General features: G+C 53.7%; 3 protein-coding genes across 4 annotated transcripts; 1 reads left to right on the forward strand and 2 right to left on the reverse strand.

Annotated features, from left to right (window-relative positions):
• Window positions 1-9,919: 9,919 nt before the first annotated feature.
• GBA2 (glucosylceramidase beta 2) lies at window positions 9,920-74,544 on the reverse strand. The gene is given in 18 exon segments (XM_048834688.2): window positions 9,920-11,357; window positions 11,441-11,632; window positions 20,889-21,004; window positions 21,229-21,371; window positions 23,419-23,525; window positions 23,665-23,816; window positions 25,358-25,465; window positions 26,782-26,886; window positions 27,275-27,353; window positions 27,356-27,476; window positions 28,372-28,497; window positions 29,633-29,786; window positions 47,442-47,544; window positions 48,225-48,464; window positions 55,000-55,218; window positions 56,817-56,932; window positions 58,199-58,290; window positions 74,332-74,544. Coding segments are annotated over 18 exon segments (2,586 nt in total). The 5' UTR covers window positions 74,508-74,544; the 3' UTR covers window positions 9,920-11,120.
• Window positions 74,545-75,683: 1,139 nt separating this feature from the next.
• Window positions 75,684-96,106, forward strand: RGP1 (RGP1 partner of RAB6A GEF complex). 2 transcript variants are annotated; one of them, XM_048834693.2, is made up of 9 exons: window positions 75,684-75,829; window positions 76,777-76,915; window positions 90,622-90,758; window positions 91,208-91,291; window positions 92,253-92,402; window positions 92,490-92,636; window positions 93,104-93,231; window positions 93,531-93,708; window positions 94,765-96,106. In XM_048834693.2, exons 2-9 carry the CDS (start codon window positions 76,800-76,802, stop codon window positions 94,986-94,988), a joined length of 1,164 nt encoding a protein of 387 aa, XP_048690650.1. In that variant the 5' UTR covers window positions 75,684-75,829; window positions 76,777-76,799; the 3' UTR covers window positions 94,989-96,106. The 2 variants fall into 2 exon arrangements, with proteins under 2 accessions (XP_048690650.1, XP_074984401.1); XM_075128300.1 differs by lacking the exon at window positions 75,684-75,829 and adding an exon at window positions 75,948-75,968.
• A 1,611-nt stretch (window positions 96,107-97,717) lies between these two features.
• Window positions 97,718-100,107, reverse strand: MSMP (microseminoprotein, prostate associated). Its single transcript, XM_048834720.2, has 3 exons — window positions 99,996-100,107; window positions 98,731-98,839; window positions 97,718-98,045 (listed from the first exon to the last, which is right to left on the reverse strand). Exons 1-3 carry the CDS (start codon window positions 100,105-100,107, stop codon window positions 97,856-97,858), a joined length of 411 nt encoding a protein of 136 aa, XP_048690677.1. The 3' UTR covers window positions 97,718-97,855.
• Between the last annotated feature and the right edge of the window lie 40,985 nt (window positions 100,108-141,092).

The raw sequence follows: 141,092 nt of genomic DNA on the forward strand, positions 1-141,092 counted from the left end.
AATGTGAAGGCCTTGGTGCACCGTTTTGGTGGTGGGAAAAATCCATCATCAGATGTTTGAAGGCAGGAAATTCAGATCAACAGCACAGGCCTTATCATTAGATAAATAACCTCCGGCAGTCCTGAGGGCCCTGGAGTACTCGCTGGAACATTGCCGAACACTGCGTGCAGGAGGGAGTTTGCAGGCTGTGTTAATATTCAGTTTATTGCCTCATTTTGGTGTTTGCATTTGATTTAAAAGAAGTGGCCCCTTTAAGAACAGGGTGGGAGCTCACGTCAGAGGAGGAGCAGAGAAAAGCATTTGGGTTCCCAGCTGGCAAGTACTGCCTCAGTTACGGGTAGCGCTCAGCTCTTGTGTAACCTGGGGATTTTGAAATCTGTTGTTCCAGCCCCAGGCCAGGCCCTTTGGATACTGAATTTACCAGAACCAGCTGCACTGGGGAAAGGCCCCATTGGAGGGAACCGATGTCCTTTCCAGCCAGTGCGGCAAACAGTTCGGTACCATGTGCTGTGGGTGACCCAGCGGCCAGAGACCAGGGAACTCGAGGAGTGAACTCTCCTCCACAGGAGTCTGGGCAGCTTCATCTGGCAGGATTTTCCCATCCTTTCATTGCCTGCCTGGCAGTGCCACCGAGGGCAGCCCTGCTTTGCATGGCATTGGGCAGAGGGGTCTGGGCTGGAGGTAGCTGGCTCTGGCGAGCCCTCGTTAACAGAGAGAGGAGTCCCCCTTCCTCCAGTGGCAAATGGTGGATGGCCCTTCTCTGTGGCCGGTGGGATTTCAGACCCTGGCGTCTCTGCCCTGTGGCCTGTAGCATTGCCCCTCCCTAGTCAAGCCAGCAGCTGTCCCCTGGGGCAGGCGAGCCAGCGCGGACGCCCCGCCTGGGACACGGTTAAATTCCTGCGCGGGGAGCGACACTCTACTCGCCCATCACTATGGAGCATCCCTAGTGAGATGTGGGGGGACATTCAGCTCTGCCCCCAGGCGGCCTCTGAAATCTCCTAGGGCTGGAAACCCCATTGTCCCAGGACAGGAGCGCTTGTCCCCCTCAAGGAACCAGGGAACGAGACTGGACAGGTGCTAGAGAGCACCTGTCACCACCTCCCAGGTGTCCCTGTCACGGACTTCAGCCCCATCATGTCCTGGGAGGGGGAGCCCAGACTACGGGCGCCCGGGGGCCACAGACCCGGCAGGAGGACGAGGTGTCTCTCGCTAGGAGCCGTCTGGCTGTGCCCATGGCTGTCAGTGAGGCCAAGGCCACCGTGCTGCGGCGAAGGGAGCGGGGCTGCTTCTCCAGGAAAAACGCCACAGGAACCGAGTCAAGTGACACCAAACCTTCGCCCCCTTGGCCCTGCAGTGGAAAGGGTGTTTCTTAGGCCCCTCCAGCTGCAGGCAGAGAGAGACGGGCGCTGTCCAGACCCCCTCCCAGGTTGGACCCATTGGGCTGGGCTGTTACTGCTCAGGGCACGTGGGTCCTGGTTCCCTGCACAGATCGCCCCTGCCCGCCCGAACATTTCATCTTCCTGCACTGCCAGCCACACAGGACTCAAGTCAGCCCTGGGTTTGATTAATGGCTAGTCCCAGCCCTCCCAATTAGTGCCCCGAAGCCAGTCCTAGGGCGGGACAAGCTCCCCCTGGCAGGCCCTGAGAGGCAGCGTGGACAGATCGCTCCTTTCCAGCCGCCTTTGCCAACACTCCAGCCACCTTTCCGCATTCCCGACTGTCATCAGGGTATCGGGGGGGGGAGGGGGGGGGACGGACCCGTGGTGGTGGCAAGAGCCCAAAGCAAAGAGCTCTTCCCCCCACCAGCGCTTCTTCCATTGTCGCTGCGGAGGGGCAATCACAAAATGGGGAAGAGATGGCCAGCCCTCTGTGGAGAAAGAGGTGGTTAGGGACTATTTAGAAAAGCTGGACGTGCACAAGTCCATGGGGCCGGATGAGTTGCATCCGAGAGTGCTGAAGGAATTGGCGGCTGTGATTGCAGAGCCATTGGCCATTATCTTTGAAAACTCGTGGCGAACGGGGGAAGTCCCGGATGACTGGAAAAAGGCTAATGTAGTGCCAATCTTTAAAAAAGGGAAGAAGGAGGATCCAGGGAACTACAGGCCAGTCAGCCTCACCTCAGTCCCTGGAAAAATCATGGAGCAGGTCCTCAAAGAATCAATCCTGAAGCACTTGCATGAGAGGAAAGTGATCAGGAACAGCCAGCATGGATTCACCAAGGGAAGGTCATGCCTGACTAATCTAATTGCCTTTTATGATGAGATTACTGGTTCTGTGGATGAAGGGAAAGCAGTGGATGTATTGTTTCTTGACTTTAGCAAAGCTTTTGACACGGTCTCCCACAGTATTCTTGTCAGCAAGTTAAGGAAGTATGGGCTGGATGAATGCACTATAAGGTGGGTAGAAAGCTGGCTAGATTGTCGGGCTCAACGGGTAGTGATCAATGGCTCCATGTCTAGTTGGCAGCCAGTATCAAGTGGAGTGCCCCAAGGGTCGGTCCTGGGGCCGGTTTTGTTCTATATCTTCATAAATGATCTGGAGGATGGTGTGGATTGCACTCTCAGCAAATTTGCGGATGATACTAAACTGGGAGGAGTGGTAGATACGCTGGAGGGGAGGGATAGGATACAGAAGGACCTAGACAAATTGGAGGATTGGGCCAAAAGAAATCTGATGAGGTTCAATAAGGATAAGTGCAGGGTCCTGCACTTAGGACGGAAGAACCCAATGCACAGCTACAGACTAGGGGCCGAATGGCTAGGCAGCAGTTCTGCGGAAAAGGACCTAGGGGTGACAGTGGATGAGAAGCTGGATATGAGTCAGCAGTGTGCCCTTGTTGCCAAGAAGGCCAATGGCATTTTGGGATGTATAAGTAGGGGCATAGCGAGCAGATCGAGGGACGTGATCGTTCCCCTTTATTCGACATTGGTGAGGCCTCATCTGGAGTACTGTGTCCAGTTTTGGGCCCCACACTACAAGAAGGATGTGGATAAATTGGAGAGAGTCCAGCGAAGGGCAACAAAAATGATTAGGGGTCTGGAACACATGACTTATGAGGAGAGGCTGAGGGAGCTGGGATTGTTTAGCCTGCAGAAGAGAAGAATGAGGGGGGATTTGATAGCTGCTTTCAACTACCTGAAAGGGGGTTCCAAAGAGGATGGCTCTAGACTGTTCTCAATGGTAGCAGATGACAGAACGAGGAGTAATGGTCTCAAGTTGCAGTGGGGGAGGTTTAGATTGGATATTAGGAAAAACTTTTTCACTCGGAGGGTGGTGAAACATGGGAATGCGTTACCTAGGGAGGTGGTAGAATCTCCTTCCTTAGAGGTTTTTAAGGTCAGGCTTGACAAAGCCCTGGCCGGGATGATTTAACTGGGAATTGGTCCTGCTTCAAGCAGGGGGTTGGACTAGATGACCTTCTGGGGTCCCTTCCAACCCTGATATTCTATGATTCTATGATTCTAAGTGCCAGGAGGAGGTGATCCCAGTCAGCAGGGATGTGACGTGTCCCGTGGAGTAACAGCTGGCTGCAGAACTGGCCCCCAGGGTCACTCCAACAGCCAGGCGCGGAGCTGGAGGGGCGCTGGGCTCAGCACTGCCCGCCTCCTATTTAACGCCATCCTGCTCGGGATGAAGTTCAAACCCGGGGCGCTCTGCGAGATCAGCTCAGACCATGCCGTGGTGGCCAGGGCCGTGGTACACTCCGCACGCACGGTCAGGCCCCTTCAGTACTCAGCTACCAGCTCTCGCTTCAGGGTTGCGAAGGGGCCGTGCCTAGCGCGTGGCCCTAAGGGTTCTAGCCTCTGGAGCAGCCAGAGCAGAGTGACCAGGGCGGGTCGGGCTGGGAGAACCAGCGCCAGAGACCCTCAGGGCACGTTCACACTCTGAGGACAATAGTGATGTAGCCACAGCGCCCTGTCGTGTAGACACAGCCTGCGCCCTAGGAGGGGGGGTTTCTGCTCGACAGGGCCGAGGCTGACGGAAGCCCCCGTCTGTCGCCCTGGCTGCCTCTGCACCGGGGTGAGGTCGGCATAGCTCCAGCACTTAGTGATGTGGATCCTTCACACCCCTGCGCTGCAGCCCAGGCCTGAGACCCAGCAGCGGCCCTGGGCTGGCTGGGAGGACGTGGGCTGACTCGAGCTTTGGTCCAGTAGCTGAAGAAGAAAGTCCGTCTACCTGAGCTCATCTGAAGCATAAGATTAGATGAGACTAAATCTGCATGTTGGCTTGTTTTAAACTCCCTTTTTCGGTAGCGTTTTGTTCCAATGACTCAATGAACACACTGGTCGCAGCTTCCTGAAGGGAAGAAACGCAGGCCCTGAAGCCCAGTCAGACCAAGAGCAGGGTGCCCAGGCCCTGGACTAGCAGTGGGAGAATCGTGCAAGCCCGCCCGGATTGCCAACCTCGAGAGATCAAAAACCATGAGTCAGAGTCCGAAAAATCACAAGATTGGCCCCAACATCCTGAGATCTTAAAAAAGACAAAAGCAAAAACCAGTCATGTTTTTTCAGTCTGTCTACTGACTTTTGAACTCCCTCCACCCCTCTGCCAACCTGCGCAGGAGAATTTCAGGTTGAAAAGTCAACCTTTAATTCACACAAACATGGCTGCCTTGCACGGGCTGCTCAGACGAAGAGGCGGGCACTGCCCCCCCCCCCCCTCCTGCAACAGGGGAATTGCCCCCCGGGCCCTGCTGCTGTCTCTGAGTTTCACCCCCCCACGCTCCTCACCCGTACGGGGGCTGGAGAATAAACAAGGAACAGCCCAGTAACACAAAACACCCCCCATGGAGCCAGGTTTCCCGTTACTTGTCAATATCTGTGGGAGCTGCAAAGATCGCGGCCACGTGACCAGCCACCTTGCTAAATGCTGGAAATCTCTCTCCCGGGCAGGGCTCTCTGTAGCTCGGTGCAGTGATTATATTTATAGCCCTACAGAGTATTGTAAGTAATCAATGCTCTGCCCCTGAAAGCCTTTCAAAAACAGTCTGAATCACTCAACGTCCTTCACATAACTACGCTCACCTACAGAAATACAGAAATTATCCAATCGTTACAAGACGCTGGGCTTTTTAAAAGAAAGCATTAATTGTCCAAACAGCTAAAACGATTTATTTCTTTTGATTCTCCCCACCGCGCTGCTCAGAGCCCCAGGGCAGAGGGAGGCAGGGGAGCGGGGCTGGAGACAAGCTGCTGCCGTACCCAGGGCAGTGGTGCAGCAGCAGGTGGGGAATTTCTGCTGCTGGGTGCAGGCCCCCAGACTCAGCAGCAGCTTTTTCCCAGCTCCTTCCTGCTCTGCTTCCCGCTGCCACAAGAGCCTCCTCGCGGCTGCTGTTGGGATGGGGCCAGTCCACCCGTGCAGGCCAGGCTCCGTGGCAGGCAGGGCTGTGTCCACAGGCCCAGCCCTGAAAACCGTTCTTGTCTCATTGCAACAGCTCTCCCGCCGGGCGCCGGGCGACTCTCTCCTGAACTCACTGCTGCGCCCGCAAGACGGGTCAGGGAAGAGGCTCTTGGCGAGCGCGGCATGGGAGCAGAGCCGCAGCTAGCCCTGGGAGTGCGACGGGGGCTAAACCGGGAGGGGCAGGATGTGTTGGGGGGTCAGGCTGAGGGCACATCCCAGCTTCACTCGCTGGGAGGCCTTGCACGGCCTGTACTCGTCACGCTGCATTTGAGGGGCTGGTGCACAGGCGGATGACGAGGTGAATCCTCCTGCTGGCTGCAGCGGACAGCAGGCCCAGGCCGGGATGCCATGCTGAGACCAATGCATATTCCCCATGTTTCCAGGGTGAGGTGTGACCTGACTGCTCAGGCTCCCGCCGGACTTTCACGGGGTCCAATGGCACTGCTCAGGGGACACGAGTCTTGGCTCGAGGCTCTTGCAGGACTTTGCTGATGCTCGCACCGAAGGGGGTCTCTGTGTCTGTGCATCAGGCTAATTAACCTCACGGGAGAGTCCGGATTGGAGCAGGGTGGATGAACCCTGGGAGGAGAACGTCCTGGACGCCCTCAGACGGCTACCGTTAATCATAGTCATATTCCAGTAGAGTCCAAGGCCCCTGTATTTCAGCCTCACACTAGATTGTAGACTATCAGGGTGGGAAGGGACCTCAGGAGGTCATCTAGTCCAAACCCCTGCTCAAAGCAGGACCAATCCCCAACTAAATCGTCCCAGCCAGGGCTTTGTCAAGCCGGGCCTTAAAAACCTCTAAGGATGGAGATTCCACCACCTCCCTAGGTAATACATTCCAGTGCTTCACCACCCTCCTAGTGAAAAAGTTTTTCCTAATATACAACCTAGACCTCCCCCACTGCAACTTGAGACCATTACTCCTTGTCCTGTCCTCTTCTACCACTGAGAATTGTCTAGAACCATCTTCTCTGGAACCACCTCTCAGGTAGTTGAAAGCAGCTATCAAATTCCCCCTCATTCTTCTCTTCTGCAGACTAAACAATCCCAGTTCCCTCAGCCTCTCCTCATAAGTCATGTGTTCCAGTCCCCTAATCATTTTTGTTGCCTGCCGCTGGACGTTTTCCAATTTTTCCACATCTTTCTTGTAGTGTGGGGCCCAAAACTGGACACAGTACTCCAGATGAGGTCTCACCAATGTCGAATAGAGGGGAACAATCACGTCCCTCGATCTGCTGGCAATGCCCCTACTTATTCATCCCAAAATGCCGTTAGCCTTCTTGGCAACAAGGGCACACTGTTGACTCATATCCAGCTTCTTGTCCACTGTCACCCCTAGGTCCTTTTCTGCAGAACTGCTGCCGAGCCATTCGGTCCCTAGTCTGTAGCTGTGCATGGGATTCTTCCATCCTAAGTGCAGGACTCTGCACTTGTCCTTGTTGAACCTCATCAGATTTCTTTTGGCCCAATCCGCTAATTTGTCTAGGTCCCTCTGTATCCTATCCCTCCCCTCCAGCGTATCTACCTCTCCTCCCAGTTTAGTGTCATCTGCAAACTTGCTGAGGGTGCAATCCACACCATCCTCCAGATCATTAATGAAGATATTGAACAAAACCAGCCCCAGGAGTGACCCTTGGGGCACTTCGCTTGATACTGGCTGCCAACTAGACATGCAGCCATTGATCACTACCTACAAGGCAGATGACAAGGCTGGATCACAAGGCTGAACGACAGGCCGTGCTCCAGCAGCTCCCCGCACGGCCAGATATTCAAACTCACGTCAGGACTGGGGGCTCCATTCGGAGCCCGAGGATGAGGAGCCTTTTGTGTTCCAGCTACTTAGAGCAAGAGCTCGTTTTCTCACAATTGGGACTTGATAACATGGCGACTTAGGAGTGGAAATACCAGGGTGCCCAGATGCCATGGTGAGGGATGCTGCATAAACCTACCTAGGGCTAGCTGCCAGCTCACGCCAAGGCCCTTAGGCTCTCAGATGAACACTGACTGATACCCAGCTGGAAACCAGTCTGGCTCACCTGTGTGTTCGTGTTGTTAAAACAGATGTGAAGTTGATAAGAATATTTAGTGCTTAGACTTGATGAAATGCTTGTGGGATACTGCACGTAGTAATCTCACAGACAACGTCCGTACCCCATGTTATACTGAGGGTTTGCCTGTAAAGCTCTGTAACTGTGTGACTCATCCAACAGGAAAGAAGCATTAATTAGTGTAAAGTGCTGGCTTCCTACAGTGGTAGCTCTGCCCACCAAGAAGGCCCATTGAAACCAATGAGCCACTGTGAAACATCCAAGAACTAAGACTTTGCTAATTGCTCCCCCACTCCCACGAAGAGGAGACGTGCAGGTGGACTCATCCCACCAGCCTGAACTCTGGGGATAATCCCTGACGAGAAGCAATTGTGTCTTTGATGGTGTTTGGACTCTGGGGGGCCAGGATCACCAAGCATAAGCAAAAGATCCCCAGTGCTTGGCCTGGGCTAGCCCCACAGGACACAGAGCTTGCTCATTACAGCAGCTTCTTTCATCTTTTGGAACCTAGAGATTGTAACTCGTGTGTCTTTGTTAACCTGATTTAACCTTGCAAATAACTCTATTTCTCTTTCTTAGTTACTAGCTCTTTAGTTCATTTAGTATAGGGCTGGCTACAAGCGCCTTTGGAGTAAGATCTAGGATGCAATTGACCTGGGGTGCCTGGTCCTTTGAGATTGGGAGTAACCTGAATATTGTTGAGTTTTGGCATAAGGGACCATCTATCACAAAGGCAGGCTCTCCTGGGTGGCAAGGCAGACCCGAGTGCTGCAGAGGGCTGTCTGTGACTCCATGCTTAGGCTGACGTAGTGCCTGAGGAGTTCACACTTGCTACTTGGTTGGTGAAGTCTATAGAAGTCACAGCCAGTTTAGGGTTTGTGCCGGTTTCTTCAGTCTGCCCTGTGGTTGGTACCCACACTCTGAGCCACTGCAGCTCCCCAGGCTGGGACAGCTCCTGTCTGGTGCCACACTAGACCCGGAGCAGCTGGTTTTCTGAAGGAGCTAACGAGCTCAGGGAAGAGAGCGCCCACTGTCAGCAAGGCCGCCGGGCACTAAGGGCAGGAGGGAGGAGCACGGAGTAGGGAAGAGACCAGCCAGTCAGGCTGTTGTGAAGGCCAAGACTATAACAGGGTTCAAAAAAGAACGAGTTAGATTCTATGGAGGACAGGCCCATCAATGGCTGTTCGCCAGGGTGGGCAGGGACGGTGTTGCTGGGAACGGGCGACAGGGGCTGGGTGATTCCCTGTTCTGTGCATTCCCTCTGGGGCACCTGGCACTGGCCGCTGTCGGGAGACAGGAGACTGGGCTCGATGCACCTTGGGTCTGACCCGGTGTGGCAGCGTTTATGTTCTTATAAAAATCCAGGCTCCCATGTGCCATCGAAAACCAGCTCCCTGGAACAAACTCATCTACCCTCCTGCCCCCAAACGTGTAAGTGACGAGTTCATAGATTCACAGACTCTAAGGCCGCAAGGGACCCCTGTGATCCAGTCTGTCCCCCTGCACAGCGCACACAACTGCCCTGAATTAACTCCCGCCTGAGCCAGCGCTGAGCTTCCAGACACACATCTCAGCTGACAGAGAACCCCCCGCATCCCTTGGCAACCGGTTCCAGGGCCAGCCACCCTCCTGGTGAACATTCAGGCCTTGTCGCCAGTCTGAATTGGTCCGGCTGCAACTTCCAGCCGCGGGACGTCGTGAGCCCCGTCGAGGTGCCGAGTAGGAAGCTGCCGCACCTGGCCCAGCAGCCCGAGCACGGAGCCTGTGGTACTGGTGCCGCGTGCCGGCAGCACCCAGGGACTTTGGGGGTCTGTGGGTGCTCAGCCCCCTTGGCAGCCAGCTGTGAGCGTACGAGGCGCACGTGCAAACCCAGCAGGGGAAGGTGGGACAATCCCAGCGTGAGAGGGGCTGGGGCACTAGCCTGGGACAGAGCTTTGCATCAGCCTGCGGCTGCAGGGCACTGAAGGCTGGGGAGCACACGCCAAGCTGGTTTCCCCAGGGCAACTCCAGGGCTGTGGCTGGGATGTAATACAGCCGAGTACTCGGCCGGCACAGGCCTCTCCAGCTGGGTGCTCACAGCGGGGGGACGCCCGCTGCCAAGGAGCTCACCCTAGATCCCATGCCGATTCCCTGGCAGCGCTGATACCCGCAGACTGCTTCAGCTCAGGCCCACGCCCCGTGCGCTGGCTGGGGCAGCCTGCAGGGCAGGGCGGGGAACGTCTCCAGGTGGAGACTGGGAGGTCGTGGCCGTTTGAGCCACGCTGGGTGTTGCGGTGATAGACACAGACAGACTCAGCAGTCGACGCAAGACAGGAACGACTGGCTCCCAGGCCGCAGACAGGCCTGGAGGCCACTGCAGCTGCTGGCCAGAGGAGCGGGAAGAGTTTCTGGGAGCACGGGTGGAATGCAGCAGCCCTGCAGGAGCCAGGGTCACTGGGCTACAGCCGCAGGCAGAGGGACAGGCCCACAGGCAGATGATATTTTATTATGATGATTTTAAATTAAAATTATTCAGCATTTAAAAACAGCTCCCTTGAGCCCCATGGTCCAGTGCCAGCTGTGATGGTGTGCAGTGGCCATGCAGGGGTGGGGGTGCTGCAGTGCCAGGGACAGACACCGCCCGTCCAAGAAGAGTTCATTTGGGATGAGGATTGTCGGAGGCCAGGCAGAGGTCCCCAGGCCTGGGGTGGATCATGCTGGGGAACTGCTCTTGCCACGGGTTGCCAATGGCCCCTGCCTGGACTAGGCACCCTGAAGGGACCCAGCCCAGCTGGGCAGCCCCTCGGGCCAGGGAAGGGCAATGGTGCCCTCCCTCACAGCAGTGCCCACGTCTTCAACTCTCCCTGCGCCTCTCCCATGGGTCGTGCTGCTGAAAGGGGGGGAGCTGGGGGGGGCCAGGGGGAGCATAACTGCTGCCAAGCTTCCCAGGGGCTTCTCCCTGCAGCGAGGGCTCAGCAGGTACCAGGCCCTCGCCCACGGATGGTCTGTGCCCTGCAGTGGATGCTGCTCTGCCACGCCCCACACGCAGGTGCAGCGATTACAGATGGCGACAAAATGCACTGTGTAAGGTGACAGCTGAGCCAGCAAGGGCAGGTGAAATCTGCACCCCAGCAGCCGGGGCACACGCCCGCCCCGACAGTGCCAGCCAAGTGCCGGCAGGGTGCGCACCACGCCCACGTGCTCCTCCCTCCACGCCCTCTGCCAGGCGGTTCCGGGTGGGGCCGCAGGCAGGACAGGCACTGAGGGAGGCAGTGAGACCTGCCGGCCATAGGGATTCCCCACCTCCCGAGGGGACTTGCCCTGTGCATGGCAGAGCCCCGGAGCCACGCGGGAGAGGAAGGATCCTGGGCACTGCCCCCCCCGGACGCTCCTTCCTCCTCATTCTCTCGGGGCTGCTCTCCCCACTCAGGCATCTGGGCCCGGGGAACTGTCTCTCTTGTGGCTAGGAGGGCCCTGGGGACGAGGGACACAGCTAGGGCATGAAGCATGGGGCCCTGCTGCTCTGAGGGGGCAGGGGCACGTCTGTGTGCACTGGGGAGAGAGACAGGCTAGGGAAAGAGGAGGGAAGATACAGCAATTAAAATCACGTTTTAAAAAGGGGCAAGCGGCCTCCACACAGTCCCTGGCCTGCAGAGGGGCCCAGCACATGCTCCCCGGTTCCTTCCCTCACGGCTGGGGGGAGGTCTCCGGCACTGGGTGCAGCTCCGTGGGGGCAGGCGCCTGGCGGGCTCTGCTCTCCAGGGCCAGCTGCATGCTCCAGATGCTGAGGGGGCGCATGTAGGCCAGAGAGCGGAAGAGCTTCCTTTGGCAATAGGCCTCCGGCGTCTGGAAGGCCATGCCCAGCCGCTCCCACACGGTCCGGTAGCAGCCCTCCGCTGTGTGGAAGCCCTCCTGCACCAGGCCCTGCAGCAGAGGGAGGAGAGAGTCAGGCCCAGAGTCACCTGGCACCGGCTGCTCGTGCCAAGGGGCGCCGTGCACACACCCACCTCCTGGATCATGGTGGCTGCCAGAGCGTACACAACCCCAACCCAGGCCTCGCTGGACTGCAGGCTGGATGTGTCCAGGCTCCCATCGGGCCTCATGCCGTTCACGGCGCCCATCGTCCCATTGGCAAAGCTCATGACGTTCAGCTCAAAGATGGTCTTCAGCGCGCTGACAATATGGCTCCTGGGGAACACCTGCGGAGAGAGACGCCATCAGGCCTCTCGGCCACACAGGGCCGCACCCTGAACCCAGGGCCCGGCCTGCACCGCCCCAGGGGCTGGGCCTCGGAGACAGCATAGGCAGATAGGGCCAGTACCTCATCTGCCTTCTGTACAGCACAGGCCATGGACGAGCACCCAGATGCCCGGGGCTGAGCCCTGTGGAGAGGCGGCAGGCTGGACGTGACGACAGCGAGGTGGCGAGCCACCACGGCCCCTGCAGGTCTGCCCCAATGGCTCGCCAACGTTCCCGAGCCAGCGGCAAACAGGGGAGCGAGGTGGCCGGCCCCACGTCTGCCTGCCTCTGGGTGCCCTAGCCTGAGGGGTCAGGTTCCCATTCTCCAGCTGGCTGAACTGGAGGGGCGAGACTCAACCCCTGACCGGCAGCCTTACCCACTCAGCCACCCCCTCCTTAATCCTCAAACTCTCTGGCTTCTTGTCCTGCCTGTCCCTCCTGGATTACAGAGCCCAGCAGTCCCCGGGATCGTGCCCCAGGCTGACCTTGTGCACCATGGCAAGTCACCGCTCCATTTTCTCTTTGGTAAACTGACCAGACAGCGCACGTTCAGTCTCTCACCCTCACACCCCCTGCCCTCACACCATCGGGGTGGCTTTTCCCCCACCCTCTCCAGTTGTTCAAGGCCTTTTTAAAACGAGTGCCTGCGGCTCCCAGTCTCGGCTGCACCAGTGCTGCGCGCAGGGGTAAAAGCAGCTCCCTGCTCCTGCCCGTGGCTGCCCCGTGAACACATCACAGGAGCCTTGTGTGCCATAGCAGGGCACGCGCAGCTCAGCGCGTCCTAGGACTGGCAGGGACCTCGGGGAGTCTCCAGTCCAGGCCCCTGCACTCATGGCAGGACTAAGTATTATCTAGACCAGGGGTCTCCAACCTTTTCACGCCCAAGGTCACTTTCTGAATTTAAGTGCAACCCAGGATTTCCCCTTCCCCGAGCCCGCCCCTTCCCCGAAGCCTCCCCTCCTTCCCCCCCCCCATTGCTCGCTCTCCCCCACCCCACTTTCACTGGGCTGGGGCAGAGTGTTGGAGTGCAGGAGGGGATACAGGGTGCTGGCTCTGGCAGGGGAGTCAGGGGTGGGGCTTAGGGTGAAGGAGGGGGTTTGGGGTTCAGGCTCTGGGAGGGGAGTCAGGGCTGGGGAACAGTGTTGGGGTGCAGGAGGCAGTAGGCTTGGGGTGCAGGAGAGGGTTTGGGGTGCTGGCTCTGGGGAGGGTCAGGGATGGAGCTTGGGGTGCAGGAGGAGGTTCGGGGTACTAGCTCCGGAAGGGGGCTCAGGGCTGGGGGTTGGAATGTGGCCTCCCGCCGGGCAGCACTTACTTCCGGTGGCTCCCGGTCGGCAGCATAGCGTGGCTGCTGCTAGGGCCAGCTCCCTGCCTACCCCAGCCCCACACCACTCCCAGAAGGGGCCAATGCAGCCCTGCGGGGGGCGGGCAGCATGTGGCTTCGCACGCGGCCCCTCTCTGCAAGCAAAGCCCCCGCAGCTCCCATTGGCCGCAGCTCCCCATTCCCGGCCAACGGGAGCTGCAGGAGCAGTGCACGGAGGGAGACCCCTGCCGTCCCGCCCTGCCCTGGGGCCGCGCTGGCCACTTCTGGGAGTGGTGTGGGGCTGGGGCAGGCAGGGAGCCGGTCTCAGCAGCAACCCCGCTGGGCCGCCGAAGATCGCGATCGACTGGGAGATCCTCGAGGATCGACCGGTTGGTGACCACTGATCTAGACCATCCCTGACAGGTGTTTGTCTAAACTGCTCTTCGAAATCTCCGACGATGGAGATCCCACCACCTCCCTGGGCAATTTATTCCAGTGCTGAACCACCCTGACAGTGAGGCAGTTTTTCCTAAAGTCCAACCTAAACCGCCCTTGCTGCAATTTAAGCCCATTGCTTCTTGTCCTGTCCTCAGAGGTTAAGGAGAACAATTTCTCTCCCTTCTCCTTATAACAGCCTTTTATGTGCTTGAAAACTGTTATCATGTCCCCTCTCAGTCTTCTCTTCTCCAAACTAAACAAACCCAAGTTTTTCAATCTTCCCTCATGGGTCATGTTTTCTACACATTTAATCATTTCTGTTGCTCTTCTCTGGATTCTCTCCAATTTGTCCACATCTTTCCTGAAATGTGGCGCCCAGAACTGGACACAAGACTCCAGTTGAGACCTAATCAGCACAGAGTAAAGCAGAAGAATAACTTCTCATGTCTTGCTTACAACACTCCTGCTAAGACGTCCCAGAATGAGGTTTGCTTTTCTTGCAACAGTGTTACACTGTTGACTCATATTTAGCTTGTGATCCACTATGACCTCCAGATCCCTTTCCTCAGTACTCCTTCCTAGGCAGTCATTTCCCATTGTGTGTGTGTGCAACTGAGTGTTCCTTTCTCAATGGAGTACTTTGCATTTGTCCTTATTGAATTTCATCCTATTTACTTCAGACCGATTCTCCAGTTTGTCCAGATCATTTTGAATTTTAATCCTATCCTCCAAAGCACTTGCAACCCCTCCCACCTGGGTATCATCTGCAGACTTTATAAGTGTACTCTTTATGCCATTATCTAAATCACCGATGACGATATTGAACAGAACTGGACCCAGAACTGATCCCTGCGGGACCCCATTCCTTATGTGCTTCCAGCATGACTGTGAATCACTGGTAACTACTTTCTCGGAATGGTTTTCCAACCAATTTTGCACCCACCTTATAGCAGCTCCATCTAGGTTGCATTTCCTTAGTTTGTTTATGAGAAGGTCATGCGAGACAGTATCAAAAGCTTTAGTAAAGTCAAGATATACCACGTCTACCCGCTTCCCACATCCACAAGGCTTGTTACCCTGTCAAAGAAAGCTCTCAGGTTGGTTTGACACGATTTGTTCTTGAGAAATTCATGCTGTTACTTATCACCTTATTATCTTTTAGATGTTTGCGAATTGATTGCTTAATTATTTGCTCCATTATCTTTCTGGGTATAGAAGTTAAGCTGATTGGTCTGTAATTCCCTGGATTGTCCTTATTTCTCTTTTTAGAGGTGGGCACTATATTTGCCCTTTACCAGTCTTCTGGGATCTCTACCGTCTTCCATGACTTCTCAAAGATAATCGCTAATGGCTCAGATATCTCCTCAGTCAGTTCCTTGAGTATTTTAGGATGCATTTCATCAGGCCCTGGTGACTTGAAGACAGAAGAACATAAGAACGGCCGTACTGGGTCAGACCAAAGATCCATCCAGCCCAGTATCCTGTCTACCGACCGTGGCCAATTCCAGGTGCCCCAGAGGGAGTGAACCAGCAGATCGAGGAATGTGATCGTTCCCCTCTATTCGATATTGGTGAGGCCTCATCTGGAGTACTGTGTCCAGTTTTGGCCCCCACACGACAAGAAAGATGTGGAAAAATTGGAAAGCATCCAGCGGAGGGCAACAAAAATGATTAGGGGGCTGGGGCACATGACTTATGAGGAGAGGCTGAGGGAACTGGGATTGTTTAGTCTGCGGAAGAGAAGAATGAGGGGGGATTTGATAGCTGCTTTCAACTACCTGAAAGGGGGTTCCAAAGAGGATGGATCTAGACTGTTCTCAGTGGTGGCAGATGACAGAACAAGGCGTAATGGTCTCAAGTTGCAGTGGGGGAGGTTTAGGTTGGATATTAGGAAAAACGTTTTCACTAGGAGGGTGGTCAAGCACTGGAATGCGTTACCTAGGGAGGTGGTCGAATCTCCTTCCTTAAAAAGAAAAGGAGGACTTGTGGCACCTTAGAGACTAACCAATTTATTTGAGCATAAGCTTTCGTGAGCTACAGCTCACTTCATCGGATGCTGTATTTTCCACTTTATGCATCCGATGAAGTGAGCTGTAGCTCACGAAGGCTCATGCTCAAATAAATTGGTTAGTCTCTAAGGTGCCACAAGTACTCCTTTTCTTTTTGCGAATACAGACTAACACGGCTGCTACTCTGAAACCTCTCCTTCCTTAGAGGTTTTTAAGGCCTGGCTTCACAAAGACTTGACTGGGATGATTTAGTTGGGGATTGGTCCTGATTTGAGCAGGAGGTTGGACTAGATGACCTCCTGAGGTCCCTTCCAACCCTGACATTCTATGATTCTATAGAAAGGGTTGGAATAAACAGTCAATTTTCAGAATGCAGAGAGGCAAATAGCGGTGTCTCCCAGAGGTCTGTTCTGGGATCAGTCCTATTCAACATATTCATAAAGGATCTAGAAAAAGGGGTAAACAGTGAGGTGGCAAAATTTTCAGATGATACAAAACTACTCAAGATAGTTAAGTCCCAGTGTGATGAAGTGGGACTGTTCTTAATGTTTTCTCTGAATATTGTGGGGGAGCCTCAGTTTCCCCTAGGCAGTTCTTAAGTATCTAGGTGGTGGGATAAGGGTGTTTGATCATTGCAGAGCCCTGGAGGGCAGGTGTGTGCAGGGGCCTGGACACAGAGAATGGCTGACACCCTGTTTCCTGGCAGCTGATGGCCTGGCCCTTCCCCCCTGCAAGGTGAGAGCTAAAGGGTTGGAGAACAAAGGAATCAGGTGACCTCCTGGCCCGGGAAAGGGACAAAGCCCAGAGGAGGAGGAGCTGGAGGGAGTTTCAGTTTGGGGGCTGGCTGGGACATGGAGTGAAGGGCAGATGGGGTTGTCTGGCTCACTGCCCCCCAAAATGGACTCGGCTGAGGGGTCCTGTTCTGGGTACCTACAAGCTCTGTTTTAGACCATGTTCCTGTCATCTAATAAACCTTCTGTTTTACTGGCTGGCTGAGAGTCCCGTCTGACTGCGGAGTTGGGGGGCAGGACCCTCTGGCTTCCCCAGGAGCCCCGCCTGAGCGGACTCGCTGTGGGAAGTGCACGGAGGGACAGAGGATGCTGAATGCTCCAAGGTCAGACCCAGGAAGGTGGAAGCTGTGTGAGCTGTGTGTCCTACAGACAGGCTGCTCACAGAAAGGAGACTTCCCCAGAGTCCTGCCTGGCTTCGTGGGGAGCAGTTCCAGAGCATCGCCCGGGGACCCCGTGACACCCAGGCAGACTGCGAAGAGCTACAAAAGGATCTCTCAAAACTGGGTGACTGGGCAACAAAATGGCAGATGAAATTCAATGTTGATAAATGCAAAGTAATGCATATTCATAATCAAAACATAATCCCAACTATACATACAAAATGATGTGGTCTAAATTAGCTGTTACCACTCAAGAAAGATCTTGGAGTCATTGTGGATAGTTCTCTGCAAACATCCACTCAGTGTGCAGCGGCCATCAAAACAGCGAACAGGATGTTAGGAATCATTAAAAAGGGGATGGAGAATAAGACGGAGAATATCTTATTGCCCTTATGTAAATCCATGGTACATCCACATCTTGAATACTGCATACAGATGTGGTGTGGTCTCATCTCAAAAAAGATATACTGGCATTAGAAAAGGTTCAGAGAAGGGCATCAAAAATGATGAGGGGTTTGGAACGGGTCCTATATGAGGAGAGATTAAAGAGGCTAGGACTTTTCAGCTTGGAAAAGAGGAGACTAAGGGGGGATAGGAAAGAGGTCTATAAAATCATGAGTGGTGTGGAGAAAGTGAATTAGGAAAAGTTATTTACTTGTTCCCATAATATAAGAACTAGGGGCCACCAAATGAAATTAATGGGCAGCAGGTTTAAAACAAGTAAAAGGAAGTTCTTCTTCACTCAGCGCACAGTCAACCTGTGGAACGCCTTGCCTGACGAGGCTGTGAAGGCTAGGACTATAAAAGGGTTTAAAAGAGAACTGGATAAATTCATGGAGGTTAAGTCCATTAATGACAGGTTTCAGAGTAGCAGCCGTGTTAGTCTGTATCTGCAAAAAGAACAGAAGTAGATGTGGAACCTTAGAGACTAACAAATTTATTAGAGCATAAGCTTTCGTGGGCTACAGCCCACTTCATTGGATGCATAGAATGGAACATATAGTAAGAAGAGATATATACATACAGAGAACGAGGAAGTTGCCATACAAACCGTAAGAGGCTAATTAGTTAAGATGAGTTTTATCAGTAGGAGAAAAAAAACCTTTGTCGTGATAATCAAGATGGCCCATTTAGACAGTGGACAAGAAGGTGTGAGGATACTTAACTTTAGGGAAATAGATTCAATATGTGTAATGACCCAGCCACTCCCAGTCTCTGTTCAAACCCAGGTTCATGGTATCTAGTTTGCATATTAATTCAAGCTCAGCAGTTTCTCCTTGGAGTCTGTTTTTGAAGCTTTTCTGTTGCAAAATTGCTACCCTTAAGTCTTTTACTGAGGGGCCAGACAGGTTGAAGTGTTCTCCTACCGTTTTTTGAATGTTCTGATTCCTGAAGTCAGATTTGTATCCATTTATTTGTTTGAGACTGTCCGGTTTGGCCAATGTACATGGCAGAGGGGCATTGCTGGCACAGGATGGCATAGATCACATTGGTAGATGTGCAGGTGAACAAGCCCCTGATGGCGTGGCTGTTGTGAATAGGTCCTATGATGGTGTCACTTGAATAAATATGTGGACAGAATTGGCATCATGCTTTGTTGCAAGGATAGGTTCCTGGGTTAGTGTTTTTGTTGTGTGGTGTGTGATTTTCAGAGTACAGCCGTGTTAGTCTGTATCCACAAAAAGAACAGGAGTACTGAAGCAAATACTCTCGAGCAACCACACACTACAGGATGGCAGGAGAGAGACCACAGAATCATAGAATATCGGGGTTGGAAGGGACCTCAGGAGGTCATCTAGTCCAACACCATACTCAAAGCAGGACCAATACCCAACTAAATCATCCCAGCCAGGACTTGGTCAAGCCTGACCGTAAAAACTTCTAAGGAAGGAGATTCCACCACCTCCCTAGGTAACGCATTCTAGTGCTTCACCACCCTCCTAGTGAAAATTTTTTTCCTAATATCCAACCTAGACCTCCCCCCACTGCAACTTGAGACCATTACTCCTCATTCTGTCATCTGCCACCACAGAGAACAGTCTAGATCCATTCTCTTTGAAACCCCCTTTCAGGGAGTTGAAAGCAGCTATCAAATCCCCCCTCATTCTTCTCTTCTGCAGGCTAAACAATCCCAGCTCCCTCAGCCTCTCCTCATAAGTCATGTGTTCCAGACCCCTAATCATTTTTGTTGCCCTCCGCTGGACTCTCTCCAATTTTTCCACATCCTTCTTGTAGTGTGGGGCCTAAAACTGGACACAGTACTCCAGATGAGGCCTCACCCGTGTTGAATAGAGGGGAACGATCACGTCCCTCGATCTGCTGGTTCGCTCCCTATGGGGCACCTGGCATTGGCCACTGTTGGTAGACAGGATACTGGGCTGCATGGACCTTTGGTCTGACCCAGTACGGCTGTTCTTATGTTCTTCTGTCTTCAAGTCACCAGGGCCTGATGAAATGCATCCTAGAATACTCAAGGAACTGACTGAGGAGATATCTGAGCCATTAGCGATTATCTTTGAGAAGTCATGGAAGACGGGAGAGATCCCAGAAGACTGGAAAAGGGCAATATAGTGCCCATCTCTAAAAAGGGAAATAAGGACAACCCAGGGAATTACAGACCAATCAGCTTAACTTCTATACCCAAAAAGATAATGGAGCAAATAATTAAGCAATCAATTCGCAAACATCTAAAAGATAATAAGGTGATAAGTAACAGTCAGCATGAATTTCTCAAGAACAAATCGTGTCAAACCAACCCGAGAGCTTTCTTTGACAGGGTAACAAGCCTTGTGGATGTGGGGAAGTGGTAGACGTGGTATATCTTGACTTTACTAAAGCTTTTGATACTGTCTCGCATGACCTTCTCATAAACAAACTAAGGAAATGCAACCTAGATGGAGCTGCTATAAGGTGGGTGCAAAATTGGTTGGAAAACCATTCCGAGAAAGTAGTTACCAGTGATTCACAGTCATGCTGGAAGCACATAAGGAATGGGGTCCCGCAGGGATCAGTTCTGGGTCCAGTTCTGTTCAATATCGTCATCAGTGATTTAGATAATGGCATAAAGAGTACACTTATAAAGTCTGCAGACGATACCCAGCTGGGAGGGGTTGCAAGTGCTTTGGAGGATAGGATTAAAATTCAAAATGATCTGGACAAACTGGAGAAACGGTCTGAAGTAAATAGGATGAAATTCAATAAGGACAAATGCAAAGTACTCCATTGAGAAAGGAACACTCAGTTGCACACACACACAATGGGAAATGACTGCCTAGGAAGGAGTACTGAGGAAAGGGATCTGGAGGTCATAGTGGATCACAAGCTAAATATGAGTCAACAGTGTAACACTGTTGCAAGAAAAGCAAACCTCATTCTGGGACGTCTTAGCAGGAGTGTTGTAAGCAAGACACGAGAAGTTATTCTTCTGCTTTACTCTGTGCTGATTAGGTCTCAACTGGAGTCTTATGTCCAGTTCTGGGCGCCACATTTCAGGAAAGATGTGGACAAATTGGAGAGAATCCAGAGAAGAGCAACAAAAATGATTAAATGTGTAGAAAACATGACCCATGAGGGAAGATTGAAAAACTTGGGTTTGTTTAGTCTGGAGAAGAGAAGACTGAGAGGGGACATGATAACAGTTTTCAAGCACATAAAAGGCTGTTACAAGGAGAAGGGAGAGAAATTGTTCTTCTTAACCTCTGAGGACAGGACAAGAAGCAATGGGGTTAAATTGCAGCAAGGGCGGTTTAGGTTGGACATTAGGAAAAATTTTCCAACTGTCAGGGTGGTTCAGCACTGGAATAAATTGCCCAGGGAGGTGGTGGAATCTCCATCACTGGAGATTTTTAAGAGCAGGCTGGACAAACACCGGTCAGGGATGGTCTAGACAATACTTAGTCCTGCCATGAGTGCAGGGGACTGGACTAGAGATCTCTCAAAGTCCCTATGGTTCTATGACTCCTTGATTTGGCTTCAGGGCCTCAGGGCTTTGCACTTGTTGCTTGGCTGGTGAAATCTAAGGACAGTGCTCACAGCCAGTCTGAGGTTTTATGCCCTATTTCTGGCACTCTACCCTGAGTAAGGTGCCCACGCTCCTAAGTCCCCCAGAGAGTATGATAGTTTGACTTTGCATTTGTCCCATTGTGTTTGAATGGGCCCAGCTTCCCACACCATCCAGATTGCTCTGTATGGCTGCCATGTCCCCATCAATTGTCACTCCCCTAATCCTTGTGCCATCTGTAGATTTGCCTTCTCAACCTACCACCCCCCACCCTGGGTGGCGACAAACCTTCTCTCACCTGGAACTCGCCGTGGTCCAGGCCGCTGGCCCGGAGGAACCACTGCCCGGCACACTGGTCGGACATGACGGTGCTGGAGAAGGGGCCCCCGCTGCTGTCGTAATTGTAGTATTTCCCTGCAGTGGGGACGAGAGAGTCAGCTAGACAGTCACACCCCCGCCCCTGACACCGGCAGCTCCTCCTCTCACACTGCACGGCGCCCCACAGGGCAGGAGTCACTCGCTGCCCGAGGCAGACACTCAGTGTCCTGGAGCAGGAGCCCGCACCCCGGGCTGAGGGTGGGTCAGCGCAGCACCCCTCGTGGGGACAGCCGGAGCCCAGGCAGCCTGCCCATACGCACCATTCCACAGCAGCCGCTCAAACGCCTCTGTGCCCTTCCTTCGGATGGCGCTGTATTTCTGTAGGACCTCGTCGTCACCCACAATCCCAGCCACCTTGCACATCACACAGACGGCTGCCAGCCACAGGCTGCCGCAGTACGCGCTGCAAAGCAAAGGAGACGGGTTTGGGCACGAGCCGCTGCCGCCATATCCGCCACGTCGGCCTCACAGCCCTGGCGCTACCATGACGGGCACATTCCAGGGCCCTAGACAGAGACGGGGGCTGCACTTCCCATCCACCCTGCCGTCCCCGAGCCTCACAGCCCTTCCCCCACCCCTACCTGGGGGGGCGGTGCAGCCCCGAGAGTGCAGCCCCCTGACCTGTCCTTTCAGCCCCATGGGAGCTGGACCAGCAGCAGCCCCGTGCTGCCAGGCACAGAGACCCCAGCAGGCACCCCCGCCACACCCCCGGAAACACCGGGGCTCGCGCTCCGCACTGAGCACCGCACCAGGCAGGTAGCCGGCTAACCCTGGTCACCCAGTGAGCAAAGGCGGGAGGCGGGTGGGGACACAAGCCAGGGCTGCCTCAGCTGGCAAAGCAGGGCTCTGGAGCGGCCACCGACCAGCGACACCCCCAGCCGGCACGGCCAGAAGAGAGACTCGCAGAGAGGCCGGGCTGTCAGCAGAGGGGCAGGGTTGCTGCACTCGCTGTCTTCCAGCCACCAGCCAGCTCTTGCTGGCCGTATTTTCACGTTGTGAAGAGTCAGCAGCAGCCACTCGGCACAAACGCCCCGGGCCCCGATCGGCTGCTCTGGGCAGTACCGGCAATGACTCCCCGGCGCTGAGTGACACCACGTGCCCTGGGGTAGGCACCTGCCCGGGCACACCCAGGCTGTCCTGGGCCGTGGTTCGGGCAAAGTGCTGCCCTCGGGGCCCCGGGGAGCCCGGCACGGCGGGTGCAGACGGAGCCAGCCCCGAAGGGAGCCACTCGCCCTGGTGCAGCTCTCCAGGAGCCGTCACGTGCTCCAACAGGGCTGAAAACGCCGGGTGACCCCAGCCCAGCCCCGCGCTGCATCAGGACACAGCAGCCACCAACTCCCCGGCCCTGCCCCTGCCCCCTCGCCTCCGCCACTCTCCCACTCCTGGCCCCGAGCCGCCCCCCGCCCCTTCGCCTCCGCCACTCTCCCACTCCTGGCCCCGAGCCGCCCCCCGCCCCTGCCCCCTCGCCTCCGCCACTCTCCCACTCCTGGCCCCGAGCCGCCCCCCGCCCCTGCCCCCTCGCCTCCGCCACTCTCCCACTCCTGGCCCCGAGCCGCCCCCCGCCCCTGCCCCCTCGCCTCCGCCACTCTCCCACTCCTGGCCTCTAGCTGCCCCCTGCCCCCGCCCTGCCCCTGCCCCCTCGCCTCCACCACTCTCCCACTCCTGGCCCCGAGCCGCCCCCCGCCCCTGCCCCCTCGCCTCCGCCACTCTCCCACTCCTGGCCCCGAGCCGCTCCCCACCTCCGCCACTCTCCCACTCCTGGCCTCTAGCTGCCCCCTTCCCCCGCCCTGCCCCTGCCCCCTCGCCTCTGCCACTCTCCCACTCCTGGCCTCTAGCCGCCCCCCTGCCCCCGCCCTGCCCCTGCCCCCTCGCCTCCGCCACTCTCCCACTCCTGGCCCCGAGCCGCCCCCCGCCCCTGCCCCCTCGCCTCCGCCACTCTCCCACTCCTGGCCCCGAGCCGCCCCCCGCCCCTGCCCCCTCGCCTCCGCCACTCTCCCACTCCTGGCCTCTAGCCGCCGCCCTGCCCCCGCCCTGCCCCTGCCCCCTCGCCTCCGCCACTCTCCCACTCCTGGCCCCGAGCCGCCCCCCGCCCCTGCCCCCTCGCCTCCGCCACTCTCCCACTCCTGGCCCCGAGCCGCCCCCCGCCCCTGCCCCCTCGCCTCCGCCACTCTCCCACTCCTGGCCTCTAGCTGCCCCCTGCCCCCGCCCTGCCCCTGCCCCCTCGCCTCTGCCACTCTCCCACTCCTGGCCCCGAGCCGCCCCCCGCCCCTGCCCCCTCGCCTCTGCCACTCTCCCACTCCTGGCCCCGAGCTGCCCCCCGCCCCTGCCCCCTCGCCTCTGCCACTCTCCCACTCCTGGCCCCGAGCTGCCCCCCGCCCCTGCCCCCTCGCCTCTGCCACTCTCCCACTCCTGGCCCCAAGCCGCCGCCCCCTCCCCCCCCGCCCCCTCACCTGGCCCCAGTTGCCACCCAGGCGTCATAGGTCTGGTCAGCAAAGCCCGAGTTTTCTATCAGCCCGTCGTCGTCCGTGTCGAATTTCAGCTCCGCGTCCATCACAGCCTGTGGGAGAGAGACCGAGACCGTGGCCCCACTGCCCGCAGGACACAGCCCTGTGCTGGGCGCTGCTCCCCTCTCCCCAGCCGCAGGGCGCCGCGCTCTCCCCCCACGCCGCAGCCCCAGCGGGAGGCTCTGGCTGTACCTGGCAGACGGGCCACATGTCCCGCAGGTAGACAGCGTCCCCGGTCAGGGAGAAGTCGCGGTAGACCTGCAGCACGAACTTCAGGTTGAGGTCCTTCCAGCCGGCCGTGTCGTGGATCAGGTAGGCGTTGACCCGCTGCCACGGCTCGTCCTCTGAGCAGGGAGAGAGCAGCTCTCAGCAGCCCTGCCCAGGGGGGCAGCCCTGCCCAGGGGGGCAGCCCCGCCGCCCCCCCCGTAACGGCACGGCGCCCCCCCCACGCCCGCAGTGAGCCCGCCTGTAACGGCACGGCGCCCCCCCCACGCCCGCAGTGACCCCGCCTGCAACGGCACGGTGCCCCCCACGCCCGCAGTGACCCCGCCTGTAATGGCACGGCGCCCCCCCCCACGCCCGCAGCGAGCCCGCCTGTAACGGCACGGCGCCCCCCCCACGCCCGCAGCGAGCCCGCCTGTAACGGCACGGCGCCCCCCCCCCACGCCCGCAGCGAGCCCGCCTGTAACGGCACGGCGCCCCCCCCCACGCCCGCAGCGAGCCCGCCTGTAACGGCACGGCGCCCCCCCCCCACGCCCGCAGCGAGCCCGCCTGTAACGGCACGGCGCCCCCCCCACGCCCGCAGCGAGCCCGCCTGTAACGGCACGGCGCCCCCCCCCCACGCCCGCAGCGAGCCCGCCTGTAACGGCACGGCGCCCCCCCCCACGCCCGCAGCGACCCCGCCTGTAACGGCACGGCGCCCCCCCCACGCCCGCAGCGACCCCGCCTGTAACGGCACGGCGCCCCCCCCACGCCCGCAGCGACCCCTCCTGTAACGGCACGGCGCCCCCCCCCACGCCCGCAGCGACCCCGCCTGTAACGGCACGGCGCCCCCCACGCCCGCAGCGAGCCCGCCTGTAACGGCACGGCGCCCCCCACGCCCGCAGTGACCCTGCCTGTAACGGCACGGCGCCCCCCACGCCCGCAGCGACCCCGCCTGTAACGGCACGGCGCCCCCCCCACGCCCGCAGCGACCCCTCCTGTAACGGCACGGCGCCCCCCACGCCCGCAGTGACCCTGCCTGTAACGGCACGGCGCCCCCCACGCCCGCAGCGAGCCCGCCTGTAACGGCACGGCGCCCCCCACGCCCGCAGTGACCCTGCCTGTAATGGCACGGCGCCCCCCACGCCCGCAGCGAGCCCGCCTGTAACGGCACGGCGCCCCCCCCACGCCCGCAGTGAGCCCGCCTGTAACGGCACGGCGCCCCCCCCACGCCCGCAGTGACCCCTCCTGTAACGGCACGGCGCCCCCCCCACGCCCGCAGTGACCCCTCCTGTAACGGCACGGCGCCCCCCACGCCCGCAGTGACCCCTCCTGTAACAGCACGGCGCCCCTTCCCTGCCACCAGTGAGCCCGCCTGGGAATGGTGTCCCCATCTCTGTAACTGCACTACACACCCACCTCCACAGCATTTCCCCACAACCTAGCGGCAATGGGGGGCCGCTCCTGGTGGTGGCCTCCCTGCCCCACTCCCTCCCGCCCCTCCTCCCTCCGGGCACACCAAGGGACAGTTTGTCTGCATCTGAGGACACGTTCCCAATGGGGCTGTGCCCGGCTAGGGAGCTGGATGAATTCAGTGTGTGGGGCGTTTATAACTGAGCTGGAGAATGGGCTGCCTGGCACAGCCCACCCCTGGCCCCAGCCACATGCCAGGGCAAGACCTTACCAGGCTCCCCGATGTCGTGGGGCACCACGTTCCTCAGCTTCACCTGGGCCGTCTGCCCGTTCATCAGGTACAGCCTGGGCTGCATGTCCTCGTTCAGCACAGCGGCAGCTGGGGGACACAGACCCTCAGTGAGCTGGCAGGCCCCAGCCATGCCAAGGTCTCCCCGGCCCGTGGGGTGAGCACCCGTTACCCCTGCAGAGACCGCTCGCCCTGGTGCCAGGTGTGGGGTGCTTGTGCCTGGAAAATCACCCGGCTGTTCCCAGTTTCGGGTCAGAATGGGTGACGGCCCCCGGCCTTGGCAGGAGCAGTGAGCTCAGACGGCTGCTGCTGAGGGCCCCGGGGCCACACTTGATCCCTGCCCTGCTCGGGTGCAGCAAAGAGGCGGAAACCACCCCCAGTGCCCAGATGGGATTCCAGATGGCTCTCTCCCTGCCTTGGGGGGGGCAGGGTGTGTGCCAGTTTGCTGGTGCCCTGGGCCAGATGGGGGGTGGGGCAGGGGGCTGGTGCACCCACTGAGGGGCTGGGGTGGGGGGCTATTGAGCCCAGCTCTCGCCCCAGCCTATCAAGGGGCCTGGGTGTGGCGAGGAGCCAGGATAGGGATCGGTGAGCCCAAACAAGGGGCCCGGGCGGGGCAGTGGGCTTAGCCAGGGGCCCAGGAACTGTGACGAAGCGGGACTGTTCTTAATGTTTCTTCTGAATACTGTAGGGGTGTCTCAGTTTCCCCTATGCATTTCTTAAGTCTCTAGGTGGTGGGATAAGGGGGTGTAATTGTTGCAGAGCAAAGGGCCAGGTGTATATAAATGGCCGACACTCTGTCTCCTGGCAACTGATGGCCTGGGCCCTTCCCCCCTGCAAGGTGAGAGCTAAAGGGTTGGAGAACAAAGGAATCCCGTGCCCTCCTGACCTGGGAAAGGGACAAAGCCCAGAGGAGGAGGGGCTGGGGGGAGTTTCAGTTTGGGGCTGGCTGAGGACGTGGAGTGAAGGGCAGACGTGGTTGTCTGGCTCACTGCCCCCCAAAATGGACCCGGCTGAGGGGTCCTGTTCTCTGCACCTACAAGCTCTGTTTTAGACCATGTTCCTGTAGTCTAGTAAACCTTCTGTGTTACTGGCTGGCTGAGAGTCCCGTCTGACTGCAGAGTTGGGAGGCAGGATCCTCTGGCTTCCCCAGGACCTCGCCTGGGCGGACTCGCTGCGGGAGGGAAGCGCACGGAGGGGCAGAGGAGGCTGAATGCTCCGAGGTCAGACCCAGGAAGGTGGAAGCTGTGTGAAATGTGTGTCCTGCAGACAGGCTGCTCACAGAGAGGAGACTTCCCCAGAGTCCTGCCTGGCTTCCTGGGGAGCAGTTCCAGAGCACTTGGCTGGGGCCCTATGAACCCACCGAGGGGTCCGGGCTTGGCAGGGGGCTGGGCCCGCTGGGTGCTCACCTATGTCGTACTGCAGGCTGATCTCCAGCTTGGGCCACAGCATGGCAAGGGCGAAGGAGGCGTAGAAGTGAACGTCGTAGGTGTTGTACATCCGGTACTCCTGGCCTGGAAGCCCAGCACAGACAGTGAGGGGGGCAGATCCTGCCGGGGGGCCGCAGGGGCACCAGAGGTCCCCACCCCTCCACACAACACGGGGAGCGGGGGAGGAGGGGGATGGGCCCTGTCCCCAGCACTGGAGCCGGGAGGAGCCCTGTGCCCAGCAGGGAATTTGCCCTTCCTGGGGGCTGTTAGCGGCGAGGCGTCGCCCATGCCCTGGGCGAGGGGGCAGAGCCCCCGATGGACTCAATGGGAGGGGCAGGCTGCTCCCTCCCCCCGTCCTGAGGGAAGTGGGTCAGCGAGGCCGCCCCAGAGGGTGACATGCCCCTTGCCCTGGGCTCAGTCGGGTGGGGGTGAGTGGGACCCTCGCCCTGCGGCTCTCAGCCCTGCACTTTACCTTCCAAGTAAGCAAACCTTCCGTACTCCCGCAGGACAGGGAAGAGCTGGGAGAGCCCGGCCCCCGCGGGGCCCTGCACGCCGCGGGGCCCTGCACGTCCTCCGCGCAGGCCTCCGGGGGCAGCTCCAGCCACAGAGTCCCGCCGTCCGCCAGGAAGTAGAGCTCGTTGAAGAGAGCTGACTTGTACCAGGGGGGCAGGTGGCTGTGGGCAAGAGGGCCAGATGGGAGAGCGAATACGTCGCCTCTGTGGATCCCGCTTCACGGAGCCACAGCCTGGCCTCATGGGCCAGGAGCCCTATAACCCACCCCACCTTCCTCAGACCCCGGGAAGGTCCCCCCACCTGCCCTCCTCGGGACACAGAGCTGGGGGGGCAGTGTGCTCAGACACACCTGCCCGCCCCCTGCTGGGGAGGGGGCAGAAGGCCGAGGGGGACGCAGGCTCCAGCCCACCCCAGCAGCTGCCCTGAGGGGACTACTCACAGCTGAGGAGCGACCGGCCTCTCAGGCCGGGTGGGAGCTCCGGCTCCTGGGTCCTTCCCGGTGCTCAGCGCCGGCATAGGCTGGCTCAGCCAGCAACAGCAAGCTCCTTGGGCCCGCATGTGCGCAGCTTCCCCTTTCCCCCGGAGAGCCAGGGGAGCAAGGCGTGAAGGAGACACCCTGCATGGAGCTCTGCACCACGGCTCTGGGATAAGGGACCCGGCGAGGAGAGGACCGGCCCCGGGGCCCAGCACCTGCCCTCACATGGGCACGGGGCTCACCCACCAGGTGGCAGGCTCTGACAGGAGACCCCCAGAGGCCCCCCTGCATGGGGGAGCACACAGCAAGACACCCGCCCCCATGTACACGCAGGAGCGACACGCTCGCCCTCGCATGCTTCAGGAGCCGGGTGCAGCAGGACCAGCCACCTGGGGGGATGCAGTGAGTCTCCAACGAGCCACTCTGCGGCTGGCAGGAGGCCAAACCTGCCCCAAACCAACTCTGCAGACCCCGGTGACAGCAGCAGCTTGTCAATTCTGCCCAACCCTTTGTCTGTGGCCTGGCCAGGGGGCTCCCCCCACTGGAGATGGCCCCAGCTACCAGCCAGGCAACCTCTCTACCTGCTCTCCAAGATGGGCCTCTGCCAGCTCTCGATCTTCTCCTCCCACTGCTCACAGTGCGTGAGCGCGTAGTGGGAGAGGGCAGGGCACGCGTCCCCTGCGCTGCCGAAATAGCGCGTGTACCGCCTGCGGGGAGAGACGTTACTGGGTGCAGGTCTGCAGGAGGCAGCCAGGTGCCGCCTGTCCCCCGCAGGGCAGGGACACCCGCCCCGGCCAGCACAGCGCTTCAGGCCAGGAACCGACAGGGCCTGTTCTCAGCACAGCCCTGGCACTGCAGGGAGGGGCAGGGGCCTTGCCGGTGCTCTCCCTTACACCCTCCCTCAGGGTGCCACGTGTGCCGGCAGTGCCGTACAGAAACGTGAATGGCTCTAGAACCTGCAGAACGGGAAATCAACAACATCAGGAACCTGCAACTCCCCGGCTGGGCGCAGGCTGTCACCCTGACACACTGCCGCTGACCCAGACACAGCCATCCCCACCTGCCGCTTCCCGGCAGGACTCCCAGCTCTCCCTGAGCACTGGGCGCGGGTGGGAAGGGAGCAGCGGCTGCAGCTGGCTTCGCCTAGGGGGGCTAGGACGAGGTCTCCCAAGGCTGGGGCACCCAGACAGGCAGTGCGCCATTCCAAGCAGCCAGGAAGCCAGGAGGGACCCGTGTCACCATCCAGTCTGAGCTCCTGCAGCACACCGGCTGCAGACCCCATCCAGCAGCCCTTGCACCAGGCCCAGTGCTGGGCTGAGCCAGAGCAGGGCCCAACCTTGATATAAAGACTCCGAGCAATGGAGAATCCCCTTCTCTTGGCCCAGCCCAAACAGGGTCTGACCGAGTCTCAGCGGTTAAACAATGGGCAATGCAGGCAAAGGTGCCCTGAGAGACCCCCTGAGCCTGCTGGGCAGACTCTGCCCAAGGCACGTGCACCACTCAGGAGTCTGCCCTGGCTGGGGCGGCCCATGCAGACCCCATGCCCCAGCAGGCACGGCTGCTCCGTGATGGGACCAGCTGGGGCTAGGTAAGCCTTGTCCCTGGGGCCCAGGACCAGGCTGGGGTGCAGGAAAGTGGGATGGGCAGGGCATGTGCTGCGGGGATAAGGGGGAAGCTGGACAGCATCCCAGGGGCACGGTGACCATGCAAGATGCACGCACTGGAGCTGGTGACGGGTCCACATTGCGTGGCGGCGGGAGAAGGCTGGGCACACAGCCCACACAGCTCCGTCTGGTGGGTGGCAGCTGTGCCTGGAAGCACACAGGGAATCTGGCCACCTACCTGAGATGCAGCTTCTCCTTTGAGCCAAAGTGAATGCACGGCATGTCCCAGGCCAGGGCCACCTCCAGCGTCCTGTGCCCCCGGGCCGGCACTGTGCAGCTGGCGCAAACAGCTGCTGCAGTCACCTCCCCCTTTTCCGTGAGGCTGCCCTTACCTGTTGGGTAGGAAAAGCAGACGGTGAGAACGCTGGGACTCTCACCCCCCCAAAGAGCGTCCCAGAATCTGCCGCCAGCCCCACATTGTCCTGCAGGCTCAGGCAAGGAGCAAGGCTGGTCTAGACTCAACACTTAGCCCCTCTGATAAATTGGGCAAAAGCACAAAGTGCAGAGAAACAATTTCTAAACACTTTCACTGATTGCTTCTTGGAATAGAAAGTTCTAGTACCTACAAAGAAAGGCGAACCAGAGGTGACCCTGGCAATTACAGGCCGGTAAGCCTAACCTCAGCGCCAGGCAAACTAGTTGAAACTATAGTAAAAAAACTGAATCATCAGACACACAGATGAACATGATTTGTTGGGGAAGAGTCAACACAGCTTTTGAAAAAGGAATTCATGCCTCACCAATCTATTACTAGTCTCTGAGGGTGTCAACAAGCATGTGGACAAGGAGGATCCAGGGGATATAGTCTACTTGGACTTTCAGAAAGCCTTTTACAAGGTCCCTCACCAAAGGGTCTTAAGCAAAGGAAGCTGTCATGGGATAAGAGGGAAGGTGCTCTCATGGATTGGTAACTGGTTAAAAGATAGGAAACAAAGGGCAGGTATAAATGGTCAGTTTTCAGAATGGAGAGAGGTAAATAGTGGTGTCCCTCAGGGGTATGTATTGGGACCAGGCCTATTCAACATACTCATAAATGATCTGGAAAAAGGGGTAAACAGTGAGGTGGCAAAATTTGCAGATGATACAAAATTGCTCAAAATAGTTAAGTCCCAGGCAGACTGCGAAGAGCTACAAAAGGATCTCTTAAAACTGGGTGACTGGGCAACAAAATGGCAGATGAAATTTAATGTTGATAAATGCAAAGTAATGCACATTGGAAAACATAATCCCAACTCTACATATAAAATGATGGGGTCTAAATTAGCTGTTACCATTCAAGAAAGATCTTGGAGTCATTGTGGATAGTTCTCTGAAAACATCCACTCAATGTGCAGTGGCAGTTGAAAAAGCTAACCGAATACTGGGAATCATTAGGGGAAAAAAAGGAGAGAAAATATCATATTGCCTATATATAAATCAGTGGCACACCCACACCTTGAAACCTGCGTGCAGTTCTGGTCGCCCCATCTCAGAAAAGATCTATTGGAATTGAAAAAGGTTCAGAAAAGGGCAACAAAAATGATGAGGGGTGGGGAACAGCTGCTGTATGAGGAGAGATTAATAAGACTGGGACTGTTCACCTTGGAAAAGAGACGACTAAGGGGGGATATGCTAGAGGTCTATAAAATCATGACTGGTGTGGAGAAAGTGAACAGGGAACTGTTATATAACAGGGTAAACAACATAAGAACCAGGGATCACCCAATGAAATGAACAGGCAGCAGGTTTAAAACAAACAGAAGGAAGTATTTCTTCCCACAATGTACAATCTCCTTTGCCAGAGGATGTTGTGAAGGCCAAGACTATAACAGGGTTCAAAAAAGAACTAGATAAGTTCATGGAGGATAGGTCCATCATGGCTATGAGCCAGGATGGGCAGGGATGGTGTCCCTAGCCTGTGTTTGCCAGACGCTGGGAATGGGCGACAGGGGATGGGTCACTTGGTGATTCCCTGTTCTGTTCGCTCCCTCTGGGGCACCTGGTACTGGCCACTGTCGGTAGACAGGAGACTGGGCTAGATGGACCTTTGGTCTGACCCTTTATGGACGTTCTTATGTTATGTTCTTTGTACCAGCCACTGTTGGCAGACCGGATACGAGGCTAGATGGATCACTGGTCTGACCCAGTGTGGCCATCTTACGCCATTCTTGACTTTGTCTTAAGTAGCACACAGGAGCCAATTCAAGAAGTGAGAGGAGCTGAGCCACTAAGCAACAGTGACCACAATCTAATTAGGCTCGGTGTGCTGGGGAGAGGGAAGCACCACAGTGACAGTCACACAGCGTTAGCGAAATGCTCCTTTCTAGAAGGGCCCTACCATTAAAAGCAGAGGAAGTACAGTACTTGTGACACCTTAGAGACAAACAAATTTATCTGGGCATAAGCTTTCGTGGACTAAAACCCACCTCATCAGATGCATGGAGCGGAAAATACAGTAGGAAGATATATATATATATATACACACAGACACACACACACACACACACACAACATGAAAAGATGGGGGTTGCCTTACCAACTCTAAGGAGACAAATCAATTAAAGTGAGCTATTATCAGCAGGAGGAAAAATCACTTTTATAGTGGTAATCAGGATGGCCCATTTCATACAGTTGACAAGAAGATGAGAGTAACAGTAGGGGGGGAAATAGTTTTTAGTTTGTGTAATGACCCATTCACTCATAGAATCATAGAATATCAGGGTTGGAAGGGACCTCAGGAGGTCATCTAGTCCAACCCCCTGCTCAAAGCAGGACCAACCCCAACTAAATCATCCCAGCCAGGGCTTTGTCAAGCCTGACCTTAAAAATATCTAAGGAAGGAAATTCCACCATCTCCCTAGGTAACGCATTCCAGTGCTTCACCACCCTCCTAGTGAAAAAGTTTTTCCTAATATCCAATATCCTAGATATCCTAATATCCTAGATATCCAATATCTAAACCTCCCCCACTGCAACTTGAGACCATTACTCCTTGTTCTGTCATCTGCCACCACTGAGAACAGCCTAGAGCCATCCTCTTTGGAACCCCCTTTCAGGTAGTTGAAAGCAGCTATCAAATCCCCCCTCATTCTTCCCTTCTGCAGACTAAACAATCCCAGTTCCCTCAGTCTCTCCTCATAAGTCATGTGTTCCAGTCCCCTAATCATTTTTGTTGCCCTCTGCTGGATGCTTTCCAATTTTTCCACATCCTACTTGTAGTGTGGGGCCCAAAACTGGACACAGTACTCCAGATGAGGCCTCACCAATGTCGAATAGAGGGGAACGATCACGTCCCTCAATCTCCTGGCAATGCCCCTACTTATACATCCCAAAATGCCATTGGCCTTCTTGGCAACAAGGGCACACTATTGACTCCTATCCAGCTTCTCGTCCACTTAACCCCTAGGTCCTTTTCTGCCAAACTGCTGCCGAGCCATTTGGTCCCTAGTCTGTAGCAGTGCATTGGATTCTTCCATCCTAAGTGCAGGACTCTGCACTTGCCCTTGTTGAACCTCATCAGATTTCTTTTGGCCCAATCCTCTAATTTGTCTAGGGCCCTCTGTATCCTATCCCTACCCTCCAGCGTATCTACCTCTCCTCCCAGTTTAGTGTCATCTGCAAACTTGCTGAGGGTGCAATCCACGCCATCCTCCATATCATTTATGAAAGGTTTCAGAGTAGCAGCCGTGTTAGTCTGTATTCGCAAAAAGAAAAGGAGTACTTGTGGCACCTTAGAGACTAACCAATTTATTTGAGCATGAGCTTTCGTGAGCTACAGCTCACTTCATCAGATGCATACCGTGGAAACTGCAGCAGACTTTATATACACACAGAGATCATAAAACAATACCTCCTCCCACCCCACTGTCCTGCTGGTAATAGCTTATCATTTATGAAGATATTGAACAAAACCAGCCCCAGCACCGACCCTTGGGGCACTCCACTTGATACCGGCTGCCAACTAGACATGGAGCCATTGATCACTACCCGTCGACCCCGACAATCTAGCCAACTTTCTATCCACCTTATAGTTCATTCATCCAGCCCATACTTCTTTAACTTGCTGGCAAGAATACTGTGGGAGACCGTGTTAAAAGCTTTGCTAAAGTCAAGGAACAACACGTCCACTGCTTTCCCCTCATCCACAGAGCCAGTTATCTCGTCATAGAAGGCAATTAGATTAGTCAGGCATGACTTGCCCTTGGTGAATCCATGCTGACTGTTCCTGATCACTTTCCTCTCCTCTAAGTACTTCAGAATTGATTCTTTGAGGACCTGCTCCATGATTTTTCCAGGGACTGAGGTGAGGCTGACTTGCCTGTAGTTCCCAGGATCCTCCTTCTTCCCTTTTTTAAAGATGGGCACTACATTAGCCTTTTTCCAGTCGTCCGGGACTTCCCCCGATCGCCATGAGTTTTCAAAGATAATGGCCAATGGCTCTGTAATCACATCCGCCAACTCCTTTAGCACTCTCGGATGCAGTGCATCCGGCCCCATGGACTTGTGCTCGTCCAGCTTTTCTAAATAGTCCCGAACCACTTCTTTCTCCACAGAGGGCTGGTCACCTCCTCCCCATGCTGTGCTGCCCAGTGCAGTAGTCTGGGAGCTGACCTTGTTCGTGAAGACACAGGCAAAAAAAGCATTGAGTACATTCGCTTTTTCCACATCCTCTGTCACTAGGTTGCCTCCCTCATTCAGTAAGGGGCCCACACTTTCCTTGACTTTCTTCTTGTTGCTAACATACCTGAAGAAACCCTTCTTGTTACTCTTAACATCTCTTGCTAGCTGCAACTCCAGGTGTGATTTGGCCTTCCTGATTTCACTCCTGCATGCCCGAGCAATATTTTTATACTCATCCCTGGTCATTTGTCCAATCTTCCACTTCTTGTAAGCTTCTTTTTTGTGTTCAAGATCAGCAAGGATTTCACTGTTAAGCCAAGCTGGTCGCCTGCCATATTTACTATTCTTTCTACACATCGGGATGATTTGCCCCTGTAACCTCAGTAAGGATTCTTTAAAATACAGCCAGCTCTCCTGGACTCCTTTCCCCCTCATGTTATTCTCCTAGGGGATCCTGCCCATCAGTTCCCTGAGGGAGTCAAAGTCTGCTTTTCTGAAGTCCAGGGTCCAGGGTATTCTGCTGCTCTCCTTTCTTCCCTGTGTCAGGATCCTGAACTCGACCATCTCATGGTCACTGCCTCCCAGGTTCCCATCCACTTTTGCTTCCCCTAATTCTTCCTGGTTTGTGAGCAGCAGGTCAAGAAGAGCTCTGCCCCTAGTTGGTTCCTCCAGCACTTGCCACCAGGAAATTGTCCCCTTCACTTTCCAAAAACCTCCTGGATTGTCTGTGCACCGCTGTATTGCTCTCCCAGCAGATATCAGGGTGATTGAAGTTGCCATGAGAACCCGGGTGTGCGATCTAGTAGCTTCTGCGAGTTGCTGGAAGAAAGCCTCGTCCACCTCATCCCCCTGGTCCGGTGGTCTATAGCAGACTCCCACCACGACATCACCCGTGTTACTCACACTTCTAAACTTAATCCAGAGACTCTCAGGTTTTTCCATAGGTTCATACCAGAGCTCTGAGCAGTCATACTGCTCCATTACATACAGTGCAACTCCCCCACCTTTTCTGCTCTGCCTGTCCTTCCTGAACAACTTATATCCATCCATGACAGTACTCCAGTCATGGGAGTTAACCCACCAAGTCTCTGTTATTCCAATCACATCCTAATTCCTTGACTGTGCCAGGACTTCCAGTTCTCCCTGCTTGTTTCCCAGGCTTTTTGCATTTGTGTATAGGCACTTGAGATAACTCGCTGATCATCCCTCTTTCTCAGTATGAGGCAGGAGCCCTCCCCTCTCGCGCACTCCTGATCGTGCTTCCTCCCGGTATCCCACTTCCCCACTTACCTCAGGGCTTTGGTCTCCTTCCCCCGGTGAACGTAGTTTAAAGCCCTCCTCACTAGGTTAGCCAGCCTGCTTGCGAAGATGCTCTTCCCTCTCTTCGTCTTTATTCAGGCCTAATTTGATGGTGCCCAGTTTGAAAATTAATTCCAGTTCTGCAGTTTCTCATTGGAGTCTGTTTTTGAAGTTTTTTGGTTGAAGAATTGCAATTTTTAGGTCTGCAATTGAGTGTCCAGGGAGGTTGAAGTGTTCCCCAACTGGTTTTTGAATGTTATAATTCTTAACGTCTGATTTGTGTCTATTTAGTCTTTTGCATGGAGACTGTACGGTTTGGCCAATGTACATGGCAGAGGGGCATTGCTGGCACATGATGGCATATATCACATTGGCAGATGTGCAGGTGAACGAGCCTCTGATAGTGTGGCCGATGTGATTAGGTCCTATGATGATGTCCCTTGAATAGATATGTGGACAGAGTTGGCAACGGGCTTTGTTGCAAGGATAGGTTCCTGGGTTAGTGGTTCTGTTGTATGGTGTGTGGTTGCTGGTGAGTATTTGCTTCAGGTTGGGGGGCTGTCTGTAAGCAAGGACTGGCCTGTCTCCCAAGGTCTGTGAGAGTGATGGGTCATCCTTCAGGATAGGTTGCTGATCCTTAACGATGCACTGGAGAGGTTTTAGTTGGGGGCTGAAGGTGATGGCTAGTGGCTTTCTGTTATTTTCTTTGTTGGGCCTGTCCTGTAGTAGGTGACTTCTGGGTACTCTTCTGGCTCTGTCCATTTGTTTCTTCACTTCGGCAGGTGGGTATTGTAGTTGATAGAGATCCTGCAGGTGTTTGTCTCTGTCTGAGGGATTGGAGCAAATGTGGTTGTATCTTAGAGCTTGGCTGTAGACAATGGATCATGTGATGTGGTCTGGACAGAAGCTGGAGGCATGTAGATAAGTATGGCTGTCAGTAGGTTTCCGGTATAGGGTGGTGTTTATGTGACCATCGCTTATTAGCACTGTAGTGTCCAGGAAGTGGATCTCTTGTGTGGACTGGTCCAGGCTGAGGTTGATGGTGGGATGGAAATTGTTGAAATCCTGGTGCAATTCCTCAAGGGCTTCTTTTCCGTGGGTCCAGATGATGAAGATGTCATCAATATAGCGCAAGTAGAGTAGGGGTGTTAGGGGACGAGAGCTGAGGAAGCGTTGTTCTAAGTCAGCCATAAAAATGTTGGCATACTGTGGGGCCATGCGGGTACCCATAGCAGTGCCGCTGACTTGAAGATATAAATCATCCCCAAATGTGAAATAGTAGCTTTCATCTATCTATATATCTTCCTACTGTATTTTCCACTTCATTCATCTGATGAAGTGGGTTTTAGCCCACGAAAGCTTATGCCCAAATAAATTTGTTAATCTCTAAGGTTCCGCAAGCACTCCTCGTTCTTTATTCTTATCATAGTCTCACGGGAGGAGTCCCTGAGGAGAGAAAGGTGGGGAGGGATGATGCTGGATAGAGGGAGGGCTCTGAATTGAATAGTAAAACCTTTTTCTGTAATTTCTAAAGCCCACTATTGTCCGACCCATGCATGGAGGACGTGAGAAAGCTCACATTCAAAAAGGGGAAGTACAGTTGTATCATTGACTGGTTGGCAGATCTCAATCATCACTTCTCAGATTTCTTAGAGAAGAGGAAATTGCAGAATGACTCGATGCCATGAATAGTTTAAAGACTTTCTCTGTTGCTGCTGAGAAGTTGTAGGGTTTGTTGTTGTTGGTATCCTTGTCATCTTTGGGTGTAGTAAGACAACAAAGATAAAGGGGGTAAAACTGTTTGTGATGTATCTAAAAGTTGGTTCCTGAAAGACTAAAACAGACCTAATGATTTTGCTGTTGATCTTGTTGTCACGGAGTCCCTGGGCGATGCTCTGGAACTGCTCCCCATGAAGCCAGTCAGGACTCTGGGGCAGTCGCCTTTCTGGGAGCAGCCTGTCTGCAGGACACACAGCTCACACAGCTTCCACCTTCCTGGGTCTGACCTCGGAGCATTCAGCATCCTCTGCCCCTCCGTGCGCTTCCCCCCAGCGAGTCCGCTCAGGCGGGGCTCCTGGGGAAGCCAGAGGGTCCTGCACCCCAACTTCGCAGTCAGACGTGACTCTCAGCCAGCCAGTAAAACAGAAGGTTTATTAGACGACAGGAACATGGTCTAAAACAGAGCTTGCAGGTGCAGAGAACGGGACCCCTCAGCTGGGTCCATTTTGGGGGGGCAGTGAGCCAGACAACCACGTCTGCACTTCACTCCATGTCCCAGCCAGCCCCAAACTGAAAACCCCCTCCAGCCCCTCCTCCTCTGGGCTTTGTTCCTTTCCCGGGCCAGGTGGTCACCTGATTCCTTTGTTCTCCAACCCTTTAGCTCTCACCTTGCAGGGGGGGAAGGGCCCAGGCCATTAGTTGCCAGGAAACAGGGTGTCGGCCATTCTCTGTGTCCAGACCCCTGCACACACCTGCCCTCTAGGGCTCTGCAATGATCATACACCCTTACCCCACCCCCTAGATACTTAAGAACTGCCTAGGGGAAACTGAGGCACCCCCACACTATTCAGAGGAAACATTAAGAACAGTCCCACTTCGTCACACTTGTATCCTTTATCTTTCCTAAAACGTCATTAGTTTTGTCACTAAAAAGTCCATCTCCTTCACCTGGGGGATTTTCTATCTTAGGTATTGTCTCTGTCTGCGAAGAGCAACTGAAGATGCAACTGATCTTGCCACTGAATCACAAACATCGAGTGACGCTCTTAGCCCATGCTCTGCTACACGCTGCCCTCCTGTACTAACACATTCACCTGTCTCTGTCAATCCTCCGGCAAAGACCTGGCCAAGACTTTTTCCCCCAAAAAGGAAATGGTAACGAGACACGACTGCTTGGTAGTTTGCCAGTTTCATACGAAGTGAGGCTGAATAACTTCCTTCCTAACGCATCCATTCTTCTACCATCCTCGTCAGAAGTCACCGAGTGCGAAGGGCTCTCTCTTGTTCTGCATGTTGCTGCTGCCATTACTATCCTGCTCACTAGGGTGAGCAGGAACTCCTTACAAACCCTCACAGGGAAACCAACATCATTGACCAGCTTTCTTTGCGAGTGACTGACATGAGGCTGGGTCAGTCCACACAGCATTTGCTGGTTGCCACTAACCATCCAGAATAGAAAGACTTTTACCATTGAACTTGAACTTAGACTGATGGGACGCTTCGCCGAGAGAAACAGAGGGAAGCTGTAAGTCCGCACTATTCGATCTACAAGGGCTTGAAATTGCAATGGCTCTTCAGACGGAGGAGCAGCTGCAGTGTAGATGTACACAGTGCCAAAGGGAGCGTGAAGCATAGACATACCCCATTTGATGGATCTAACTATTGGTTCCTGAAAGACTAAAACAGACCTAATGATTCAATATCTTCATTAATGATCTGGAGGATGGCGTGGATTGCATCCTCAGCAAGTTTGCAGATGACACTAAACTGGGAGGAGAGGTAGACACACTGGAGGGTAGGGACAGGATACAGAGGGACCTAGACAAATTAGAGGATTGGGCCAAAAGAAATCTGATGAGGTTCAACAAGGACAAGTGCAGAGTCCTGCACTTAGGACGGAAGAATTCCATGCACCGCTACAGGCTGGGGACCGAATGGCTCGGCAGCAGTTCTGCAGAAAAGGACCTAGGGGTTACGGTGGACAAGAAGCTGGATAGGAGTCAACAGTGTGCCCTTGTTGCCAAGAAGGCTAACAGTATATTCGGCTGTATTAGTAGGAGCATTGCCAGCAGATCGAGGGATGTGATCATTCCCCTCTATTCAGCATTGGTGAGGCCACACCTGGAGTATTGCGTCCAGTTTTGGACATTCCCCCCACCCACACGAAGGATGCGGAAAAATTGGAAAGAGTCCAGCGGAGGGCAGCAAAAATGATTAGGGGACTGGAGCACATGACTTATGAGGAGAGGCTGAGGGAACTGGGATTGTTTAGTCTGTGGAAGAGAAGAATGAGGGGGCATTTGATAGCCGCTTTCAACTACCCGAAGTGGGGTGCCAAAGAGGATGGCTCTAGACTGTTCTCAGTGGTAGCTGATGACAGAACAAGGAGTAATGGTCTCAAGTTGCCTTGGGGGAGGTTTAGGTTGGACATTAGGAAAAACTATTTCACTAGGAGGGTGGTGAAACACTGGAAGGCGTTACCTAGGGAGGTGGTGGAATCTCCTTCCTTAGAGGTTTTTAAGGTCAGGCTGACAAAGCCCTGGCTGGGATGATTTAGTTGGGGATTGGTCCTGCTTTGAGCAGGGGGTTGGACTAGATGACCTCCTGAGGTCTCTTCCAACCCTGATATTCTGAGTCTATATGTGAACAGTGTCCCTTGTTCTGCTGCAAGCCCTAAATAATATGAAATGCTTATCTACAATCAAAACCACATGAAGGACTGTAGCAAAGAGCCGTGGCCGCCCCCTGATATTGACAGTGAGGGACAGCCAGGCACGCCTACACAGACATGTAGATTTGGAAGATAAGGGACTTTGTTGGTTTTCATTGTAAATAATTGTGGCACTCTAGAAGAAATAGGAATTGTACGACAAAGACGAAGGAATATTGAAGATAAAATTGGGGAATAACTTTGAAAGGACATTCTAATTAACAATGTGGGCTAATATGGAAATACAGTCCTTGAACTGAACCTAACATACAAAGCCTTGATAAGAAAAGCACTGAAGAAATGTGTTATACACCTGTGCCATCTACTGGATACCCATGGAAGCTGCAGAGCAACAGCTGAAATCAGTTGGCAAGTGCCCAGGAGAAATGAGAAGGTGCCCCTCTAACAAACCCTGGAATCAGGGTATATAAAACTGAGGTCACCATGTGGGACCCCCAGAGCTCAGAGAACCTGGAGACAGCCTCTCCCCTCATCCAGGGTCACAGGATCAAGAGGTGAATGAACCTGCAAAGCAGCTGCAAAATGGACTCTCAGATCAACCATGAGGAGAGGTTCCAGGGTTAATGGTGTGACATTCTATACCCCAACTGTTTATCTTTACCAGTGAGTTTGCCTGAGGTGTCTGGTGAACCTGCTCGGGTTGGCAAAGGCCGGTGTATGTCCACTTTCCATTGATGACGTGGTGAACCAATTAATAAACGTGCACAGCTCGTCTTGAGCAGTGCAAGACGGTTTATTCCTGGGGTACAGTGCTGGGAGCTGGGGGGATTTGGCTGGTGCCTCCCTGTGTGATTCGCGAGTGGCTCTGGGAGCCTTCATGCGATCTCGCTGGGCGTGGGGCTCCACATGTGGTTGTGCTGAGTGATCACAGCGCCGGGAGGGGGTGCTGCTGGTCACTAGCAAGGCATTGTGAGAGACAGCCCAGGCTGGAGAGAGTTCAGGGGGAACAGGGGTCCCACGGTCCCAGGCTGCAACCCAGGGATCCTGTCACAAATGGGAGAAGAAGGGGTCAGATTTCATTCCAAAGCTTGTATTTCCCGTGCTGTTCTTTAACATCAATGGCTGTGGGTTCTCTTGGTGAGTCTATGCTCTGTAGTGAGACCTCACATCACTGTAGTTTAGATGTCACCTAATGCTGAGGGATGCCCTCCTGTGCAAGTCCAAGCAAACTGAGTTCTGAACTATAGCTTTAAGCAATTGCTTGATACTGTAAACTGGTCCCATCGGGAGCAATTCATTCCAACAGCAGAGGCCACACGCTTAGAAGTGTCTTAATCACAACGGCATCCTTACTCCTTGGACTAACACCGGAAGGGGATAGATGAATTCGGTGCCAAAAGCCCGATGATGGATGATCACTAGTAAATGTCCAAGCCATCTCGGTGACTTGCTTTGTTCTTTGATGTAGCTACTGAGCTCAGCCCTTGTCTGTGACAGTTGCTTGCAAGACAGGATTGGTGCATTCACAGAGCCAGAAGTGTTCACCAGATCTCTAGTCTGACTTCCAACATGTCCCAGGCCACTGACCCCACCCAGCACCGCACACTAAACCCAACAACGGAAAGGAGACCAAAGTCTTGCAGCCCTCAGGAGACCGGGCTGTGACATGCCATGAGCAGAGGCCAGGAGGCGCCGAGAGGAACCATGCCTGAGGCCCCCACGAGACAGGGAACTGACGAAGTGAGATACTCCCAGATGATCCTGGCAAGTGACTTGCACCCACACACTGCAAAGGAAATAGAAACCCCCCACGGTCCCTGTGGTGACCAGCTAGACCATGAGCATGTGAGCAAGAACCAGCCAGCCAAGCCCCTGAGAGAGAGCGAGCGCTTGGTGCAAGCTCAGAGCCCTGGCCTACCCACCTAGTGTCCCATCTCCAGCCGTGACCATCCCTGATGCTTCAGAGGAAGGAGGGGGAAAATGCACAAAACCAAAAAAAAATCCACCTAAGTACATGGGGTGGGGAATTCCTTCCTGACCCCTGCAGGTGACATACAGAAGCTCTATGTGACATTACTGACATGAACTGTGACCATATTGATCATTGTTGCAACCAAGGTCCTATAGTTGCACCAAACCTTGTATGAAGGAGGTCATGTGAGGTGTCTGTGACAAGGTTATGATCTGCGGGTTATGATTATGCTATCTGGATGCATGTATCATTTTTGTATTTAAAGTTATGAGTGTTGGCTCTAGACCTGTTTCCAATGTTGGCTCCTGGGGTAACGCCCATGAAGTAATCAGCCAGATCTGCCATGTAAGATATCTGCAAAAATGTTATAATTTGCTAGATGTGATAATCTTGTTTGTATCACCTTTGTGTTATGAGTTATAGATATGTATGTATGTCTGTATTTCAAACTTGTGCTATGCTTCTGGGTGACACCCCCAGACAGTCTGGTGTCAGCACCGCCTAGCCTGCTTGGTGGCCCATTAAGGACCATCAGCTATACAAGTGACCCACTGAGAGAAGGCAGACACGCCTTGTGACTCAGCAAGATATGCAGGGGCCTGCCTATGGTGAGGACTCTAAGGGCTTAGCTACACTTGCAAGTTAGAGCGCATTAAATCAGCCCCGGGCGCCCTAACTCCTGAGGTGTCCACACTGACAAGGCACTTAGAGCGCCTGGACTTGGCAGCTGGAGCGCTCCTGGTAATTCACCTCCACGAGAAGCATAAAGCTTGCTGCGCCCCGGCTGAAACGCCCAGGTGTCAGTGTGGACGATGTGTTGCATCATTACTGCGCTGTGACTGGCCTCCGGAAACGTCCCATAATCCCCTGAAGTCAAGTGGGGACTCTGGTCATTGTTTTGAACTCGGCTGCAGGCATGTGGATATCCCTTTTCAAAGCTCCGTTTCTGACAGCCGGCTGCTTATCTGCTCCGGGACACAAAGCAAACCATTACTGTGGAATGCTGCTGCCGCCAAGACGGGTGGGTGGGTGGGTGTGTAGGGGTCTGATGCTCTCTGGACTTACAAGAAGCATGCTGACACACTCTGCCCCCCAAAGCACAGTCTCTCCCCCCACATACACACTCCATGTCACACTCCACCCCCCCCACTTGAAAAGCACACTGCAGCCACTTGCATGCTGGGATAGCTACCACAATGCACTGCTCTCTGCGGCATTGCAAGAGCTGCTAACGTTACCATGCCAGCGCGCTTGCAGCTGACAGTGTAAACACACGGCAGCGCTGTGACGGTGCACTCCAGCTGATGTTATGAAAATATGCTAATGAGTGTGAATATGATGTAACTGGAATATGTTTCTTGCAAAAGGTCTCTTGTAAGGTATCACTACAAAGCTTCTAATCTATTGATTGTGGTCATCCTAGTTGAATGTATGTATCGTTCTTGTGTCTGATACTAGAAATATGAAATATAACTCTGAGGGCCTAGTTGTGCAAAGAGTGGGCCATTCATGGTGGCTTGGAATCTCGATGGCTCCCATCAACCAGGACAATTGACTGTGGATGGCTCTGTTTGCAGGCAGGCCTTCCTGTGAAGAATGGAGGCTTGGGGTCTCACAGGACATGTGACCATGTCACCAGGTACTGGAATCCATCTTAAATCTGGGGCTTTTCCATTTAGAAAGGGGGGGGAACCCAAAGAGACAAAAGATTCCCACCTTGTGCCAAAGAGAACAAAGGGGGCTGTAGTTATGAGAAATCCCCTAGCTACCACCTGAGCTGGAACAAGGACTGTACCGGGGGAAAGGATTGGGACCAGACTAGCAAGGCGTCCAGTCTGTGAAAAAAGCCTACGGAAACATCTCTGAGGGTGAGATTTACCTGTATTCTGTTTTCTTACTGTATCAGGCTTAGACTTGCGTGTTTTATTTTATTTTGCTTCGTAATTCACTTTGTTCTGTCTGTTATCACTTGGAACCACTTAAATCCTACTTTTTATATTTAATAAAATCACGTTTTGCTTATTAATTAACCCAGAGTAAGTATTAATACCTGGGGGGGCAAACAGCTGCGCATACCTCTCTATCAGTGTTATAGAGGGCGAACAATTTATGAGTTTACCCTGTATACGCCTTATACAGGGTAAAAATGGATTTATTTGGGGTTTGGATCCCATTGGGAACTGGGACACTTCTTAAGCTGTTTTCAGTTAAGCCTGCAGCTTTTGGGGGACGTGGTTCAGACCTGAGTCTGTGTTTGTAGCAGGCTGACGTGTCTGGCTCAAACCAGGCAAGGGTTCCGGAGTCCCAAGCTGGCAGGGAAAACGGGCTCAGAGGTAGTCCCAGCACATCAGGTGGCAGTCCCCAAGGGGGTTTCTTTGACCCAACCCGTCACAAGCGCTTTCCCTGCTGCTGTCTCCGAGGGCTGGTTTAACTCCCGGCGCTCTACATCTGGAAGTGTAGCCACACCCTTAGGCTTCCAAGCCATGAGCTGGGCAGCTTGTGTTTGGAACAAAGGAAGCACAGGCCGCATAAAAGACTATAAAAGGCAGCTGCATCTTCTTCATTTGGTCTTCAATCCTACTTGTGATGTCTGGAGGAACCTTGCTACACACTGAAGCTCTGAATGACCCATCCAAGCTGGGATGTTTGTAGTCCAGAGACTTGACTGGTTTAAATCAGCAGAAATCCCATCGAGCCTGAAACAAGCCTGAACTAAGAACTTTGCAATTTTTGTATTTATTTGATTCCATTTAATCAATTCTAGCTCTCATCTATATTTCTTTCCTTTTATGAATAAACCTTTAGATTTTAGATTCTAAAGGATTGGCAACAGAGTGATTTGTGGGTAAGATCTGATTTGTATATTGACTTGGGTCTGGGGCTTGGTCCTTTGGGATCGAGGGAACCTTTTTTCTTTTACTGGGGTATTGGTTTTCATAACCATTCATCCCCATAAGGAGCGGGGCTGGTGGTGATACTGGGAAACTGGAGTGTCTGAGGAAATTGCTTGTATGACTTCTGGTTAGCCAGTGGGGTGAGACCGAAGTTCTCTCTGTTTGGCTGGTTTGATGCCTTAGTAGTAAAGGACCCCCAGCCTTGGGCTGTGACTGCCCGGCTCTGAGCAATTTGTCCTGAATTGATACTCTCAGAAGTGTCACGCCAAAGACCACTTTGTTACACCCTGAAGCATGAACTTTAGAGACATAAAACATAAATCGGAAAGGACTCCCAGGGCTGTCAAACTCTGCCCTGTTATCCCAATACTTTACCTCATTTTTCAGTTAAGATAATAAGGAACATGGGCATGATGGCTGATGGAAAGGAGTGTACAGAAATAGAAATTACCACATCTGAACTGGAAGAAAAAATCAAAGAACATAATGTGCTGTAATCAGGGGGGCCAGATAATTTTCATCCCAGAATACTGAAAGAGGTGGCTTATGAGGGTGCTTATTCAGTAGCAAGGATTTTTAATAAATCTGTCTATTTGGCATTAGCACTTTATGCCTGGGGAATAGCTAACACTGTACCTATAATTAAAAAAGAGGAAAAAAGTGATCTGGGCAATTGTAGAGGTCTGACCTCAGCACTATGCAACACTTTGGAACAACTTGTGAAAGAAAGAATAATTATATTAAATTCCTGGCGGTAAACAGAAAAGGGGATGTTGTGCAACATGGGTTACCAAAGGTAGATCATGCCAGATTAACCTGATTTCCTTCTTTGATGAAATTCAGTGTATCTGTAAACGTTGGTTGCGTCTTCCCTTGACTGGTGAACTCTTGATCACATACTGATGTGATTCTGGGTGAACTGTTGATTGGTTGAGAATAACCAAGTGTCCTGATTTAACACTTCAGAGGGGTAGCCGTGTTAGTCTGGATCTGTAAAAGCGGCAAAGAGTCCTGTGGCACCTTATAGACTAACAGACGTATTGGAGCATGAGCTTTCATGGGTGAATACCACTTTGTCGGATGCATGGAGTGGAAATTTCCAGAGGCAGGTATAAATATGCAAGCAAGAATCAGGCTAGGGATAAGGAGGTTAGTTCAATCAGGGAGGATGAGGCCCTCTTCTAGCAGTTGAGGTGTGAACACCGAGGGAGGAGAAACTGCTTTTGTCGTTGGCGAGCCAGTCACCGTCTGGGTTTAATCCTGAGCCGATGGGGTCAAATTTGCAAATGAACTGAAGCTCAGCAGTTTCTCTTTGAAGTCTGGTCCTGAAGTTTTTTGCTGCAGGATGGCTGCCTTTACATCTGCTATTGTGCGTCCAGGGAGACTGAAGTGTTCTCCTACAGGTTTTTGTATATTGCCATTCCTAATATCTGATTTGTGTCCATTTATCCTTTTACGTAGGGACTGTCCAGTTTGGCCAATGTACACAGCAGAGGGGCATTGCTGGCACATGATGGCATAGATTACATTGGAGGATGTGCAGGTGAATGAACCGGTGATGGTGTGGCTGATCTGTGGACAGTCCCTACGTAAAAGGATAAATGGACACAAATCAGACATTAGGAATGGCAAGATTCAAAAACCTGTAGGAGAACACTTCAGCCTCACTGGACGCACAATAGCAGATGTAAAGGTCGCCATCCTGCAGCAAAAAAACATCAGGACCAGACTGCAATGGGAAACTGCTGAGCTTCAGTGCATTTGCAAATTTGACCCCATCAGCTCAGGAGTAAACCCAGACGGTGACCGGCTCGCCAACGACAAAAGCAGTTTCTCTTCCCCCAGTGTTCACACCTCAACTGGTAGAAGAGGGCCTCATCCTCCCTGATTGCACTAACCTCGTTATCCCTAGCCTGATTCTTACTTGCATATTTATACCTGCCTCTGGAAATCTCCACTCCATGCATCCGACAAAGTGGGTATTCGCCCACGAAAGCTCATGCTCCAATATGTCTGTTAGTCTATAAGGTGCCACAGGACTCTCTGCTGCTTTTACTGATTTAACACTATTCATGCTAAAAGTTGACCTGAAAAGAGCCTAGCACTAAATTAGTAAACTAGCGCTCCCTGGACTCAATTCAAAGGGATTAGCCTATTAGATTCTATTTGAAGATTGGCTGGAACACTTAAGACAATTGGCAAATCTAGTTTATTTGATGTCACCTTTAAAATCTGACCCGCATCTCAACAAATTCATAAAATTGACCCTTTCATGTTTACAGTGATTTAAACAGCTAGCAAGGAGGTGCCTTCAGAGGCACAAGGAACCAGCTGGAGAATATTCTAATGCCTTTTTGGAATGTCTGCTCCCCGTATCTCAGAACACAAGAACAAGAGGACAGTCAATGAACTTCAAAGTCGGAAAATTCACATCCAATTAAAGGAAATGCATGTCCACACAGTGCACAATTAACCTGTGGAACTCACTACCACAGGAAGTTGCTGAGGCCAAGAACTTAGCAGGAGACAAAGAGAGAAGATGGACATTTCTAGGGCTGACAAGACTACCCAGCGCGATCATAGCAGGGATATTAAACCTCCGGCTTCAGGGTTTAAACCACTCTCTCACTATCAGAGAGCAGGATGAGCTCTTTGTAGGAGGCCGATTATCCCACAGCAGCTACTGTGGGTCTCCCACCTTCCTCTGAAGCAGGGACAGTACTGAACTAGGTGGGCCTTGGGTCAGACCCAGTCTGGCAGCTCCCTGCCTCGCTGGCGGCAGAGCTGTGCACCCCTCTGCTCAGAGAGTTACCTGGCCCGTGCATCACCTCACCTGCCGGAGAGCCCAGCCTGCCGTCCTGAAGGAGGTCTTGCCACACCGCCTGCCCTGTGCCAGCAGGGTTGAACGCTGTGAAGTGGGTCACTCTTGTGCCAGCCTAGCGGAGGAAGAGAAGGACGCGCTAAGTCTGGGGGAGCCGTTCATTTCTAGCAGCACGGCTAACACGGCTGGCTGACCGCGCCCAGGCCCCTGGCAGTGTTCAGGACTGGATCTCAGGGAGAGTCACTCCTTTTCTGGTAAGCCACTGGCCCCAACTCTGTACCCCCATCAATCCCAGCTCCCCCCGCACCCCAGGGACCTGGAAGTCCAGGTCTTACCCATCCCCCAGCCTACAGAGGGGATGACAGGGAGTAAGAGCCCTTCAGAGCCTACGACCCACTTTCCTGCCCTCCCTGGAACTGGGGCCAGCACTAGGGCCCTGAGCCCAGGGCCTCCCAATGGCCACAGCCCCCTTCTCCCCCCGGTGCAAACACACCCCATCCATGCCTCACTGGCTCCCCCGTGGCTGCAGAGCAGAGTTCAGTGCCCAGCTCCGAAGCTCCAGGGCTGAAGCCTGCAGCAGCTGCCCCTCCCCCATGCCCACAGACACCGCTGTAGCTGGAGAGCCCGGTGCTGGGAGCCCTGCCCCTGGGATCAGGCAGGGACAGACTGAGGGGCACAAGAACCTCCCCAGAACCCAAATCCTGCAGGCGCTGAGCCTCTGCCACCAGGGACAGATGCGGGTGCCCCCCACCCCCAGCACTGAGACACAGCAGCCTGCCCAGCCTGCCCCTCTACCTGCTCCCTGGCGGAGATGGCGAGGGTGTAGGGGTTCACGGGGCTGCAGTGATGCAGCAGGACTCCTGAGACCCGTGCGTCGTCCTTCTCCAGGCTGAAGGGCTCGTTCCAGTGGCCCCCTCTCTTGTCCTCCTTGGTGCCCATGCCATTCTGCAGGGTCAGCATGATGGAGACGTCCACGGCCTCATCGCTGCTGTTCTCCAGCTCCCAGACGAACACTCCCACGGGCAGGCTGGTGTCCTGGGGAAACAGGCGCCAGGCGCATGCAGCTCGGAGCCTGCCAGGCAAACGGCCCGGAGCATCCCCCCGCACCACAAGGAGCTGGCTGGGCCGGGGCGCTGCAGGGGCACTCCTGCTCTGGGGAGCAACGGGGCCGCTGCAGCAAGGCCTGGGGACTCCTTTGCTATAGCGAGCGGCGGAGGGCTCAGGCCAAGGCTGAGGGCCCAGAGCACAGGGCACCAGTGCCGGAGGACAGCTCTGCACCAAGCTGCACCAGGGAGGCATGCCCACAGTGCTGGAAACGAAGGGGTAAAGGCCCTCAGCCTTGGCCTGAGCCCTTCTTCACGGCCGAGGATGTGAGAGAGATTCCCAAACCTGAACCATACTTTTTGGGTGACAGATCTGAGGAACCGTCCCAGATGGAGGTATCATTAGAGGTGGTTTCGGAACAAATTGATAAATTAAACAGCAATAAGTCACCAGACCAGATGGTATCACCCAAGAGTTCTGAAGGAACTCAGATGTGAAATTGTAGAACTACTAACTGTAGTCTCAAAAAGAAAAGGAGTACTTGTGGCACCTTAGAGACTAACAAATTTATTTGAACATAAGCTTTTGTGAGCTACAGCTCACTTCATCGGATGCAACTGTAGTCTGTAACCTATCATTTAATTCAGCTTCTGGACCAAATGACTGGAAGATATGGTATATCTCAGGTATGTTGGCAACAAGAAGAAAGCCAAGGAAAGTGTGGGCCCCTTACTGAATGAGGGAGGCAACATAGTGACAGAGGATGTGGAAAAAGCTAATGTACTCAATGCTTTTTTTGCCTCTGTCTTCACTAACAAGGTCAGCTCCCAGACTGCTGAGCTGGGCATCACAAAATGGGGAAGAGATGGCCAGCCCTCTGTGGAGATAGAGGTGGTTAGGGACTATTTAGAAAAGCTGGATGTGCACAAGTCCATGGGGCCGGACGAGTTGCATCCGAGAGTGCTGAAGGAATTGGCGGCTGTGATTGCAGAGCCATTGGCCATTATCTTTGAAAACTCGTGGCGAACCGGGGAAGTCCCGGATGACTGGAAAAAGGCTAATGTAGTGCCAATCTTTAAAAAAGGGAAGAAGGAGGATCCTGGGAACTACAGGCCAGTCAGCCTCACCTCAGTCCCTGGAAAAATCATGGAGCAGGTCCTCAAAGAATCAATCCTGAAGCACTTGCATGAGAGGAAGGTGATCAGGAACAGCCAGCATGGATTCACCAAGGGAAGGTCATGCCTGACTAATCTAATTGCCTTTTATGATGAGATTACTGGTTCTGTGGATGAAGGGAAAGCAGTGGATGTATTGTTTCTTGACTTTAGCAAAGCTTTTGACACGGTCTCCCACAGTATTCTTGTCAGCAAGTTAAGGAAGTATGGGCTGGATGAATGCACTACAAGGTGGGTAGAAAGCTGGCTAGATTGTCGGGCTCAATGGGTAGTTATCAATGGCTCCATGTCTAGTTGGCAGCCGGTGTCAAGTAGAGTGCCCCAAGGGTCGGTCCTGGGGCCGATTTTGTTCAATATCTTCATAAATGATCTGGAGGATGGTGTGGATTGCACTCTCAGCAAATTTGCGGATGATACTAAACTGGGAGGAGTGGTAGATACGCTGGAGGGGAGGGATAGGATACAGAAGGACCTAGACAAATTGGAGGATTGGGCCAAAAGAAATCTGATGAGGTTCAATAAGGATAAGTGCAGGGTCCTGCACTTAGGCTGGAAGAACCCAATGCACCGCTACAGACTAGGGACCGAATGGCTAGGCAGCAGTTCTGCGGAAAAGGACCTAGGGGTGACAGTGGACGAGAAGCTGGATATGAGTCAGCAGTGTGCCCTTGTTGCCAAGAAGGCCAATGGCATTTTGGGATGTATAAGTAGGGGCATAGCGAGCAGATCGAGGGACGTGATCGTCCCCCTCTATTCGACATTGGTGAGGCCTCATCTGGAGTACTGTGTCCAGTTTTGGGCCCCACACTACAAGAAGGATGTGGATAAATTGGAGAGAGTCCAGCGAAGGGCAACAAAAATGATTAGGGGTCTAGAACACATGACTTATGAGGAGAGGCTGAGGGAGCTGGGATTGTTTAGCCTGCAGAAGAGAAGAATGAGGGGGGATTTGATAGCTGCTTTCAACTCCCTGAAAGGGGGTTCCAAAGAGGATGGCTCTAGACTGTTCTCAATGGTAGCAGATGACAGAACGAGGAGTAATGGTCTCAAGTTGCAGTGGGGGAGGTTTAGATTGGATATTAGGAAAAACTTTTTCACTAAGAGGGTGGTGAAACACTGGAATGCGTTACCTAGGGAGGTGGTAGAATGTCCTTCCTTAGAGGTTTTTAAGGTCAGGCTTGACAAAGCCCTGGCTGGGATGATTTAACTGGGAATTGGTCCTGCTTTGAGCAGGGGGTTGGACTAGATGACCTTCAGGGGTCCCTTCCAACCCTGATATTCTATGATTCTAAGATAGCTAATGTGATGCCAATTTTTAAAAAGGGCTCCAGAGGTGATCCCGGCAATTACAGACCTGTAAGCCTGGCTTCAGTACTGGGAAAATTGGTTGAAACTATAATAAAGAACGATTTCAGAGTAACAGCCGTGTTAGTCTGTATTCGCAAACAGAAAAGGAGGACTTGTGGCACCTTAGAGACTAACCAATTTATATGAGCATAAGCTTTCGTGAGCTTCATTCATCCGATGAAGTGAGCTGTAGCTCACGAAAGCTTATGCTCATATAAATTGGTTAGTCTCTAAGGTGCCACAAGTCCTCCTTTTCTTTTTATAATAAAGAACAATACTGTCAGACATATAGATGAACATAATTTGTTGAGGAAGAGTCAACATGGTTTTAGTAAAGGGAAATCATGCCTCATCAATCTACTAGAATTCTTTAAGGGGGTCAACAAGCATGTGGACAAGGGGGAGCCAGTGGATAAAGTGTACTTCCATTTTCAGAAAGCCTTTGACAAGGTCCCTCACCAAAGGCTCTTATGCAAAGGAAGCTGCCATGAGATAAGAGGGATGGTCCTCTCATGGATTGGTAACTGGTTAAAAGATAGGAAACAAAGGGGAGGAAAAAATGGTCAGTTTTCAGAATGGAGAGAGGTAAATAGTGGTGTCCTCAAGGGGTCTGTTCTGGGCCCAGTCCTATTCAACATATTCATAAATGATCTGGAAAAAGGGGTAAACAGTGAGATGGCAAAATTTGCAGATGATACAAAACTACTAAAGATAGTTAAGACCCAGGCAGACTGCAAAGAGCTACAAAAGGATCTCTTAAAACTGGGTGACTGGGCAAGAAAATGGCAGATGAAATTCAATGTTGATAAATACAAAGTAATGCACACTGGAAAACATCATCCCAACTATACATATAAAATGACGGGGTCTAAATTAGCTGTTACCACTCAAGAAAGATCTTGGAGTCATTGTGGATACTTCTCTGAAAACATCCACTCAATGTGCAGGGGCAGTCAAAACAGTGAACAGAATGCTGGGAATAATTAAGAAAGGGATAGACAATAAGACAGAAAATATCATGTTGCCTATATATAAATCCATGGCACACCCACATCTTGAACACTTCGTGCAGTTCTGGTCGCCCCATCTCAAAAATATATATATTGGATTGGAAAAGTTTCAGAAAAGGGCAACAAAAATGATTGGGGTATGGAATGGCTTCCATATGAGGAGAGATTAATAAGACTGGGACTTTTCAGCTTGGAAAAGGGGAGAGATGATTGAGGTCTATAAAATCATGACTGGTGTAGAGAAAGTAGATAAGGAAGTGCTGCTTATTCCTTCTCATAACACAAGAACTATGGGCCACGAAATGAAATTAATAGGCAGCGGGTTGAAAACAAACAAAAGGAAGTATTTTTTCACACAGTGCACAGTCAACCTGTGTAACTCCTTGCCAGAGGATGTTTTGAAGGCCAAGATTATAACAGGGTTCAAAAAAGAACTAGGTAAATGCATGGACGATAGGTCCATCAATGGCTATTAGCCAGGATGGGCAGGGATGGTGTCCCTAGCCTCTGTTTGCCAGAGGCTGGGAATGAGCAACGGGGATGGATCACTTGATGATTCCCTGTTCCGTGCATTCCCTCTGAAGCACCTGGCATTGGCCGCTGTCGGAAGACAGGATACTGGGCTCGATGCACCTTTGATCTGACCCAGTGGGGCCATTCTTATGCTCTCCGGGGCAACCTCACGCCCAGGCACGGGGCTGACCCGAGGCTCGGACAGCGAGAACAGGCCGGGAGCTAGGCAGCACTCAGCTGGATTACACACAGGGCTGCACCGCTGGCTACCTGCACTTGTCGGGGAATTGGGGGATCACGCGCCTTCTGTGGCAGCTTCCCCGGCCTGGGGAGCAGCTGGACCTGAGTGATTCCAGCTAATCAACAGCATCGCTGCCGAAGTCTCCCGTGGCGAGGGTGAGCCGGGCTGGGGCCCAGCTTATAGACTGGCCATGGGGAGGGGAGGGCAGCGAGAAGCTGTTGGGAGCATCCCCTGGGGCAGGACAGCCAAACACTCCCATGGGCTCCAACAACAGTGGCTCCATGCCCCCTCTGCGGGGTCAGCGCCAGAGACTGCCCTGGAGCCCCCAGGACCTCTGTGCTCTGGACACAGGCAGCTGGGCAGCGAGGCTAGGGGGCCGTATGTAGGTCTGGGACAGGCACCAGGAACAGGTAAGAAAGGGGGAGCTCAAAGGGGCAGAAACTGCAAAAAGGGGGCAGGCGGGTGAGAACTGCCGGTGAGAAAACCTTGGGGTGCAAGACTTCACAGGGGCCCTGCCCTGACACACCCCAGACTGCCTCTGGTGGGAGGGCAGCATTTGATAGAAATGAGGAAGGAAGAAAGCCCTGCAGCCCTCCCCTCTAGCCTGTCCGCATTGCTGCCTGGCTGGGGAAGCCCCAGAACTAACCGGCTCTGGCAGGTCACCAGCCAACCAACCAGCTGAACTGCTGACTCCCCTTCTCGCTCGTCCGGCTAGGCAGACCCAATTCCCGGGGGCAGGGCTGAGCCCTTCCCCACAAGTCTGTAGCACCCATGGCCTCGTGGTGCTGCTGAACGACACGTAGGCGCATAGAGGCTGCTGGACTGGGCCCGGCTCATCTACTCCAGTGTTCTGGACCCAGCAGCAGATGGTCTGTGTAACGCGGCACCCCGGGTGGGCACAGGAGTCGCTGCAGCCTGAGCTAGGAGACCCAGTTCCATCAGCCACAGGCTGCTGCAGACTCAGCCCTCCATCCGGTGCAGCATCACGCCGCGGCAGGCCGTGATAATCTGCCTGGAGGAAGCCTCCCCCTGGAGACTGGGCTAAATCCTGGAGCAGGGGCATTTACAGCATTTAATTTTGTAACACTGGACATTCTTGTTACCGATATGAGCGTCCAATCCCTGTTGAGCTCTTGGCCCCAGCACCATCCAGTGGCAGTGCATTCCACAGGATAATTCTACAACATGTGGGAAAGCATTTCCTTTTATCCATTGTGAATGTGTCCTTGTTCCTATGCTATGAGACAGGGAGAGCAGATGTTTCTGCTACACCTTCCCCTCCCTGTCATTCTTCTGTGATTTTATCGCATCCACCCTGATTCAGCTACACTCAAAGGCAACGGCCTCAGCCTTACAGTCTCTCTTTGCTGGAGACCATTCTTTGTTCTCGCTGCCCATCTCTCACCCTCCCCCAATTCTGTTTATAAAGTAACGACTGCCCCTGCACACAGCCGGGTACCTGCGGCAGGGCAGACCAGCCCACTGCCCCCGCCGGCTTTGGGAGGACACAGCCCAGCCGGCCGGAGACTGTCAGTGCAGCTTTCCCTTGGCGGGTTTCCAGCTGCCACCTCTCACCCAGAGTCCTCAGGAACTTCCCAGCCCTCTCTGCCTTATCCTCTATCTGGGCCAAAGACCAAGCAGGCTTTTATCTGCCTCTTTGTGGCCCTACTGCCAGGCCCCAGGGGCGAGGTGAGGCAATGGAGTGATAAGCAAAGGCAGATAAGGAAAAACCTGCTGGTGACAGAATGAGAGGGATCTGGGCCGGGGCAGGATGGAGGCCTCTCCCACGCCATCCCCCAGGCGCCCAGGCCTGGTGCCCAGGCCGTGACTGAGACCATCGCCCAGGCGCCCAGGCCTGGTGCCCAGGCCGTGACTGAGACCATCGCCCAGGCGCCCAGGCCGTGACTGAGACCATCGCCCAGGCGCCCAGGCCGTGACTGAGACCATCGCCCAGGCGCCCAGGCCGTGACTGAGACCATCCCCCAGGCGCCCAGGCCGTGACTGAGACCATCCCCCAGGCGCCCAGGCCGTGACTGAGACCATCCCCCAGGCGCCCAGGCCTACTGCTTTATCTGCCAGCCAGGAACTCCAGGCTCCATTCCCAACCCCTCATGTCGCTCTGCGCTGATCCCTCCAGTGGAGGCCAGGGAGAAGCAGACCCCCTGTGAGGAGGACAGTGACTACGAGGGGTTAGACCCCGACGGAGGCAGGGATGAAGGCTGGAGAAGGGGGAGCCTCACCTGGTAGTCGTTTGGGATGATGGGGCTGATCTGCCGGCAGGTGAGCACCACGTCCTGCCCAGGAAGCTGGTAGACGGTCCAGGCCCGAGGGTACAGGGCGTGGTAGAAGGCGTAGTGGCCGCAGTAGCCCCAGTTCCAGCCCTGCAGCACGCTGGGTCTCTCCACAGACAGGACCTGCTGGTAAACGGTCTGTCCCTTCCGGCGCAAGCAGATGGTGAACTGGGAGAGGAGAGCACAGAGTACTGAGATGGGAAGGCTGGGCAGCCCCCCGGAGCTGGGCACGCTTCAACTCCGGCAGCAGAACCCTCCCCAGCACTGGCTGCCCAGGGCAGCTCAAAGAGCTGGATCGGACCTATAGGCCCTAAATGGCCCGCGTCCTGCCCACCCCACAGACCGTGCATCTCCCTTTGCAGCCACTCACCAGCCCTGGGCTGGCTCGGAGGGGTGGGTGGTCGGGCATTCCCAGCCAGGGTGCTGGGCTTTGGACTCACTTCAAGTGCAGCAGTGACTGTTGTCATCCGCCGGGCAGAGGGGACGGGAACGCAGGCCCCGAGGGCGCTCACAGGGAGGCTGCCCAAGAGATCTGGGCAGGGAACAGCCAACTCGGCCCCGGGGGGACCCTGCGCCGGAGGGGGCAAAGTCACACGGCAGGTGGCAGAGGAGCCACCAGAACCGCGAGGGAGGAGCTCACCGACAACGGAAGCGCTGGGAACCTGCCTCCAGCCGCTACATGGCTGCTCAGCCTGCTGGGGCTTGGGCTGCACGGAGTGCAAATCAGCTCAACCAGCTCTGCAGACAGCCTCCCGCCTGGCCGGCTCCGGCACGGCTGTGTCCTGCCGGCACCAGGGGGCGTGGAGCTGCTGCAGCCGCCCTCACTCCCTCGAGCCCGCTGCTGTGCAGGTGCGGCTCTGAAACCGTGGTCCTGGGCCAGGGTCAGCACCACAGGCCGTGCGCCGCGTCTCGCTGCGGGTTTTATAGGATGCGTCAGCTCTGCTGCAAAGCCGGAACACTGGGCTCCTGACGAGGCGTGCGCCCCAAAGAGCCCTTGGCCCCTTTCCCCGGGCATCGGGGCCTTCACCCCAGCATCTCGGCTCAGCCCCAACTCGCCGAGCCCACCCTGCCTGTCCAGCCAACCCTGCAGTCCCAGGGGCCAGGGCAGAGGCTCCCGGGCCAGACCCAGATCCTGCTGTGACTGCCCTGCCAGCCCATGGGGTCAGATTAGGGCAGGAGGGAAAGGAACTGGCAGTACCAGGTGCGGCTGCAGCACGTCCCCCAGGGCTCCATCCTGGGCAGGCACCATGCTCACTAGCCCTAAAGCCCTCGTGCAGTCTGGGCCGCTCAGGACCCCAGACGGCTCAGGCTGGGCCTGTGGCTCCCAGCCCCTCCCATTGCTGTGCTGATCTGTCACTCGCTCACTGCTCATGTCACCCTGACAGAATAATTGGCAAAGGCGGTCCCTGAGCGGCCGTGCGAGGAGCTAACGACCTGGGGCTGGGCAGCAGTGACCCTGCCGGCACGGCTGCTGGGAGCTGCTCCATGGCCCACGCTGCCAGAACCACGAGTTTCTCTTGGCCACCTCCTCCTCTACCCCATTGCACAGCGCTGTCTAGCAGCTGCCACGTTCCACCCGAGAGGTGGCTGCATGGCAGTGGGGAGTGGGGTGGAGCCATGCCCATACCGTACCCTGGGCGCAGAGGGGGATCGGGGCCTTCAGGCTGCACCGCCTAGCGTGGATAACGTGCCCAGCCCGCGGAGGAAAGGGCATGCCAGGGGACCAGGCGGCAGGACCCCACAGCCTGCAATGCAAACACACCCACCTGGTCAGCTACGACTGTCTTGTAGTGGTACACGCCGGGATTCAACTGCCATCGACAGAACTCTCCCCTCCAGCCTCGTGTGATGGTACCTCCCCCAAACCCACCCAGCGGGCACCCTGTGGGAGAGACCAAGCAGCAGATTCACTCCTCCCTGCAGGAACCTGGCATGAGAGAGGGGCTAGCGGGACATGGGGAACTTGCACTGAGCAGGGGAGGCGGAGCTCCACTCAGTCCAGTACAGCCCAGCACCCGCCCGCCCGCCCCCTGGGGACCTCCCGCAGCACCCACCTGCCCCACAGCACCCGCCCCCTGGAGTTACCCCCGCAGCACCTGCCCCCTGGGGGAACCACCACAGCACCCACCTGCCCCACAGCACCTGCCCCGAGGGTACCTCCCGCAGCACCCACCTGCCCCACAGCACCCGCCCCCTGGAGTTACCCCCGCAGCACCTGCCCCCTGGGGGAACCACCACAGCATCCACCTGCCCCACAGCACCCGCCCCCTGGGGGAACCACCACAGCACCCACCTGCCCCACAGCACCCGCCCACCGGTGAACCCCCGCAGCACCTGCCCCCTGGAGTTACCCCCGCAGCACCTGCCCCCTGGGGGAACCACCACAGCACCCACCTGCCCCACAGCACCCGCCCACCAGTGAACCCCCGCAGCACCTGCCCCCTGGGGGAACCACCACAGCACCTGCCCCCTGGGGGAACCACCACAGCACCCACCTGCCCCACAGTACCCGCCCCCTGGGGAAACCAACACAGCACCCAACCACCCCACAGCACCTGTCCCGAGGGTACCTCCCACTGCATCCACCTGCCCCACAGCACCCGCCCCCTGGAGTTACCCCCGCAGCACCTGCCCCAGCACCCACCCCCCAGGGTACCTCTTGCAGCAGCCACTGCCTGCCCCGCAACACCTGCCCCCTCTGGTAACCCTCACAACACCCACCCGCCCCACAGCACCTGCCCCCTGGGGTAATCCCCGCAGCACCGCCCCAGCACCCACCCCAGTACTCCCAGCACCCACCCCTGGGGATAACCCCTGCAGCACCTGCCCCCTCTGGTAACCCCCGCATCACCACCTATACTCAGGGTTACCCACAGAACTCACCTGCCCCGCCGTGCGCCCCCCCACACCCGGGGTAGCCCCACAGCAGCTCCAGCTGGCGGCCGCCTTGGGGTGTCTCCTGCTCTGCCCGCACCAGCATCCTCCCATCCACAACTGCCTGCCCTAAGCCCTCAGCCCTGGGGTAACCATAGCATCTTCCCACCTGCCCCCCCAAACCTTGGGCTCAGGGAGACTCCATCCAGCTTCGGTGCCCCAGAGTGACCCTGCTCCCCCCCACGGCCCCCTCCAGGGCGGGCTGGCAGCTCACCGTAGATCTGGCGCAGGGGGAGCGGGTTGAACAGGTCGATGACGGGACACTTCTTCTCCACGTGTGTCTTCCTGTACCACCACCGCAAATACCTGCCGAGGGGAAGGGAGACCTGAGGAGGGCCACAGTGGGTCATGGCCCCAGCCTGCCCAAGGAGAAGGGAACGCAAGTGGCCCTGGGCAAACTCGCCCGTGCCCACCTGGGGAACGAGTCGGCTGGGGTCCCAAGAGGCCTGACCGTCAGCCGACGGCAGGACAGCACGTGGCAGAAACGCGCCGTCTGAGCGAGTGAGACACACCCCACACCCCAGGGCAGGGCAGAGCACCATCCTCCTACCGTCCCCCACAAGACCAGAGCCGAGCCTGGAGCGCGGGGAAGGAGGCAAAGAAATGCAGGGCGGGCGACAGAGCGGGAGGCCCTTGGCGTTGTGGGGCGAGCGCCGAGCCCCGGAGAGATCCAGAGCCCGCAGGAGGGACGAGGAGTCGCCACCCGAGAACACACAGAAGAAGCGACCAGGGCGCAAGGAGACCCGTGAGGGGCCCAGGGGCCAAGGGAGGATGCAGGAAGCAGCCGACAGGTCAAGAGAACGATGGAGCCTCGGGATGTTTCCAGCCTGGGCCGACTGACCAGCGCCTGGCGCCTTCATTGTCGTTGCCTCAGCGATTCTAAAGCCAGAAGGGACGACTGTGATTGTCCAGTCTGACCCCCGGCACGGCGCGGGCCCTCGGACCGGCCCGGCCCGGCCCGACCCCCGGCACGGCGCGGACCCTCGGACTGGCCCGGCCCGGCCCCCCGCACGGCGCGGGCCAGAGAACTTCCCCATAATAATTCCTAGAACAGATCTGTTAGAAAAACATCCCAACTTGATTTAAAAGTTGTCAGTGATGGACACTCCACAACCACACTTGGTAAGCTGTTCCAATGATTAATTACCCTCACTGTCAAAAAGGTACACCTTATTTCCTATCTGAAGTTGTCTAGCTTCAGCTTTCAGCCACTGGATCATGTTGTATCTGTCCCTGCTAGATAGATGAGCACTCCGTTATCAATATTTGTTCCCCACACATGCAGTGTAGTTTTCTCTCTCACCAACAGAAGTTGGTCCAATAAAATATATTGCCTCCCCCACTTTGTCTTTCTGTTCCCCATCTAGGTACATACAGACTGGAATCATGTCACCCTTAACCTTCTCTTTGTTAAGCTAGATATATTGAGCTCTTTGAGTCTCTCACTACAAGGCAGGGTTTCTAATTCTCTAATTATTCTCGTGGCTCTTCTCTGAACCTTCTGCAATTTCTCAACATCCTTTTTGAACTGTGGGCACCAGAGCTGGACACAGGAGTCTGCCGGTGGCTGCACCAGTGCCATATTTAGCATAGAATCATAGAACTGGAAGGGACCTCGAGAGGTCTCTAGTCCAGTCCCCTGCACTCACGGCAGGACTAAGTATTATCCAGACCATCCCTGACAGGTGTGTGTCCAACCTTCTCTTAAAAATCCCCAATGATGGAGATTCCACCACCTCCCTGGGCAATTTGTTCCAGTGCTTAACCACCCTGACAGTGAGGAAGTTTTTCTTAATGTCCAACCTAAACTGCCCTTGCTGCAATTTAAGCCCATTGCTTCTTGTCTTATCCTCAGAGGTTAAGAAGAACAATTTCTCTCCCTTCTCCTTGTAACAGCCTTTTATGTGCTTGAAAACTGTTATCATGTCCCCTCTCAGTCTTCTCTTCTCCAGACTAAACAAACCCAAGTTTTTCAATCTTCCCTTATAGGTCATGTTTTCTAGACCTTTAATCATTTTTGTTGCTCTTCTCTGGACTTTCTCCAATTTGTCCACATCTTTCCTGAAATGTGGTGCCCAGAACTGGACACAAGACTCCAGTTGAGGCCTAATCAGCCTGGAGTAGAGTGGAAGAATTACTTCTCGTGTCTTGCTCACAACACTCCTGCTAATACAGCCCAGAATGAGGTTTGCTTTTTTTGCAAAAGTGTTCCACTGTTGACTCATATTTAGCTTGTGATCCACTATGACTCCCAGATCCCTTTCCGCAATACTCCTTCCTAGGCAGTCATTTCCCATTTTGTGTGTGTGCAACTGATTGTTCCTTCCTAAGTGGTGTACTTTGCATTTGCCCTTATTGAATTTCATCCTATTTACTGCAGACCATTTCTCCAGTTTGTCCAGATCATTTTGAATTTTAATTCTATCCTCCAAAGCACTTACAACCCCTCCCAGCTGGGTATCGTCTGCAGACTTTATAAGTGTACTCTTTATGCCATTATCTAAAGCACTGATGATGATATTGAACAGAACCGGACCCAGAAATGATCCCTGTGGAACCTTTCAGCATGACTGTGAACCACTGGTAACTACTTTCTGGGAATGGTTTTCCAACCAGTTTTGCACCCACCTTACAGTAGCTCCATCTAGGCTGCATTTCCCTAGTTTGTTTATGAGAAGGTCATGCGAGACAGTATCAAAAGCTTTACGAAAGATATACCACGTCTACTGCTTCCCCCCATCCACAAGACTTGTTACCCTGTCAAAGAAAGCTCTCAGGTTGGTTTGACAGGCATGATAAGACCCAACAGCATACTTGGCATTGTACATCCAGATCATTACTGGCCCCTGTCCAGGGAGCTGGCAGACCAGTGCTGAGCCAGACACTGCAGATCTGGCACAGACTGCTGGCACTGGGCTTGCTACGTACACACATGCTGATGTGAACCTTGCCCTCCTGTCCCCCCCATGCCCTTCGGTTACCATCTTCACCAATGGTGTTTTGTCTAGAGGGAGAGTCCACTGGGGCAGACCCTAGTGTAAGCACAGTTCATAGAATATACAGAAGATTAGGGTTGGAAGAGACCTCAGGAGGTCATCTAGTCCAACCCCCTGCTCAAAGCAGGACCAACCCCAACTAAATCATCCCAGCCAGGGCTTTGTCCAGCCTGACCTTAAAAACCTCTAAGGAAGAAGATCCACCACCTCCCTAGGTAACGCATTCCAGTGCTTCACCACCCTCCTAGTGAAATAGTGTTTCCTAATATCCAATCTAGACCTCCCGCACTGCAACTTGAGACCATTATTCCTTGTTCTGTCATCTGCCACCACTGAAAACAGCCGAGCTCCATCCTCTTTGGAACCCCCCTTCAGGTAGTTGAAGGCTGCTCTCAAATCCTCCCTCACTCTTCTCTTCTGCAGACTAAACAATCCCAGTTCCCTCAGCCTCTCCTCATAACTCATGTGCCCCAGCCCCCTGATCATTTTCGTTGCCCTCAGCTGGAATCCCTCCAATTTGTCCACATCCCTTCTGCAGTGGGGTGCCCAAAACTAGATGCAATACTCCAGGTGTGGCCTCACCAATCCCGAATAGAGGGGAATAATCACTTCCCTCGATCTGCTGGCAATGCCCCTACTAATGCAGCCCAATATGCCGTTGGCCTTCTTGGCAACAAGGGCACACTGCTGACTTATATGCAGCTTCTCGTCCACTGTAATCCCCAGGTACTTTTCTGCAGAACTGCCGCTTAGCCATTCGGTCCTTAGTCTGTAGCGGTGCATGGGATTCTTCCGCCCTAAGTGCAGGACTCTGCACTTGTCCTTGATGAACCTCATCAGATTTCTTTTGGCCTAATCCTCCAAATTTGTCTAGGGCCTTCTGTATCCTATCCCTACCCTCCAGCATATCTACCTCTCCCCCAGTTTAGTGTCAACTGCAAACTTGCTGAGCGTGCAATCCATCCCATCATCCAGATCATTAATAAAGATGTTGAACAAAACCGGCCCCAGGACAGACCCTTGGGGCACTTTGCTTGATACCAGCTGCCAACTAGACCTTGAGCCGTTGATCACTCCCCGTTGAGCCCGACAATCTAGCCAGCTTTCTGTCCACCTTATAGTCCATTCATCCAATCCATACTTTTTTAACTTGCTGGCAAGAATACTGTGGGAGGCCGTATCAAAAGCTTTGCTAAAGTCAAGATATGTCACGTCCACCGCTTTCCCCATATCCACAGAGCTGGTTATCTCGTCATACAAGGCTATCAGGTTGGTCAGGATGACCATTGCAGCATGGTTTGAACAGATGCAGCCCATCCCAGTTTCAAATCCTACCTCATGGGACTTGTAAAGTGTCCTTTAGGTGCTACATAACTAAAGCAAACGTGGCTCTGTACAGCAGGGGGCTGTGCCAACCCTAACCTCTCCCTACCCGAAGGCTCTTCAGCGTACAGGCAGATGTGAACACAACAAGTCCAAGATGGAGCACAGCCAGAGCGGGGCCTGGCCACGACAAGTGGAATGCTCCAGGGAATGGCACGTGACAGCATTTTCTATCTGAGACTGAACCAAAATGCTGTTTAAAAGGAGTTACTGAAAATACAAGCCCGGTTTCCCTAAAGGCAGATGATGAGCCGGCTTCAGGTTGACCCCTCCGGCCTGGGAAGGGTGGCTGATAGACCAGAACAAGCCTGGGCAGGCCTCCTGGTGGGGGTGGGAAATAGTAATTTAGCGTGAGACACCAGATTCTGGGTGCGTGCGGAGAGAGGCTGAATCCTGGGTATGCTCGCTCCAGCATGCCGCTTACATTTCAAGAGGGGCTGCAGGAAACGCAAAGCAGCAAATACAATATAGACTGAACCCGGAACACATGCCGTGGCCATCAGTGGTAGGGACACAGACATTCGCCTCCTGCTCAGAGGGCACCCCGTGCAGATGGCCCTCTATAGGCTGTATGGCATGACTTGAACAAGATTGTACATGGCCACAGAGTCACCTGCCCTGACTTCAGAGAGACACTGGTCCTGGGTCTGTAACACACGGCAACCGCCCACAAGGCTCCAGGGCACTGGCCTTGGAAGCAGGGTAGGGGGATGCAGAACTGACCTTAAGGGCTTTCCCTGGGGGGTAGCACTTTCTGAGCACTGGACAGATATTAAGAAATGAACCCTCCCCATCCCGGAGACAGGCCAGGGCATCTTTCCATTGGTTGAACAGGTCTAGACATGACAGAAAGGGGAGGGGTCTTATGCAAGGTCACACAGCGCACAGCGTCAGAGCCAGGATTGGCCCTCAGCCCCCTGGCTCTGAGCACTGGGCTCGCACCTGCTTTGCACACTCAGACACCACAGTGGTGAGCATGGTTACAGCCTCGACAGAACAGAACAGGGGATCTCAGCCCGGCAAACGGGTACAAGGCAGCCACAGGACTCAGAAACACCTTCACTGGAGCAGACAAAAGGTCCCCTAGCTCAGCAGCCTGCCCCCAGGAGAGGCCAGGAGGGACCATTGTGATTATCCAGTCTGACCCCCTGCACAGCACAGGACCTAGGACCAGCCTGACCCCCTGCACAGCACGGGCCGTAGTGATGTCTGACCACCTGCACAGCACGGGACAGAGAACTGCCCCAAAATAATTCCTAGAGCACATCTGTTAGAAAAACATCCCATCTGGATTTAACAATTGTCAGTGATGGAGAATCCATCGCAGCTCTTGGTAAACTGTTCCAACAGTTACTTCCCCTCACTGTTAAAAATGTGTCTTATTTCCAGTCTGAATTTCCTGCCCTGGATCATGCTCTACCTCTATCTGCTAGATTGATGAGCTCTCTATTATCAATATTTGTTCCCCACGAGGTACTTATTGACTGGAATCAAGTCACCCCTTAACCTTCTCTCTGTTAAGCTAAACAGGTTGAGCTCCTGGAGTCCATCACTATAAGGCAGGTTTTCTCATCCGTTACTCATTCTCATGACTCTTTTCTGAACCTCTCCAATTTATCAACATCCTTCTTGAATGATGGACACCAGAGCTGGACATGGTATTCCAGCAGTGGTCTCACCAGTGCTGTACACAGAGGTAAAATCACCTCCCTGCTCCTACTGACTACCTCCCATTTATGCATCCAAGGATAGCATTAGCCTCTTGGCCACAGTGTCTTCCTGGAAACTCAAGTTCAGATGATTATTCTACACAACCCCCAAATCTCTAACATTTTATCACCACTGAAAAGCAGGGTGGATTTGATTTAAATCAAAGTTATTTAAATCATTATTTAAATCACTAGTCAGGAAGACTCGATTTAATCATGGATTTCTACATGAAAGTGCATTCTTGTTGGTTGTTATAACCTGAATACACGTTCCTCACCGCTCAGCAAGAGAGAGACGTAGGCTTCAGTTTTAGAAGGTACACACTATACATTTTTAAAGTGATTTATTCTGAAAACTTTTCAGATTAGTTTTACAGCTATATCAGAAAATGAATGATTGTTTGGTTATTTCATTTACCAAAGGTAACTGAAGCAGATATTTATGAAGTCATTGGGAGGTGAACTATCTCCAATTCAACAGGTTAATCATTAATATTTGGAGATTTTCTTGCCATGCTGTATTAGGAGGAGATCACCACCAGACAGACATTTAAATTGTTGTAATTAACTAAAACAACAACGTGATGTATTCTGGATTATTTTTCTTCAACAACAAACATATAGTATTTTAACAAAACAAGCATATGAATTTTTTAATTTAGTTAAACATTCAAGTTTTTTAAAATCAGGTTTGTTTTTGTTAAAATTGTTTTTAACTTAAATAGTTAAATGAAATATTTTTTTAAAAAAGCAAAAATCAATTGACTATGTCAGCCAGGTCAACATGAGAAACTTAAAATATTGGTTTCTGCAGTCGTCTTCACCTTCATTTTCCTGTTTGTTCATAATCTGGAAAAGAAAAACAAGCTTTTCTGCTTCTTCAGGTCCCAAACGATTTCTCAATTTGGAATGGTTTCAGAGTAACAGCCGCGTTAGTCTGTATTTGCAAAAAGAAAAGGAGGACTTGTGGCACCTTAGAGACTAACCCATTTATTTGAGCATAAGCTTTCGTGAGCTACAGCTCACTTCATCGGATGCCATCCGATGAAGTGAGCTGTAGCTCACGAAAGCTTATGCTCAAATAAATGGGTTAGTCTCTAAGGTGCCACAAGTACTCCTTTTCAATTTGGAATGAATTAGTCCAAAGGAAGAAAATATTCTTTCTACACTGGAAGAAGCAGCTACTGCTGTTAAAAGTGAGATTATCACTTCAACAGTCTCTGAATCCAAGTGCTTAAGTGACTTCCACCAGTTCACTGCTGTGACATTCTTTAAAACATCATCATCAAACATCTATTTCTTGAATGGTTCACCCTGAGTTCTGAAGTTTATTATAGTTGGCATGATGGAGGGCTGATTGCTGGATGTCCATGTCCTAACCAACTCCTCTTCTTCAGCAGTTAAACTTTGACCCAGGCACTGAGTATTGAGAATATTTGCAAGAAAATGAGCTGGAGATAGTGCTTGTCCCATTCGTTTTTTTAATGCTGGTAATTTAACTCTGTCATTGCAGATTTCTCTTTTGAAGATCTTACTCGGTTCCTTCCAAATTTCAACAGCGTCAGCAATAAAACAGCCATTTCCCTGCGTTTTGTGCAAGGCTACAGAAACAGGCTTCAGGGTGCTCAGCACGTGTTCAACGTTTCTCTGAAGCCCAATATTGAGAACTTTGGCTGTGACAGGGCCATCTATTTTTTCACGATTTTGTTCACAAACTGTCATCCGATTAGGCCAGTTCTTGATACAGTGCTCAGAACAGTCCACTGCCGAGTTCCATCGCACGTCTTGTGGGAGCGTTAGCTTGGTTCCTCCCACTTTTTTCAGAGCAGCATCTGCAAAGTGATTGTTATGGGATTATTTTGCAATTTCAACAACATCAGCCTTTATTTCTGGAGCACTGAAGTCTTTGGCTAGGAGGTGCGTCAAACGAGCACTGCAACCGTATGTTATTAGCTTGGGACGCTCTTCACTCTCTTCTAAATAATTTCTTCTCATCTTGGATACATTTGCAGCATTGTCTGTGATCAAGCTGTGTACTAGACATCTGAATTTTTTTCACAGTTTGTTATAGCTTTTACTGCTACTTCTTGTAAGTATTCTGCTGTGTGTGTATTTCCTGACGTATCAATTGTTTCTGTAAGGAAGACATTCCCTTCTTCTGTGGTCACACAAGCACATACAACAGGATCGTTGTGGACATTGCTCCACCCATCAAGACTCAGGTTAACAATTTTACCCTCTAGACGTTTTGCACACTGCTCAATTTCTCTTCCATACACTTTATCCAGCAATTTGCCTGCGACATCTGCTCTGTTGGGTGGATTGTATCCTGGTCTTAATGACTGAACCATGTTAATGAAGTGTGGGTTCTCAATCATATGGAAAGGAAAGTTTGTTGGATAAACTAACTGGGCAATTTTTTCATCAACTACCTCTTTTTGTAATTTGCTGGTTTTTAGCACAAACTTATCTATGGCTGTTTCTGGATGATGGTGATTTTTTTTCCTTTTTGCTGTGGGTGATAGACTGTGGCTATGTGACATATACGATGTGACTGAAACACTCTCATTGGCAGATAACTCTGAAACTATAGAAAATGATAGTGATCTCGAAGGTGGATAGTCTTCAGAATCCTGTATGTTGAGGATGGATTCTCCTAAACAAAATAAGTCAATGCAGTTATTTAATTATTATTACCATACTGCTCATTTCTTATTACTCATTGCATTCGCTGACACTCAGCAGTGCTTTAAAGGTGAAATTGTAAAAGGAAGTTCTGCCGATTTCAGGTATTTATTTTTTATCACAACTGCATCTGAAATGACAGGACCATAGAGTAACAACTATATGTTTTGCTCAAACATGAGAATTCGAGAATAGTCCAGAAGGAAGACGGGCAGTCCTTAAGAAAGAAGTATGAAATAAAAAAGTTTACCAACCTGAAGATCCTGCATGTTCAGATCTTTTCATCATCTTCAACGCAGCTTCCTCCTGAGAAGGAACACTTCTCATGTTGTTGTTTCATTCGGGAAACGAGGCCTTGCATTTCTTTGTTCCACTGTTTGCCTTCGCACGCATGCCTGTCTTACCCACAGGTAGAGGAACTTCATTAAAATATTCCCAAACTGGGTCTCTTTTATGGCTTTCTGCCATTATAGGTTTTCCCTTCTAGTGAGAGAATGGTATGGTAGATCTCAAATCAATGAAGAAAGCTTATGCTCAAATAAATTGGTTAGTCTCTAAGGTGCCAAAAGTACTCCTTTTCTTTTTGCAAATCAATGAAGGGTACACTCAGAAAGACCTCAAGAGTTCTGGAATACGCTGCTCAAACAGTTTCACTTTTGTTTCTACTGCCTGTCCCTCCCTTCTCACATTTATCTCCAGACTTCTTCTCCTGGTCTAGATCTATTTCGCCCCCAACAATCTTCTATTCATTGAACTTTCAGAAACTTTGCACTTTTAGAGAGAGGTACGGGATTGACTCTGTGTACACAAATTTGCAGAGGGACAAGACGGTCGAGGTCTGTTATTTCTCACCTCTAAATATTATTTATTTAAAAACATTTTTGCTGTTAACAAGCATGTTATCTCTGGAAACACAAATCCACAGTTTGAGGACTGCAAAACTAAGCATCTCTGATGGTATCTTCTAGACTGAGCACTGAGTCCCACTGGGTAGATAGAAAGATTAACCTCAATAATCTGTACAGAAGCCCCTGGAGCCCCATGAGATTGGGTCCCTCATCCATGAACTATTGGAACTCATTTACAAAACTTTTCTTAACCATTACATGAATATATTGTCTCATACTATAGAATTAGAATTTATAATCCCTAGTCCATGATGAGAGATCTTTGAGCTATAATGTATCTTAATTACAACTAACTTTAGACAGGTTTTTTCCTCAAAAAGCCTCTTATCAAAAAAATCTGATTTAAGTCAAAAAAATAATTTCACCTGCTGTCACTCAGACCTTCTTGTCACCTGTTTGAAATGGGCCACCCTCATACCACAACAAACGTGATTTTTCCTCCCTTGGTATCTACTGTTAATTGAATTGTCTCATTAGACTGACCCCCCTAGTAAAGCAACTCCCATCTTTTCATGTGCTGTGTATTTATACCTGGTAGTGTATTTTCCACTCCATGCATCTGATGAAGTGGGTTCTAGCCCACGAAAGCTTATGCCCAAATAAATGTGTTGGTCTCTAAGGTGCCACAAGGACTCCTCGTTGTTTTTGCTGATACAGACTAACACAGCTACTGCTCTAAAACCTGTCCCTCCAGGTGTCCTTCCCCAGGATCCCAGCACTTCTTGCAAGCCTAAGACTTGTCAGCCTGTTGCGGGAAGCAGGGGTTGAGGAGCCAGGGGCCAGAAGCAAGGTTTGGGGGAGAGTTGAGTGGGGTTATATGGATAAGGGGCCCCTCCTGGGGAGACAGAGACCCCCCCCTCCACCCCACTAGCATTGAATGGCAGCAATACCATTGCTTGATAGGGCGCAACCAAGGATAATCAGTGTTTAGTACGCTGGCCCTATGCCATATGCTCCCGGCGTAAGGCATGACAGGCCTAAGTGCCCTGAACCAAAGCACAATGTAACCCAGGTGAGGCCAGTGCAGCCCTGTCCCCCTGCAGTGGCTACACCAGGCTGGGAGGTTTAGGAGCCGCTCAGCCAGAAGTCCGGCACTCGTTCCCCCACAGGTGATCCCACCTGGCACGACAAAAGCCGTGCATCACACGCACGGTGTCAGCTGCAGGGGGACCAGAAATTCAAGCCCTCAGTGGGAGTGACCTGGCGCTCTGGTCTACACAGGTGAGCCTGGAGCCCTGGGGGGACCGACTCCTACGCCCCTCGTGGCCAGCGATCCCGCGCTGTTAGGAGGGTTACAACTCTGCTAGCATCGCACGTGACACATTGGATCACTCTACGCCCTTGGTCACTGTATCAAGATGAGGCCAAGGCTCTCACCAGGGCTTGCCCCGTGGTAACACTGTGTCCATAAGGCCCCGAGTAGCAGGGAGTTACCCAGACCCTGTTGCTGAGGAAGGCGCCTACAGCTAGGACACACGTCTAGCATGCGTTGATTTGAAGGGCAAAACAGACTGAGAGGAGCATCCTGCCTGCACCACACAGCCACGATTTCATGCAGCGAGTGAGCCCTGCACCCAGCCCAGCCCTGGGGCTGAGATAGAGCGTGTCTTTGAGAAAGGCTCCAGCATGGCCCACGCTCCGGCCAGGCTACAACGCATTCCTAGATCGGTGTAACCACGTCATGCAGAGGTGCAACCCCCCCCGAGCAGCTCCATTATACCGATCTAACCCCCAGCATCCACAGCGCTATGGTGACGAGAGAGCTTCTCCCATCAATGTAGCTACCAACGCTCGTGGAGGTGTATTCGCTACACCAACAGGAGACGCCCTCCCTTTGTCTCCACTACAGCGCTACATGGGGAAACAAGCCCGAAGCTCTTCCACTAGCCGGTTACCCTCCCTGTTAAACATTTTTGCCTTTCTGCAGAAAAGGACCTAGGGGTGACAGTGGACGAGAAGAACCCAATGCACAGCTACAGACTAGGGGCCGAATGGCTAGGCAGCAGTTCTGCGGAAAAGGACCTAGGGGTGACAGTGGACGAGAAGCTGGATATGAGTCAGCAGTGTGCCCTTGTTGCCAAGAAGGCCAATGGCATTTTGGGATGTATAAGTAGGGGCATAGCGAGCAGATCGAGGGACGTGATCGTTCCCCTCTATTCGACATTGGTGAGGCCTCATCTGGAGTACTGTGTCCAGTTTTGGGCCCCACGCTTCAAGAAGGATGTGGATAAATTGGAGAGAGTCCAGCGAAGGGCAACAAAAATTATTAGGGGTCTGGAACACATGAGTTATGAGGAGAGGCTGAGGGAGCTGGGATTGTTTAGCCTGCAGAAGAGAAGAATGAGGGGGGATTTGATAGCTGCTTTCAACTACCTGAAAGTGGGTTCCAAAGAGGATGGCTCTCGACTGTTCTCAGTGGTAGCAGATGACAGAACGAGGAGTAATGGTCTCAAGTTGCAGTGGGGGAGGTTTAGATTGGATATTAGGAAAAACTTTTTCACTAAGAGGGTGGTGAAACACTGGAATGCGTTACCTAGGGAGGTGGTAGAATCTCCTTCCTTAGAGGTTTTTAAGGTCAGGCTTGACAAAGCCCTGGCTGGGATGATTTAACTGGGAATTGGTCCTGCTTCGAGCAGGGGGTTGGACTAGATGACCTTCAGGGGTCATCTAGGCCACCTGATATTCTATGATTCTAATTACTGTGAATTCATCTACCTTCAGCTTCCAGCCATGGGATCTCATTCTGCCTTTGCCTGTTAGATTAAAGAGCCCTCTGCTGTCATAGAATCATAGAAGAGACCTCAGGAGGTCATCTAGTCCAATCCCCTGCTGAAAGCAGGACCAATCCCCAACTAAATCATCCCAGCCAGGGCTTTGTCAAGCCTGACCTTAAAAACTTCTAAGGAAGGGGATTCCACCACCTCCCTAGGGAACCCATTCCAGTGCTTCACCACCCTCCTAGTGAAATAGTGTTTCCTAATATCCAACCTAGACCTCCCCACTGCAACTTGAGACCATTGCTCCTTGTTCTATCATCTGCCACGACTGAGAACAGCCAAGCTCCATCCTCTTTGGAACCCCCCTTCAGGTAGTTGAAGGCTGCTATCAAATACCCCCTCACTCTTCTCTTCTGCAGACTAAATAACCTCAGTTCCCCCAGCCTCCCCTCATAAGTCATGTGCCCCAGCCCCCTAATAATTTTAGTTGCCCGCCGCTGGACTCTCTCCAATTTGTCCACATCCCTTCTGTAGTGTGGGGCTCAAAACTGGACGCAATACTCCAGATTTGGCCTCACCAGTGCCGAATAGAGGGAACAAACACTTCCCTCAATATGCTTTCAATCCTCCTACTAATGGAGCCCAATATGCCGTTAGCCTTCTTGGCAACAAGGGCACACTGCTGACTCATATCCAGCTTCTCAGCCACTGTCACCCGTAGGTCCTTCAATGCAGAACTGCTGTCTAGCCATTCAGTCCCTAGTCTGCAGCGGTGCATTGGGTTCTTCTGTCCTAAGTGCAGGACTCTGCACTTGTCCTTGAACCTCATCAGATTTCTTTTGGCCCAATCCTCCAATTTGTCCAGGTCACTCTGGACCCTATCCCTACCCTCCAACGTATCTACCTCTCCTCCCAGCTTAGTGTCATCTGCAAACTTGCTGAGGGTACAATTAATACTCAAAGTCCTTCTCCCATGTAAGTATTCATAGACCGTGATCACCTCCCCTCTTAACTTCCCCTTTATTAAACTAAACAGGTGGAGCTTTCTTAGTGTCTCAAAGTCAGGCAGGTTTTCCAAACCTCAAACCATTCACATATAGCGCTTTTCTGAACCCCTTCCATTTCCTCAACATCCTCTTTGAAGTGTGCAAATCAGACCAGTACTCTCACCATTGCTATGTACAGGTGTAATAGCATCTCTCTACTCCCACTCTCCTGTTTATACAGCCAAGGATCTTGTTTGCTCTTAGTCATTCCACCACCCTCCCAGCTCAGGCTCAGGTAGTTATCCCCCAGGAATAACCGCTTTCCAAAACAGCCCCCCCAAGTGTGACCTACAATCTTGGTTGCTAGATTTATGGCCATGCATTTTGTTGTATTAAAACACATGTTGTAGCTCACGAAAGCTCATGCTCAAATAAATTGGTTAGTCTCTAAGGTGCCACAAGTACTCCTTTTCTTTTTGCAAATACAGACTAACACGGCTGTTCCTCTGAAACCATCTAACCATGCAAATCCTGATCAGTCTGTACAACTGAACTGCCACCAATTTGTGGGTCATCGGCAAACTTTATTGTGATAGACTGCCAATACCCTGTAATGCCCGGAAAAAACCTGTTCAAATTAACAAAACTTTATTGAATTAAATTAAACCTGACAGAATTAGGGTTAATCCCTTTGGAGGTCATTGCATTAAAAACGCTACTGCAGCCATGTTGTTGGGACACTGTATATTCCTGCTCTAGTAGAAGGGGGGAGGCTAGTGCACTTCCTCAGTTATCAGCCATTGAAGCCACAGCCCCCCCTTCCCCCTCCCACCCCAGGGATATGCAAATACTCCTTCAAACTGGCTTCTCCAGAGACCAACAGACAAATAAGAGTTTTGGATAAATAGCTGAGTTTAAACTGCCTCCGGGCCCTCTTCCTAATCCAGCAAACAGGCTGGAACCACAGGACCCCTAGGCCATGGAGGGTCCTGATCCTTAGGGTAGGACTGGAAGGACTGGGCCTACAACGGCCCCATGAGACTGGGTGCTGCTTCTGAGCTGAAGCTGTGATGCCCCTGGTAGGCAGTAGCCGCAAGGAATCCTCGCGGGGGGGGGGGGGGGGGGTCAAAGGACTGCTCACGCCAGAATCCATGAACTCTGGTAAACTCATTAACACCTGTGTAGGCTCTGTCATGGTTTTTATTACGTTTTCTCTGTAATGCTTTTCACCTTAACAATAAAGCAAGTGCGGTCTCACAACTTATCTCTGCAACGACCACTCTGTTACCAGTCTCTGACGAGAAAGCAAGCAGACTCTCTCTGCTGGGAGATGCAAAGTGACGGCAGGGACCTAGGCAGCCTGGGAATACCCCAGTCAGAAGAGAGAGGTGTGGGTCTCCACCCAGAAAGGCTGAGCCCGGAGGGGAAATACAGGTGCAGTGGCCCAAGGAACACAGAAGCCCAGCTCTGCTGCAGACCAACGTTGTGACCGTGCCTCAGTTCCCCAGCAGTGCAACGGAGACAACAGCAGGGCCCCATCTCACAGGGCAGAGGCGAGGAAAAGGCAAATGATTAGGCTCAGAGGTGACAATGACAAGGGCCACACAGGAAAGCAAGCGAGAGAGACAGAGACACACACACGCGCGCGCACCACTGGGAAGTAGCAATGGGGGCCCTGGTCGGTTACAGTATCGCTGTCAACATTTCAACAGCCACTCCTAACCCTTGAGCGACTAGTGATACAGAAACGGTGCAGCTTAACAGACATCGTCCAACCCATTCACAGCACAGAACTGCCCACATTTCGGATCTCAGGCTGTTCTGGTCATTAAGAAAGCATCTAACGAGTGTCAGACCCTAGACAAATTTTAATCACATGGCACTTGATAAGATCAGTCATCCCTAACCTTACATTAGACTGTATCACCACGAACTGCCAAAGAAAAACCAAGCCATCCATAAACGACAGTAAACACTTGCCACTGATACTCCACGACAGTGGTCCTCAACCAGTTACGTGTACTGCTGGGGCTACTCAGAGGTCTTCTAGAGGATACATCAACTCATCTAAACATTCGTCTAGTTTTACAACAGGCTAGATAAAAAACAATAGCGAAGTCAGGACAAACTAAAATTTCATACAGACACTGAGTTGTTTGTACCGCTCCATAGACCATACACTGAAATGTGAATACAATATTTATATTCCAATCAATTTATAATTACATGGTAAAAATTAAAACATAAGCAATTTATCAGTAACAGTGTGCTTTGACACTTCTGTATTTTTATGTCTTATTTTGTAAGCAAGTCGTTTTTAAATGAGGTGAAACCTGGCGGTACAGAAAACAAATCAGACTCCTGAAAGGGGCACAGTCGTCTGGAAAGGTTGCAAACCACTGCTCTAGGAGCTTTCTAGAGACCTTTTTTCACCCCTGTAAAATGGAAATACTGGTGCAACCTTAAGTAAAGTGGCGCTGTGACCCCACGGAGAACACAGCATATCCTGCAGGTGTGTTTTCCTCCCTCTCTGTGCTAATGATCAAGACAAGGAAAAACCAACCCCAAGAAGAGCTTTCTACAGCCGAGGAAAGGAGAAGTGCAGAAGACCTTGAAGTTCACCGCGGATCCTGCCGTGCCAATCTACCCACCAGACTGGGAAATGCACCCAGAGGACAGGACGCCAGGGTGATAATGAGGAGGGATGCACGTGGGGGGAACCGGCCAATCTGGCAGGACTGACAGGCCTGTCTGCTCGGGGGTCGCGGGGAGAAGAGCTGAGGGAGCCATGCCAGGCTCTCAGACGAGCAGGGCAAGGCAAAGCGCCCAAGGATACTGACTAAGCAGGTGGCCTGTGGGTGGCTCATTCAATTCCCTGGGGGAGAGAAAGGGGCCAGTGATCGCGGAGCGCTGTGCAGGGGCATTGAAGTGCACAATGGCCACAGAAGGGCAGAGCCACCTACCGCATGCCCAGGCCCAGATGTTTCACCACGTCGGAGGCGGAGACGTTCGAGGCCTGGTAGGGTTTCCTCTTCTCCTCGAACTCATGGGCCAGGCAGATCCGCCAGCCGGACGGCGGCACCTGGTGCCCACGGGCAGTGCCCTCAAACCGCTCCATCAGCTTGGCACCGTCTGCCATTGCCGTGGTGTCTGCCCTAGCAGCCCCCCCCCACCCGCGCCCTGCCCCGGGCCCAGCTCAGGGTGCAGCCCCCCCCCCGCGCCCAGTTCAGGGTGCAGCCCCCCCCCGCGCCCAGCTCAGGGTGCAGCCCCCCCCCTGCGCCCAGCTCAGGGTGCAGCCCCCCCCCCCGCGCCCAGCTCAGGGTGCAGCCCCCCCCCGCGCCCAGCTCAGGGTGCAGCCCCCCCCCGCGCCCAGTTCAGGGTGAGCTGCTCGGTGCGGTCAGCTCCCGGGCAGGTGCAGCCGGCTCCCGGCCGCCCTGGGGCAGAGCTCAGCGCGGCGACCCCCACCCCCGGTCCCTGTCCGCCCGCCTGCACCCCTCCCCCCGGTCCCTGTCCGTCCGTCTGTCTGTCTGCAAACACCCCTCCCCCCGGTCCCTGTCCGCCCGTCTGCACCCCTCCCCCCGGTCCCTGTCCGTCCGTCTGTCTGTCTGCAAACACCCCTCCCCCCGGTCCCTGTCACTCCGTCTGCACCCCTCCCCCCGGTCCCTGTCCGTCCGTCTGTCTGTCTGCAAACACCCCTCCCCCCGGTCCCTGTCACTCCGTCTGCAAACACCCCCTACCCCCCCGGTACCTGTCCGCCCGCCTGTCTGTCTGTCTGCACCCCTCCCCCCGGGACCTGTCTGTCTGTCTGCAAACACCCCCTGCCCCCCCGGTCCCTGTCCGTCCGCCTGCACCCCTCCCCCCGGGACCTGTCTGTCTGTCCGTCTGCCTGCAAACCCCCCCCCAACGGCTGTCCGTCTGTCCGCCCGCCCGCCGCTGACCTGCCGGCCTCACCCCGCGCGAGCTCTGCGGGCCCCGGAAGGCGGGACTCGGGAGGAAACCGGCCCGAAGCCCAACCGGCTCGGCCGGCGGGGGGAGCGGGGAGCGGGGAGCGGAACGCGAACCCGGCCGAGCGGCGCCCGAACCTCTCCGAGCGGAGCCGAATGGCGGGGCCCGAACCTCTCCGAGCGGAGCCGAATGGCGGGGCCCGAACCTCTCCGAGCGGAGCCGACGATTCCCGAACGGAGCCGAGCGGAGCCCGAACCTCTCCGAGCGGAGCCGACGATTCCCGAACGGAGCCGAGCGGAGCCGACGATTCCCGAACGGAGCCGAGCGGAGCCCGAACCTCTCCGAGCGGAGCCGACGATTCCCGAACGGAGCCGAGCGGAGCCCGAACGGAGCCGAGCGGAGCCGACGATTCCCGAACGGAGCCGAGCGGAGCCCGAACCTCTCCGAGCGGAGCCGACGATTCCCGAGCGGGCCGGGGTCGCTGTGTGCGCTGCCGAGGGTCCCTGTGTCCCGCCGGTGAGTGAGCGGGGCCCGCGCGGGGGTCCCGCGTCCGCCGGGGCGGGGCTCGGGGGAGGCCCCGCGGCAGGAAGCCCGGGCTGCCGTCTTGGCCGAAGGCCCCCCGGACGCCTGGGTCCCAGCCCGGCTGCCCGCGGCGGTTCGGGTCTCGGCGGGTCTCAGGGTCCCCCCGGGGTGCGGTGGGGGGTGTCTCTGACGCGGGGGTTCGGGTCCCCCCGGCAGACGTGCGAGTTCACCCGGGTCTGGGGCTGCCCCGGGGTGCGGTGGGGGGGGCCGGGGCGCGGTGGGGGGGTGTCTCTGACGCGGGGGTTCGGGTCCCCCCCCGGCAGACGTGCGGGTTCACCCGGGTCTGGGGCTGCCCCGGGGTGCGGTGGGGGGGGCCGGGGCGCGGTGGGGGGGTGTCTCTGACGCGGGGGTTTGGGTCCCCCCCCGGCAGACGTGCGGGTTCACCCGGGTCTGGGGCTGCCCCGGGGCGCGGTGGGGGGGTGTCTCTGACGCGGGGGTTCGGGTCCCCCCCCGGCAGACGTGCGGGTTCACCCGGGTCTGGGGCTGCCCCGGGGTGCGGTGGGGGGGGGGGTCGGGGCGCGGTGGGGGGGTGTCTCTGACGCGGGGGTTCGGGTCCCCCCCGGCAGACGTGCGGGTTCACCCGGGTCTGGGGCTGCCCCGGGGCGCGGTGGGGGGGTGTCTCTGACGCGGGGGTTCGGGTCCCCCCCGGCAGACGTGCGGGTTCACCCGGGTCTAGGGCTGCCCTGGGGTGCGGTGGGGGGGTGTCTCTGACGCGGGGGTTCGGGTCCCCCCGGCAGACGTACGGGTTCACCCGGGTCTGGGGCTGCCCCGGGGTGCGGTGGGGGGGGGGGTCGGGGCGCGGTGGGGGGGTGTCTCTGACGCGGGGGTTCGGGTCCCCCCCGGCAGACGTGCGGGTTCACCCGGGTCTGGGGCGGTTGCAGGTGCAGCTGGCGCGGCCGGAGCCATGATCGAGGTTCTGGCCCAGCTGAGCCGCGGGCCCGTGTTCCTGGCCGGGGAGATGCTGGAGTGTGGGATCGTCTTCACCAACCCGCTCTCGGCCACCTCCACCTCCGCCAGCAGGTACCAGCCCCCCGCCAGCCCCAGGGGGATAGGGTCCCAGCCTGGGCGGCCCCCGGAGCAGAGTGGAGGCCAGGGCGGGGTCCTGGGAGGAGAAGGGGGCGGGGGGGGATTCTGTGGCCTTGTCACTTCACAGCCTTCCCCACCCCAGGGGGCCCCTCTGCTCAGGCAGCACCCAACTGGGACTTGCCTGTCCCCTGCTTAGTCAGTGACCAGGCCTGCAGGGTCAGCTCCGTTTGGCCAAGGGGAATAAACTAGGCAAAGGATCTGTCTCTGGGGGTGAGGCCTCCCCACCCCCAGTTTGGAGTGATTGAAATGACACACAAGGTTACAGGGGAAGAAGGGAGCTAAACTGGCTTTTAAACCTGAAGGACTGGTTCCACTGGGACGCCGGGTCACTGAGAGGAGAATAGTAACTTACCGGAGCACCCAGGGGCTCCGCTTGGCATCAGGACATCTTTGTGCTGAGCAGTGCACAGACATACAGCCGGGGTCCTGCCCCCAGAGACCTCGCACACCACCGTGAGGAGCCGTGGATGAAGGGCCAGGGAGGGGGTGACACTTGGACACATACAATTTGCAAGTACATAACTGCCCCACAGCCGTGTTAATTTTGCTGAGCAAATTCATCCCAAATTTGTCAAGGTACAATGATCCGCACAGAGCTCCACCTGGAGACACGGCCACGAGTGTTGAGAGAAAAGCTTTCGGCAGTTGAAAAAACTGTCAGAAGCACCTGTTCTGAAATACTCTGAGATTGACAAAGGGCTGAGGTCTTGGGTGATGCAAGCTCGTGGTTTTGGGGCTGACCTCCTGCAAGATGATTCCCCCAAAGCAAGGGTGAAAGCCCAACTCAGCAGAACTATGCTCAAATTGGAAAAAAAAAAACCCCAAAACACTGGCAGCTGTTTGTATGCAGCAGCATTCAGAGAAGCAGATGGAATGGTGAGAGTCGTTCAGAAAGGGAGAGAGAATAAGACTGAAAATATCACGTTGCCTCTGTATAAATCCATGGTGCGCCCGTACCTTGAACACTGCATGCGGGTGTGGTCGCCCCATCTCAAAAAAGATGTATCTGAATTGGAACAAGTACAGAAAAGGGCAACAAAAATGATGAGGGGTACGGAACAGCTTCCATACGAGGAAAGGTTAATAAGACTGGGACTTTTCAGCTTGGAAAAGACCCGACTAAGGGGCGATATGACAGAGATCTATAAAATTGTGACTGGTGTGGAGAAAGCAAACAAGGACGTGTTATTTACTCCTTCTCACAACACACGAACTAGGAGTCACCCACTGAAATGAACAGACAGCAGATTAAAAACAAACAGAAGGAAGTATTCACACAACGCACAGCCAACCTGTGGAACTCCTTGCCAGAGGATGGTGTGAAGTCCAAGACTATAACAGGGTTCAAAAAAGAACTAAACAAGTTCATGCACGATAGGTCTACCAATGGCTATGAGCCAGGATGGGCAAGGGATGGTGTCCCTAGCCTGTGTTTGCCAGATGCTGGGAATGGACGACAGGGGATGGATCACTTGATGATTCCCTGTTCCGTGCATTCCCTCTGAAGCACCTGGCGTTGGCCGCTGTCGGAAGACAGGATACTGGGCTAGATGGACCTTTGATCTGACCCAGTTAGGGTGACCAGATGTCTGGATTTTACAGGGACAGTCCCGGTTTTGGGTGTTTTTCTTATATAGGTTCCTATTACCCTCCACCCCCATCCCGATTTTTCACACTTGCTGTCTGGTCACCTAGACCCAGTATGGCCATTTTTATGTTCTTATGGTCCAAGGCTGGCACTAATCTCTCTGAATGAAGCAGGAAAAAGATTGCCACTTAATGGCGAACTGCCACTCCAGTTTTCTCTAAATTGGGCTGGTACTGTACAACCTGTAATGTAGAAAATCATAGTTTGCTCACCATGGGATGCCAGGTGAATTAATAAGAGAGATTTCAGAGTAACAGCCGTGTTAGTCTGTATTCGCAAAAAGAAAAGGAGGACTTGTAGCACCTTAGAGACTAACCAATTTATTTGAGCATGAGCTTTCGTGAGCTACAGCTCACTTCATCAGATGTATACCGTGGAAACTGCAGCAGACTTTATATACACACAGAGATCATGAAACAATACCTCCTCCCACCCCACTGTCCTGCTGGTAATAGCTTATCTAAAGTGATCATCAGGTTGGGCCATTTCCAGCACAAATCCAGGTTTTCTCACCCTCCACCCCCCCACACAAATTCACTCTCCTGCTGGTGCTAGCCCATCCAAAGTGACAACTCTTTACATAATCAAGTCGCGCTATTTCCTGCATAAATCCAGGTTTTCTTACATCCCCCCCACCCCCATACACACACAAACTCACTCTCCTGCTGGCAATAGCTCATCTAAACTGACCACTCTCCAAGTTTAAATCCAAGTTAAACCAGAACATCTGGGGGGGGGGGGGGGGGGGGGGTTAGGAAAAAACAAGAGGAAACAGGCTACCTTGCATAATGACTTAGCCACTCCCAGTCTCTATTTAAGCCTAAATTAATAGTATCCAATTTGCAAATGAATTCCAATTCAGCAGTTTCTCGCTGGAGTCTGGATTTGAAGTTTTTTTGTTTTAAGATAGCGACCTTCATGTCTGTGATTGCGTGACCAGAGAGATTGAAGTGTTCTCCGACTGGTTTATGAATGTTATAATTCTTGACATCTGATTTGTGTCCATTTATTCTTTTACGTAGAGACTGTCCAGTTTGACCAATGTACATGGCAGAGGGGCATTGCTGGCACATGATGGCATATATCACATTGGTGGATGTGCAGGTGAACGAGCCTCTGATAGTGTGGCTGATGTTATTAGGCCCTGTGATGGTGTCCCCTGAATAGATATGTGGGCACAATTGGCAACGGGCTTTGTTGCAAGGATAAGTTCCTGGGTTAGTGGTTCTGTTGTGTGGTATGTGGTTGTTGGTGAGTATTTGCTTCAGGTTGCGGGGCTGTCTGTAGGCAAGGACTGGCCTGTCTCCCAAGACTTGTGAGAGTGTTGGGTCATCCTTTAGGATAGGTTGTAGATCCTTAATAATGCGTTGGAGGGGTTTTAGTTGGGGGCTGAAGGTGACGGCTAGTGGCGTTCTGTTATTTTCTTTGTTAGGCCTGTCCTGTAGTAGGTAACTTCTGGGAACTCTTCTGGCTCTATCAATCTGTTTCTTTACTTCTGCAGGTGGGTATTGTAGTTGTAAGAAAGCTTGACAGAGATCTTGTAGGTGTTTGTCTCTGTCTGAGGGGTCGCTATCTTAAAACAAAAAAACTTCAAATCCAGACTCCAGCGAGAAACTGCTGAATTGGAATTCATTTGCAAATTGGATACTATTAATTTAGGCTTAAATAGAGACTGGGAGTGGCTAAGTCATTATGCAAGGTAGCCTGTTTCCTCTTGTTTTTTCCTACCCCCCCCCCCCAGATGTTCTGGTTTAACTTGGATTTAAACTTGGAGAGTGGTCAGTTTAGATGAGCTATTGCCAGCAGGAGAGTGAGTTTGTGTGTGTATGGGGGTGGGGGGGATGTGAGAAAACCTGGATTTATGCAGGAAATAGCGCGACTTGATTATGTAAAGAGTTGTCACTTTGGATGGGCTAGCACCAGCAGGAGAGTGAATTTGTGTGGGGGGGTGGAGGGTGAGAAAACCTGGATTTGTGCTGGAAATGGCCCAACCTGATGATCACTTTAGATAAGCTATTACCAGCAGGACAGTGGGGTGGGAGGAGGTATTGTTTCATGATCTCTGTGTGTATATAAAGTCTGCTGCAGTTTCCACGGTATACATCTGATGAAGTGAGCTGTAGCTCACGAAAGCTCATGCTCAAATAAATTGGTTAGTCTCTAAGGTGCTACAAGTCCTCCTTTTCTTAATAAGAGAGAATGGCTCATATCACAGATCCACAGGATCGGTGCTACACCCCCAGCTTTGGAATGGTCTTTCAGAGGAGCCCCCTCAGTGTGCCGGACCCCCTAAGGGTCTCATTCTTCCTCCAGGGTAAGCCATTCCATAGGCGCCAACTTTCCCCGGCGCCGGTGGGTGCTCATGCACCCCTGGCCCCGCCCTGACTCCACCCTTTCCCCGCCCTTCCCCCATTCCAACCCCTTCCCCAAAGTCCCTGCCCCTATTGGACCCTTTCCCCAAATCCCTGCCCAGGCCCCGCCTCTTCCCGAGCGCACCGCGTTCCCCCTCCTCCCCACTCCTTCCCAGCGCTTGCCGCGCGAAACAGCTGTTTCACGGCGCAAGTTCTGGGAGCTAGGGGGGGAAAAGCAGGTGCGCGGTGCACTCAGGGGAGGAGGAGTTGCGGAGGCGGAGGTGAGCTGAGGCGGGGCGGGGAGCTGCCGGTGGGTGCAGAGCACCCACCAATTTTTACCCGTGGGTGCTTCAGCCCCGGAGCATCCACGGAGTCGGCGCCTATGAGCCATTCGGCTTCACTGCCCCCTCAGACTGGACTTCTGGGCCTGCAGCCCCCTGCTTTGCCCGTGAGCGCCACTCACTGAATCCCACGGAGACAGACCCAGATGGAAACTCGTCCACCCCTCGGGGATGAATGTACCTCGCCCAGCACCTGCAGTGACAGTCCCACAACGCTGCCAGAGCATCCTCCAGTCTGGCCAGCCCAGAACCCAGCCAAGCTGTAGGGAACCCATTTCCTTGGATCTCCTTGGTCAGACTCCAGGTGAGAGTCCCAGCTCCTTCCAGCTGCCAGCTCCGATCCCCATCTCACACCTCCCCAGTCCTTTGTTCTCCAGCTGGGGAATGCTACTCAGCCTCCCTGCTGAGAGGTGGGAAATCCCGATCCCTCTGGGTCTTCGGTCTCTAAGTGTCGATGTCCCAGCGACTGGATTTGCCTTTGTCTTTTCAAATGCTCCATTGATGTGGGGCCTGGGCCCAGACAGCTTGGTGATACCCACAGCTGTGTCTCCCAGCCTGCTCTGAGAGCAAACAGTCCCTCCCAACCCACAGGGTAACAATGCAAAACAACGAAGCTGAGGCACAAATAGGACTCATAAAAATGTTACAGAACATTCCCACTTAGTAACAGCTCACGATTCACAAATGGCTCATTGTGGCTGTTCTGCTTGATAGAGCAATTCAAGTACACCATGCCAAGACCCTGCTATGCACAGTCAGCTGGGTCAGCAGGAAAGCTAGTGCAGATGGCAAGGACCTTTATTAAGAGGTGAAAAGCTCTGTTGATTCAAGGGAGCCATACCTAGCAGACTCTTACAGCATTCGCAGTGCTTGTTAGCATCACCAGCACACCAGTTAGAGACTTGTGGACAGAAGGATAGAAACCTTAATTCCGAATCTCCTAAGCATCTTGAGCCAAGGACTGCCACCCTCAAGTCCAGCAGAGCCTCAGCGTTACAACCCCTCGGGAATGGAGGTTGTTCGTAACTCTGAAATGTTTGTAACTCAGGACAAAACCTTCTGGTTCTTTCAAAAGTTTACAACTGAACATTGACTTAATACAACTTTGAAACTTGACTGTGCAGAAGGAAAATGCTGCTTTTAACCATCTGAATATAAAGGAAACAAACACAGAAACAGTTTCCTTAGCTTGTCAAATCTTTTTTTGAACTTTCCCTTTATTTTTTAGTAGTTTATATTTAACAGTACTGGGCTGGATTTGCTTCTTTCTTTTTCTCCTCTGCTGCTGTCTGATTATGTACTTCCAGTTCCAATTGAGGTGTGTGGTTGACTGGCGAGTTCTTAACTCTGGGGTTTGTAACACTGAGGTTCTGCTGTACTTACAAAGCGCAATGGGCCAACCAACTAAAACAGAAGAAATACTATGATATAAAATGTCAAAGCAAGGCAGTTACCCCCATTGCAAGTGGGAGAGAATGTCAGACACTCAGGAGATAATGGCTAGCAGCCTGCTGAGGCAACAGCTGTACCATCCATGCCAAAGCTGAGTGTCAGAGCTTAGACTCTCCCCCAGAGTCAGTTGTGCAAAAGCAAAGGAGGGTATCTAACTCTAAGCAAAGACAGCTCTAGGGCTGTGTTTGCTAGATGCTGGGAATGGGCGACAGGGGATGGGTCACTTGGTGATCACCTGTTCTGTTCATTCCTTCTGGGGCACCTGGCACTGGCCGCTGTCGGCAGGCAGGAGACTGGGCTAGATGGACCCTTGGTCTGACCCAGTCAGGCCATGCTTGTGTAAGGCTACTCAAAGCACTGAGCGTAATGGTTGTGCTTTTGCCCCCGCCAGCCAGAAAAGCGGGCCCAGGTGGCGGATCCACCTCAGCAGCCTGTCGGGTCACTGCGGAAGGGAGTGTTTTGAGAACAAGAAACGACCATGTGCTCCAAACTCCTCAGAGGTTCAGGGGGGTCGTTACTGCCAGGGGGTCAGTATCTCGACCTCGGTCCCAGAGGCGTGCATTTGGGGGCTGTGTTAGTCGGCTAACTTGTTTGCAGATGTCGCTTTCGTTGGTGTTACGTTTGGTTCCCGTGTAATTTAAAAAGAAAAGATGAAACAGCGTCTCCTGGGATCCGTAGCGGCTGCTCCCTGTCACGTGAGCCAGGTGTCACCCTTTGTTACCACACTCTTGCCGCATCACTGGGGCCGAGGAATAAAGGTCCGTCCTTTCCTGCACTCTTTCACCCCTTCACTCCAGCGCGGTCCCCAGAGGCCCGCCTGGGGAGTCTCCCTGTCCTGAGCCCAAGTGCAGGAGACACCCGCGGTGCTGCTGCAGACGTGCCGTCTGGGGAGGCTCTTGGGAGCACTAGTGACACGCACTGGAGGGAGCGGCCTGGGCTCAGAGCACACAGCAGCACAAGAGAAAAGGCCCCGTTTTCCCCATCAGTCCCAAAGTGCAGAGAAGGGATTACTGAGAAGGGTGGATGCAGCTTTCAGAGGTATCCCTGATGGAGATACGCACCTGTCTCCCGAATCCAGCATCTTGGGGTTTCCTGGTATTGGTCCAGGTCGGAAACCGGCTGGGGGAGTTCACCTCCCGGCGGACACAGCCTCCTGGCCTTGATGTGTACCATAACAGAGGGGCGTCTAGCCTGACCCTCCTGGAGTCAGTCCCGGGAGAGCTGGGTTCAGCAGGCTGGAGCATTTGTCTCCAACTTCAGTTTAATCTGCGCAGAGAGGGGTCCATTTGTAGAGCTCCTCCATCGTCCTAAGCCACCCCTCAGAACGCAATATTGTATGTGTCCCTTTTGATTTGTATCAATCACCAGCCTCTTAAGAATGACTAGAACCGTGGTTCACCCGGCAGTGTACATGAGCACTGCCCCCCTGACCAGTCAGCAAAGGCGTTAGAGAGCACTCCTGTTTCTGACAGACTTCCTGTCTGACCCTGGGCAAGTCACTTCGTCTGTCTTGGCCTCAGTTCCCCTTCGTCAGATGGGGATAATAATGCTTCCTCTCTGCCTCGTCTGTTTACACTGTGAGCTCTTACAGTTATCATAGTATCATAGAAGATTAGCGTTGGAAGAGACCTCAGGAAGTATCTAGTCCAACCCCCTGCTCAAAGCAGGACCAATCCCCAACTAAACCATCCCAACCAGGGCTTTGTCAAGCCAAGTCTTAAAAACCTCTAAGGAAGGAGATTCCACCACCTCCCTAGGGAACCCATTCCAGTGCTTCACCACCCTCCTAGTGAAAAAGTTTTTCCTAATATCCAACCTAGACCTCCCCCACTGCAACTTGAGACCATTGCTCCTTGTTCTGTCATCTGCCACCACTGAGAACAGCCGAGCTCCATCCTCTTTGGAACCCCTTTCAGGTAGTTGAAGGCTGCAATCAAATCTCCCCCTCACTCTTCTCTTCTGCAGACTAAATAAGCCCAGTTCCCTCAGCCTCTCCTCATAAGTCATGTGCCCCAGCCCCCTCATTATTTTCGTTGCCCTCCGCTGGACCCTCTCCAATTTGTTTTCATCCTTTCTGTAGTGGTGGGACCAAAACTGGATACAATACTCCAGGTGTGGCCTCACCAGGTGCCAAATAGAGGGGAATAATCACTTCCCTCAATCTGCTTTCAATCCTCCTACTAATGCAGCCCAATATGCTGTTAGCCTTCTTGGCAACGAGGGCACCCTGCTGACTCATATCCAGCTTCTCGACCACAGTAATCCCAGGTCCTTTTCTGCAGAACTGCTGCCTAGCCAGTTGGCTCCCAGCTCTTCAGGGCAATGGCTGTGACGAAGTGGGACTGTTCTTAATGTTTCCTCTGAATAGTGTGGGGGTGCCTCAGTTTCCCCTAGGCAGTTCTTAAGTATCTAGGTGGTGGGGTAAGGGTGTATGATCATTGCAGTGCCCTAGAGGGCATGTGTGTGCAGGAGTCTGGACACAGAGAATGGCCGACACCCTGTTTCCTGGCAACTGATGGCCTGGGCCCTTCCCCCCCTGCAAGGTGAGAGCTGAAGGGTTGGAGAACAAAGGAATCAGGTGACCTCCTGGCCCGGGAAAGGAACAAAGCCCAGAGGAGGAGGGGCTGGAGGGGTTTTTCAGTTTGGGGCTGGCTGGGACATGGAGTGAAGTGCAGACGTGGTTGTCTGGCTCACTGCCCCCCAGAATGGACCCAGCTGAGGGGTCCCGTTCTCTGCACCTGCAAGCTCTGTTTTAGACCATGTTCCTGTCGTCTAATAAACCTTCTGTTTTACTGGCTGGCTGAGAGTCACGTCTGACTGCGAAGTTGGGGTGCAGGACCCTCTGGCTTCCCCAGGAGCACCGCCTGAGCGGACTCGCTGTGGGAAGCGCACGGAGAGGCAGAGGATGCTGAATGCTCCGAGGTCAGACCCAGGAAGGTGGAAGCTGTGTGAGCTGTGTGTCCTGAAGACAGGCTGCTCACAGAAAGGCGACTACCGCAGAGTCCTGACTGACTTCATGGGGAGCAGTTCCAGAGCATCGCCCAGGAACTCCGTGACAATTGGTGGCAGCGGTGGGATCTACTGCACCCCGTGGATGGCGCTTCCTGCAGTAAGTGACTGGGGAGCAGTAACACGAAGGGGGATTGCCGAGGACCAGGCCTGCTGAAGGCTCAGAGAGGAGCGGTTTCGGGGGGCGGTTAACCCCTGGGAGTGTGTGACCAGCGAGAAGTACTGTGCAGTAATGGGGTCCCCCTGGGGACTGCAGTGAGCAGTCTCAGGGGCGGAGGAGTCTGCAGCTCGACCCTGGCAAAGAGGTGGTGACCTTGAGAAGGGCTGGCACACTAGGGGTTCTCCCTGGAAACCGTGGGGAGCTGAGAACACACGGGCCTGTGAGTCCACAACAACTTGGGAGGAGCGGAGTGATGGCCTGTCACCGTCTCCTTAAGAAGGACATTGTAACCCTGTGCAGAAAGAGAGGGTTGAGCATTGGAAAGTTCACCAAAGCAGAGTTAATCGTGCAGCTGGAGGAGGATGACCGCTCTAAGGAACAGATTCCTGACCCCAACTGGGGCTATAGCAGGATCTGGGAGCAGCTGAAGCGGGAGCCAGGCATCGCCAAGACTCCTGTCCCCGACCAGACGAGGGTCTTCATGATCGGGTTCCCCATCGGGGGATCAAGACGGACGGGATTGCAGCTGAGTCTGAGAGAGCAAGAGGACCGTGGGAGACAGCGAGAGCCCGAGAAAGAGCTGCAGAAGCAGCAGCAGCATGAACTGGCGGTGGTGGGGCGGAGAGGCCTAGGGGACCTCCCCGGGGTGAGTGGGGATAGATCCCGGGGGGCCAGTTCCGCAGGGAATCTCGAGACTAAATTGCTGCCCCTGGTTAAGGAGGGGGGGGGTGTGGATGCCCACCTCACTGCCTTTGAGCAGGCTGGCGATTTGAACCAAGGGGACCCTGCGGAAAAGCCCCGGTGTCTAGCTCCCTTGCTGGGTCCCAAGGCCATAGACTCCGTCAGCCAGGTGGTTGGGGATGTGGACAGGCTCCCACTCCTGACCCCAACCTATATGTCTGTGTGGAGTTTCCTGGGGCCAGGCCCCCCGGACCTCCAGTGGGAGTAGAAGGTGATGGTCAATGGGGAGACATTCTTGGGGTGGCCAAAGGGCATGGGCTGCATAAACCTTCCCACATGCGGCCTGCGAGTGCTATCGACCACCCCTGACCTAAGGGAGGGCGTGAAACTGGAAGGGCCTGGTGTAACTCCTACCAAGGAATGGGAGAGATGCTGGGGCATCCATGGGAACGTTGGTGGCTTCGAACTTCCCCAGGTCACCGGCTAAAGTGACCCCGCTCAGTTCGATCTCGAAGGGGGGAGAGATGTGACGAAGTGGGACTGTTCTTAATGTTTCCTCTGAATAGTGTGGGGGTGCCTCAGTTTCCCCTAGGCAGTTCTTAAGTATCTAGGTGGTGGGGTAAGGGTGTATGATCATTGCAGTGCCCTAGAGGGCATGTGTGTGCAGGAGTCTGGACACAGAGAATGGCCGACACCCTGTTTCCTGGCAACTGATGGCCTGGGCCCTTCCCCCCCTGCAAGGTGAGAGCTGAAGGGTTGGAGAACAAAGGAATCAGGTGACCTCCTGGCCCGGGAAAGGAACAAAGCCCAGAGGAGGAGGGGCTGGAGGGGTTTTTCAGTTTGGGGCTGGCTGGGACATGGAGTGAAGTGCAGACGTGGTTGTCTGGCTCACTGCCCCCCAGAATGGACCCAGCTGAGGGGTCCCGTTCTCTGCACCTGCAAGCTCTGTTTTAGACCATGTTCCTGTCGTCTAATAAACCTTCTGTTTTACTGGCTGGCTGAGAGTCACGTCTGACTGCGAAGTTGGGGTGCAGGACCCTCTGGCTTCCCCAGGAGCACCGCCTGAGCGGACTCGCTGTGGGAAGCGCACGGAGAGGCAGAGGATGCTGAATGCTCCGAGGTCAGACCCAGGAAGGTGGAAGCTGTGTGAGCTGTGTGTCCTGAAGACAGGCTGCTCACAGAAAGGCGACTACCGCAGAGTCCTGACTGACTTCATGGGGAGCAGTTCCAGAGCATCGCCCAGGAACTCCGTGACAATGGCTGACTAACTTTGTCTCTGGGCAGCACCCAGCACACCGGGGCTCTGATCCTGTCTGGGGTCCCAGGCACTACTGAGCATTGCTAATAAACAGAGAGCTTTGCACATCTCTCAGCCCTCTGCAGAAGGCTGACCCTGGAGCCAGGCTTGCAGTGAGAGCTGGCGGGCAGAATCTACAGCCTGCTTTGAGCATGGGAGGGAGCAAGTCCCCAGGTCACGGTATCCCCACTGAGATTCCTAGATTCCAAGGCCAGAAAGGACAACTGTGGTCAGTCAGTCTGACCCCTCCCCCCACCCCATCTAATGCAGACCCTAGGACCGGCCCGACCCCCTGCACGGCGCGGGCCCTAGGACCGGCCCGACCCCCTGCACAGCACAGGCCCTAGGACCGGCCCGACCCCCTGCACGGCGCGGGCCCTAGGACCGGACTGACCCCCTGCACAGCACAGGCCCTAGGACCGGCCCGACCCCCTGCACAGCGCGGGCCCTAGGACCGGCCCGACCCCCTGCACAGCGCGGGCCCTAGGACCGGCCCGACCCCCTGCACAGCGCGGGCCCTAGGACCGGCCCGACCCCCTGCACGGCACGGGCCCTAGGACCGGTCCGACCCCCTGCACAGCGCGGGCCCTAGGACCGGTCCGACCCCCTGCACAGCGCGGGCCCTAGGACCGGACTGACCCTCTGCACGGCGTGGGCCCTAGGACCGGCCCGACCCCCTGCACGGCACGGGCTGTAGATCTTGCCAACGGAATTCCCAGAGCAGATGTTTTAGAAAAACATCCCATCTTGATTTAAACGTTGTCAGTGATGAAGACTCCACCGTGGCCCTTGGTAAGTTCAAAGTATTCAAGATAGTTAAGTCCAAAGCTGACTGTAAAGAGTTAGAGGGGATCTCATGAAACTGGGTGACTGGGCAACAAAATGGCAGATGACATTCAGCTTTGATAAGTCCAAAGTAACGGACATTGGAAAACATAATCCCAACTATACGTGTATGATGATGGGGTCTAAATTAGCTGTTACCTCTCAAGAAAGAGATCTTGGAGTCACCGTGGATAGTCTCTGAAAACTTCAGCTGTACGTGCAGCAGCAGCCAAAAGGGCTAACAGTATTAGGAACTATTCAGAAAGGGATACAAAATAAGACAAAATATCACAATGTTGTAGTATGCCATCATGTGCCAGCAATGCCCTTCTGCCATGTACATTGGCCAAACCGGACAGTCTCTACGCAAAAGAATAAATGGGCACAAATCTGACATCAGGAATTATAACATCCAAAAACCAGTAGGAGAACACTTCAATCTCCCTGGTCACTCAATAACAGACCTAAAAGTGGCAATTCTTCAACAAAAAAACTTTAAAAACAGACTCCAACGTGAAACTGCAGAACTAGAATTAATTTGAAAACTGGACACTATCAAATTAGGCCTGAATAAAGACTGGGAGTGGTTGGGTCATTACAAAACTTAATTTCCCCCCATACTAATTTCCCCCTACTGTTACTCACACCTTCTTGTCAACTGTTTGAAATGGGCCACCCTCATTACCACTACGAAAGTGATTTTTCCTCCCTTGGTATCCTACTGTTAATTGAATTGTCTCATTAGACTGACCTCCTACTTGGTAAGGCAATTCACATCTTTTCATGTATTTATACTTGCTCCTGTATTTTCCACTCCATGCATCTGATGAATTGGGTTCTAGCCCACGAAAGCTTATGCCCAAATAAATGTGTTGGTCTCTAAGGTGCCACAAGGACTCCTCGTTGTTTTTGCTCATACAATGAGACTATATCATCTTTTTTACCCCAAATAAAGAACAGAAATATGTATTGAACACGTCTGCCTTTTCTGTGGTATAATTGATAACTAACATTTCCATCGAGTAATGGACCAATACCGTTGTGAGGAAGCTTTTTGTTCCTAATAATTGTCCTTGACTCTGACAGCCATAGATTTCTCCCTGTGTCCCTTTGCTTCCCTTGTCAATTTTCTACAATTCCTACTTTCTGATTTATATTCATTACTATCAACTTGCCCTTTCTTCCATTTATAATATATTACTATTTAATTTTTTATAGCTGTCCTTAACTTCCTCTCTAAACCAGGTCAGTTTTTTAACCAGCGTGGTGGTCTTCCTCAATTGTGGGAAGCTTTTTGGGCCTCTAGTAAGGTGTTCTTAAATGATCCCAAATTACCACTCAATTTTTTCTGATTCAATTATTCGCAATAGCTGATTTAGCTTCTAATTGTTTTCAGCTTTGTGAAATTGGCCCTGTTAAAAGACCAAGTGTATATATTATGGGTCTGGACTTTATTCTGCTTGCACATTATAAATGTGATCAAGTCATGATGACTTGTACCTAAGCTACCATTAACTTTTAGTTCTTTGATCAGTTGCTCTTTGTCTGTTAGGACAAAGTCGAATAAAGAATTTCCCCGGTAGCAGCACCTGGACTAAGGGGGCTGCAGTTTGGGGGTCTGCTGGATAGAGCTGTGGCAGAATCCTATGGCATGGGGAGGGGCATCTCCCTAACCATCCAGGTTTTATACATTAGGTGCTGTCCTGACCCTGGGCTCAGCACCCGCAGCTGGAGAAGTGCAGCGAGTGGGGTTCCGGGGCATGTGATGTCACGGGGAGCAGAGTGATTCCCCTTGTGTCCTCCCCTCTGGGTGCGTTGCCTGACTTGGTGTCTGCTGGGCTATGTCTCACTGCTTGTCTCTCTCCTCTGCACCCAGTGAGATGCTGGCATGGGCCAGCGCCCAGATTCACTGCCAGTTTCATGCCAGCGAGAATCGGGTGGCGCTGCCTCCCTCGGATGACAGCAAGCACGATGTGCAGGCTGAGAACGAGACAGTGTTTGTCCCCAACAGAGGTGAGTGCTGGCCTGGCCTCTGTTATGCCGGGCCTCAGGGTGTGTGTTGGGGGAAGGGTGCCCGTGTGAGGGGATGCAGCAGGGACTTGGAGTAAGAGACTGAGAAGAGATAAAATAGTGACTGGTACTGAGAGAGCTTGGGGGGCTGCTCCGTAGCATGCTGAGATGCAGGGCAGAGAATCCCTATTTCCCACCTTCGGCCCCAAACAGTGAGATTCAGAAAAGCAGTGACCCCAGCTAGGATTAAGCTCTTGGAGCTGTCAGGCCTGCAGCTCCAGGGCACATCAGATGCTCTAGCAGTTGCCTCTCTCGGGTGACAGGCAGTTGGGCAAGGATGCCTCCTGCACTGAGCGCTGTCTGGGAGGGACGTGTCAGGGGTGGGGGGACACTGGGCTGGTTGCGCCTGGTGCTCTGGTCCTGTGCAGCAATTATTGTTCTTTACCTTTCAGGAGAGCGGGGTCAGTGCATCCTGTCCACACCCCCAAAGATTCTCTTTTGTGACTTGCGCCTGGATCCCGGAGAGTCGAAATCCTGTAAGGACTGTGTTCTCTTTCCTCGGGGAGAGAGGGGGCTTGTTTCACGGCGCATTTATCTCCCTGGCTACGTGTATCTCCCTGGCTAGGTGTAACTCATTTTGTTCCTCAGCCTTCCTGATTTTGTCCCTGTAAGCTTGTGCTGTTCTTTTGTATGCCTCCTTAGCAATACATCCAGGCTTCCGCTTCCTGTAGGATTCCTTTTTGATTTTCAGGTCATTAAAGAACTGCCGATGGAGCCATATTGGCCTCTTACTATTCTCCTACGTTTCCTTCACACCGGTCTAGTTTGCAGTTGTGCATTTACTATTGTGTCCTTGAGAAACTGCCCGTTGCCCTGAACTCCTTAGTCCCTTAGATTTTCTTCCCTTGGACCTTACCTACCAGTTCTCGGAGTCTGTTAAGGTCAGCTTTTGCGAAATTTATTGTCCTTATTCTGCTGCTCTCACTCCTTCCTTTCCTTGGAATCATGAAATCTGTAATGTCCTGATCCCTTTCTCCCAGTTGCCTTCCACCTTCAGATTCACAGCCAGTTCCTCCCTGCTGGTCAGAATGAAGTCTAAAATAGCTGTCCCCCGGTTACTCCCTCCACTTTCTGAAACAAAAAGTTGTCCCCAGTGCATTCCAAGAGCTTCCTGGGAATGTTGGGGTTTGCTGTGGTACTTTTCCCACAGATGTCTGGGTAGTTAAAGTCCCACATTACCACCAATTCACCGAACCCCACTACGCCTCGGGTCCCCATCTGTGAAACGGGGGTGGTAGTACATCCCTGTGTCCCAGGTGGGGGCACTGTAAGGATAATTCCCTCAAGCTTGTGAGGCTCAGGCGTTCTTGAGGGGAGACTACAGGGAAGAGTTGTGTGGAGTATAGGCCGAGCTGCTAGTGGCTCCCACAGATAAGGTTGCTCAACTCTTTCCGTTGTAAGACCCATGGACAGTGAGCCCTGCCCCCCTCGTTTCAGACTCGTACTGCGAGACGCTGCCTGTGGACGGGCCGCCCTCCTTCCGGGGGCAGTCAGTGAAGTATGTGTACAAGCTGACCATCGGCTGCCAGCGGGTGAACTCTCCCATCAAGCTGCTGCGGGTGCCCTTCCGGGTGCTGGTGCTGCACGGTAAGGCCTGCTGTGGTACTCTCCCGGCAGGGCAGGGCATGCCCAGCCCACTGCCAGGCTGTGACCCTTTCTGCGCTCTCTCCCCAGGGCTCAAAGAGTATCAGTTCCCCCAGGACGAAGTGGTCGCCCCCTCAAACCCCTTCCTGGAGGAGGAGGAGAGGGTGAAGAAAGACTCCCGGCTGGCGGACCTGGCCACGGAGCTGCTGATGGCAGCCACCTCCCGGCGCAGCCTGCGTAGGTTGTTCCCCACCTGATCGTACCGTCCCTCCCTGCCCCTTCCAGCTCGTGCCTGGTCTGTGCGGTCTCTGCCCTGTCCCCAGCGGGCGTGCGCACTGCTGCCTATTCGTCTCCCATTCCCAGCTCCCTGGATTCCTCAGCAGCGGCTCTGCAGATCTTTCTTACCAGCCAATCCAGCAGCCTCGCTGCGTGTCCAGAGCCCTGACGTTCTGACAGCTGCCCCACGCTGCCCTGCCTGTGTAAGGCCCTAACAGATCAAAGCATCTCTGTCCATAGCCAGCCAGGGTCCTGTTGTGACCAGCGTGCACAGTGCGTGTGCTGAGGGGTCCCCGATGCTCCCCGAGAGCTGTCCTCGGCAGGAGTCCAGTCTTTCAGGGGCACAGCCATGCTCTTGGGCTGGGGCTTTGTTCCAGGCGGGGAGTAGCAGCAGCCCTGGCTCATCTGCCCGTCTCCTTTCTCCACAGACGTGTATAACATCAGCAACACCCGGGGGAAGGTGGGCAAGTTCGGGATCTTTAAGACTGTCTATAAGATTGGAGAAGACATCCTCGGGACATTTAACTTCTCGGAAGGGGACATCCCCTGCCTGCAGGTGAGTGCAGCTCCTGCTTCCCGGCCACGCGGCCAGGCAGCCCGTCCCTTGTCTGGCCAGGGGTGCACGTGGGCAGGCGGGCTCGCAGCAGTGCTGCAGACACTGGGCTGCTTTGGGCACTTCTGGGCAGTCCAGAGTCCTGCCTTGGGCTTCCTGGTGGGTTTGGTTTGGATGGGGGCTGCGAGCTGTTCAGAGCTAGGCCCCTCAGAGCCTTCTGCCGAGCTCTCGGCTGGGATCGCGCAGTGGTGTCTGAAAGCCAGGGCGCTTTGCCCTCCCCCATGTGTGTGCCTGCTCCCCAGTACTCGGTGAGCCTGCAGACAGAGGAGAGTATCCAGGAGGAGTTCCAACGGCGGCGTGGGCAGCCCGTCTCCTACAGCACACACGCCCGCCACCAGGAATCCTGTCTGCATACAGCCAGGAGCAGCTTCAGCCTTCCCGTCCCGCTGAGCTCCACGCCCGGCTTCACCACCAATATCGGTGAGTGCCCGGAAGGGAGCTGCTCATGCTCACGGCTGGGGGGGGGTTGGCATCGCCCCACTGCCATCCCTGGAGGCTTCCGCCCCTGCCTGCTCAGACGCCTGCTCAGACTCCTGCCCTGCCCTGTGCTGGCATACCCCCATCAGAGACAGGCGCCAGAGAGGAGACAGCTGTACCGGTGCTGGGGGGGTTGCTGCCTGTCACGGAGTCCCCGAGCGATGCTCTGGAACTGCTCCCCAGGAAGCCAGTCAGGACTCTGGGGCAGTCTCCTCTCTGGGAGCAGCCTGTCTGCAGGACACACAGCTCACCCAGCTTCCACCTCCCTGGGTCTGACCTCGGAGCATTCAGCCTCCTCTGCTCCTCCGTGCGCTTCCCACAGCGAATCCGCCCAGGCGGGGTCCTGGGGAAGCCAGAGGGTCCTGCCCCCCAACTCCGCAGTCAGACGTGACTCTCAGCCAGCCAGTAAAACAGAAGGTTTATTAGACGACAGGGACATGGTCTAACACAGAGCTTGTAGGTGCAGAGAACGGGACCCCTCAGCTGGGTCCATTTTGGGGGGCAGTGAGCCAGACAACCACGTCTGCCCTTCACTCCATGTCCCAGCCAGCCCCAAACTGAAACTCCCTCCAGCCCCTCCTCCTCTGGGCTTTGTTCCTTTCCCGGGTCAGGAGGTCACCGGATCCCTTTGTTCTCCAACCCTTTAGCTCTCACCTTGCAGGCGGGACGGGCCCAGGCCATCAGTTGCCAGGAAACAGGGTGTCGGCCAGTCCCTGTGTCCAGACCCCTGCACACACCTGCCCTCTAGGGCTCTGCAAGGATCATACACCCTTACCCCACCCCCTAGATACTTAAGAACTGCCTAGGGGAAACTGAGGCACCCCCACACTATTCAGAGGAAACATTAAGAACAGTCCCACTCCGTCACACTGCCCTCTTAGAAAGGGGGACCCCTTCACCAAGCTGGCCAGAGCTAATGTGGCTGCTGAGCGGGGACCCCCTGCCGTGCCGTCCAGGTGTCGTCGCACTCGCAGCCTCTGACCCTCCTTTCACCCACAGTGTCTCTGAAGTGGAGGCTGCACTTTGAGTTCGTGACCTCCCGGGACTCAGGGGAGGCCCACACGGTCCCTGAGAACCCGTCGGAAACCATCACCTGGACTGGGGTGGAGCAAATCGAAGTGGATACCTTCAGCTGGGACCTGCCCATCAAAGTCCTGCCGACCAATCCCGTCCTGGCCTCCTATGTGTCCCAGTTCTCCAGCACAAACTCCATCACTATCTGAGCGGGGGCAGGATCTAGGTGGGAGCCTGGGGCGCCATTCACATCACCTGCTAGGGATGGCAGCTGCCGGGCGGTGGGGCACAGGCCCACTCGGAGGCCCTGTGCCAGCTGGGCGGCCCTGCCTGTTTGAGAGACAACACTCTGTGCCCAGCACTAGCTGGCCTCTCCTTCCTGAGCTGCGTCTCTGGGCCGGGAGCCAGGCTCCTGGTCCCCTGGGTGTGCACAGGAACCCCAGTGCTCTCTGTAAGGGGGATGACTAGCAGTACGCGGCCTGGCTGCTTTCTCCCCAGTGCGGGGCCTTGTGCCCAGCCCAGGGTCGCCCTTCCAGTGACTACCCGCACCAGTCTCCAAGGAAGCCCACGTCCATTCCCGCTGGGATCTCCCCCTCTCCTCGCCACGGGAAGGACCCCATTTCCAGCTGACACATGTCCAGTGCCCTTGCTGGGAGCAACAGCCCTCCAGCCTGTGACTGCCCTGAGGCGTGTCCATCCCGTATGTGAACTGCAGCCCCCTCTGGTAGAGTCAGCTCCCGGCCTGGGGCAACCCCAGCAGAGGGGAGGCAGGTGCCCTGCACGCCCAAGCTGAGCTCCTGCATGTAGCTGGCTTCCCCAGGGAGATGCCAGGGTCCCACGGAGGCAGGGATAGGCGCTGCTGCTCCAGGGCCTTAGACCAAGGGGCAGGCAGGCTGCCATCCCCCCCTGGGCTGGGAGCAAGGAGATCCTGGCCCGGAGGCTGGGTTCTTGGCCCTGCTCTCCCTAGGGCGGATGAGTGGTGCCTCTTCTCTCCCTGCTTCTGGGCCGGGCCAGGCAACGAGGTCAGTGTAACTCCATCGCTCGGGCAGTGAAATCCCCCCTGCAGCCGAGCGACGTGTCACACCCCCCTGCCCCCAGGTGCGGGCAGCACTGGGTCCCATCGACCGACCGGCACCCGGGGAGAGCCCCGCCCATCAGGGCAGGCAGCAGCTTCGCTGAAGCCCTGGGGCACCCAGCGCTGTGCTCCAAGTGCTGGGATTGACCGGGGCCAGGCAGCAGAGGGGCCAGGCCCAACCCCTCCAGGCTCCTGAGTTCTCTCCCCGCTGTCTGCTCTGGGTGTGCAAATGAATAAACACCTGAGTGCCCAGCCCACAGCCTTCACAGGTCCTTACAGCAGCCCTGGCTCTGCTCTGCGCCGGACGGGGTGGGGGAGGTCCCTGTAACAGCCCTAGCTCTGCCCTTTGCGGGGCATGGATCTCTGTAACTGCCCCAGCCCTGGGGTGGGGGGAGGTTCCTGTAACTGCCCCAGCCCTGCCCTGTGCTGAGGGAGGGGTCCCTCTGGCAGCCCTAGCTCTTCCCTGGGGGGATGGATTCCTGTAACTGCCCCAGCCCTTGGGGAGGTGTGGGGGGGATCCCTGTAACTGCCTCAGCCCTGCCCTGTGCTGGGGGGACGGATCCCTGTAACTGCCCCTGCCTGGTGGCGGGGTGCTTCCTTGCTGTCCGACAGGCCATTCCTGCCACGTCCCATCCTGGCTCTGAGCAAACGGCCCCGGTGCTGCTGCGTGTGGCCCGGCCTGCCCCTTGTGGGAGGTGCAGCGTGTGCTCCGTGCAGGGGGTGTGATATGGGGCCCTTTCCTGCTATTGGGAGCTGTCCCCTCCCAGACAGTCACTGACCAGAGACCTCGTGGGATTTAATTCAGACTTTTATTGCAAGAACAGAAACATCTGCACAAGGTTCTGCACAGCATAGATGTGGCGCTGGCCGGGCCAGGCTGCCGGGGCAGCCAGCTCACAGCCGGCGCTCAGGTCACTTCAGCTCACTGAGCCTCAGCAGGGCTCCTGGGCTCACACACTTCCCATCTGCCCGCTCTCGCCCAAGGGGGCCAGACTCCTCTCCTAGGAATGGCCTGGGGCACCCCGTGCCCCCAGCACACGGCTGCCTCCGGGCCGAGCTCTCCTGCACCAGGGCTGGGGGGCGGCACGTGGTGCAGGCGGGCGTCTTCCTCCCCAGGGTGCAGGGGCTGCAGTGGTTCCAGAGGAGGCGTTTGCCCCCACACCTCAACGGCAGGACAGAGCCTCACCCATTTCACCAAAAGGCAAAGGGGCCGGCAGGGGAGGTGCAGTGACTTTGCAAGCAGGGTGTGTGCGTGCAAAGGGCCCGGGCCTCCACAGCACTCGCTGGCCCTGTGTCACTGCCCTGCACTGGGGCTGCTGGCCTGCGGCAGGGGGAGGCCCAGGGTGCAGTTCCTAGGTGATGCAGGGAGAGACGGAGGCTGCCACAGTGCTGTGCAAATTCGATCCTTTCTACGGGGAGATATTAGAAAAGCAGCTCTCCACCACCTCAGCAGCCAGAAATCGGCCTGCCTGCTCCCTGCAGGGCTGTGTGCCTGGAGGGAGCCCAGCTCGGCTGCCCAGCCCAGCCCCCAGGAAGGCATCGCGGACTCCTCCTTGCTCTGCTTGGTGCCCACAGAGCATTGAGGCTATTGCACTGGCTGAGCTCACAGATCCAGGGCACTCAGACAAGCATCCCCTGCTTCCCAGGCCTTCCTCAGAGGTGTTTTGGCTGGGGTTTGAAAAAGGGAGCAAGGGGCTCGCCCCCCCCCCCCCCCCCGTCTCTGCCGGGACCTCCCTTCGTGTGTGTGGAGCCTGCACTGGGGCGCGGGGGGGAGCCCTGGTTTGGTTCAGGAAGCTGAAGGCAAAGGCAAAGCCGGGGCAAGGCAGTGCTAGGTTGTAAATATTAACTTAGAGATTCCAGTAGTGGGCGGCGAGTGGTTTCCCTGGAAGGCGGCTGCAGCGGCGTCCCACGGGACGTGGTGCAGGGACGGAACATGCAAGAGACGCGTCAGGGCGGTGGCGGTTCGCACTGGGCCGGGGTGGAGGCGGCACGTCCCCGCCTCTACCTGCTCAGCCGAGTCTCTAGCACCTTGTTGATCGTTGGCTCCGGGGTGCCGGCCGAGCCCCACTCGTGCTCCAGGCTGTTGACGCAAGGCAGGCTGGGGTTGGCTTTCTGCACCACCGAAATCTGGCAGGTCTGCGAGTCGTAGTGGGCCATGCACCAGTCTGGAAAATCGATGGGGTGCTGGGTGCTGGACAGGAGAGAAGGGAGAGGGGTGCTTTGTCTGCAGCCATCCTGCAGGAAGCGGGGAAGCTGCCTGGAAAGCCCAGACCCTACGGGGCATCGGGAGGGATCACAGGCCGGGCCAAGTGGCTCCTTAGTGCATTCCACTGACTCACCTGTAAGGTAAACGGGAAGCGCTTCCCTCCCCCAGGCCTGGCCACGGCCTAGCCCCGCTCCTGCGCCTCCCGGCTACCCCACAGGACAGCCTCTCTCCGGATTTCCTGTGCCAGTGATACTTCTCCCGGCCCCCTCCATGAACTGCCCCAGCCCTGAGCACAGCCCAGCCCCACGGTGCCCCGGTCTTACCTCCCCCAGCCTCCTCGCCTCTGCCTCCCAGCGCAAGTGGGGTGCAGCTGTCTGCTTGGGGTGCAGCTACGGCAGCACAAGGGAGATGCCATTTCCGTTCCCTGTAGGCCCCAGCCCCCACACAGGTCCCAACGTGGCCCTGCAGCCCCTTGCGCAGGCGGGGTGCCGGGTGCCGACGCTCCGGCTTGCACCGCAGTGGGGCCTGTTTGCTTGTCACATGGACAGGCTGGCGCTTGCTCCGCATGCACGGCCCCCGCCACCAGGGGCTGATCCCTGACCGGGGCTCCTGGGGCAACCACAATAGATGGAACCACAGCAGCCACCCTCCCCGGCACGTCCCCACTTACATCTCACAGCAGCCCACGCCGACGGGATGGAGGCAGGTGCAGAGCAGGCAGGTGGTGCTGAGCCAGGACTCCCCCAGGGTGAACTGCTTCCCTTCATAGTGACAGGGAGCTGCAAGGAAGCCGGCCCCAATGAGCGCACATGACCCTGCCCACCCAGAGCATGACCCAGGGCCCCCCAGCTGCTCTGCAATGTGAGAACAGGCTGGGGACCCCCAGGCCTGCTGCCTTCTCTCTGCCATGGGAAAGGACGGGCTGAGAGCGTGACCCCAGGGCCCCATTGCCTGCCCCCGATGTGAGAAAGGGGGTGGGGGAGCGACCCCAGGTCCCCCAGCCTGCTCCGCAATATGGGAAAGGAGCTGGGAGCGTGACCCCAGGGCCCCCCACCTGCCCCCGATGTGAGAAAGAGGGGGGGGTGACCCCAGGTCCCCCAGCCTGCTCCGCAATATGGGAAAGGAGCTGGAAGCGTGACCCCAGGGCCCCCCACCTGCCCCCGATGTGAGAAAGAGGGGGGGGGTGACCCCAGGTCCTCCCACCTGCCCCCGATGTGAGAAAGAGGGCGGGGGTGACCCCAGGTCCCCCAGCCTGCTCCGCAATATGGGAAAGGAGCTGGGAGCGTGACCCCAGGGCCCCCCACCTGCCCCCGATGTGAGAAAGGGGCTGGGGGAGCGACCCCAGGGCCACTCCACCAGCCCTGTGCCGCTGAAGATAACCAGTAACTCCCGCCCCACACTCATGCCTGGGCTCCAGCACCAGGCCGAGAAGCCCCGGCAGCTGTGGCCGGGGCCAGAGAGCAGACACGTTTCCACCTGTTTGCCTTCTTGGCAAGTCTCTGTGCCACGTCCTCCTGTGCTGTGAGACGCAGTGAGGCCTGGACCTGATGCAGACACGCGTCACTCCTGCCCACCCGCGGCTCTGCCCCTCGGCACGGCCCCAGCACTCCTGCTCGCCTGCAGGGACGGTGACCTCCGCTTTCCCTTCGCTACCTCGGCCGCGTGCCTTGCCCACGGCCCGGCTCTTGGCAGCAGCTAGGCCGTGGCCCAGCAGGCCGGCTCTCAGCCAGAGCCCAGGGGAGCTATGCTGTGGGCTACGGGCTGCTTTTCAGTCATCACTGGCCCGTAATCACACTCCCAAGGCTCAGCCCAATTTGTTTATTGCTTTGCAGCCCGGGAGCCCGGAGCTCCCACTGCCCTGACAACCCCAAGGAAAAGCTGAAGGCCTCTCCCAGCACCTGCACATCCCAGCTGTAATCTCCGCGGCTGCCTTACCTTGCGCCTGGAAATAACATTTCGCCTGGGACCCCTGGAGCTGGAGGAGGAAAGAGACCAGCAGGCAGATCCTGCCCCAGGCACAGGCAAGCTTCTGCCCCTTCCTGGCCATGGCAGCAGTTTGTGCTTGGACCCTTCTTAATCCTGATGAAGTCCCCCTGCTCCTCTCTCTCCGTCTCTGTGCTTTGCTCCTTCTCTCTCCCTCTCCTGTCTGAACGTCTCCTCTCAGTCCCACCAGGAGACATTTATAAAGTTCAGCTTTATGACCCTGGCCACCAGCTGTGCCCCACTGGAAAAGTTGTAAAACTCATTTCCTGATGTGAAAGGCATGAAAACAAGAGGTAGGATCAAGATTTTTAACAAGCTGTGAAAAGCTGATTCATGCCCTCCAGAACCGGCTCCAGTTGGAAATCCTGGCGGGTGCAAGGATTGGCAGAGAGGTCATGGAGCAGGGACCCTCTCTGGGTCTCCATGTGCAGGGTCACTCAGAGACAAACCACCAGGGTTGGCAGTGACGGGGGTCAAGGGAAAGAGGCCTTTGTGGAAGCTTCCCCGGTTCTGTTGAGCTGTCTCTCATCCCGGAAAACCTCCACCAGTGAGATTTCAGGGGGTGTTTTGTTTCTGTAGTGACCAGAACCTTCAGCTCCTGCAAAGCACTAACTAATTGGGCTTTGTCTCCTAATATTAACCAAGACAGTCAAGCGTCCATCGTGTGCAAAAGCAAGGAAACTAGCGCCCAGTCAAAAGATGAAGTTGCACACAAACCTGGCTACTATTCCCTGCAGAAAGCCCGGGACCAAAACTACCAAGCAACAAAGCAAACACACAGCCATCACCAGACAACACACCGACAACCCCCACGAGACCCAATGTGACTACAGCTACCAACAACAACCGGGGCCATGAGTACAGTCACACCATGACTTCGGCCATCCACAGAGACAATGGGTCGAATTAATACCTGGTGCAAACCCAATGGATTTCTCTGGAGTTCCATCAGGGATGAGCCCCCATGAGTTGGAGTTCAGAGCTTGTCTGAGCCTTCTCCCTTCACCAACCATGGCCACAGCCTCCCTGCCAGGATGCCCTCGTCTCCCTGATGAGCAGAGTGCCTCAGAGCTGCTGCAGAGCAGAGAGCTCGCCTGCCCCTGCGGGTCCGCACGCACATGTCAGGGAGTTCACCCCTCTGGCACCCTTTGAGCAGCGGAGCACATTTGCACTCCTGGTTTTGTGGGTGCCCATCTCCCCACTGGTTGTCTCAAAGGGGCCGCAGGTGTGGGGGTGTGGCTGTCTGCTCTGCCCCTGCAATGCGCAGTGGGAGGGAGTGTTCAGTCCCCTCCTGTCACTCCCCCGCTGGTGAGACACCGCTGTGGCCAGGCCAGAGGCGGGTTCTGCCAAGTGACAGGAGCCGCAGTGCAGCTAACTTCAGTGTCCTTGGGAGAGGAAAGGCACCAGCGACTGACTGGGACCCTGAACTTCAGACGCGGAATCTCCATCAAATGGGGGGATTTATCAGATGAGGAAATGAAAACCCTCAAACTCCGCATGGAGGTTGCGGTAATAAATGTGCAAGATGCGTGACGGCGTGGACGCGTGAGCCACCTGGTTAATGGCAGGTCCCGGGTTACTGGTGCCAAGCAGTAACCGCTCAGAGCCTGGAAACAGCCCGAGAGAGGCCAGGAGGCAGGAGCCAGGTATACAGCAGGGAACAAGCAGGAAGGAATTGGGAGGCTAAGGTGAATTAGTAGAAAAAAGAACCAGAGACATGAGAACAAGAGATTCTTGGAGCAGATGAGAAGCAGGAAGCCTGTGAGCGAACCAGCTGATCTGCCAGATCAGCAGGGCATACAGAGAGCAATCATGGAAAATAAGGATATTGCTGAGAGGCGACACGATTTCTTTTCGTGTCTGTTGGGGAGATTCCTGTTCTGGACCTGCTCCTTTCTGGTAAAAAGGATGCGGTGTTTCCAGAGACCGAGGTGTCGGAAGTGGGGATACCGGAAGAAATTGATAAATCAAAGAGCCACAAGTCCCCCAGCCCAGATGGCACAGCCCTGAGTTCTGCAGGAAATTACACATGAAGTGGTTGATCTGCTAACACAAGTTTGCAACTGCTCCTTAGAATCAGCTACTGTGCCAGAGGGCTAGAGGGTAGTAGCCAGACTGGGTGGGACTCAAGGTCCTCTCTCTCTCCCAGTGGCCTTTGCCAGCTGCTGCAAAGGGAGGTGCAAGAACCCCTCAGTAGGAGATGTGGGATATTTGTCCCTGCACTAGGGCTTATCCTAATTCCCAATAGTTAGGGGTTGTTTTAAACCCTGAAGTACAAGGTTTAATGTTCCGTATGGAATTCTTGTTAGAAATAACAATTATTATTCTGGATATTCTTCTCATCCACATAAAATATCCAGTCTCTTAGAATTGTGCTGGTTTTGGTCTCAGTGGTTTCCTGTACCAGTGAGTTCCACAGTTTAACCATGCATTATGTGAAAAAGTATTTCCTTTTGTCAGTTTTGAATTTGCCTCCTTTCAGTTTCATTGAATGTCTCCTTGTTCTTGTGTTATGAGACCCGCAGCTTCTATTCTCTTGCCCTCCCTTCTCTAGAGCAGACAAGGTGTGGGAGGGGATATCTTATATTGGACCAACTTCTGTTGGGGAGAGAGACAAGCATTTGAGCTCACCCCGAGCTCTTCCTCAGATCTGTGTAGCTCCTAAGTGTGTCTCTCTCACCAACAGCCGCTGGCCCAATACAAAGTATTAGCACCCCACTGTGTCTCTCTGATGGCCTGGGACCCACATGGCTACAAAACAGCACTGCACACAACAAAGGAAGCTCTCTGGAGCGATCATTGTCTTATATTCTTTTATTATGGATCCTCCTATTCATCTTGTCTCTAAGGTAACAGTCCCACTCTTTTCCATTGCTCTTTACAGGAGAGTTTTTCCAAGCCCTTGAGCATTTTCCTTGTCCATCTCTGAACCCCGCTAGCTCTGTGCTGTCCTGTGGGAGGTGGGCTGGCTGCACGTTGCGGTCAGATGGGGCTACACCATTGACTCATCATTGCAAGGTCATGTTTTTCTTATTATTCTTCATCCCTTTCCTTATGCCTCCTGACGACATGCTGGCTTTTGTAGAGGGTTTCATTGCACTGTCTGCGATGAAACCCACTTCCCTGGCTTGGGTTGACAGTGTATTTTGAAGGCTTGTTTAGTGTCCTCTTGTGGGGACCTTAGTCAAAGGCCTTTTGAAAGTCAACCTTTTCTCCTGGATCCAGTACTTTATTGACACAGAAGTCTAAGAGATTAGTGACAAAGTATTTTCCTTTGCCAAATCCATGCTGCTCGGACCCTATCATGTCATGGTCTTCCAGTTGTTTTGTTAATCTATTTTAATTAGCATTTTGACCAGTTTACCCAGTTCAGAGGCAAGGCTTACTAGTCTGTAATTCCTTGGGTCACCCTTTGTAACAGGGTTGCCTGCCCCTTTAAAGGCTAGGGGGGCTGGAGCCAGCCAGCAATGTTCAGTTCTCAGACCCAGCTGGGAAGGAGTCAGGTGATCTCCATAACAGGCAGAGAGACTCTGTTGGAGAGGTGCTGCAGGAGGGAGATTTGCTCCTGTGGCTGCCCCAGAGCAGAGCGAGGCACACAGTGAAAGGTCAGTGAGGTGTCAGGCCTTGCTGGGCTGGAAGCCCTGCCCATGGAGAGAATGCAGGCTGGCAATCAGCCCTGGGAACTGAGGGGAAACTGAGGCAGCAGAAGAGAAAATGAAAGCAGCTACACAAAGTAATGGCAGATGTGAAACATAAGAACAGCCATACTGGGTCAGACCAATGGTCCATCTAGCGCAGTGTCCTGTCTGCTGATAGTGGTCACTGCCAGATGAACAGAACAGGGGCAATCATCATGTGATCCATCCCCTGTCGTCCACTCCCAGCTTCTGGCAGTCAGAGGCTTAGATGTTGCATCCATGACCATCTTGACTAATAGCCATTGATGGAGCTATCCTCAATGGATTTAGCTAATTGGTTTTTTTTTTAATCCATTTATAGTTTTGCCTTCACAAAATTCTCTGGCAACGAGTTCCAGAAGTTGACTCTGCGTTGTGTGAAGAAATACTTCCTTCTGTTTGTTTTAAACCTGCTGCCTGTTAAATTAATTTGATGACCCCAGTTCTTGTGTTATGAGAAGGAGTAAATAACGCTTCCCTGTTCACTTTCTCCACCCCAGTCATGATTTTATAGACCTCGATCATATCGCCCCTTAGTCGTCCCTTTTCCACGCTGAAAAGTCCCGGTCTTTTTAATCTCTCCTCATATGGAAGCTGTTCCCCACCCCTCATCATTTTGTTGCTCTTCTCTGCACCTTTTCCAATTCCAATAGATCTTTTTTGAGATGGGGCGACCACATCTGCACGCAGTATTCCAGGTGTGGGCGTACATTGGATTTATCTAGTGGCATTATGATATTTACTGTCTTATTATCTATCCCTTTCCTAATGGTTCAAAACATTCTGTTCGCTGTTTTGACTGTCGCTGCACATTGAGTGGATGTTTTCAGAGAACTATCCACAATGACTCCAAGATCTTCCTTGAGTGGGAACAGCTAATTTGGATCCCATGTGTTTGTACATATAGGTGGGATTATGATTTCCGATGTGCATTACTTTACATTTATCAACACTGAATTTCATCTGCCATTGTGTTGCCCAGTCACCCAGGTTTGAGAGATCCTTTTGTAGCTCTTCGCAGTCTGCCTGGGACTTCATTATCTTGAGTAGTTTTGTATCATCTGCAAATTTTGCCACCTCACTGTTTACCCCTTTCCCAGATCCTTTATGAATATGTTGAATAGGACTGGGCCCAGTACAGATCCCTGGGGGACACCTCTCTGCATTCTGAAAACTGACCATTTATTCCTTCCCTTTGTTCCGTGTCTTTTAACCAGTTACCAACCCAGGAGAGAATCTTCCCTCTTATCCCATGGCAGCTTCCTTTGCGTAAGAGCCTTTGGCGCGGGACCTTGTCACAGGCGGTCTGAAAGTCCAAGTACACTCTGTCCCCTGGCCCCCTTTGCCCACAAGCTTGTTGACCCCCCGCTCAGTGAATGGTAATATAGTGGGGAGGCCTCGTTTCCCTTTACAAACGCCATGCTGACTCTTCCCCAACAAATCCCATTCACCTCGTAGCAGACAGGGCTGAGGTGCTAGAACTTGGGGTGCTGGGGAGCTGCTGCACCCCACGGCTTGAAGTGGTTTCTGTTATCTAATGGCTCTAGCACCCTGGGCTGGGGCTTGCCTGGTGACCTTCCCTGTTGATTTTTATAGGATGAAGGGACAGGACGCAGCTGCCTGCCAGCAGGTGGCACAGCAGGATCACACCCAAGGTCCTCCTGCAGCATCAGCAACGGGAGCGGCTCCTGAGGAACCTCGAGCAGCGAGCCGGAGAGAGTTGTGCTGGGCCTCGGTTTGCCGCCCTCCATCCCGGTGAGGAAATGCAGGAACCGCAGCCAATGGGAGCTGCGGGACAGCGCCTGTGGTCAGTGGCAGCATGCAGAGCCCTGTAGCTGCCCCTCCACCGAGGAACTGGAGGGACATGCCGGGAGCCGTCTGAGGTAAGCGCCACCTGGAGCCCACGCCCCAACCCCCTCCCGCACCCCAACCTCCTGCCCCAGCCCAGAGCCCCCTCCAGTACCCAAACTCCCTCCCAGAGCCTGCAACCCACACCCCTTCCTGCACCCCAACCCCCAGCCCTGAGCCTCCTCCCATATCCAAACTCCCTCCCGGAGCCCGCATCCCTCACTCCCTCCCACACCCCAACCCCCTGGCCCAGCCCGGAGCCCCCTGCCACACTCTTAACCCCTCTGCCCCAGCCCGGAGCCCCCTCCTGAACCCTGAACCCCTCATTCCTGGCCCCACCCCAGAGCCCTGACCCCCTCTCGCACCCCAGCTCCCTGCCCCAGCCTGGTGAAAACGAGTGAGTGCGCGAGGGTGGGGAAGAGTGAGCGACGGATGGAGGGGGGGTGGAGTGAGTGGTGGGCATGGCCTGAGAGAAGGGGCAGGGCAGGGGCAGGACCTCGGGGAAGGAGTGGGGCAGGGGTGTTTGGTTTTCTTGCTATTAGAAAGTTGGCTACCCTAAAGCCAGCAGCTTGTACCCCAACGGCCTTATTTAAGTGTAGGTGCAGCTTTCCCCACCGTCCAGCCTTTTGGGGCAGGAGCTGGTTTCAGAGAGCGGCATATTGTCATCAGCTCACCTGCTTCACACGCAGGCTCCTCAGAAGCCCCAGGCCCAGGGACTCTGCTTGTTAACTGATCTGTCTGGTCCAGCCCCCCTGCTTCTGACCCCTCAGTCTCAGACGGGTCCTCGGCTTTACTACCAGGAGAAGCCGGGCTGTGGTAGGAACCTCCCCAGCATCCTCTGGGCTCCCTGACTTCGAGAAAGGGGCAAGGCAGGAGGCTGGGGATTTCAGAGCAACGAGCTTTAATCGGCCCCTGGCAGACTGGCCGAAGCAATAGATGGTTGTGACACGAATGGGACAAACTAGCCCAGCTTCTGCGAAGGAAAATCCTGCCTCAGGAGCCTCCAGGACTCCTCTGAGCATGTCAGGGCACAGTGGATAAAGGAGAACCCGCCAGTATAGTGTCCTTGGGCTTCCGAGCACCGACGGGGAAGCTAAGTAGTGCTGGGGTTAGAGGCAAAGTGCTGTGCTGGCTAAGTCAGAACGCGAAGACGAGGCGTGAATCGCCGGTTTGAACACGGTGAAAGACTGACAGTGGGGCATCCCCAGGTTCTGTGCCAGGCCTCGCCTGGTGAAATAAATTAATGCCCTGGAACATGGGCTCACAGGGATGGGGCAGAATTCCCAGGTGACAACCTTATTTTGGTTAATAAAAGCAGAAAGGACCATGAGGAACTTCAGAGGGACCTAACCAAGCCAGGCGAACGGGCAGCAGGGTGGCCGGGGAATTCCGTGTGTCAATGCTCAGAAACGTATGATAAAGAGAGTCACTTGACCTGCTCCTACAGCTCTCACGGTACTGGTTTAACTCTCGACGCAGGACAAATTCCAGGGTATCACTTTGGGCACCTCAGTGAAATCTCTGCTCCGTGAGCAGCAGGGGCCCGGGCCAAAGACACAAACCAAATGGAGATGGGCTGTGTGACGGAGTGGGACTGTTCTTGATGTTTCCTCTGAGTATTGTGGGGGTGCCTCAGTTTCCCCTGTGCAGTTCTTAAGTATCTAGGTGGTGGGGTAAGGGTGTATGATCATTGCAGAGCCCTAGAGGGCAGGTGTGTGCAGGAGTCTGGACACAGAGAATGGCTGACTCCCTGTTTCCTGGCAACTGATGGCCTGGGCCCTTCCCCCCTGCCAGGTGAGAGCTAAAGGGTTGGAGAACAAAGGAATCCAGTGACCTCCTGGCCCGGGAAAGGGGAAAGCCCAGAGGAGGAGGGGCTGGAGGGAGTTTTCAGTTTGGGGCTGACTGGAACATGGAGTGAAGGGCAGACGGGGTTGTCTGGCTCACTGCCCCCCAAAATGGACCCAGCTGAGGGGTCCTGTTCTCTGCACCTACAAGCTCTGTGTTAGACCATGTTCCTGTTGTCTAATAAACCTCTGTTTTACTGGCTGGCTGAGAGTCACGTCTGACTGCGGAGTTGGGGGGCAGGACCCCCCTGGGTGGACTCGCTGTGGGAAGCGCACGGAGGGACAGAGGATGCTGAATGCTCCGAGGTCAGACCCAGGAAGGTGGAAGCTGTGTGAGCTGTGTGTCCTGCAGACATGCTGCTCACAGGAAGGCGACTGCCCCAGAGTCCTGCCTGGTTTCATGGGGAGCAGTTCCAGAGAATCGCCCAGGGACTCCGTGACAGGCTGGGATGGAGAATTATATGGAAAATATCCGAATGACTCTTAATCATTGGAACACCCACCTGGTATACAGCTCTGCTCACCCCGTCTCAGAAAGGACACCACAGAAACAGAGGGGTCAGAGACGGGCAGTGAGAAAGATTAGAAGCTAAAGAGACTCCCTAGGTTGGGTTAGGGTGCAAAGACAGGAACTGTTTATCTTAAAGAGACAACATATAAGAGGGATGTGAGTCACAGATCAAGGCCAGAAGGGACAATTGTGATCATCTAGTCTGACCCCCTGTACAGCATGGGCCATAAGACCAGTCTGACCCTCTGTACAGCGTGGGCCCTAGGACCGGTCTGACCCCCTGCACAGCACGGGCCCTAGGACCAGCCTGACCCCCTGCACAGCACAGGCCATAAGGCATCCCTGGCTTAATTCCTGCTTGATGACCAGATCTTTTAGACTAACGTCCAGTTCTGATTTAAACGTTGGCAGGGACAGAGAATCCACTACGGCGCTTGGGAAATTGTTCCAATGCTTAATGGCCCTCACTTAAAATTTGTCCTTTATTTCCAGTCTGAATTGATCTAGTTTCATCTTCTACCCACTAGATCGTGTGATACCTTTGTCTGCTAGATTGAAGACCCTTCTATTCACAACTTTCTGTTCCTCACATAGGTACCTACAGACTGTGATCAAGTCACCCCTTTACCTTCTCTTTAAGCTGAACAGATGGAGCTCCTGGAGTCTCTCACTGTCAGGTGTGTTTTCCAATTCTTTAATCATTCTCCTGGCTCTTCTCTGAACCCTCTGCAATTTTCAGTCCTTCTGGAAGTGTGGACAAGTTGTAAATTATCTGGGTCCACAGACTTAGAAATGTTTAGCTGCTGTGTGACACTCTCCCAGCTACTGATAGACTAGAACGTGTTTCCTTGTCACTGTCAGAGATGAGCAGAGGATCCGGCTTCTTTCCTAACACAGAAGTAGCCAGGGAACTCATCTGCCATTTCTGCTGCACGACTGACCGTTGTATCAGCCAGACCAGTGCCAGGATTTAACTTGTTCCTCAATGGGCACCTCTCAGCTGTCGGGGTTGGAGCACGCCCAAGACACCAGCTACCAGAGCGATCAGGTCCCAGAGCAAGGTGACAAACACCTGCCAGCAGGATTCATTGTTGGGGCAGCAAGGACCCCCAGGTACTCAACAGCCTCCTTGCCGTAAAAGGGGCTCGGATTAATTCCTTCCCAGCCTCCCCATGCTGCAGCGGGAGGGACACAGTCTGGGGGATCAAGAGGCCCCCAGGCAGTGCGTAGCTTTGGTAGGATGCTGCCATTTCCAGAGTGTCAACACAAAGCAGCTAAAGGAGGCACAAAGATCCTGCCGCAGGTCACTGGCCTGCCCTCCCTGGATGCTGTGGCCAGGGCCTCGCTGCGGTTTTCTGTACTGATAATTGCCCAGGGACGCTGTGCCACCAGGACCTCTGCAGTCAGTGTGGAAGGGCTCCTGGCAGGTGGGTGCAGCACTGCTGAGGCCTCTGAAACAAAGCTCTTAGCCCCTTGCAGAGCGGGCCCTGTCTGATCTCCTCTGGGAGGTGTGAGGCTCCATCCGGCTCCCACTCAGTCTCATCAGCCAGACTCCCCCACACCCCCTGAGCGGCAGTCCCAAGCACTGTGGGGGTTTGCTCTGCAATGCACAGGGCATGTCTGACTTGCCCCACATTCGCCATGGGTGCCAGACACGACTGATGAGCAGCCGGGGCTCATGGATGGTGCACGTTGGGCTCGGATGCCGCTCGCTTTGAGACGGACTGGCAGCCTGGTCTGGGGCACAACTGCCTCCTTTCTCAGGGACTCCTGAAAGCCTGGGTCCTTGCTAGAAATACTTCAGGGGCCTATTTCGCTGGGGTTCTCTGCTGGTGCCGCTCACTGTGGTATCCGAGCACCTGCCACGTGGGATTGGTTAGGGAATAAAGCGACCGAGCCCCGGGGCTTTGCCTGGCCCTGATGGACTCTGGAAGCTGAACAAGAAATGCTGGCCTTCCTTCCGGACCGGAGCACTGTGCCCTAGACAGCCGGACTCTGAAAAGGACGCAGGGTCAGAACGCACAAGAGCTCAACAAGGGCTCCCACACGGTGCTGCAGCCCAAAGAGCTAATGCAGCGCCTGGATGCATAAACAGCGGAGTACCAAGGAGGAGTGGGGAGGTGATTCTGCCCCTATATATGGCCTCGGTTAGACCAATCCTGGGTCCTGCGTCCAGGGCTGGGGGACACATTTTAAAAAGAATGTTGAAAAATTTGAGAGGGTACAAAGAAGAGCCACAAAACTGATTCCAGGTCTGGGAAAAATGGCTGATAGTGAGAGTGTTAAAGAGCTCGATCTGTTCAGTGTATCGAAAAGAAGATTTCAAGTGACCTTGGCAGGGTACTAAGGGCTCATTAACCTAGCAGGGACAGGCAGAACGAGAACCAACGACTGAAACCTGGAGCCAGACAAATTCAAATCAGAAATTAGGCAGAAATTTGTACTGGTGAAGGCGATGAACATTGGCGTTGGGATATTTTTACAAGGCTGCTGGTGTCTCTGAGAGGCTAGGATGGGGAAGCTGAGTTAGAGACGGGCCCTGGGCCAGATCGGGGGAGATATTGGCATGTGGGTGCAGTGGGGGGTTTCCCTTTATCCAGAGCGATGCAACGTGGCACGCAGGGCCCGTCTCTTGTCAGCGAGTGTGGCCCGGGGGGGCGTGCAGGCGACGCTGCCAGGGAAGGAGGCCGGGCGGTGTCCGGGCAGGATGAGACACTGCAGAGACATGCCACAGCAACAGCAACCAACCCACAGGAAGTGTTGGGCAATGGAAGCAGATGGACGACAGGCTGCCCTTGGAGGGACCCGGGAGTGGCTGTAAAACCAGAATCCAGAGCCTAGAGCCGGGGATGCAGCTGCAGAGCAGGAAGCAACAGGCTGCTGCTGGCCCTGGCAGAGCAAACACCATAAACCCGAGGAAGTGGCAGTTGCTGTTTTAGGCTCCGAGGAGGCCTTGGCTCCGTTCCCCTTATTTTCTCTCGAAACAGCAAAAAAATCAAACTTATCGCTGGGCTGAGCTCGGCCGCCCCAGCGTCCCCCTGCTCCCAGGGACAACGTCCTGAGGGGGAAGCTGCGTCACCGGCTCCGAGGCCCCACGCAGTCTCTTCCCTAATGGTCTCTGGAAGTCTCCGGCAAGTGCCCCCTTGCCCAGACCACGGCTCCATGCCGCTGGTTCCCAGCTCCTGGCCCTGGCTCAGCACCTCCCCTTCTGACATTCTGGAGGGTGCGATCGCTCCTCTCCTCCCTCGGGCCCCTCAGCCCCCAGAGCCTCCTGCCCATTCTCCAGTCTGCTCCGATACCCCGCCCAGCTCCAGGGATCCCCACAATGGGGCTGCCTCTCTCCCAGGGCCAGGGGCTGTCTGTGTTCACAGCATGGCACTCCCTTGCCACCTGTCTGCATTGCCAGGACCCGGTCCAGTGCTGGGCACGGCCTCGCTGTGTCAAGGGGTGTTTCCCCTCCTGCCCTGCCCCTTCTGTTCCTGTGCGTTCGCTGATCCCCGGGTCACCAGGCCCTTTCTGATATCAAGACACCCGAAACTGAACACAAACACCTGGGCCAGGTGGCCCCGCGGGGCTGAGGGACTGGAACCGCCCTGCTCTGCCCCTCACATCCCATTGCCTTTCCCTACTACCACATGACAAGGCAAACTCCTGTCCAATGAGCTGCTCCCTCCCCCTCATGCCCATGAGCCATTCCAGCTCCCCGACTTCACGCTACTCACCAGCTGCTGTTTCTTGCCCATGTCTCTGATCTCTTGGGGTCGTGTTGACTTCTCTGTGGCCCTAGGGCTCATGGTGCCCCAGTTCATCCTCCAGTCCCGCACAGACGGCCTCTACCCCTTCATCTAGCCACCTTCTTCCCTGCATTCCTATCACTGAAGATAGAAGTTCATACATCCAGGAAGGAGGAAGGCAGGGCGCTCCTAGGCCTGGGGCCTGTATCTGGGGAAGCAGTGCCTCTGAAAGGATCGAGGGGCCATAGGCACAACATGGCTCCCAGAGGGATCCTGCGCCCGAAGGGTAACGCCGTCCTTGGGTGCAGAAACGGGAGCAGGGAGTAGGAGCAGGGAGGTGATTTTGCCTTTTACACAGCCCTTTACACAGCCCTTCTGCTGCTGCTAGTCATTTTCCACTCTCCCAACCCCAGCCCCCTACAGACAAGCTGAAGGAAATGGCTTCTCCCAGCTCCAGCCAACCTCCTTAGCGTACCTATTGACTGGTCAGAATACAGTCATTAAGGTTACCTGCCCTCCGTTGTCCCTAGTGTGGTGTGTATGTGCTGCCGGCCCTGCCAGCCCATGGTGGGTACACAGAGGTGGAAAGGCATTTTCCTAAGAACAACTGCACACCGTCAGCCAGAATTGCACTGACAGATTCCCCAGCTCGTCACAGGCCCACTTGGGGGGCCCAGCCTGCCTCACCAACACCCCAGGAGAGTGGCTGCTGGAACACAGCTCAGTTCTACATGCTGTGGGACTATTTGAGGATGGGGTATCTCAGGATAACTGGGGCCCAGCCCTTTTAAACAGCTGCAGCTGCTGGCATCTGCCACCTTGACTTGAAACTTGGAAACGCCCCAGAAAGCCAGTACTGGAGATGTGGACAATACTCCCTTTTGATCCCCTGAGTCTGCCTGTGCATCATCCCAGACCCAGGCTCTGCCTGAGCAGATCAGAGCCAAGGGGCAGGTAAACTGACTTCAACAAGTCCCCAGGGCAGGAACCATCATGTGTCTGGTACTCTTCTGCATGGTGACGTTTCGGCTGTGGCTCTGGCTTTCTCCAGGGAGCCTCTGGAGGAACTCCACAAATTGCTAAGGAGGAGTACAAAATATCAGTCAAACGAGTTACACCTGGCAAGGGGCATTGTGATGGGGTGTACAAACCCCTCACTGGTCAGCAAGGGGATAAAAAGCAGGGCCCAGCCCCTCTGCCCATGCTGAGCATGCTCCAGTTGGAGGTGGGGTTTAAAAGGAAGCCAGACACCTCAGGTGGGAGCAGACCGGGCAGGGAGAAGGACTTGCTCTGAGAGCTCTGGAGGAGAACGTAGCTGGATCCAGACTGGGAGAATGAATGTCGGTGAGTGGCAGTCCTTGCGGGCCAAATCCAGGAGATTTTTTTTTCCCAACATGACATAATGTCATTTTCTTAAAATATCCTATTACAATCTCCTGGATTGCTTTCCGTAGTCACCGGGAGATCAGTGCCAATTCCGGGAGACTCCAGGCCAACCCTGGAGGGTTGGCAACTCTAAGTGGGAGGGCCCGGGGTTCCCCTACCCCTCCTTCTGTAACCACTAGGCAAGATGGCTGCCAGGGTCTCCACCCATGAGGTGCTGGACTGTGAACCTGTTCACAGGTGTAAACAGCAATAAGAAGAGGTTCATTAAATACAGTTGGCACAAGAGAAAGACCTACTTAGCGGGGCAGGAGAGCTCATAGCTGATGACATCAAGAAAGCTCAGCTGTGTAATGCCTGTTTTGCCTCAGTCTTCACTAAAAATCTTAATGGTGACCAGATACTGAACTCAGTTAATATTAACAAGAGGGAAGGAATGCAAGCTGACATAGGGAAGGGACAGGTTAAAGAATATTTAGATAAAATATTCAAGTCAGCAGGGCCTGATGAAATTCATCCTAGGGTACTTCCGGAACTAGCTGAAGCAAGCTTGGAACTGTTAGCAACTCTCTTTGAGAGCTCCTGGAAGACAAGTAAGGTTTCAGAGGCCAGCAGTAGGGCAAACCTAGTGCCTCTCTTTAAAAAGGGGAACAAAGAGGACCTGAGAAATTACAGACCAGTCAGCTGAACTTTGATCCTAAGAAAGATACAAATTATTAAATGATTATTTTGTCAGCACCAGAGGAAAGTAGGATTATAAGGAATAGCCAGCATGGATTTGTTAAGAACAAATCATGCCAAACCAACCTAATTTCCTTCTTTGACGGGTTTAGTGGTCTAGTGGATAGAGGGGAAGCAGTAGAAGTGATATATCTTCGTAAGCTTTTGACAAAGTCCCTCATGATATTCTCATAAGCAGATGAGAGAAATATGGTCTAGATGAAATTACTATAACGTGGGTGCACAACAGGTTGAAAGAGTGTACTCAGAGAGTACTTATCAATAATCCACCGTCCAACTGGGAGGGCATATCTAGTGGGGTCCCACGGGAATTAATCCTGGCTTTAGTACTAATCAATATTTTCATTAATGACGTGGCTAATGGAGAGGAGAGTATGCATATAAAGTTTGCAGATAACATCAAGTTGGGAGGTTTGCAAGCACGTTGGAGGACAAGATTAGAATTCAAAATGACTGTGACAATTTGGAGAATTGGTCTGAATTCAAGATGGAATTCAATAAAGACAAGTGCAAAGTGCTTCACTTAGGAGGGTAAAATCAAATGCACAACTACGAAATAGGGAATAACTGGCTAGGTGGTAGCGCAGCTGAAAAGGATCTGGGGGCTCTTGTCAATGAGAAATGGAATGAGTCAACAATGAGATGCAGTTGAAAAAGGCTAGTATCATTCCGGGGTATATAAGACATGGGAAGTAATTGTCCTGCTCTGCTCGGCACTGGGGAGGCCCCCGCTGAAGTACTGCATCCATTTCTGGGCGCTGCACTTTAGGAAAGATGTGGACAAATTGGAGTGTTCAGAAGAAAGCAATAAAAGGTTTAGAAAACCTGACCTATGAAGAAAGGTTAAAACCTGGGCATGTTTAGGCTTGAGGAAAGGAGACTGAGGGGGACCTGATAAGTCTCCAAATACGTTAAGGGCTGTTATAAAGAGGATGGTGATCAAAGAGGTTATAAAGAGGTTGGAAAAACCCCTGTCAGGGATGATCTAGGGTTGCTTGGTCCTGCCTCCGCGCATGGAGCTGGACTTGGCAGCCTCTCAAGTTCCCTTCCTGCCCCACATTTCTCTGGTTCTGTGCTGGTCATGGGACCTTCCGCACGACAGCTGGATTTGGCCTGGCAAATGCTTTTCCCGGTTTTACTTTAGTCCTGCAGCCTCCACGGCTGCCAGAGCTTGTATTTTTTTCCACGTGTCACCCAGCCGCACATGTCCTGCCCCAGCCCAGGCCCAACTGTGCTTGTCTCTCTGGGAGGTTTCTGGGGATGCAGAGCAGAAGGCATTGGGGACAGAAGCTCCATCTGAACGGGGTTGCAGAAGGGGTCAGCTCAGCCCTGTCTGGGGCACTGGGACTGGCCAGAATCCACGGGGTTTCTCTGCTGGCGGGAATGTGCTGTCCCAGGTGACAGGGTTATATCCCCCTGGGAGGGAGAGGAAGACCAGACCTTCCCCTTCTCACCGCTTCACAGAGCCATGTTAGGTCTGGGCATATATGGTCAGGCCCATACTTCCCCTGACAGGCCCCCCAGGGGCACCCCACCACTGGTCGGCAATGGGCTCTCTTAGGTGACTCTACACTGCTAGCCCCTTGCACCTGAAATGCCCTCCCTCTGCCCAATCCAGGGAGCCAGATCCTTCCCCAGATCCCTTCTCAAGGCTCATTTCTGCCATAATGCCTACGAGAGCCTGCCTGAAGTCGTCGGCCTGGCTCAGAAGCGACACGATTTGTTGTAGTGATGCAGCAGTGTCACCAGAGTTAAGGTTGCATCACAACCTTTCTAAATCCTCTAAAATCAATGTGCTCACTCTGATTCCTTTGAGATTTGGTTTGCCTCAAGAGGCTGCAGGACAGGATCAGTGACCCAAACTTGGGGTCATTTGATCCAGGGGTTGTGGAGATATAAGCCCTGAAAAAAGAGCAATTTTTCAAAATGGTTCTAGGCGTGTGTTGTTTTTTTTTGGGGTTTTTTTTTTTGAAGAGCTAGAGATCAAACTAAATCGTTGAGGTGCAGGTCAATTGGTTTCAGCTGGTCAGTTTTTACCAAGGTCGTGCTTGGCTTCCACACAGGCTTTGGGGGACCCAAGCTGGGAATGGTATTTAAGAACATGTTCCTTCTTGGCTTGCATAGATGTGCAGCCTGGAAGGCTTACAGGCTGCATGTGCCAAAAAAGGGGGCGGAATGAGATGGGTTCTATGAAGCTGCTTCATGCTTGCCTGGGTAGTTTGCGGGAGTGTAGCAAGGCCACTGCCCAAGAGAAAACCAGGCCACTGATCTTTCTAGTCTGAACCTTTGTACACCTGTGCAACAAAGATTTGATAACCGAGGTTGCTTGCTACCCGTTCTCCGTTACAATAGAACATGTTTTTATTTTATGGGGCGGTTTCCTGGGAACACCGCAGAATAGTCCGCAGGCGATCTAACCAAAATGTTTGTTGTATCAGGTGGAGAGGAGCCAGATGACTCTGCAGTGAGGGGGCAGGGAACACTGACCGCAAGAGGAGTTGTGCCTGCAAAGAGGTGGGAAATGAGGACGGGTGGCAAGCAAGATTTGGATTGGTGGTTTGGAAAATCTGTATTTTACTCAATGAGGCCTGTGGGGGGCATGGGGCAAGTGGCTACTTCCTGACCTTGGAGCATCGATTCATGCGGCATTTCTAAAAACACGTAGCAGAGAGGTTTGGAACTAACCACACGGGTCCCCTGGCCACAGAGGGAAAAGAAGTGCGAGTAGCATAGCCAGCATGTGGATTCTGGCTGCTCCCTGGATCACAAGGTGGCAGAAGTGTGCGGGAGAGCCGGGGGTTGCTGACTAGAGGCGGATTTGGATGTTGTCATTTACACCGTGTACACAGCAGGTCGCGAGGCTGCTATTAGCAGGTACCAGATCTGGCCCGGCTACAAAGAGATCTGGCCTGGCCACAGAGAGAGACACCAGATGTGTAAAAAGAAAAGGAGGACTTGTGGCACCCTAGAGACTAACCAATTTATTTGAGCATAAGCTTTCGTGAGCTACAGCTCACTTCATCGGATGCATCGCATACAATCGCATACAATCACGCCGTCTGTGAAGTTGGAGACAGATCAGCCTGTGAAGTGTCTCGCAGTCATTCTAGTTTTCTAATTACAGGACTCGAACACATAACAAGTTGGTCGTCTGGCTGTCCATTAGTTACAACAACGGGCTGTGCTTGGTTTGGAATAGTTGAGTCTCCTTCGTGTTCTGCATCCACCATCGGTAGAGTTTGCTCTGTTTGTTATTTCTGGGGAACAAACTGTAGTTCTCGATGGTTTCAGGTGAACTCTCACCATCAGTCTTGCTCACATATCGTCTGGGGGGTACTGAATTCTTTTTCTTTACAACACCGAACGTTGTCCATCCTTTCTCTTTATCCAGTTTGATAGGAACTTGGTCACCAGGTTCTAGACCCAGCAGTTCTCTGATAGACGTCTTTTGTGTAAATGTGTTATAAGCTCATTTTGCCTTTTAATCCGATTTGGCTGCTGTCTGCATGTTTGGCCACTTTAGAGACAGGCTCTTTTCCAGTGTTGGAACAGTAGTTCCGAGTTGTATTCCCATCAGGAGTTGGGCTGGACTATATCCAATAGCTCCTGCTAGTATTCATCTGTAGCTCAGAAGAGCAAGAAATGGATCTTCCTGCTGTAGGTTTTTCTTGGCTTTCTGGAGAGGCTGAGAGGGTAATGTGGGCTGCTAGTAATATGATCAAAATGGAATTTCATTCAGAAAGACTTAAATTCTGTTGCAGTGAATTGTGGTCCATTGTCCGTCATTAGTTGTACTGAAATATCAAAATAAACTAAAGTGCACTTCAGTTGCTCAGTAACGCTGCAACATTCAATGTCTTTCAAGTACATTATTTCTATATACCTGGAAAAACAGTCCACTGTGACCAGGTAATGATGTCCTCTGAATTCGCACAAATCTGCAGTTAGTCTCTTCCAGAGTCTGACTGGTAGAGGTGTTGTTATTCAAGGTTTGTTGTGTTGTGTTGGTCTGTTAATTCTACAATGGTAACAGGTGGATACTTTATTGTATGTATGCCCTTGACGATGCCTGACCACCGCACTGACTGGTTGGCCTGTTCACGGCATTTAATGAATCCTTGATGTGATTCATGGATGAGGATTAGGATTTCTTGTCTCATTTTGTTTGGGATTATGATGCAATTGCCTTTAATCATGAGTCCATTTGGCTAGCTTAATTATCCATGTACCACAAAGTAGTCCCTTGTCAGTTCCTTTGTGTCCTTTAGACACTTGGGCCAGCCGCCCCTAATGTAACTTAGAACTTCTTGAAGTTACGTGTCTGTCAAGGTTTCTTTTTGTAACTGGAGTAGTCTCCTTCCTGATACTGGTCTGTATGTGTCCACAGCATCCATGTATGCCTTTATGTCCTCTTCGAGCTCATTAGTAGTTGAGTGCGATGCTGGGCTCTGTGCAGAGTGTCTGCTGCAACCAGATTTTCCCCAGGAACATACTTAGCAGTTGGGTTAAATCACATTAACCTTAGCAATAGATGTTGGCATCTCAGCAGTGCTTGGTCCAGGTCTTTTCCATAAACAATGTTTACAAGCAATTTGTGGTCTGGTATCAATGTAAATGAATCCTGTGTACACAGATAGCTGTAATAGTTCTCACATGCCCATACGCTTCCCAGGCTCCTTGCCAATCTGTGCATACCGTTTTTCTGCTTCTGTGAAGCCTGAGAGCAAAGTGCAGCTGGTTTCCACACAGAGCCATGCTGTCGGAACAAGAAACCACCTAGGTCAGGGCTGCTTGCATCTGCACTGCCCAGGATGGGTTTGTTCACATCATAGTACTTGAGAACTGGAGCTGTGGAGGTCATTTCTTTTTCCTTTTTAAAGACAATTTCTTGATTTGGCCCCCAGAGCCAAGGTGTGTTGAACTTTAGCAGTTCATTCCCTGGTTTTGTCAGTGTAGAAAGGTCTTAGAATCATAGAATATCAGGGTTGGAAGGGACCTCAGGAGGTCATCTAGTCCAACGTCCTGCTCAAAGCAGGACCGATCCCCAATTAAATCATCCCAGCCAGGGCTTTGTCAAGCCGGGCCTTAAAAACTTCTAAAGGAGATTCCACCACCTCCCTAGGTAACGCATTCCAGTGTTTCACCACCCTCTTAGTGAAAAAGTTTTTCCTAATATCCAACCTAAATCTCCCCCACTGCAACTTGAGACCATTACTCCTTGTTCTGTCATCTGCTACCACTGAGAACAGTCTAGAGCCATCCTCTTTGGAACCCCCTTTCAGGTATCAAATCCCCCCTCACTCTTCTCTTCCGCAGACTAAACATCCCCAGATCCCTCAGCCTCTCCCCATAAGTCATGTGTTCCAGACCCCTAATCATTTTTGTTGCCCTCCGCTAGAGTCTTTCCAATTTTTCCACATCCTTCTTGTAATGTGGGGCCCAAAACTGGACACAGTACTCCAGATGAGGCCTCACTCATGTTGAATAGAGGGGAACGATCATGTCCCTCGATCTGCTGGCAATGCCCCTACATATACATCCCAAAATGCCATTGGCCGTCTTGGCAACAAGGGCACACTGCTGACTCCTATCCAGCTTCTCATCCACTGTCACCCCAGGTCCTTTTCAGCAGAACTGCTGCCGAGCCATTCGGTCCCTAGTCTGTAGCGGTGCATGGGATTCTTCCGTCCTAAGTGCAGGACTCTGCACTTGTCCTTGTTGAACCTCATCAGATTTCTTTTGGGCCAGACCTCCAATTTGTCTAGTCCCTCTGTATCCTATCCCTGCCCTCCAGCGTATCTACCACTCCTCCCAGTTTAGTGTCATCTGCAAACTTGGTGAGGATGCAATCCACACCATCCTCCAGATCATTTATGAAGATATTGAACAAAACCGGCCCCAGGACCGATCCTTGGGGCACTCCACTTGATACCGGCTGCCAACTAGACATGGAGCTATTGATCACTACCCGTTGAGCCCGACAATCTAGCCAGCTTTCTACCCACCTTGTAGTGCATTCATCCAGCCCATACTTCCTTAACTTGCTGGCAACAATACTGTGGGAGACGGTGTAAAAAGCTTTGCTAAAGTCAAGGAACAAGATGTCCACTGCTTTCCCTTCATCTTAGTGTCATCTGCAAACTTGGTGAGGATGCAATCCACACCATCCTCCAGATCATTTATGAAGATATTGAATAAAACCGGCCCCTTGGGGCACTCCACTTGATACTGACTGCCAACTAGACATGGAGCCATTGATCACTACCCGTTGAGCCTGACAATCTAGCTAACTTTCTATCCACCTTATAGTCCATTCATCCAGCCCATACTTCTTTAACTTGCTGGCAACAATACTGTGGGAGACGGTGTAAAAAGCTTTGCTAAAGTCAAGGAACAAGATGTCCACTGCTTTCCCTTCATTCACAGAACCAGTTATCTCATCATAGAAGGCAATTAGATTAGTCACGCATGACTTGCCCTTGGTGAATCCATGCTGATTGTTCCTGATCACTTTCCTCTCCTCTAAGTGCTTCAGAACTGATTCCTTGAGGACCTGCTCCATGATTTTTCCAGGGACTGAGGTGAGGCTGACTGACCTGTAGTTCCCAGGATCCTCCTTCTTCCCTTTTTTAAAGATGGGCACTACATTAGCCTTTTTCCAGTCGTCCGGGACTTCCCCTGATCGCCATGAGTTTTCAAAGATAATGGCCAATGGCTCTGCAATCATATCCGCCAACTCCTTTAGCACTCTCGGATGCAGTGCATCCGGCCCCATGGACTTGTGCTCGTCCAGCTTTTCTAAATAGTCCCGAACCACTTCTTTCTCCACAGAGGGCTGGTCGCCTCCTCCCCATGCTGTGCTGCCCAGGGCAGTAGTCTGGGAGCTGACCTTGTTCGTGAAGACAGAGGCAAGAAAAGCATTGAGTACATTAGCTTTTTCCACATCCTCTGTCTTGTAGGTACCAGCCAAGGTAATATGGTTCAGCATTCTCTCTTAGAGGTGATTTGTACTAGGTCTCCTTTCAAAAGTCCAACATCACCAAATAGTCCATCGAGTTTCTCCACCTTTCTCACTAGGCCCATCTCGGCTGCCGCGCTGCAGCTGAGAAGGTTGTTGGTCTTTGATCCTTTGACCACATGCACGATGAATGCGCAGCCTTTGTCTCTGGAAGTTATTTCTGTGGTGAACTGGCCCCTGCAGCTCAGAACACCTGTAGGGCTAGTCAGAGCTGGGCCAGGTGATGCCAGCTCTGGGAGGGGTTCAAGGTGATTGTAAGTCCCTTCTGAGAGCACTGTGACATCAGCTTCTGAGTCAATTTTGACGTCAATAGTCTTGCCATGAATGTTCAGTTTCACACTCCAGGCAGGTTCTGTATCATCACTCGTGACACATCCTAGAAACAATGGCTCTTGATTGTCTGTAATATTAATCAATTCCCTGACGGCTTTGGTGGTGGAAACAGCTACAAAATGCCCTGTTTTGTGCATTTATTATACCTTGTGCTTTTGGACAGACATCATCTCTTGGGCTATTCAGTTTTCCTCATCTCGTGCAATTAGGCTAAAAGGCTTTGGTGCTTGACTGGCATTTGTTCCTCTTAGCTAAGGAGTTCTCTCCTTGCCTCAGGGGTTTTATGATATTGACTTTTAGCCGTCATTTTTGTTTACAGCTTCAAAGCCAGTTTCAGGTGTTTCAAGTTGCTCCTGCCTTTTGTTCTGCTGTTTGACTGGTTCAGACTGCTTTGCTACCTCTACAGCTTTGTCTCTGATATTTTCATGTTTTGCAGTCCCAAAATCACAGTTTTCGGCCAATGTACACAGAGCTCAGATAAAACTGTTAACATTTCCCTCTGGCCCTTGAATTCTTTTGTGAAAACACACTCTTTCATAGACCATATTTCTCTGGGGTATAAAGTATGCATCAAGCATAGCCAGAACCCTTTCCTAGTCATCTTTGTGACTGTCTTCAATAAAGTCAAAGGATTTAAAGATGTGCCCTGCCTACTTCCCTATAGCAAAAATTAAAGAGGATACTTGTATATCTTCAGTTTCCTTGTGGAGTTTTGTTGCAGTGTGAAGTCTTGCAAAATACTTCTTCCAGTCTATCCATTCATTATGTAGTTCTATCAAACTGGAAGTTCTCTGAGGCACTGGAGAGTGGCATGTGGATGAGACTGATCCTGCAACCTTGTTCCTTCTGCTTGCGACCTTTGTTGCTGCTTTCCTTGTGTTTCTCTTCTCCTCTGGCACTAGTTTACTGCTGGCACCAGGTCCTGTACCTGCAGGGCTGCTACGAGCAGGTCAGGCTCCTCTACTAGCTATGGATGGGCTACAGAGCTTCCTTATCATAGAGATACACTCTTGAGATGTTCCCACGAGACCCTTTAATGTCCTGCCTGGAGTGGCTGAGGTACATTGCACACAACACCTCCTCCTGGCTGGACAGCACAATGCAGCTGAGTTTTCCGTTACGGGCGGAGATTGGTGGCTGACGTTGGCACCATGCTGTGCCTACTCTGCAGTGTCTGACCTGTGACGTAAGAGGTTGTGATCTACTGGCCATTGCGATGACTCCCGAGGATGGACATGATCCCAGCGTGTTCCTGCTGTGCACCTCAGACACCGTAGGGGAGCAGATTTGGAGGGCAGTGCAGATTTGTGGCTAGGAGCTGTGATAGTTGTCTCGGATTAGTTGTCTAACTGCTATAGCAACACTATGAAAGCTATTGGCAAGTGTTGGAAGAACGTTAATGGGGCTGTCATAAAGATAAAGGGAAGGGTAAATGCCTTTAAAATCCCTCCTGGCCAGAGGAAAAACCCTTTCACCTGTAAAGGGTTAAGAAGCTAGGATAACCTCACTGGTACCTGACCAAAATGACCAGTGAGGAGACAAGATACTTTCAAAAGCTGGGGGGAGGGAGAAACAAAGCCTCTCTCTCTCTCAGTCTGGGTGATGCTTTTGCCGGGGACAGAACAGGAATGGAGTCTTAGAACTTAGTAAGTAATCTAGCTAGAGATGTGTTAGATTCTGATTTCTTTAAATGGCTGAGAAAACAAGCTGTGCTGAATGGAATGTAGACTCCTGTATTTGTGTCTTAAGGTTTTGCCTAGAGGGAGTCTCTGTGTTTTGAATCTGATTACCCTGTAAGGTATTTGCCATCCTGATTTTACAGAGGTGATTCTTTTTAATTTTTCTTCTATTAAAATTCTTCTTTTAAGAACCTGATTGCTTTTTCATTGTTCTTCAGATCCAAGGGTTTGGGCATGTGATCATCTATGCAAATTGGTGAGGATTTTTATCAAACCTTCCCCAGGAAAGGGGGTGTAGGGTTTGGGGAGGCTTTTGCAGGGAAAGAAGTTTCCAAACGGGCTCTTTCCCAGTTATATATCTGTTAGACGTTTGGTGGTGGCAGCAATAAAGTCCAAGGGCAAAAGCTAAAATAGTTTGTACCTTGGGGAAGTTTTAACCTAAGCTGGAAAAAGTAAGCTTAGGAGGTTTTCATGCAGCTCCACACATCTGTACCCTAGAGTTCAGAGTGGGGAAGGAACTATCAGAGAATATAGGTATCCTATTACAGCACAGCAAAATTTTACAAGCCAAGGTTTTTTTGTTTGTTTTATTTCTAACTCTCAGGTGTAAAGTTAGTTAAAAACAGAAAGGCAAAGATGACAGAAACCAAGACACAACACAGATTGGAGTGAGCCAGACTGGAGGCAGTGAAAGAGGCAGAAAAAGCCCTAGAAGCTGCCCACAGGAGAGAAATGGAGGCAAAGGACAAGGAAATGGAGGCAGCGAAAAAACCAAGAGGCTGCCCTCAGGAGAGCTATGGAGGCAAGGGCCAAAGAACTGGAGGAGAAGGAAAAAGAGAGGAAGCATGCACTGGAGATGGAGAAGGCAAAGGCTCCACAGAATATACCAACAAACCCTAGCAATTCTTCTCCAGGTACCCCTTCCCATCCCAGAAAGTTCCCCACCTACAAGGCAGGCGATGATACCAAGGCCTTCTCAGAAAACTTCGAAAGGGCCTGCCTTGGGTACAGCATCCCTACAGACCAATACATGGTAGAGCTGAGGCCACAGCTCAGTGGACCCTTAGCAGAGGTGGCAGCTGAAATGCCTAAGGAACAAATGAACCAGTATGAACTGTTTAAAACTAAGGCGAGAGTCAGAATGGGGCTAACACACGAGCATTCCCGTCGGCAGTTCAGAGCCCTAAGGTGGAAACCAGATGTCATTTACCCGACGCACCGACCATATTGTGAAACATTGGGATGCCTGGATATCAGGAGCAAGTGTTAAATCTGCAGAAGATTTGCCCTTCCCAATGCAAATGGAACACTTCTTAGAGGGTGTTCCTGAGGAAATAGAAAAATACATCCTAGATGGGAAGCCCAAAACTGTAATCGAGGCGGGGGAGATTGGAGTCAAATGGGTGGAGGTGGCAGAAAAGAAAAAAACTGGTCGCAGTTGGAGCAGATACCAGAAGGGACAACCTCAGACCACACCCTACTACCGGGGGCAGCCCAAGGCCCCACCTACTGCCCAAGGAACTCTCCAGCCACCTTATCGTCCCGCCATACCATTCTCCAGCAGCCCACCTCGCCCCAGTGACCCATCCGCTGGACGATGTTTTAAATGTAATGAGCCGGGGCATGTAAAGGTCAACTGCCCCAAGAACCCCAACAGATTACAGTTCATTGCACCGGAATCACACCAGAGGTCCTCAGTCCCAGATGCCTCCCAGATACCTTCAGAGCGGAGGGAAACTGAGTGTGGGTGGGAAGAAGGTCACCGCGTGGAGGGACACCGGAGCACAAGTGTCAGCTATCCATGCTTCCTTAGTGGACCCAAATTTAATCGACCCAGAGATCCAAGTGACGATTCAACCCTTCAAGTCCAACTCTTTCAATTTGCCTACAGCCAAGTTGCCTGTCCAGTACAAGGGCTGGTCAGGAATGTGGACTTTTGCAGTCTATGATGATTATCCCATCCCCATGCTGTTGGGGGAAGACTTGGCCAGTCATGTGAAGCAGGCCAAGAGGGTGGGAACGGTCACCCGCAGCCAGGCTAAACAAGCCGTGAGGCCTAGCTCTGTTCCGGAAACTTCTATCAGGACCCGGTCAGAGGTGATGGACCCGGACCCCAGGCCAATGTCTGCAACAGCAGTAGTGGATCCAGTCCCAGAGACCCAGACGGAACCAGTCCTAGAACCGGAACCAGCGGAACAACCAACACCAGACCCAGTGTCAGCACCGAACCCAGTACTTGCAACCCCAACACCAGAGGGCCCCACCAAACCTGAACCGGCAGCAGCCCATAACCCTACACAAGAGGCTCAGCCGGAGCCTGAACCCCAACATAGTGCCCCAGCGGAGAGCGGTTCACAGTCAATGGAAACAGCCCCATCCCCTACATCTCTTCCAGAGGGACCAAGCATGGATCCACAATCCAATGAGGAACTGATGTTCCCTTGATGCTGGAGACAGTTCCAGACTGAACAGGAAGCAGATGAAAGCCTCCAGAGAGCTTGGACAGCGGCACAGAGCAACCCACCGCCTCTCAGCACTTCTAATTGTTCCAAGTTTGTTGTAGAAAGAAGACTTTTATACAAGGAAACTCTTTCTGGTGGACACCCGGAAGACTGGCATCCTCAGAGACAGTTAGTAGTTCCAACTAAGTACCGGGCCAAGCTCTTGAGCTTAGCCCACGATCATCCTAGTGGCCATGCTGGGGTGAACAGGACCAAAGACTGGTTGGGGAGGTCATTCCACTGGGAGGGAATGGGCAAGGATGTTTCTACCTACGTCTGGTCTTTTGAGGTATGCCAAAAAGTGGGGAAAACCTCAAGACCAGGTCAAAGCCCCTCTCCAGCCACTCCCCATCATTGAGGTTCCATTTTAGTGTGTAGCTGTGGATATTCTGGGTCCTTTTGCAAAAAAGACACCCACAGGAAAGCAGTACATACTGACTTTCATGGATTTTGCCACCCGATGGCCAAAAGCAGTAGCTCTAAGCAACACCAGGGCTAAAAGTGTGTGTCAGGCACTAGCAGACATTTTTGCCAGGGTAGGTTGGCCCTCCGTCATCCTCACAGATGCAGGGACTAATTTCCTGGCAGGAACTGTGGAAAACCTTTGGGAAGCTCATGGGGTAAATCACTTGGTTGCCACTCCTTACCACCATCAAACAAATGGCATGGTGGAGAAGTTTAATGGGACTTTGGGGGCCATGATACGTAAATTCGTAAATGAGCACTCCAATGATTGGGACCTAGTGTTGCAGCAGTTGCTCTTTGCCTACAGAGCTGTACCACATCCCAGTTTAGGGTTTTCCCCATTTGAACTTGTATATGGCCGTGAGGTTAAGGGGCCATTGCAGTTGGTGAAGCAGCAATGGGAGGGGGTTACACCTTCTCCAGGAACTAACATTCTGGCCTTTGTAACCAACCTACAAAACACCCTCCGAACCTCTCTAGCCCTTGCTAAAGAACCTACAGGATGCTCAAAAAGAGCAAAAAGCCTGGTATGATAAACATGCCAGAGAGCGTTCCTTCAAAGTAGGAGACCAGGTCATGGTCTTAAAGGCGCTCCAGGCCCATAAAACAGAAGCGTCGTGGGAAGGGCCAGGAGCGCCTGGGAGCTGTTAATTATCTCATAGCATTCCCCACCTCCAACCGAAAGCCTAAGGTGCACCATATTAATTCTCTAAAGCCCTTTTATTCCAGAGAATTAAAGGTTTGTCAGTTTACAGCCCAGGGAGGAGAGGACACTGAGTGGCCTGAAGGTGTCTACTACGAAGGGAAATGTGCTGGTGGTGTGGAAGAGGTGAACCTCTCCATGACCCTTGGGCGTATGCAGCGACAGCAGATCCAGGAGCTGTGCACTAGCTACGTGCCGACGTTCTCAGCCACCCCAGGACTGGCTGAACGGGCATACCACTCCCTTGACACAGGTAATGCTCACCCAATTAGGGTCCAACCTTACCGGGTGTCTCCTCAAACTCCTAAAACTGCTATAGAACAGGAGATCCAGGATATGCTACAGATGGGGGTAATCCACCCCTCTGGCAGTGCATGGGCATCTCCTGTGATTCTAGTTCCCAAACCAGATGGGGAGATACGTTTTTTGCGTGGACTACCGTAAGCTAAATGCTGTAACTCGCCCCGACAGCTATCTAATGCCACGCACAGAGGAGCTATTAGAGAAACTGGGACGGGCCCAGTTCATCTCTACCTTGGACTTAACCAAGGGGTACTGGCAGGTATAGAATCATAGAATCATAGAATATCAGGGTTGGAAGGGACCCCAGAAGGTCATCTAGTCCAACCCCCCACTCGAAGCAGGACCAATTCCCAGTTAAATCATCCCAGCCAGGGCTTTGTCAAGCCTGACCTTAAAAACCTCTAAGGAAGGAGATTCTACCACCTCCCTAGGTAACGCATTCCAGTGTTTCACCACCCTCTTAGTGAAAAAGTTTTTCCTAATATCCAATCTAAACCTCCCCCACTGCAACTTGAGACCATTACTCCTCGTTCTGTCATCTGCTACCATTGAGAACAGTCTAGAGCCATCCTCTTTGGAACCCCCTTTCAGGTAGTTGAAAGCAGCTATCAAATCCCCCCTCATTCTTCTCTTCCGCAGGCTAAACAATCCCAGCTCCCTCAGCCTCTCCTCATAAGTCATGTGTTCCAGACCCCTAATCATTTTTGTTGCCCTTCGCTGGACTCTCTCCAATTTATCCACATCCTTCTTGTAGTGTGGGGCCCAAAACTGGACACAGTACTCCAGATGAGGCCTCACCAATGTCGAATAGAGGGGAACGATCACGTCCCTTGATCTGCTCACTATGCCCCTACTTATACATCCCAAAATGCCATTGGCCTTCTTGGCAACAAGGGCACACTGCTGACTCATATCCAGCTTCTCGTCCACTGTCACCCCTAGGTCCTTTTCCGCAGAACTGCTGCCTAGCCATTCGGTCCCTAGTCTGTAGCGGTGCATTGGGTTCTTCCGTCCTAAGTGCAGGACCCTGCACTTATCCTTATTGAACCTCATCAGATTTCTTTTGGCCCAATCCTCCAATTTGTCTAGGTCCTTCTGTATCCTATCCCTCCCCTCCAGCATATCTACCACTCCTCCCAGTTTAGTAACATCCGCAAATTTGCTGAGAGTGCAATCCACACCATCCTCCAGATCATTTATGAAGATATTGAACAAAACCGGCCCCAGGACCGACCCTTGGGGCACTCCACTTGATACCGGCTGCCAACTAGACATGGAGCCATTGATCACTACCCGTTGAGCCCGACAATCTAGCCAGCTTTCTACCCACCTTATTGTGCATTCATCCAGCCCATACTTCCTTAACTTGCTGACAAGAATACTGTGGGAGACCGTGTCAAAAGCTTTGCTAAAGTCAAGAAACAATACATCCACTGCTTTCCCTTCATCCACAGAACCAGTAATCTCATCATAAAAGGCAATTAGATTAGTCAGGCATGACCTTCCCTTGGTGAATCCATGCTGGCTGTTCCTGATCACTTTCCTCTCATGCAAGTGCTTCAGGATTGATTCTTTGAGGACCTGCTCCATGATTTTTCCAGGGACTGAGGTGAGGCTGACTGGCCTGTAGTTCCCAGGATCCTCCTTCTTCCCTTTTTTAAAGATTGGCACTACATTAGCCTTTTTCCAGTCATCCGGGACTTCCCCCGGTTCGCCACGAGTTTTCAAAGATAATGGCCAATGGCTCTGCAATCACAGCCGCCAATTCCTTCAGCACTCTCGGATGCAACTCGTCCGGCTCCATGGACTTGTGCACGTCCAGCTTTTCTAAATAGTCCCTAACCACCTCTATCTCCACAGAGGGCTGGCCATCTCTTCCCCATTTTGTGATGCCCGGCGCAGCAGTCTGGGAGCTGACCTTGTTAGTGAAAACAGAGGCAAAAAAAGCATTGAGTACATTAGCTTTTTCCACATCCTCTGTCACTAGTTTGCCTCCCTCATTCAGTAAGGGGCCCACACTTTCCTTGGCTTTCTTCTTGTTGCCAACATACCTGAAGAAACCCTTCTTGTTACTCTTAACATCTCTTGCTAGCTGCAGCTCCAGGTGTGATTTGGCCCTCCTGATATCATTCCTACATGCCCAAGCAATATTTTTATACTCTTCCCTGGTCATATGTCCAACCTTCCACTTCTTGTAAGCTTCTTTTTTATGTTCCGCTAGGATTTCACCATTAAGCCAAGCTGGTCGCCTGCCATATTTACTATTCTTTCGACTCATTGGGATGGTTTGTCCCTGTAACCTCAACAGGGATTCCTTGAAATACAGCCAGCTCTCCTGGACTCCTTTCACCTTCATGTTAGTCCCCCAGGGGATCCTGGCCATCCGTTCCCTGAGGGAGTCGAAGTCTGCTTTCCTGAAGTCCAGGATCCGTATCCTGCTGCTTACCTTTCTTCCCTGCATCAGGATCCTGAACTCAACCAACTCATGGTCACTGCCTCCCAGATTCCCATCCACTTTTGCTTCCCCCACTAATTCTACCCGGTTTGTGAGCAGCAGGTCAAGAAAAGCGCCCCCCCTAGTTGGCTCCTCTAGCACTTGCGCCAGGAAATTGTCCTAGGTACCGCTAGATGAATCCACCAAGGAAAGGTCAGCCTTCACCACCCATGTCGGGCTGTATGAATTTAATGTACTCCCTTTCGGGCTGCGGAATGCCCCCACCACCTTCCAAAGACTTGTAGATGGTCTCCTCGCGGGATTAGGAGAATATGCAGTCGCGTACCTTGACTATGTGGCCATATTTTCGGATTCCTGGGCAGAACACCTGGAACATCTACAAAAAGTTGTTGTACCGCAATACAGCCAAATCGCCGCCTCACTGACAGACCTAACCAAAAAGAAACAGCCAAATGCCGTTTGGTGGACCAAAGAGCGTCAGAAGGCCTTTAACCAGCTTAAAGTGACACTCATGTCTGACCCTGTACTAAGGGCCCCAGACTTTGACAAACTGTTCCTAGTAACCACAGATGCGTCCGAGCGTGGTGTAGGAGCAGTTTAAATGCAGGAAGGACTGGATCAAGAATTCCACCCTGTAGTGTTTCTCAGCAAGAAGCTGTCTGAGAGGGAAAGCAACTAGTCAGTCAGTGAAAAAGAATGTTATGCCATTGTCTACGCTCTGGAAAAGCTACGCCCATATCTTTGGGGATGGCGTTTCCACGTGCAAACTGACCATGCTGCGCTATGGTGGCTTCATACAGCCATGGGAAATAACAAAAAACTTATTCGCTGGAGTTTAGCTCTCCAAGATTTTGATTTCGACATCCAACACATCTCAGGAGCTTCTAACAAAGTGGCTGATGCACTCTCCCGTGAAAGTTTCCCAGAATCAACTGGTTAAAATCGTCCTTGAGATGTGGAAAATATTGTTAGTCTTTATGTACTTGGTAGTATATTTAGAGGTACATGTGTCTTATTAACTCTTTTTTTTCCTAGAGCTCCAGGAAGAAATCACAGCCATCGTTTCACCCTATCTGTGATTTGGGGGGGCATGTCATAAATACAAAGGGAAGGGTAACCACCTTTGAAATCCCTCCTGGCCAGAGGAAAAACCCTTTCACCTGTAAAGGATTAAGAAGCTAGGATAACCTTGCTGACATCTGACCACAATGGCCAATGAGGAGACAAGATACTTTCAAAAGCTGGCGGGAGGGAGAAACAAAGCCTCTCTCTCGGTCTGTGTGATGCTTTTCCTGGGGACAGAACAGGAATGGAGTCTTAGAACTTAATAAGTAATCTAGCTAGAGATGTGTTAGATTCTGTTTTCTTTAAATGGCTGAGAAAATAAGCTGTGTTTGTGTCTTTTTGTAAATTAAAGTTTTCCCTAGAGGGATTCTCTGTTTTGAATCTAATTACCCTGTAAGGTATTTACCATCCTGATTTTACAGAGGTGATTCTTTTACTTTTTCTTCTATTAAAATTCTTCTTTTAAGAATCTTTTTTTCATTGTTCTTTAAGATCCAAGGGTTTCGGTCCGTGATTACCAATACAAGTTGGTGAGGATTTTTATCAAACCTTCCCCAGGAAAGGGGGTGTAGGGTTTGGGAGGATTTTGGGGGGAAAGACGTTTCCAAGCGGGCTCTTTCCCGGTTATATATCTGTTAGACGTTTGGTGGTGGCAGCAATAAAGTACAAGGGCAAAAGGTAAAATAGTTTGTACCTTGGGGAAGTTTTAACCTAAGCTGGAAAAAGTAAGCTTAGGAGGTTTTCATGCAGGTCCCCACATCTGTACCCTAGAGTTCAGTGTGGGGAAGGAACCTTGACAGGGGATATGGAAGATTCCTGGATGACCAGAGAATGTGAACTGTTCTGGCATCAAAACATTACATGTCTGACTCCTCGCTGTTTCTGAGAGAAGGGTAAAGCTATTGAGCGGGGGTCAGAGGATCTTTCAAAGATAAAACTATTCTGGAATAAAAACAACGAGGAGTCCGGTGGCACCTTAAAAACTAACAGATTTATTTGGGCATAAGCTTTCATGGGTAAAAAACCCACTTCTTCAGCATGTGACGAAGCGGGACTGTTCTTAATGTTTCCTCTGAATAGTGTGGAGGTGCCTCAGTTTCCCCTATGCAGTTCTTAAGTATCTAGGGGGTGGGATAAGGGTGTATGATCATTGCAGAGCCCTAGAGGGCAGGTGTGTGCAAGGATCTGGACACAGAGAATGGCCGACACCCTGTTTCCTGGCAACTGGTGGCCTGGGCCCTTCCCCCCTGCAAGGTGAGAGCTAAAGGGTTGGAGAACAAAGGAATCCGGTGCCCTCCTGGCCCAGGAAAGGGGAAAGCCCAGAGGAGGAGGGGCTGGAGGGAGTTTCAGTTTGGGGCGGGCTGGCTGGGGACATGGAGTGAAGTGCAGACATGGTTGTCTGGCTCACTGCCCCCCAAAATGGACCCAGCTGAGGGGTCCTGTTCTCTGCACCTACAAGCTCTGTGTTAGACCAAGTTCCTGTCGTCTAATAAACCTCTGTTTTACTGGGTGGCTGAGAGTCCCGTCTGACTGCGGAGTTGGGGGGCAGGAACCTCTGGCTCCCCCAGGAGCCTGCCTGGGCAGACTCGCTGTGGGAAGCGCACGGAGGGGCAGATGATGCTGAATGCTCTGAGGTCAGACCCACGAAGGTGGAAGCTGTTATTGTGTCCTACAGACAGGCTGCTCACAGAAAGGAGACTTCCCCAGAGTCCTGACTGGCTTCATGGGGAGCAATTACAGAGCATTGCCCAGGGACTCTGTGACAACTGGTGGCAGAGGTGGGATGTACTGCACCCCATGGATGGCGCTTCCTGCAGTAAGTAACTGGGGAGCAGTAAAACGAAGGGGGATTGACGAGGACCAGGCGTGCTGAAGGCTCAGAGGAGCAGTTTCAGGGGGCACTTAACCCCTGGAGTGTGTGACCAGTGAGAAGGTCTGTGCAGTAATGGGGTCCCCCTGGGGATTGCAGCGAGCAGTCCAAGGGGCAGAGGAGTCTGCAGCTCAACCCTGGCAAAGAGGTGGTGACCTCGAGAAGGGCTGGCACACTAGGGGTTCTCCCTGGAAACCGTGGGGAGCTGAGAACACACAGGCCTGTGAGTCCACAACAACTTGAACAGCGGAGTGATGGCCTGTCACCGTCTCCTGAAGAAGGACATTGTAACCCTGTGCAGAAAGAGAGGGTTGAGCATTGGAAAGTTCACCAAAGCACAGTTCATCGTGCAGCTGGAGGAGGATGACCGCTCTAAGGAACAGATTCCTGACCCAAATGGGGCTATAGCAGGATCTGGGAGCAGCTGGAGTGGGAGCCAGGCATCACCAAGACTCCTGTCCCCGACTAGACGGGGGTCTTCATGATCGGGTTCCCCATCGGGGGATCGGAGATGGACGGGATTGGAGCTGAGTCCGAGAGAGCAAGAGGACCGTGGGAGACAGCGAGAGCCCGAGAAAGAGCTGCAGAAGCTGCAGCAGCATGAACTGGCGGTGGGGGAGCGGAGAGGCCTAGGGGACCTCCCAGGGGCGAGTGGGGATAGACCCCGGGGGGCCAGTTCCCCTGGGAACCTTGAGACTAAATTTCTGCCCCTGGTTAAGGAGGGGGGGATGTGGATGCCCACCTCACTGCCTTTGAGCAGGCTGGAGATTTGAACCAGGGGGACCCTACGGAAAAGCCCCAGTGTCTAGCTCCCTTGCTGGGTCCCAAGGCCACAGACTCCGTCAGCCAGATGGGTGGGGAGGTGGACAGGCTCCCACTCCTGACCCCAACCTATATGTCTGTGTGGAGTTTCCTGGGGCCAGGCCCCTCGGACCCCCAGTGGGAGTGGAAGGTGATGGTCAATGGGGAGACATTCCTGGGGTGGCGAGATCCTGGGACAGAGAGAACTGGTGTCAGGCCCTGGGTGGTGCAGCCTCAGAGGCTGAGGGGCTGTGTGAGCTGGGTGAGGGTCCCAGGGACGAAGCTCCTCGCCCTGCCTATGGCCCAGATCCCTGTGCAGACCCAGGAGGGGTGGGGCTGGCTGGTCGTTGTAGTGCTCCGGGATATCAGCTGTGAGACCCTGTTGTGGGGTGACTGTGTCTCTTTGGGACAGGATCCAGGCCCTGCTCCTGTAACTGCCAAGGGTTTGAATTTGAATCCAGGGAACCAATTGGCGGAGAAGGAAATGGTCAGTGAAAATGCAGATGACCTGGCTGGCAGCGGGGAGGAGCTGCTAGGCTCAGGCTACCTGCCCGACCGTAACCAGACCCCTGGGGCTGCGTGGGACAGAGAGATGCTCCCTGCCCCCTTGCACACTGGAGAGGGGGCTCAGGCTGGCTCTGATGCTGTGAGGAAAGCAGCGAGCTCGCTGCCTACCCCCACTGGGACAGCAAGGGCAGCGCTGAGCAAGGGGGGAGCTGAGACCCCAGCTGAGTGGGGGGAGACACAGGCAGGGCAGGGGATCTGTGGGGAGTAGCAAGGTGCTTGGTAAGGAAAGTCTGGATGAGCCTAGGCAGCCTTGTGAGCTGATGGCTGTGTCTAGTCAGCAGGGTGGGAAGGCGAGGAGAGTGGAAGATGAGTGTCCCTGGACCTTACCTGTTAGCTGGGTGGAGAATTGGGACAGTGAAGGAAACGTACCTGTGTCTGTCAGGGGTATTGACTTGCCTATGGAGGGAGCTACCCTGGTCTCCAAGCAGTTGTCTGTGAACAGCCCTGTGTGCTGGGACCAGGGGAATGAGTTCCCAGGCTGTGTGTCTGGGAAAGGAGAAAGTGTGTCCGGCTCTTCTTTGTCTGTGGAGCAGACAGAAGGGGACTTTCAGCCTGTGATGGTTGAGGGGAGTGCAGTTGTCTCAGAGTTTGTTCTGGATTCAGCTAAAGCCCAGGAAAGGAAGGGTCCTAAATTTGTGTCTGCTCGGGAGAATGGCCCTGTAACTAGGTCGCATCCAGTTAGTGTCTCTGCAAAATCCCAGAGCCCAGACAATTCTGGTGCTTGTATTTTGCCTGTTGCTAGTGTGTTGTTGGAAAGGGTGTCGCAACTCTGTCTAATCAGGGTGAGATCCTAGCCAGGGCACAAGGAGAGCATGAAGGTGATGTGATTGTGTTACCTACTGAGGGTGTGGAAACCCGTACCAAGAAGGAAAGGATTCCTGAACTTGTGTGTGGCAAAGGGAAAGAGAATGCTTCCAACCTTTTATCTAGGAAGTCTGTGAGTTTGCCTGAAAAGGGGATTGTGTAGGAATCCACCGGATGGGCCAGAGGTGATTCTGGATGTAAGGGAGACCCAGAAAGAGTCTGTTGTTGCTCAGGAAAGTGTTCCTCTAGAGCAAGCCCTAGGTGAAGAGGGTGAGAGCAGAATTTCTGTGAGGGGTGAATTGTTGCATAGAAAAGCCCTCGAGAAAGGAATCCTCATGGAGTCTTTGCAAGCAGTTTACTGCAACTGAAGAGTGTGAAAGTGATTTAATCAAGAAAGATTCAGTTCCTAAGAGCCAGAAATTTTCTGTTGTGAATGGATCCACTGACTTTCCTGTTGAAAGATCCAGTGTGGATAGCTTTGAGAAGGTCTCAGATGGAGTGAAAGCTGCTAAGAAATTTAAACAGTCCTATAACCAAGTGGCTGTGTTTGGCCAGCTTGTTGGGGAGAAGACTGAATCCCAGTTTGACCCCCTGGGGTTTTGGGGGTGGCCAAAGGGCACGGGCCGCATAAATCTTCCCACATGCAGCCTGCGAGTGCTATCGACCACCCCCGACCTAAGGGAGGGCGTGAAACTGGAAGGGCCTGGTGTAACTCCTACCAAGGAATGGGAGAGATGCTGGGGCATCCATGGGAACTTGGCTTCGAACTTCCCCGGGTCACTGGCTAAAGTGACCCCGCTCAGTTCGATCTTGAAGGGGGGAGAGATGTGACGAAGTGGGACTGTTCTTAATGTTTCTTCTGAATAGTGTGGGGGTGCCTCAGTTTCCCCTAGGCAGTTCTTAAGTATCTAGGGGGTGGAGTAAGGGTGTATGATCATTGCAGAGCCCTAGAGGGCAGGTGTTGCAGGGGTCTGGACACAGAGAATGGCTGACACCCTGTTTCCTGGCAACTGATGGCCTGGGCCCTTCCTCCCTTCAAGGTGAGAGCTAAAGGGGGGGGGAGGGGGATAGCTCAGTGGTTTGAGCATTGGCCTGCTAAACCCAGGGTTGTGAGTTCAATCCTTGAGGGGGCCATTTAGGGATCTGGGGCAAAAATTGGGGATTGGTCCTGCTTCAAGCAGGGGGTTGGACTAGATGACCTCCTGAGGTCCCTTCCAACCCTAACCTTCTATGAATCTATAAAGGGTTGGAGAACAAAGGGATCCGGTGACCTCCTGGCCCAGGAAAGGGACAAAGCCCAGAGGAGGAGGGGCTGGAGGGAGTTTCAGTTGGGGGCTGGCTGGAGACATGGAGTGAAGGGCAGACGTGGTTGTCTGGCTCACTGCCCCCCAAAATGGACCCAGCTGAGGGGTCCTGTTCTCTGCACCTACAAGCTCTGTGTTAGACCATGTTCCTGTTGTCTAATAAACCTTCCCTTTTATTGGCAGCTGAGAGTCCCGTCTGGCTGTGGAGTTGGGGGGCAGGCCCTTCTGGCTTTCCCAGGAGCCCCGCCTGAGCGGACTCACTGTGGGAAGCGCACGGAGGGGCAGAGGAGGCTGAATGCTCCGAGGTCAGACCCAGGAAGGGGGAAGCTGGGTGAGCTCTGTGTCCTGAAGACAGGCTGCTCACAGAGAGGAGACTTCCCCAGAGTCCCTGCCTGGCTTCATGGGGAGCAGTTCCAGAGCATCACCCAGGGACTCCGTGACACAGCATCTGTGGGGTTTTTTACCCATGAAAGCTTATGCCCAAATAAATCTGTTAGTCTTTAAGGTGCTACCGGACTCCTCATTGTTTTTGTGGATACAGACTAACACAGCTACCCTTCTGATATTCTGGAATAGAAACCCTGTCTGTGATTTCTCTTGCCAACCCTGCCACAATCTTCACCCACCAACCATTGTGAAACACGACCAGGAATGCCATTCCACTGTAACATAGCTGTCCTTCGCTCCAGGCACTGGATGTGAATTGGAGTGTGGCCATGCATAAAACGGCAACAAGGGAGTGAAAACTTCCCTGCTTGTGGGGAGGGGAGAGGAGAGTGTGGGTACAATAGTGGGGGGGAATACAGTGACTGGGTCGAAGCATGGCTGGATAGGTCGGCCGAAGCAGGGCTGGTGGAGCCCAGCTGGTTGGGGGATGGCTGGCCCAGTATGCAAACTGTGAAACATTGATACGCACAACTGCCTAAATGACTGCTAATCCCTAACATATCTCTTCCTCTTAAAACATCTCTCTTCCTGTTAAAAACTAGGAAATTCCATGGCAAACAACATCAACCCACTATTACAGTTGCTTGGTGGTAGGTCGTCCTCTTGCTGAACACTGAGCAGGGCAAAACTCAAATTTCTGGACCCAAGGAGGTGCAGAGTTAAGGTTGCTCAGACCCTCTTTCTGCAGTGCCCCCATATGCCCCTTTAACACACATGCTCTCCAACCCACTCCTCTCACAGGCCCTTGGCACTCTAAAATTCAAGAGGTGCCAGATCCTGGCATTGTGACACAAAGACCCCTTGGCAAGGGCTCCCCTGTTCTTTGCAACCAGCTCTCACCTCAGACCTGACAAACTCACCACACCAAACCCGTCTTACAGGATATTTGCACATAAAGAAGAACACATGAGCTATCAACAGAAAGCTCAGAGCTTGTCAAGATTCATAATCACTGCCAGCCTCCAGGTAATAATTAAGGAATAATTTATTTATATTAAAAGTCACCTTTCTGGGCTTGGAGTAGAAACCAGTCGCTGCTAGGTGCTGGGTGGGGGCCATTGTCCAGGACAGCCCTCCAGGTTAGATCTGAAAGAGCCAAGCCATTTCAGGGTGTTTCCTTTCATCCCTGTAGCCTCTTGTAGGCAAGACAGGTGTGATTAATGGCACCTATGAGTGTGGATGGGCTCCCTTTGACTACAGGCAGGAGAAGGGCATCCGGGGAGGCAGAGAGTGTTGGCTCTGTGCCAGGCACTGGCCTGAATCCGGGGAGGAAGGGGACCCAGGACGGGGATTGGAATGGGGGGGGATCCAGGTGGCGCTTACATCAAACAGCTCCTGGAAGCAGCAGCATGTCCCCCCTCTGGCCCCTACATGGAGGTGTGGCCTGGCTGCTCCGCACACTGCCCCAGTTCCAAGCACCGCCCCCACAGCTCCCATTGGCCAGGAACTGCAGCCTATGGGAGCCGTAGGGGTGGTGGCTGTGGATACTGCAGCGCGCAGAGCCACCTGGCCGTACTTCCACATAGGAGCTGGAGAAGAGACATGCTGCTGCTTCCGGGAGCTGCTTGAGGTAAGCGCCACGCTGATCCTGCACCCCTAACCCCCTCCTGGACCTCCAGCCTCAGCCCTAGCCCTGATCCCCTTCCTGCCCTCTGAACCCCTCAATCCCAGCTTGGAGCACCCTCCTGCACCCCAAACCCCTCATCCACAGCCCCACCCCAGAGCCTGCATCCCCAGATGGAGGCCACACCCCAACCCCCTGCCTCAGCCCTGATCCCCCTCCTGCCCTCTGAGCCCCTCGAGCCCAGCCCACAGCCCCCTCCTGCAACCCAAATCCCTCATCCCCGGCCCCACCCCAGAGTCAGAACTCCCAGCCAGAGCCCTCACCCCTCCATACCCCAATCCTCTGCCCCAATCCAGAGACCCCTCCCGCACTCCAAACCCCTCAGCCTCAGCCCAGAGCCCCCTCCTGAAACCCAGAGCCCTCACCCCCCCACACACCCCAACTCCCTGCCCCAGCCCAGTTCCCCCCTCCTTCACCCTGAACCCCTCATTTCTTGCCCCACCCTGGAACCTGCACCCCCAGGCCAGAGCCCATATCTCTTCCCACACCACAACCCCCTGCCTCAGCCCAGAGCCCCCTCCCGTACTCCAAACTCCTCGGCTCTACCCCCCAGCCCAGAGCCCCCTCCTGCAGCCCAAACCCCTCATCCCTGGACCCACCCCGGAGCCTGCACCCCCAGCCGGATCCCTCACCCCCTTCTGCACCCCAGCCCCCTGAGCCAACCCGGTGAAAATGAGCGAGCGAGTGAGGGTGGGGAGAGTGAGTGACACAGTGAGGGGGGATGGCGTGAATGGGGTGGGGCCTCGGAGAAGGGGCGGGGCAGGGGTGTTCCGTTTTGTGCAAGTAGAAAGTTGGCCACCCTTCCACCCCTGCTCCCCCCGAAGCACCACCCATGCCCCAGCCCCACTGGCCCCCCCGCCTGCCACTCGTGTCTCTTCGCCCCTCCCCCCGCTAGCCGCTCACTGCTCGTGGGTGCCTCTTCACCCCTCCTTGCTGGAACCGTGGCAGAAAGCAGCTGCCCAAGAGTCCTGGCCATGCTCCGATGCCTCCACTGTGCAAAGAATAGAAGTTCGACGTGGGGATGGAACGCCAGGATCATCTCCCTTCCGGAGTCACGGATCCGTGCCACGGTCCCCAGCCTGTCGGTACCTCCTCGCTTCTCTACAACATCAGTGGGCGAGAGCGCTTGGTGGCTGATTCCCTTACCCCCGGTGGCTTGTTGCCTGGGCTGGCTGCTCGATGGGTCTGTTGCCCATGGTTCCCTCTTTGTCACTAGAGATACGTCTACGCTGCAAGATAACACCCACGACAGCGAGCAGCAGAGCCCAGGTCAACTGGCTCAGGCCCCTGGGGCTCGCACTGCGGGGCTCAGTGTAGCTATTCCCACGCGGGCTGGAGCCTGGGCTCTGAGACCCTCCCCCTCACCGGGTTTCACCGCCCCGGCACCAGCCTCAGCGGGAGTGTCTACACTGCTACTTTGAGTGGGCCCAGAGTCTGAGACTCACTGCGGCAGGATTTTTTTCTTTAGTGTAGATGTCCTCTAGGTGTTTTACTGGGGTCCCTTATTAACCTCTTGTGCAAATGCACTCCTGGCTGCACACACATCTCTGTAACAGAGCCCCCTGCAGCTGAGCTGTGCACCATTCATGGACAGGGCCCCCCCACCCCCATTTAATAATGGCTGTACTTTCCCTTGGTCGCACCGTTCCCCCTGGCACCATTAGCTGCGTCCGCTCTTTGCTCTCTTCTATTAGCCACTGCGTGTGGCTGCTTCCCTTGGACTGTCTCAGGACAGGTTGATCTCTCACCTCAGGTCTTTGACCCTTGGGAAGCCTTTCCAGCTGCTTCTAGCTCTGTTTAGCCACCATACTTATCTGCCCCAGATTGCCATCTTGTCCGGGAACTTATGGTCTAGCATATGTGTCCTCCCACCTCTTGGGGGCCAGGCAGGACTCTTATCCCCATGGTCCTGTGTGACGAAGCGGGACTGTTCTTAATGTTTCCTCTGAATAGTGTGGGGGTGCCTCAGTTTCCCCTAGGTAGTTCTTAAGTCTCTAGGGGGTGGGATAAGGGTGTGTGATCGTTGCAGAGCCCTAGAGGGCAGGTGTGTGCAGGGGTCTGGACACAGAGAATGGCTGACACCCTGTTTCCTGGCCACTGATGGCCTGGGCCCTTCCCCCCTGCAAGGTGAGAGCTAAAGGGTTGGAGAACAAAGGAATCCAGTGACCTCCTGGCCCAGGACAGGGACAAAGCCCAGAGGAGGAGGGGCTGGAGGGAGTTTCAGTTTGGGGCTGGCTGAGGACATGGAGTGAAGGGCAGACGTGGTTGTCTGGCTCACTGCCCCCCAAAATGGACCCAGCTGAGGGGTCCTGTTCTCTGTACCTACAAGCTCTGTTTTAGACCACGTTCCTGTCATCTAATAAACCTCTGTTTTACTGGCTGGCTGAGAGTCCCGTCTGACTGCGGAGTTGGGGGGCAGGACCCTCTGGCTTCCCCAGGACCCCGCCTGGGCGGACTCGCTGTGGGAAGCGCACGGAGGGGCAGAGGAGGCTGAATGCTCCGAGGTCAGACCCAGGAAGGTGGAAGCTGTGTGAGCTGTGTGTCCTGCAGACAGGCTGCTCCCAGAAAGGCGACTGCCCCAGAGTCCTGACTGACTTCATGGGGAGCAGTTCCAGAGCATCAGGACACCCTGTCATCTTTTAGCCCCTCCCTGGGGTTTCCTGAGGGCCCTAACACTCCTCCCCCCACCCCGTGTCACCCCACAGCCCCTCGCTGGGGTTTCCATGCCCCTGGCTCTCATGCGCACCCCTGGCCATGTCCCTGACGGGAGCCTGGCACTGGCTTGGTCAGCTCTTTTCCCTCATGGTGCAGGAATGAGCTGTGATCTCCCAGGGTTGTTTCTGACTCACAGGACAGGAAACATTGAGGGGTTTAAGCTGAAATGAATAATGTGCTCATTTCCGTGCTGAGACTACAAAGCACCTGCTGAAGGAAATGTATGGAGTGCCAGCCCCTCACACTCACTGCAGAGCTGGCTGCCCGGGTGTTTTTATTTTCCCAGTATGGCCCACAAGCGCCAAGTCCTGTTTTCCGAAACACCCTGGGTCCCTCCTGTCACGTCCCGCCAAGTGCAAACAACTCTGGGCGCCGCAGCACGGCCCGTGCAGCCAGCATCCGGAGGGACGAGGGGCCAGCACGTTCTGACCTGCCCGCTCCAGGCGGGAGATTCCCAGGCCTGGGGGTGCGGCAGGGGATGCAGTCAGCGCTGTGGGAAGGGCTCAGACTGGCTTCAGCCCTGGCTCAGTGCTGGAGGTGCTGGGAGCCGTGACCCAGCCGGGAGCAAAGGAGCTGCAGCCACCTCTCAGGGCCAGGGCTTGGCTGACGCGCAGCCCTGTCTCGGCGCTGGAGGCTTCTGGGGTATCGTGGAGGTGA

This window comes from Caretta caretta, chromosome 5 (genome assembly GCF_965140235.1).
Source record: "Caretta caretta isolate rCarCar2 chromosome 5, rCarCar1.hap1, whole genome shotgun sequence".
Classification (NCBI taxonomy): domain Eukaryota; kingdom Metazoa; phylum Chordata; order Testudines; family Cheloniidae; genus Caretta; species Caretta caretta.

Excerpts from the sequence above, each read along its gene's own strand:
- MSMP (XM_048834720.2), bottom strand. The coding sequence starts at position 100,107 with ATGGCCAGGAAGGGGCAGAAGCTTGCCTGTGCCTGGGGCAGGATCTGC. Across the intron at positions 98,840-99,995 it reads ATGTTATTTCCAGGCGCAAG|CTCCCTGTCACTATGAAGGG; the intron begins GTAAGGCAGCCG and ends GCTTCCTTGCAG. Across the intron at positions 98,046-98,730 it reads GGCGTGGGCTGCTGTGAGAT|CACCCAGCACCCCATCGATT; the intron begins GTAAGTGGGGAC and ends TCTCCTGTCCAG.
- RGP1 (XM_048834693.2), top strand. The coding sequence starts at position 76,800 with ATGATCGAGGTTCTGGCCCAGCTGAGCCGCGGGCCCGTGTTCCTGGCC. Across the intron at positions 90,759-91,207 it reads AGTGTTTGTCCCCAACAGAG|GAGAGCGGGGTCAGTGCATC; the intron begins GTGAGTGCTGGC and ends TTTACCTTTCAG. Across the intron at positions 93,232-93,530 it reads GGGACATCCCCTGCCTGCAG|TACTCGGTGAGCCTGCAGAC; the intron begins GTGAGTGCAGCT and ends CCTGCTCCCCAG.